This window comes from Lytechinus pictus, unplaced genomic scaffold (assembly GCF_037042905.1).
Source record: "Lytechinus pictus isolate F3 Inbred unplaced genomic scaffold, Lp3.0 scaffold_20, whole genome shotgun sequence".
Lineage (NCBI taxonomy): Eukaryota > Metazoa > Echinodermata > Echinoidea > Temnopleuroida > Toxopneustidae > Lytechinus > Lytechinus pictus.
Window position 1 is genome coordinate 16,330,630 of NW_026974141.1, and position 144,179 is coordinate 16,474,808.

Consider the following 144,179-nt stretch of genomic DNA (forward strand, 5'->3'; position numbering starts at 1 on the left):
CGGTGGGTATGCAAATGAGGAGACTGATGACGTCATCCACTCACTATTTCTTTTGTATTTTATTAAAAGAAATATGGAATATTCTATTTTTCTCCTCATTGTCAAGTGAAACAATGATTAATTCCTCCCTGAACATGTGGAATGAGCATTTCTAATACTATATGATTCAGTCAAGTTGGTCCTTATTGTCAAATCTATAAAAACAGAAATATTGTAGAATTCAAACAATAAAAAACAAAAGAAATAGTGAGTGAGGGATATCATCGACTATCTCATTTGAGTTGTGCATATCACTGTTTTGTGAAAAATAAGCAAAACTTTAAAATGTCATACCTTACTTATTTTACATCCGATTTTGGTGAAATTTTCAGCGTTTTGCTAGTTTGATTTTTCTCTATTTATTCAAATCAACATTTTCCTGGGGTGGACTTGACCTTTAACAAGTATTGGCATGTAAAACCCTACACTTACATGTAATATTAAAGCATTAAGATGAGGGTTTTACATGCATTTTCAAAATATGGAAAAAATACTTGTTTAGGGTGCTTTTCAAGACCCCATGGTCGCGCAATGGTATCCACTCGTCAATAGAAGTGGCCCCTTGAAACCTAGGTACATGTAAGTGTGCATTTTTCAGGACTACATATCTTGGGGACGCTGTCCACTTTTCAATTACAGTGAACCCCCCGCCCGGGAGAGGGGGCTGAATTGTGAGCATGATAGAATAGAGAGAGAGAGGGGATATGCAGAATAAAATTGTAAGAAGGGTCGAGTTATTAGAAAATTTCACTTCTCTACTTGTGTCGCTATGCAAAGCAGCCATGTACTAGTAGAATATCTCACATGTTTATGATGATAATGATAACAGCTGTGTGATTATTCATAAAGGAAGATTGTCTGGTATCAGGGGCCCCTAAACATGTATTAAAACTGGCAATTACAAAGTGCTCATGAGTTGATGTCTGTTTCAGACAAAGTTCATACAGTGCATGTGCTTCAAGTCTGTATCTTGTAACCTAACACACTACATTTTCAGAATTTGTTAAGAAAATGTCCCAATTAATTTTGCTTGTACAGGGTGCTACATAACTTTAGAAGCGCTTGCCCTGTCGGGCAAGTAAATTTGTAAATAATTGGAATATACTTGCCCGAAAATCTATTAAAGCTTGCCTGAAAAAATCCTTGAAAACAAAGTTTTACCTCTTCAAAAGAAAATAATTATTGCAATTTTATAAACCATTGACCTTTTTTCCCCTTTTGACATGAACTGATGTACCTTATTCTTGCATTTCTTTTTCCAATTGATTTTATCTTGCCCGCCATGACCAAATTTAGGGTTGATATATCATATCGACCCTAATTTTGGTAATTCTACTGTGAGAGTTTTGCTTGCCCAATTCGGGCAAGTAGTTTTGGTCTTTACTTCAAAACACTTGCCCAACTTTAACTTTTACTTGCCCCGGGCAATCGGGCAAGTGCTTATGTAGCACCCTGTTGTATTTCTTTTACCCAATAATTTAGTTTACATGTATATTTGAAGCAATATAGGTTGGTTACAAACTTTCTGAGTGTCTTTAATATAGTACATGTATATCAGAAAGGGTAATGTCAATAAAAACAAAATAGAGTTTAAAAAATAGCTCTGGATTGCTATCATAGGTTACATTTTATACAGATCAAGTCAATCCCAACAAAGTACATGTATTTATTTGAACAAAAAGACAAAGTCAAATGAGCTATAAAATGTAATAAAATTTCATCAAAATCAAACCAAAAAATTAATTATTAACAAGATGAGGGTTTTGGTTGTATATTTTAGAAGCAGATGATTATACACAGCATAAAATAAGAGAGGGGTTCATACCACACACTGTGTGTGTTGTACGTATGTATGTGGAGTTGTGGACCCTAATTCATATGAATCATTTTTTTTCTCAAGTTTTACAGATTTGGCAACTAGGAAGATCTTCATTGGCAATTCATAGATGAATCTTGCTTCATGTTAATTGTACTTTCTTCTTAGTTTGACTCTGAAAACTAATATCTGTCTCACTATTTTTAATTCATAATATACTTATTATTAATTCTAAGAAGAATTTAAAGAAAAAAATACATTGCATACCGCTGAGTTTCCAGATGTATGATTAATATTTCACTTGTAATCTATATTTTTATTGCAGGCATCACTCTGCTATGTGGACATAGATAACTCATGCGTAGAACTACCAGAAGAGCTCCCAAAGTTCCCAAACAAACCAACTCTGATCCGTGAACTCAACAACCTCATCCAAAAACACAAGCACATGCCGGACAACTCTCCATCACAGACTGCACACACAACCACCACCACGCCCAGTGCAAAGATGAATAAAGTCAATGACTTTGACTGGTCACAAGTCCAAAGAGAAGTCACACTGATCACAACAATGAATCAGAACTTAGAGGAGAGCGTTGATGGTGATCAGGATAGTTCATACTTCAGTTCACCAAGTCGTGGTGAGAGCCCCACTGCAGGAATGCCTTCTAAAGCGGATTTCTTGCGTAACAATGAGATAGTATCTCGTGTTGCAGAGATTGCTCAGCGTACCGGTGTCATTACATCAATAGCTGACTATGAGAATGAGAATAGCAATGTGAATCCAATGAATCTAAGCGAAGAAGAGCAGGAGCATAGAGAGTATGTATCAATGTTGATATTGAATTGTGCAATACGTGAAGTATTCCTCAGGAGATTAGTAGTCTTGTTGAGGAATTATGAGACCTTCATTATACAGCCAAGAGTAAACAGTCTGGATGCATGGTTTACCAACAGAGATCAGATGCAAAACTTTGATAAGGTCAGTTACATTTTCTTGAAAAATTGTTTGGTAGATCCTTTTTTCTTAATTCTGTGTAAAGTTTTGATCAATTCTGTGAACATTTTATTTTCTTGTGTTACCAGGACCAGAGTTTAATGACTCTCTATAAATGGTTTACAAAAGTCGAATTAGTGAACGGGAAAACAAAAATTCGGTGTATTTTTCTACGTATAAATTGATGCAATCACTTTGGATTCATTATTAAATTTGTGAAGCAATTATAGTTTTTGTCTCGCCTGCATAGCAGAGCGAGACTATAGGCGCCGCTTTTCCGACGGCGGCGTCAACATCAAATCTTAACCTAAGGTTAATTTTTTGAAATGACATCATAACTTAGAAAGTATATGGACCTAGTTCACGAAACTTGAACATACGGTTAATCAAGTATTACTGAACATCCTGCCTGAGTTTCAGGTCACATGACCAAGGTCAAAGGTCATTTAGGGTCAACGAACTTACATGTAGACCATGTTGGGAGAATTTTTTTCAAAATCTTAACCGAAGGTTAAGTTTTTGACATGACATCATAACTTAGAAAGTATATGGACCTAGTTCACGAAACTTGAACATACGGTTAATCACGTATTACTGAACATCCTGCCCGAGTTTCAGGTCACATGACCAAGGTCAAAGGTCATTTAGGGTCAACGAACTTACATGTAGACCATGTTGGGAGAATTTTTTTCAAAATCTTAACCGAAGGTTAAGTTTTTGACATGACATCATAACTTAGGACCTAGTTCATGAAACTTGAACATACGGTTATCAAGTATTACTGAACATCCTGCTCGAGTTTCAGGTCACATGACCAAGGTCAAAGGTCATTTAGGGTCAATGAACTTTGGTCAAGTTGGGGGTATTTGTTGAATTACCATCATAACTTTGAAAATTTATGGATCTAGTTCATGAAACTTAGACATTAGGTTAATCAAGTACCACTGAATATCCTGTGCGAGTTTCAGGTCACATGACCATGGTCAATGGTCATTTAAGGTCAATGAACTTTGGCCGTGTTGGGGGTATTTGTTAAATTACCATCCTAACTCTGATAGTTTATGGATCTAGTTCATAAAACTTGGACATAAGAGTAATCAAGTATCACTGAACATCCTGTACGAGTTTCAGGTCACATGACCATGGTCAAAGGTCATTAAAGGTCAATAAACTTTGGCCATGTTGGGGGTATTTGTTAAATTACCATCCTAACTCTGAAAGTTTATGGATCTACATGTAGTTCATAAAACTTGGACATAAGAGTAATCAAGTATCACTGAACATCCTGTACGAGTTTCAGGTCACATGACCATGGTCAAAGGTCAGTTAAGGTCAATAAACTTAGGCCATGTTGGGGTAATTGTTGAATTGCCATCAAAGTTTATGGATAGAGTGAATGAAATGTGGACATGGGTGTAGTTGACAAGTCTTAAGTCACCTTTCAAATGTAATTTATGGTCAATGAATGTGGTATTATGTCATTATATGAATGGTGTTTTTGTGAATGATTATTTTATAGTAGTTTTCAAAGTTAGCACTGCTGCTATATTAAATCGCGTAATGCAGGCGAGACTGCCAGAGGCGTTCCACTTGTTTAATTTTGGATTTGAAATATCTATGTATGGAGAACTTTCTTTTGGCTGTTCTTATTTTGTGGGGGCAGCAAAGTAATGCATGATTACTCGAGATATTAGTTTTGGCTATTAAAAAGAGGGTCTGGAATAGTGATGTATCTGTGGAACTGAACATAGTTAGACTGTGTGATTAGGTTTATAGTTTGAATTATTCTGTTGACCTTGACCATTGTATGATTTTTTTTACAGAATGCATTTCTTGCCGATACCCCTGAGCTTCACCTACCATTCATGTCACCGTTCCTTGAGACCCAACTCTTTGCTTCATTCATTGATAATAAGATCATCTCTAATTGGGAAGAGAAGGATCAAGCTCTTAGTATCTTTGATGAGAGAGTAGAGCAATTCCCATCAAGTTCACCTCAAACACCAACTACAGAGGGCGCTTCATTTGTCAGTGAAGCAGGTTAGTCTTCATTCAATTCAATCATTATTTTAACCAGTTACAAATCAATAATAAATTTGCCCCAGTGTTCCTTGACTTTAATCATTCTATTCTGGTGCAACTTTTGAGACTAAATGCTCCATAGCCAGATTTGTTGTTCCGACGTTCAGCAACATTTTGCAAGTGTATGTCAGACCTGACATTGCTATAAAATACGATTGTTACTTTAGCCAATATGAAAAAAATGTGTCCTTACTTTTACTTTCATGAGTCAAATAGTTTCACTGACAATTACCTATAAAAATACAATAAATAAATGTGGAAAGCAAAGAAATACATGAGAAAGTCACTGTACAATAAATAAATGAAAAAGAAATCATTTTGATTTATTAATTTATTGATATTATCATTTTTAAGGGTGCCTGGAACAATATCATATTTTGACCATTATCTTTGTTTTAATATAGGCTGAATTGTGCAAATCTTTTATAGATAAAATCACAAGAAAATAATACTGGTAATATATACAAAGCATGAAGAAATATGAAATCAATTATACACTTTGGGGGCAATATGAATACAAAAACAATGACATCACAATAATATTTATAACATCAATTCCAGTCATGAAATGCTTTAGGCAATGAGGAAGGAGAGAAAGATATGACAAGTATTTGCCCAGCTTAACATATATGTAAGAAGTTATTAGATTATATGCTTGCAATTTTGTTTCTTTACATTCAGAGATGTTAATTCGTAGGCGCTCCGGCAATATTGACCACAACCCATACCCTCCAAGAGCATTACCAGTAGACTCAAGTCATGTACCTCAGTTCTTCCCTATGCTTCAAGATGATGTCCTCTTGAAGCCACCATTCACCAACGGGTAACCATCTTCATCTTTAATAAACCAATCCATCATTTTGATACTTGGTACTCAAGCAGTATATGAGAATAAAAAGACCCTTCATTTTTGTCTTGCCTGCATAATAGATACGAGACAAGGTGCTGGCTACAGCAGTGTTAACATCAATATCTGTCAATGGTTATCAATATTTTTGAAATGTCATTTATAATATACATCTAAGGATAGTGTATCTCAGGGTAAGGTGGGTCAATGATCTTTGACGATGTTGTATCACTTAAGATTTTCTTACATTACTGTGTTGCCATGGTAACAATGTGACAGAAACCTGGGAAAAGTGTTATTTATGTTTCCTCAGACTGTAGTGATAGCGCAGGCTATTAATTACAATCAATGATATTTTTATTTCAATTATATTGCTTGTGAATATTAGATCGTGTAGAAGAATGAAACACTTGTCACAAGTTAGCTTAAGATCAATGGAAGTAACAATTGACAAACAATCTATTAAAGGAGAAATATATTGATTATGAATATGGCCTTAGTATATATCAGTGGAAAGGTCATGATGTGGGGATTATCAATTGGTCATTCAAAAATAACAAAAGTAATACATAAGGTGGAAATCGCCAATTAAAAAGCGCTAAAATGCCTCTCCGAAATACGCCTCCCATCGGTCTCTGAATTGACTCGAATTTGATGACGTGTATGAGTGTACGAGAGACGTGATTGGCTCTCCCACGTCAAGCTCCATTGCATGCAAAACCTGTTGCGAGGGTAGTTTTCTCCACACTGTCACAGAATACTTCGATCACGAAATTAAAGAAAACCCAGAAGTTTATCTAGATTTTGGATTTTCAAATTGAAGATTTTGAAGATGAAGAGAATGATGATGAAGTTTCTAGCTCTAGTGCCGTGGATGGAGGTAAATTAGGGGAATTACGCCTATGATGATGAGTCGGACAATTCAACTTGCATGCCGATTCGCTACCAACTCATGCAGCTGCTAGTGCTAGTTGCACGTACCGCGGGCCAAAATAAATCCATAAAAATGAATTCCAGCCTGACCATCCAGACAGAGTCTCTTCCCTCGGTCAATAAAATTTGGAGAGCCTAAAATTTACTCTAAAGAAGGAAAATAATGATATAACTGTACTTACAAACAAGTGAATACATGTATATCCGAATCTGAAGGCAAATCAACTCAACGAATAGCAGCAGACGATATGCACCGACGATAAACTTCACGTGGCTGGGATAAATTGTCACTCGTTCTGTTAGATATAATTTCTATCTCATTATTTTGACAAAATTACGAAACTCTGGGAACTGTTTATCTATATGAAAATATAGTAACACCTCGTACTAATTTTAAATTACGATAAAACCTTTTTTGAAGCAAAAAGTTGAGGTAGATTAAAATTAGATGTAAAAGATCACCCCCAACATGCGTAGCTCCTATGTGATTGTAAACAAACCATCACAAACACACATTGCTTGCTCGCCTTGGCTGAGAGAGTAGATGCACGTGTTGCACAGCTCTCAATCGGCATTTTGGATGGTTTGTTTACAATCACATACGAGCTACGCATGTTGGGGATGATCTTTTACTGGTAAAACTGACAATTAGAATATGTAGAAAGTTAATTGGGGAGTTGTACAAGTATGACATCACACATGTTGTTTGCATTGACAATCGGAGGATGTCAAAATCATCAGTGATCTCAACATTCATATTATTATTTTACTTCTGTTTGAACACAAGCTAATTTTGTTCCCAGGGCTTTATTCTCCTTTAATGACATTTCTTAAACATTAAGTTAGAATAGTGATACATTGTAATGGAAGGAGTTATTATGTGGTTTGTTTTTAGGAGGAGTAGATACAGAAACATTGCTAAGTGGAAACAGAAAGAGAGACAAGAACAGCATAAAGAACATCTCGGTCTCCAGCCTCATGAGAGAGAGGTATAGCATGAAGAGAATGATGATGATGATGGTAATGGTGATGATAATGATGAGGATGATGATGATGATGAGGAGGATGATGATGATGATGATGACGGTGATGATGATGATGATGATGACCATAGTGATGATGATGTTGATGATAATGATGACGACGATGATGATGAAGATGATGATGATGATGGTGGTGCTGATGATGACATTGACGGTGATAGTCTTGATGGTGATGATAATCAGAAATCTAAGAGATTGTGTTGTCTTTACTTTCTTTTATATTTTTCTCTTTAGAAATACCTTCAATCTCTTCATGCTAAGAAACCGCCAGTGCGACAGGCAGTCCTCACTCACTATGATCAGAAGAAAGCAAATCAGCAATTTGTTGAAGAATTGCTCAAAGAATGCAAGATCAAGGTATCTTCATTGTTGTTAACTATTGGATCCTTAAAGCTAGCTCTTACTTTTGTGTTTTGTTAACAGTATTATTGCATAAGCCGAAAGTGTCAATACATAGCATACTGCAATATAATTGATGCAAAATAATATATAGCAGTAAGTCTAAAAATCTGAGAGATGTAAGTAATTGAAAATGAATACGATCTTTTCCTTCTTGGTAATTTCTTTTTAATTTGTGCCGCCAATAAATCATTATATCCCCTGCTTAAGACTTAAAGGGGAAATTCAGCCTGACAAAAAGTTACAATAGCAAACAAAAATTATAAAAAGTTTTGACAAAAGTTTGAGAAAATTCCATCAAATAATAAAACAATTATTAGCATTTTGATTATTTGCATTAGGAATGGTATATCATCAATGAAATGTAATTTTCTCAGAAAATTGAAAATGGTTTTTACTGTACACATGTACCTTCAGTATATCAATAGACAAATCATTTCACATCCATTCCTAAAAAGAAATCATCACGAACCATTAAAGAATTGAAATTAAAACATATGAGGCAGCTGTTCGTTTATTACATGTATGTCACTAATCCAAAACTTATCATTCTAATAACTCTCTCTCAAATGGATTTCCCCCAAACCTTCATCAATATATATATTTTTTTTCTGCTATTTTTACAACAAACTTTACTTAAGGGTGAACTTCCCTTTTAAACTTATCTTTTTTTATCAGTTTTCAATATGGAACCTTTTAAATGAAACCAATACTGCATGTTAAATGTGAATAATAATGACACTGCCATGTAAACCCAATGCCCATCTCTATAAACATGTACCGTTTGAAAATGGTACTTGTTTTTTTTACTGCCTTACTTTGACTTTTACACGTTTTTGTTTTTGTTTGTGTAGACGAAGAAGATGCTTGTGTTTAAGATGGGTCAAGAAGCCATAGAATTAGGTCATGGTGACATCAATCGCTCTGGTGTGGAGGAGAATACACTCATAGCTAGCCTATGTGATCTATTAGAGAGGATATTCAGTCATGGATGTAGATCAAAGAAACAGGTATCCCTTGATTCCCTGTCTCTCTCTCTCTCTCTCTCTCTTTCACCCTCATAACCACTTGTTCTCTCTATCTCTCCAAACTATCTTAATTCCTGCTCACACACTGCACGATCCAACTATGAAATAGTTTAAATGAAGTAACTTCTGAAGGTTTCCATGATGCAGAAGAATAGTGTATCTTTCTTGGGAAAGTGTTGGTCCGGAAAAGGACCACCCAAACTCCATGTTTCGTCTTCAGGACAAGAACACACTTGTCGAAACATCAAGTTTGGGTGGTCCTTTTCATGACCAACACTTGCCCAAGAAAGATACATGGTGTACCGTGAAACCTACTACACAGTTTAAATTAAATTCACCCTATTCCACGTACCTTTCAAGTACATTCATCAAATTTTCCTGATATCCTAAATGTATAAATACCCTTGATTCTGTTTAGGCTGATGATGAGATGTGAACCTTGAAACATGGTCCATTTATTAGAATGTTAATTTTATTTGTCTTCAACTATGAAATATTTTTTAAATGTAATTTTACATCAAAATTCAAAGTTCCAAGAAGTAAAATTTGATTTATTTGAATATGGTATAATGGTAGGAATACAAAAATCAGAATTCAGGTTTCCTGAAAGCCTTTGTTGACAAAGTAAATCCCAAATTTGCTTCAAGTAACACCTTATTAAGGCATCATAACAATTTAGAACTGAAATTGCTTTTATTCCTTCAGGGAGGCTCAAAATATACTGGAATTTGAGTTTTATTATTCATTCTACTATTTGGGACTCTGATCATTAAGATTTTATAGGTCAAAATATTTGTATCAACTATTATTACAATTTGTTGAAAATAGGTTGCAACGGCTGGTGTAGAGTGTGTTGGGCTTTATGATAATGGTCTGTTATCCAAAGTTCTTTTTTTTCTAATGTCTGTTTTTGATATAGAGTAAGAGTGCCTTGTGGTGGCATCTTCTAAGCTATCGTCGTTTCCGTCAGCGTAAGAAGGCTTCATCAGAACAGAACCTTGCATTAGCTGGTAAGCATTTATTATCATTCTGGGTTGACAGAAGGGAAATTCCTCCTCTGTGTTGATCCTTGCTGAATTTCTTGGTTACCTAGTTCATGTGAAATATTACAATGCGTTTAGAGTACATGTTAAATCAAAGTTTAATAATGGTCTTAACCAACAATATCAGTTACAATAACTCAGATCAGTTTGCTCATGTATGCATACCACATGGGATGGTGGTCTGGGTATATTAAGGGTCACATAATCAAGGTCACAGAGGTCATTTTTGTCTCACCTGCATAGCAGAGTGAGACTATAGGCGCTACTTTTCCGGCGGCGGCGTCAACACCAAATCTTAACCGAAGGTTAAGTTTTTGAAATGACAGCATAACTTAGAAAGTATATGGACTTAGTTCATGAAACTTGGCCATAAGGTTAATCAAGTATTACTGAACATCCTGCCTGAGTTTCAGGTCACATGACCAAGGTCAAAGGTCATTTAGGGTCAATGAACTTAGACCATGTTGGGGGAATCAACATCAAAATCTTAACCGAAGGTTAAGTTTTTGAAATGTCATCATAACTTAGAAAGTATATGGACTTAGTTCATGTAACTTGGACATAAGATTAATTCCGGCGGCGGCGTCAACACCAAATCTTAACCGAAGGTTAAGTTTTTGAAATGACAGCATAACTTAGAAAGTATATGGACTTAGTTCATGAAACTTGGCCATAAGGTTAATCAAGTATTACTGAACATCCTGCCTGAGTTTCACGTCACATGACCAAGGTCAAAGGTCATTTAGGGTCAATGAACTTTGGCCAAATTGGGGGTATCTGTTGAATTACCATCATAACTTTGAAAGTTTATGGATCTGATTTATGAAACTTGGACATAAGAGTAATCAAGTATCACTGAACATCCTGTGCGAATTTCAGGTCACATGACCAACGTCAAAGGTCAATAACTTTGGCCATGTGGGGGTATCTATTGAATTACTATCATAACTTTGAAGGTTTATGGGTCTGATTCATGAAGCTTGGACATAAGAGTAATCAAGTATCCTTGAACATCCCGTCCGAGTTTCAGGTCACATGACCAAGGTCAATGGTCATTTAAGGTCAATGAACTTTGGCCCTGTTGGGGGTATTTGTTGAATTACCATCATATCTCTGTAAGTGTATTAGTCTAGTTCATAAAACATGGACATAAGAGTAACCAAGTATCACTGAACATCTTGTGCAAGTTTCAGGTCACATGACCAAGGTCAATGGACTTTGGCCGTGTTGGGGGTATTTGTTGAATTACCATTATAACTCTGTAAGTATATTGGTCTTGTTCATAAAACTTGGACATACATGTAAGAGTCATCACTGAACATCTCATGCAAGTTTCAGGTCACATGACCAAAGTCAAAGGCCAATGAACTTTGGCCATTTTAGAGGTAATTATTAGACTGCTGTCATAACTTTCAAAGTTTATAGATATAGTGTATAAAATGTGGATATATGGTAATCAAGTATCACTGACAAGTTTTAGGTCACATGATCAAGGTCAAATATCAATGAACGTAGTATTTTATCATTACATGAATGGTGTTATTTTGTGAATAATTACTTTATAGTAGATTTAAAATTCAGCACTGCTGCTATATAGAATCGCGTGATGCAGGTGAGACCGCCAGAGGCATTCCAATTGTTTTAAGTTTAAAAGATTGGTGGATAGTATATTCTTGGTCTGACAATGTTGAAGGCATAAATTTTGGCATTTAAGATTTCATTTCTAAATGTTGAAAAAAAACATACAGTAACCTATTCAATCAATTTGATATTTTGCAAATTATATATACAATATATATAATTTTTTACATGTATTTTTAAAAATTCTCTCTTTGTCCATGGCTGTTTAATGTATTTGTTAGTTCAGTTTTTTCCCATTATTTACATTTATTGTTGTAGGTGCAGAGAGTTCTCCTAGACATAGAAGATCAAGCACTGTACCAGGGCAGCCACTACCGACTTTACCTACTGATTTCAGCTTTGATTGGAAGTATGTATCCTCCTATTAAACATAAAGACATGAATACAAATTGATGAGTCCATCTTCATAGCATGGATCTACTGTGGATGCATTTTTTAAATTCAATTTCCTGTGTTTTTTTTTCTTTATTTTGCTTTTTGCGTTTTTTTTTTTTTTTTTTTGCATTGCGAGGTTTTATGACTTATATTGGAATTGAATCCCAAGTAGATAATGCACACAGTGAGACTCGACAAATGGATGTGAACATCAGCTGTATCCTTGTACATGTATATTGTGAATTTTGGTTTGAAAATCATGATGTTAATTTGATCTGCAATTAGTGCATTGAAGCATTCACTAATTATTTTATTTCTTTACAAATATTGTGATATGAGAGTCTTAATAAGTAGCAGAAAATTATTCATTTTGATATTTAAAAGGTTTATGTGCTTGATTGGGTTTATAGTTAATATTTGATACATAAATGTAATTGAACATATTGAGTTACATTTGGGAAAGATATATAGAACACATGATATATAGAACACATGATATATTGATAAACTTGTAGCCACATTCCTTTTCACCCACTTCTGATTATGATAAATAAAATGTTATCTTGACCAGGAATGTTGACCGCATGACCAATATTCGTACTGAGGTTGGTAAATCAAGAGCTTTTGTTCGTTTGGCACTGGAAAGGAAAGTTCTTCATAAACACATCAAAGAGCTGGTCTCAAATGATGAACTTCTCAAGTAAGTCCTGTTAAAGAGATTAATCATAACACTGATTTTGATTGTATATTGTAGGAAGGGCAATCATTCGCTGACAGTTCTATCGTGAGGCATTGTGTTACAGACCTCTGGTGTTCAATATCTTTCTTCTTTTTTCTTTTTTTATTATGGAATCCAAACAAATTACAATATTTTCATGTGATCAAAATGACTGTAAAACAACACAACAAAACTAAACTAATGAAAAGCAATGATTACTGGAAACAAAAATACAGGAAAATCCTTGGCTTGATCCAAGATAATGTGTAAAGTCTCTATTCTGGGTCCATTCATAGAGAGCTTAAAGGACAAGTCCACCCCAACAAAGAGTTGACTTGAATAAAAAGAGAAAAATCCAACAAGTATAACTCTGAAAATTTCATTAAAATCGGTTGTAAAATGAGAAAGTGAGGACAATTTGAAGTTTCACTTAATTTCACAAAACATTTATATGCACATCCTGTTCGGTATGCAAATGAGGGGACTGATGACATCACTCACTCACTATTTCTTTTGTATTTCATTATATGAAATATGATTTATTCCAATTTTCTCCTCATTGTCCTTGAAACAAAGTTTCATTCCTCCCCGAACACGTGGAATTACCATCGCCTTAACATTTTACGGTTCAATCAAGTTGGTCCTTATTGTCAAATCTGTAAAAATTGAAATATTCTATATTTCAAACAATAAAAAACAAAGAAATAGTGAGTGAGGGACATCATTGACTCTCATTTGCATGCCATTGGGCTGTGCATATGTATAACTGTTTTGTGAAAAATAAGATAAGATAACTTTCTTATTTGTACATCCGATTTTGATGAAATTTTCAGCGTTATGCTTGTTTGATTTTTCTCTATTGATTCAAATCAACATTTTTATAGGGTGGAGTTGACCTTTGATGACTGATAATATGAATGATTATTATGCTTGATTATTCATTGTAGTAAATGTAATCAATCACTAGCATTTGTTCTATAATCAATCATTAAGTGTTTATTACCTTTTTCATTGTTGTAATTTGGTGGGTTCAGTATATGATCTGCCATCTATCGGTTGCAGCGAACAGGCCAAATTTCTTACTCCGGGGTCGACATCACGCGCAGGCAGCGCACACTGCTAGTGGACTGTAATGTGACTGTGATGCTTCAAAAATGAAAACCATTTGGCAAAAGCGGAGGAAGAATTCACCGAAAACGGTCTAAATTTCACAAAGAAATGTGCGGGCAAATTTCCTGGAACATTAAACAGCATATGCCAGCCGGTCGATCCGCGTCGGCTAGCGCTGAATCATGCATGCACTAAAGTACTACCCCTCAACAACAGATGTCCACTTTGATGTCCGCTGCAACGGATAGATGACACACTATATTGTGAATCCACAGAATAGGAGGAATCTTGTACAAACGGGCCCGTTTCATAAAGACTTACAACTATGCCATTATGGCAACTACCATGGAAACCTTGAATATGATTGGCTGTTGAGCTCTGTTACCATGGTAGTTGACATAATGACAAAGTTGTAAGTCCTTTATGAAATGGGCCCCTGGTCTCATACTCTTTGGTGTACACAGGCTCCAATTGAAATTAGTCTCTTTAACAAATGGTTGAAGGACCATTTCAACTTTAAACTTATTCATGTAGGTGTGTATAGATAATTGATGATCTCTTATGATATTTAGGCCATGAGGTAAAAATTCACAGTGGGTATATACCTCAAATCATCATATTATCTTGATAACTAAAGGATCATTCGAGGGTTCAACTACAAACTGGGATTATGTATACAATGGGAGTAACAATAATTTGATTAGATTTGGGGATCATGAGGTCAATGGTTACAAAAGTCATTTACTCCGAATTTTTAACTTTAAATTAAGGTATTCATAACTATTCAACCAGCATTCATTTGATTTGTTTACTCTGAGAAGTGCTTGAGATATGTACATGTAGGACTTGATATTTGGAATTCATGACCATCTATGTGAAAACATTTATCCTTTATTTTATTTCTCATGTATATTTAGGAAGCGATATCGGGGTGAAGCATTCTTGAGATGTGAAGAAGAAAAGATGCAATTCCTATACTACCTCCTGTCACTCAATGCGGTTGACTTCCATTGCTTCACAAACTCATTCCCTTCCACAGGTACGGATTATGTCACGTTCAGTTCTTGGTCTTGGGTTGAATTAATGAATGCCCGGTTTACACTTGCACGCATTGTGATGCGAGCATTGCCCCGCATTGATGCGTGCCAGTGCGAGATACTTTATGGCACGACTTGGCTATATCAGTTCACGCATTGTCCCGACACGTTCACGACATGTTGGCGCATTGTTTGCGCATAGTTCACGCACTGTCCCGACGTGCTTTCAGCAAATATTGTCGATACCCTATTCTGTGACGTATCTATCGCAAATTTAACCCTATCTAGGCTGGGGGGGCCTCGGAGGCCCCCCCCTCAACAATTCGCGCAATATGTTTGCTGCACGAAATTTTTTTGACCGCGCAGCTCGCTGACATTTTACTTTCAAGTCTTTCGCAACTTTTGAGACCATACGTGGTTCCGAAATTACGCAACATTATGTAAGTGCATGTCAGACCAAAAATTGCTCAAAAACATGATTTTGTGTACAAAGTCAATGTAAATTGTGTTTTCAACCAAAAATCATAAATGTATGATTATGTTTAGTTTTGCTGGTCTAAATGTATTTATTATATGCTTTTTATGATCTCAGAAGAGTCCCCAACAAATTTCATTGAAAAAACGATGAAAAACAAAAGGTAAAAAACAAAGAAATACATAAGAAATTGCAAAAAACAATATAAAACATAAGAAAATTATTTGATATCACAATTTTGTTCATGTACACTTGCTAAGAACACCACAAAGAGTCTCTATACCAAAAATTAGAACATTTGGAACTTTATTTAGGGAGTTAGATGGAAAAGCATAATCACTTAATAGCAATTCGCATGAAGTAAATTACTATACAATTTTGTAGATTATGTCCAAGACAACCCGTGTGCCAATTTTTGGCGCGATCGACGGCCGAGATCTCAAGGGGGGCCTGGGAGACCCCCTCCCCCCCCCGGCCATATGAACTCCCAAAATACCCCGGCCTAGATAGGGTTAAATATTCCAATGTTCTGGTGTTGACACCCTCTCCGTTTGTTGATTATGATATCTAACACTGATCACTTGGTCTGCAATCACGATCATATCATTCGCAAGCTATGCGTGAAATATGCTTAGTTCACACACTGGCCCGCATGAGTGCGTGCTCATGCGCAAACTATGCGGGAACCACAATGTGTGCAAGTGTCAACCGAGCTTAAGATGTACATGTAGCTATTCCTGGACAAATCACGCTAGGTGTTAAGCTGCTTGTAATGTGATGTGAATCAGTTTATTTCACTCATTATATTATTCTGGTGGTAATTAATTCCTAATTCCATTCCTTTAAGTCGGCCAGACAAGAATGGCTAGAGTTTTATAACCAAGTAGTCTGTCGTCCATTTAGATATTTATCATTGACCAGAGATCATCGTACCAGAATCTTTTAATATTCCCAGAACGTTAACATCCTAATGTGAGCAGGCTTTTTTTGACACAGCACCACATTTTTGGAATAATTTGCCATCTTTTTCTATCTGAACTTTTTTCTGATTGACTTATAGTGGTGACGTATCGGGTGCTGATCAGCCAGAGTCGTAAGTTTCAGGCGCCAACAACGGCCAATCCATGGCTACAGGTGACTGGAGAGATGCTACAAACACCCGTGATACACATACCAAAGAATGCTCAGGATTTTACCTTTCAGGTGAGCTATACAAGAGAGTCTGGTAGAATTTTTAGAGGAAACAAAGAGAAGAGAGAATATAGGGTCATATCCAGGCTGAAACGTATTAAAACAATATGAATGCTAGACTTATGTGTGGGACCTTTCTGAAGTGATTTCTGTTTCCTTGAAATGTAATAATGCTCTTTGATTATGATGACATAAGCAATTCATGATGAGAAGTATGATTCGGGAAAATATGGTGGTCAGAAAAAAAATGTTGATTGTTTTATGGAATTGCTGGCCTAAAAGTAAATGAAGTATGCCCGGCAGTTGAGTTTGTTTATTTCTGTGACGGGATTTCACTATGGACAAATGTGAACAATTTGAGTTGGACTGGCTATTGAGAGTTAAGGCAACCTGCTATGGAAAAGTTAATTGATATCTATCAATAATATTGCCAAATTTAACGCATCAAATGTTAAAACCCTGGCAGCATCAAGTGCGTATGCAACCGTAGAGCATTGTTCTGTATTGTCCATGTTAATCTGGGAATTCATCTTGCTGGTGCTCGTTGTTTATCCTGTATTTAAAGATAAATGAAAGTTATTATAGTAAACACTGATTTTATAAGAAACTCTGTAAAGTCAAGGTTCATTACATCATTGTAGATTTAGATCAGGTACAGTTTATATTAACTGAACTTTGTGAAATCATAAAATCTAAGCTGAAAAACAATACACTGAAGATCATCAACACAGATAAGTACATTTAGGACAGTGTATTAGTATTGCGTGGAAAAAGAACAAACATCAGGCTGGAATGTTATTCTTGTTTTTCTAATTTCCGAACAATTTCACAATTTCCACAAGAATCATGCGCATTTAATTTTTTTATACAAACAGATAGTTGGGTGGTATTGTACTGGAATCTATTCAAACTCATTTTGATATCATAACTGCAACTGGTATTTATCTTTTATTTTCACAAATGATGAAAAAGAATTTATTTGTCATGTTGAATTATGAAGTTATATTTCTTTCACCAGTTAATTATCTGCATAAATACCCGTTTATAAAGAGTAAGTGTTCGTACGAATTCCCATATTGTTTGAGAATTATTTTGAAAATGTTATTGCATGAAAGTCTAACAGGAAATGGCCTCAATAATTTGTGATGAATGTTGGGTAATCTATTTTATGCTCTGAACATCCACTGGTTCATTATGCAATAAGACTTCTACTAACATTGATGAGAAAGGTTTGTCTTGAGCGATATCTCATTTTTCTTTTGATTACCAGCATGCTAACCTTGGTGTCCTAACAACCCTTCAGATAGGACATGATAATGCAGGTCTCTTACCTCGATGGTTAGTAGATTATATCTACATCAGGAATGAAATCACTGGACATGCGTACAAGTGAGTTTTTATTTTTGCCTTTCATTTGATATAAGATGATATACAGTATACTCCTGATTTAAAAAGAAAAGTTGAATAAGTATTAATTTGTATTACATGTAAAGTGATTTTGCAGCAAACATAAAGAACGTTCATAAAGATGTTATATAATATATCAGATATTAGATATGCAAAACATTATATATACACAATTTATAGTGATGTAGTACATGTAGTAAACATAATAACTAATTTATTGGAGCTTATTCTCATTTCCAATGAGGAGATTCTTTAAACAATAGTAATGATTTTTTTAATTTAATCCTCAGGCATTGGGTGTTTATGTTGATTACATGTATATTGTTAAATTTTATTTGAAAAATTATTGTCATGTTATGTTTTTATATATCATTATGTGTTCTTTGAAATTGTATAAACATAAACATAATGATAGAGTTTTGTTTTGATTTAGATATGCCTTGATATTTTTCAGAAGCAACCTACTACTTGATAATTTAAATTATGGACAAAGATCTATAATTGTTTGTCAGTTTTATTTTCAAAGGGTTTCTTTTTCAGTAACTTAAGTGAAATCCCTATATTTTTAGTTATTTTGATAATACTAATTTAAATTTAATGAACTAGGTTCCCATGTGGTAGATGGATAGGGCGTAGTGTTGATGATGGAAGTCTAGAACGTCTTTTGGTGGCAGAGTTCATCCCTCCGATCATCGACTATGAAGGCGATCACTTCTGGGGATCAAATACCACACCGAGACGGACCCATGCTAGAAGGTCCAGTGCCAGTGCTAGTAGTTCACCATCCCCGCCACCTCGAGTTCCTCATAAGCTAGACCAGAATGCTATCCAAGAACTCTTGACTGATGCTGTCAATAATATCGTCAAGCATTTCTACAAACCCGAGAAGGAGGTACTTCAAAAATACCCTTATATTTAAGAACTTCTTTGATTCTAAAGAGCTATTCAATGAAGTATGACCAACTACCACTGGATCTATTTATTCCTGAGGTGATTTGTCTCTTTTTTTCTAGTTAATATGAAAATGTGTAATGCTCTCAAATTATCATGGCTCCGGCAGTTCAAGAATTCAAATTTGAGAAAAGTTGGGTTGGGTGTAAAAAAATGTTGATGAATTTATAGAAGTGCTCAAAAGATAAAGGCATTATATTCATGACGTTTTCTTACCAAGAGGAAACCCTACTGTATATAGATGATGATATAAAGCGAAAAAGGTTTGATCATAGTGCCCAAACTGTCATTCATATTTAAAATGTGTAGAGTGCAGACTTGCAATAATCCCTCCTTATATAGATAGGTTTATGAATGATTTGAACAAAAAAGGAGAAGTAATGTCAGCGTAATTTACATTTCTTAAATATATTTGTAGAGTGCACAGACCATCCACAGACACTATTTAAGCAACATTTCTCTTGTGTACATATATATGAAGATGCTACAAATATGAAAAAAAAATTATCCTAAAAACCTAAAAATTATGCTTTGCAAAGATACATGTATAAACACTAGCTTGTATATATAATTTTGCATCACTCATCAGAATTTATAGCCACATCCTGGTTTATACATGTATCTTCTTAGTGTAGAGGGGTTGGAAAGTCCTCTGTATTAGTAGTAAAAAATACAATATTTGGGACAAAAGAAAACTATTGTTGTAAACTATATGGTCTCATATCTGTGAAAAATCATCTGGTAGTAATAGGAAATTGAAAAAAGGGCCTATTTCTGGAAATTATTGAGTAATTTTTTCTTTTATCTTGGCTGTCAGGGTTAACAGGTTATGTATTAGACGACGAGTTTTGACCATTATGAAGTGTTACTATTCTAAAAGTTTTGGGTATTTTAAAGCATGGATAAAGTACTAACGGCCTAACGGCAATTGAACTTTTTCTCTCTATCTATTTGTATAGCGTGGTCAGTTGACAGTGCTACTCTGTGGTGAGTTTGGTCTGGTTAAATGTATGGACTTAGTTCTACAGTATGGTTTCAGATCATCTAGACTCTTCAGGAATAACTTCTTTATCTGGGATTTCCTAGGTAAGCATCAAAATTATTCTTCATATCTGGATTTTGTCTAATCTGGAGTGTATATACACCACACAGAGGTCATGATGTACAATGAAAACCTTGTTTCTGAGGGCTCATCTTGGGTTAGCTCATTCCAATGGAAATATTAATAGACTTGCCTACCTGATGTTTGACACATAGTCTGAATTCAGGAGCTCATTCCAATGGAAATATTAATAGACTTGCCTACCTGATGTTTGACACATAGTCTGAATTCAGGAGCTCATTCCAATGGAAATATTAATTGACTTGCCTACCTGATGTTTGACGCATAGTCTGAATTCAGGAGCTCATTCCAATGGAAATATTAATTGACTTGCCTACCTGATGTTTGACACATAGTCTGAATTCAGGTTTAATTTTAACTCTGGTCTCAAGTTGTGGTTTAACTATTGATAGCAAATTATGACAAATCTATAACAGGAGAAGTTCTATGTATCAGCTCAGTTGACATTTAGATCATTCATAACTGTTTAGGAATGATAATTAAAACAGTTGCCTTCACTATTTCAAAACGATATGCGAGCAAACATAAGAACATATAATGTAAACAGAATTTTGACTTTCCATAATTTTAGCTCAGAGTTAGACCGTAGCCTAGGTTTAACTGGACTTCAAAATATGGCCTTAATTTTCTGAAATGTGATATTGTGTACTAAATTTAATTGGAGTATTATTATCCATTTACAGAGAAAGTTGCTCGGTATCTAGACAGCTTAGACCAGGATGAGGAAGGTCGTTTTAGTTCACGTCAAGAGAAAAGAGCTCGAAGGACATTCTGTCTAACACTTCATCAGATCAATAGGTATGCTGAGACTGTTGGCAAAGATGGAAAGTTACAGCTTCTAGTCTGCCTTGGTATAAGGTGAGTTCTTAGTCTTGTATTCTGGTTTCTAGTTATGAATAGCCAATTATGACTTTCATCTCGTAACAGTAGAGATTCAAATTTGTCATTACATCTGGTTGCCAATTCATCTATAATTGGTTAGGAATCATAAACTGGATTATTTTTTTTCACCATTATAACATGGGGAAGAATCCAGTAAGGGTGAGAAACATACAAAGTAAACAAAATGTTTGCTTTTTTAGGTTCTCCTAATTTTAGCATTCTTAGACCATGGTCTAAGTTATACTGGAGTTCAGACATACATGCCTGATAAGGCTCTGCCCTATTTGATGATTGTTTTTAGTTGTCCATTTTTCTGGCTTGTTTTTTATTTTGAAATGAATTTCAGGCCTATTGATAGATCAACTTTAAATTTTGCTCATGTGTGCATATTCATTGTCCAATGCTATAAACTATTTGGGGTTATAAGGTCATGGGGGTTAGGAGCTCATTCTTATAAATCTAAGTGAAATTTCAGCTTCAAGGTATGCATGTGAGTTACAGAGTTAGTTTTGCTCCTGTGGAATATCTACACATAAAGCCAAACCCTAATCATCTCATGCTGGACCTCAACCCATTTCAAAACACTGATGTTACAAGAGGTAAAACTATAGTGAATATTATTGCATGGGAGGGGATAATGGTTTACTGACATGATCTATTCTGGTCTACTTGAAATATGTAGTTTACAGTCACCTTAAAATAAATAGATCATATACAGATATGAAAGTTTGACTTGCATATATTGTGATAGAGATTGTACTTGATTGTTTTTTTACACAGAGATCATCTTCTTCATCAATGGTTACCAGTCCTTGCTGAGACACCTGTCACTAAGAACATGTATGATGAATGTTCATTCTTCCATTCTCCTCCTCATCTAGACTTCCTCTGCAGTCTACTCATGCAACTAGATGAATTCAATATCTCACTTGAAGCATCAGTCACTAAAGGTATTGAGTTATGATACCAAGATACACACTAGATTGAGGTCTTATGATATCAATCTACAAGATTACAAGATACATACTAACTTCAGGTCTTGAGTTGTGATGCCATTCTACAAGATTTATAGAGACATACTAGCTTGAGGTCTTTATAGTAATGATACCAATCTACAAGTTACACACTAGCTTGAGGTCTTTAGTTATGATATCAATCTACAAGTTACACACTAGCTTGAGGTCTTTAGTTATGATATCAATCTACATGATACACACTAGCTTGAGGTCTTTAGTTATGATATCAATCTACAAGTTACACACTAGCTTGAGGTCTTTAGTTATGATATAAATCTACAAGATTCACTCTAGCTTGAGGTCTTTAGTTATGATATCAATCTACAAGATACACACTAGCTTGAGGTCTTTAGTTTGATATCAGTCTACAAGATACACTCTAGCTTGAGGTCTTTAGTTATGATATCTATCTACAAGTTACACACTAGCTTGAGGTCTTTAGTTATGATATCTATCTACAAGATACACACTAGCTTGAGGTCTTTAGTTGTGATATCTATTTACAAGATACACTCTAGCTTGAGGTCTTTAGTTATGATATCAGTCTACAAGATACACTCTAGCTTGAGGTCTTTAGTTATGATATCAATCTACAAGATACACTCTAGCTTGAGGTCTTTAGTTATGATATCTATCTACAAGATACACTCTAGCTTGAGGTCTTTAGTTATGATATCAATCTACAAGATACACACTAGCTTGAGGTCTTTAGTTTGATATCAGTCTACAAGATACACTCTAGCTTGAGGTCTTTAGTTATGATATCTATCTACAAGTTACACACTAGCTTGAGGTCTTTAGTTATGATATCTATCTACAAGATACACACTAGCTTGAGGTCTTTAGTTGTGATATCTATTTACAAGATACACTCTAGCTTGAGGTCTTTAGTTATGATATCAGTCTACAAGATACACTCTAGCTTGAGGTCTTTAGTTATGATATCAATCTACAAGATACACTCTAGCTTGAGGTCTTTAGTTATGATATCTATCTACAAGATACACTCTAGCTTGAGGTCTTTAGTTATGATATCAATCTACAAGATACACTCTAGCTTGAGGTCTTTAGTTATGATATCTATCTACAAGATACACTCTAGCTTGATGTCTTTAGTTATGATATCAATCTACAAGATACACTCTAGCTTGAAGTCTGATAATCTGTCAAAAACCTTTTCCCAAATGCCAAACATTATAAAGAGAGACAACTTGCCTGATATGGTTTATTTTCAAGAGTGGTATTGACATAGGATGCCGAGATATGTTATCGCCTGATAAAGGTTAGTGTATGAGCTCTATATCAAAAGAAAGGGATACTAATATATTTGTAAAGTGTTGCATTATAAACAGACCACTGATTTGCATATTAAAGATATTCTTTTTGGGATAGATTGTGTTGTTCATGTTTAAAATGTTTTTGACTGTCAATTGTAACTTTCCTTGCTTACTTGCCATGCACAGGTTTCTTTTATTTTTGTTGTATTCTTTGCAGTCTGTATGAAATGAAAACTAACTATTTGATTCTAATGAGACTGTTGTTAGGGTTGTTTTACATACAGTTATTCTGACATGTATACCATATTGATTTGACCAGTGCTGTGATGCATAGTATACTGAATGCAACTGGGATTTTAATTCTAGGCTTGGAGATAATATCTGTGTTATAACAGAGTAAGCAAAGTATTAACCATTGGTTTGGTTATAACTTGTATATTACATGTAAAATTATATATTACAATACAATTGCCTTTTTGTAGTTTCTATTTTGGCAAATGTTTGATGAGTGTTAATCTCCCCCAGCTGAATCTACTCAGGAACAACAAGCAAACAATTTCTAGTCAATTTTTCCATATTTTACGGCTCAACTTTTTGATACAACTCTTTGCGACTCTTAAAATGATAACCATGATTGTCTATTTCTACATGTGAGCAAGAGAGATTTACTGAGGATAATTCATCTGTTTTCATACGTTGTACATACAATTGTAAATATGTATTCTACATTAAATGATAATGAATCTTAACATTTGCTTATTTTCGTTTTGACTGACTTAGTTTAGTCAAAAAAGCTTTGTTTTGACTTGATAGTCTTTATTTATGTCAATCATGTATCACAAAATGTCTGTTTTGATATTTGTTGAAAAGAAGTAACTATGCATATCTCAAATAGTTTGGGGATATATACCTAATAGTAGTAAAAAATCAAAATGGAGAATGATTGAATTTGCATAGTCTGGAGGTCTATTAATGTTAGTCTATCACAACCAAATTAAGTATCTTCCAAATAATAAACGCAATGTTCAGTTCCATCATGTTTGCTCCTGCAACTATTGCTCCTGATGAAAACATTAAACCAAACATGAATCCAACATGAAACCTAACATTAACCGTCTCACAACCCTCACTATATATCTTCAGAGATATTAGGATAGGAGCAATTGTCACTTGAGTAAATGTTGCATCACCAATGATAAAGTTTTTAGCAAACTAATTTGGTAGGAGTGTTTATCTTATTGACTGTCCTCTAAGAAAAATGATGAGTGATTACATATTCTTGACAAAATTGTCACAGGTCACAGTGGTCATTTGAGGGATTTTGTAATCAAGAATTTTTTAAAGTAATGTTTTTGGTTTATGATTGGATCTTATCAGTTTTAATCTCCTTTACATCCTTCCTAAAAATATTTTGTTTTACTGCTTATGGAGCTCAATTTATGAGAATGTTCTTTCCATAATTTGACATTGTAAAACTCATAATGTATACAATGTTAAATCAGATTTCAGCAGAATTCATCTTTATATGTAGGTACATGAGTGTTTGTACCCACTATCTAGAGGAAGGCGATTCATTCAAATTACCCATGAAACTTTTGAAAGTGATGATGGTCTTACTCACTAGATTTTACTCAGTAAGACTTTCACATAGATTGTGCTATTTTTAGGTATATGAGATAATATTCCTGGCAAATGATTTTGCTCAAACTTGTTTCCTTTTGATTTATGTTATTTTAAAGGGGGATGGGGAGCACTTTTGATGTTTTTACAATACTTGGCAAGCAAGCAATTCACCATCAACTGATATTTTTACCTATTTATTTTGTTATTTTAATCACAATTTCACAATTGTTTCAGAGAAATATGATGGATGAATGATTCTTATAAAGATTGAATTCATCTTTGGTTTATGAGCTACATGACACAATGACATTCTAAGGTGTCCGTTTATGTTCATTTTTGTTTTAGCTTACAAAAGGAATATTTGTTTACTGGATTTTGATCAATTCTTAAAAAAACTATTTCAAGTCTATTAGGCTATCCTTTTAATGTCTTTTGTCAACATTTTGAATCATACACATGTGTACACATTGTAAAAATTTTCCTTTCTGACATTTAGACAATTATTTTAACATTAGGTGTATAGTGATCAGTTGTTTGGTATTCTTATATTATTGATAAGTTCATGAATACAATGTTATCTGTATATAATGTGATTTGACTCCTCATGATAATTCTTGCCAAGGGTTACTTATGTCCAGCTATATTTAACTTAATGTGCATTATCAACCTTTAATAAAACAAATGGAAAATATGATAGTATAGGAAACTTTAAAAATCTTGTCAATTAGATCTTACTCGGGTACTCCACTTTCAAATCAAGTTGAATCAAGGAAATAGTAGAATGAAATCAAAATAACACTGCAAAAATTTTAAAAGAAAAGGAAATAAGGAATATTTCAATTTTAATGGAATGTTTGAAATCATGTAGCTTTTCTAAATGCAATAGAGATTACATATGAATATCTCTAGAATATAAATGTGTGCTTCAGCATGATAAGCTCATCTGATTTACAATTCACTGTGTGAACAAAATGATTAAAAAAAGAAATGAAATTTTGAAAGTTTATTTTGAAATATAATTGTTTTGTTAACCTCCTCAGGTTTGTCCATGGGAAAGATGTGTATCAGTATTAGGTTTGTAGTTTAGTGAACCGTTGAAGAAAGAGTTACAATCGCAACCTTATTTTGAGCCAATGAAATGCATGTTTATGGTTTGCGCTTGGTTTTTAAACTTGTGTTTAAATGTGTGACAGATTTATCTTTGGTGTTGCAATCAATTTATTTATTATCCAAGTAAAAGAATAAAGTAGATTAAATGAAGGATCCTGTTGCATAAACATTACTATGATGGTAACTTTGCCATTATACTTAACAGCCAATCAAATTCAAGGATTCTTTAGTAGTTATCATTACCTGGGGAAGTTACCATAATAGTACCTTTTATGCAATAGAACCCATATTTTAGACTGTCATCTTTACTAATTGTCCCTCTTCTAGTTTAAAAATATTACCCTTAATAAATAATGCGTGCTGGCTAGTGTCTAGCCTTTTAACGAGTCCCTGTGACCGAGGTTATATTTTGATGCTGCACATGGACTGAGATACAAGACTAGACTAGATGTGTGATAGGCTAGAGTTATTACTCTCTATCACATAATAGGATGTGTGAACCTTCACCAAAGTTTTGGGAATAGTCTCCTTTCAGTCACTTGGTAGCTTATATATACATCACATCAGACAGAAATCCTTGTTTAAAGACTAGTTTGACCCCTGACATGGAGGGTGAGAAACTAATGATTTTAACTTTGATCTTGAAGAAAACATTTTAATGATATGATTGTCTTAATTGTGTGCTTTTTTTAAATTTGAACAGTGATTAGTCAGATGAGTGAATCAAATTAAATGTATACATTTGATACATGTACTACACACTCAATAGTATTTTATTTTATCAACAAACAGGCGAAAGGATGAATAATCATGTTTGCACTTCTGATTCATAAATAAAGTTAAACAATAATGGCAAAGTTGATAAAATGGATAAAAAATGAGATATATACAGCAAATGAGGTGTTTGTAGTGATTTGTACACAGATACGGATGAATTAAATGTTAATTCCAAAGTTTTTGTGAGTTTTATTAGGATATTTCCATCACGTAAAATAGACCATTTGATACCATTATTATGAGAAAGAAAAGAGATTTATATTAAAAGTGCCAAAATACATCATGATACATGTGTTATTTGTTGAAGAAAGTTTTTACTCTTAACCTTTATTAAACAGGGGGGGGGGGGTCACTGCGCAAATTTTTTTGACCGCGCCGCTCTCTTGCGCATCTTTTGAGACCAAATTTGCAACGCCCGGTTTTGCGGTTCCGAAATTACGCAATATTTTATAAGCGCATGTCAGTCCCAACATTGCTCAAAAACATGATTACGTGTACAAAGTCAATGCAAATTGTGTTTTCAACAAAAAATCATAAATGTATGATTATTTTTACTTTTGTTGGTTTAGATGGATTTATTTTATGTTTTTTATGATCACTAAAGGCTCCCCGACATCGAAAAAAAACAAAGGTTTGAAAAAACAAAGAAATACATAAGAATTAAAAAAACAATAAGATACAAAGGAAATCAATTATTTTTCAACAATTTTTTGGTTAGATATGTAGAAATCTATATGTTCACCAAAAATTAGCATTCTTCTACCTATATAAATTGATTTAAAGGGAAAAAACACACACAAAAAAAATTATGGCAAATTTCTTTTATTTGCATGATTTATAAAAAAAATATAAGCAATTAATTTTTTGAAAATTTTACTATACAGTCTTGCAGTTTACATCCGGTTGTACACGCGTGCAAATTTTCGCGGCGATCGCGCAATCAATGGCCGAGATCTGGGGGGGGGGGCAATTTGACCCTCCCCAGTATATGTTGGTCTGAAATAGACTACAGTTTAACCCTATCTTAATTGGGCTATTTCAGACCAACATATACAGAGTATGGGTGGGTGTATGTGTTTCAGAATTCGTTATCTAGGCCCCCCCCAAAAAAAAAAAAAAAAATAATAATAATAATAATAATAAATAAAATGAAAATGACATCCTAATGTATTAAATGTTTTTTGAAATGCTTCAAGATCTGTAAGCGATTCCCCCCCCCCCCCCCGCTGTGGTCATGGTGGTGATAAAATTGGTTGAATTGGGATGTCAAGGGGGGGGGGGGACAGAAGTAAGAAGACGAATAAACATAGAGCAAGTCCATAAACTAACCATTTGTGTGTGAGTGTGTGTGTAAATCCGACCCCAAATTTCTCTTTTTTTTACCCGCCCTTGTGCACTATGCCATGGTAATTAAAGAGACCTTTCATGTTAACCAGAAAACCGAGAAATCATTCAGGAAAGTCTTGCACATAGGTGGATCCAGGGGGCGGCCCGCCCCCCCCTCCCCCCTATTGGCGGAGCAAAAAAAAAAAGAAAAAATAAGGAGGAAAAAAGAGGAGATAAATGGGGGAAACATAAGAGGAGGAGACGAGTGAATAAAATAAGATGAGGGGAAGACTTGGAAAATAATTTTAGAATCTTTCTTGTCACTGTATAATTTTTTTGCTCGCGCTTCGCGCTCGCATTGACTTTTTGGTAATATACATATCTTGCTCAATATGAAGCTTAAATATCTAGTTTTGAAGTCAATGTACAAAACATATTTCAGCTCGGAAATCGAACTTTCATTATTTTGTTTGATTTTTAAAAAGTGCTCTGTAAAAAAAATTGTTTCATGGTCTGAATATTATTTTCTGCTCGCGCAGCGCTCGCAAAATTTGATTTGTCACCTATTTTTTCCCTGTATTCCTCAAAGTTCTCAAATATCCCTATCCGCTCGCATTATTTGATTGTTAAAATATGTAACGACTTCATGGCTAACTGCAAGCAGCCGTTAAAAGATCTTTTTTTTATCAGATCACAATGTACATTAATTTTTTTTCGCAGTAATTATTTAGTTGGATACACATTTCGTTTAGGATCACAAACATTGCCCAGAATGTTTAAATTTTAGGACAAAATACATGAAATTAAAAAAAATAGCTCGCGCTTCGCGCTCGCACTATTCAAATAAGGCTTGTGAGATTATGTTGATTTATAATAATAAAGCTTAGACGTGACTATTAATTAGGACTACCCCTTCAAAGAAACAAACAAAAATAAACTTCGAGCGGCCGATCGGGCAAAATGTGGCTGAAATAAATTTCCGCCCCCCCCCCATATTGACGAAGGCTGGATCCGCCCCTGTTGCATATAGGGAGATGGACTTTTTCTTTTGTAAAGTGTGCTTTACAAAAGAACTTTGATATCTATATTAGTCATATATTCTTTTAAATCGTGATTTTCATTAGATACTGATAAACACTAATACAGCCACGTTCTCGTATATTTGACCAAATTGTGACACATACCTCCACAAAGAGTTCATTAATGTGTTATTCTAGTCGTATGTTATTCTAGTCATGTGTTTTCCTACATCCTGCTATGTCAGGCAAAGTCACGTAATATTTTGCTTTGAAATTCGTCTATCCTAATGAAAGAAAACTTACCCATGAGGTAACTCGAAGCTGTTGACCTGTGATCTATCATGGTCAGTGTAGGGGTGGGAGATGTGAAGCTAGGAATAGGACCAGTTACCTCATGGGTAAGTTTTCTCAAATTTTAATTTCTTTCCTTAGGTTAAGCAAATTTTATAGCAATGTTTTATGTAAGCATTTCTGATAATTGGATGCAGAAGTTACGTAAAAGATGTGAGTAGAATATCACGTCAATAAGCCAGTTCGGAGTTCCATTCTGCGCATGATCAGAAGAAGGTCATTCGGACTAAAAGTGACATGATGGTTTAATATCTAATGAGATAAGCACCAACATTGATGTCTGGATTATTCATATGTTCTTTTGAATATTGTTTTTTCATTAGATCAAAAAAAAAAAGAACAATGCGTCCACTAGCAACTGGTATTTCACAGTTGGCCAAGTACATTGTGATAGCAACTTGTTAATGCATTCAAAGTAAAAATGCAACACATTCAAAGAGTGTTCATTGGTGTGCTATTCTAGTCACCTGGTCTATACAATTATATCTGCATCCTGCTATGTAAGGCATGCTTACATAATATCTTGCTTTGAAATCATGATGTGAAGGTTATTTGACAAAATTGCCCATGATGTAATACCGAACTGGTCTATTACTCTTTATGAAGGTATTTGATGCATTTCTTCTTTGAATTACAATTTACATTGGCCAACTGTTAAATACCAGTCGCCAGTGGCGTAGCTAGGATTTTTTTCCTGGGGGGGGGGGGGGGCACTGAGGGGACATTTTTTTCTGTGTGTGTGTGTGTGTGTTTGTGTAGGTGTCACAGGGGCGGATCCGACTTTTGCTAATAGGGGGTGGGGCCCGAAATTATCTTCACATATATTTTCCCCGATCAGTCACTTCTTAGCTTTATTCTTATAAAACAACATAATTATGAAATAATCTCATAAGCCCTACATAAAAAGTGCGAGCAATTTTTTTTTTTTACTTTCATGTATTTTATCCTGAGAATTTAACATTCTGGGCAATGTTTTGTGATCCTGAACAAGATGCGTACATAAATGTAACTAGATAAGTACTGCAAACTTTTAATAACTGTTTTAGCATGATCGAAAAGGGACCTGTTAAGGACTGTTTACAGTTACCCACGAAGACGGTACATATTTCAATAATGGGAGCGCGAAGCGCAAGCTAAACAATTTTGACATTCCGACCTAAAAAATGTAATTCTAAGCACTTTTAAAAAAGCATAAATGGGTTAGGTATGTTACTAAACAATTGGTGCGAGCACGAAACGCGAGCGGAAGAAATTGAGATTTTAGACCTAAAAGCGGGACACTCTATTCATATTTTGTAAATCATGAATAGGATATGGTTAATTTGGGTATCATAAATAATGCGAGCGTGAAGAGTGAGCAGACAATTATTGATATTCTGATCTGAAACTGGATAATTTAAGCACATTTTAAATAAAGAACATGCAGACTATCTCAATAAACATGCGTGTACATGTTTTAGATTTAGACCTGGAATCTGGGCATTCTGAATACAGTTTTTAATCATGAAGATCAATAATGCAAGCGCGAGCTGAAAACATTTGATATTCTGATCTGAAAAGGGTCAATTTAAACACTATTTCAAGCACTGTGTAGGAAAATTGTGAAGTGGATGTGGATCGCACTTAATTAATGATGCAAGCGCGAAGCGCGAGCTTATATTTTTTATTATTTTAACAAAGGACCGGGACATTCTAAGGACGTTTTGTCATCATACTATCTTCATATTATTCCTAAGCTTGTCGATATTCCATTCTGAAAAGACCCAATTGAGTTATTAGGAATTCATGAAAATATTATTTTCTTATTTGTTAACTAATATGCGTAATGAAAGCGTGAATGTTGTTGCTTTTAAGGCTTGAAAACTGGAATTTTATGTATTTTGTAATCATAAATACGCATTACAATGGTTAATACATTTTCAACAATTAGTGCGAGCGCAAATCGCGAGCTGAATTTTTAAAATAAAATGTAATGAAAAGGGGAGCTTGTTTGGTTATAGAATTGATATATATAGTACTCACCAATCAAAATGCGAGCGCGCAGCGCTAACTTAAAAGCCTACGTTTTGACAATCACATCTGAAAATAGATCTTTTGAGAACTTTATGGAAAACACGAAGACAATAGGAACTTGGCAAATCAAATAATGCGACCACGCAGCGTGAGCTTAAAATGTTGATATGTAGACCATAAAACGGATATTTTACAGAGCACTTAAATTTGTAAATGAAAAAAATAATGAAAGCTCGATGTCCGAGCTGAAATATGTTTTGCATATATTGACTTCAAAACTTGATATTTTAAGCTCCATCATGATCAGCCTATTAAGCAAGATATCAATCTCATTGTACAAGCAATTTGAGCGCAAAGCGCGAGCCAACATTTTATACAGTAACATGAAAGATTTGGGTTTTATTTCAAGTCTTCCCCTCACATTATTTTATGCACTCGTCTTCCTCCTCTTTTTTTTTCTTCCTCTTTTTCTTTTTTTCTTTCTGTCTTTTTTCTTTTTTTTGCTCCGCCAATTTTTTTTCAGGGGGCCACACCAAATCTGGGGGGGGGGGGCACGTGCCCCCCGCCCCGCCCCCCCCCCCCCCCGCCCCCGTAGCTACGCCACTGCCAGTCGCTAAACGAGCCATTGTTGTTTTCCCGTATCTAACAGAAAGGACAATTCAACCGAATACTAGACGAATATAAATAATCAAGACATCAAAGTTGTTACTAATATCTCATTTGATATCAAACCAACATGTCATTTGAGTTCAAATTCTCTTCTTCTGAGCGATCTTAGTTGGATATAAAGTGAGTTCCAAAAGAAATTGATAACTATTTTTCAAAGGCACTGCACAAATTCCACTCAGTCAAAATGAACAAGATTTTACGAAGGCTACCTTTAATTTTCTTTATAAAGCACATGCCATTAATTAAGAGATTAGTTCAATTACAGAGAGGCTATAGCCCCTCAAATCAATTGGTGTCTGAATCCAATTGTTATATTATCTTTTGATCGATTGCACTTTAACTTTCAACTATAGAATAAATGCCGGGTATAAATGAAGACAAAGCAATACAAGATGTACAGTTCATATATACATTTATTGAATATTATTACAACTTGATGACAATAAACAAATAATATATTTTTTATTTATTTGTTTATTTATTTCTTTTCTATATTTTGAACTGCAGGGTAGGCCTGTTCAGTTATGCAACAACTGTTTTCCAAAGGCGCCCTGCAGTTTAACAAATAACTCAACATCAATAGCAATTCAATGTGTGTAACAAATAATAAAGTAAAAACAGAAAACGTTATATACATATAGAGTAAATCAATAAGTATCATGGAATCATTATTCAGTGTATGACAATCAGAATATTAATGATTAACACTATTTTTTAATGCTTGGAGGGACGTGCATTTTTGTATATCACAAAATATACTATATAGTCCGGGTTATAATTGAGCAAGGTGCCACACGGAAAAGGAGAAATTTTCATATAGTGCATCTAGACCAGTTTTTTACGCTGAATATGAATATATGAGGTAACCATGCTGTATCCTGAAAATTAACCCGTGAGGTCGCTTTTTTCAAAATGGCCGCCAAATTTTCAGAACATTTGAATTTTCGTACATAGATTTTGACATAAACATTCCATTGCCACAAAATTAGTGTCATATGAAATACAAATAAATTTCCTACAATTTGGTACCATTTATAGGGGATAAGTAAGTCATTTGGCTGAGATTTTAAGTAGAAAACTGCATTTTTTGTCATTTTTTTCCAAAAATTGAAAATTTTGCAAATACATGATTTTACATAATTCTAAGAAAAATGAATCAATTATCTTGAAATGTTCCAAAAAACTTTAGTGATATACTATTATTATATGGATGAAATTCCAACTCTGTATCATTCTTCTTAGCAAATTTATAAGGTATCAAACTTGAATACTTCAATTTCAGAAATGTCGCTTTTTGTATGCATTTTCATAGACTAATACGTATAACATGTATAATATGTATAATGTATAGAGTTACAAATTAAATGCAATTATCTCTGCTCATTAATCACTTGGATAGTTAAAAATAGGCTTTTCTCTATCAGCTACATAAAACAAAATGTTGGCACATCAAGGCCTAACACTCTCATGGGGTGGGGGTGTCGAAGCCCCCCCCCCCCTTGGCTATATCATGTTGTTGTATATTGCCTATTTGTTGAAAAAAAATCACTGTTTTTTGGAGCACCCATTGAAGCAAAAACAGGCATTTCTACTATACAGTACAGCCACTTTGATTGCTTTGAAACCACTTGGATAGGAAAGAGTAGGCTTTGTTCTACCAGCTACATCCAAAGAAGTGGAACATCGAAGCCTACCCCTCTCGGGGGGGGGGGGCTTTTGCTTAATATTGCATATTTATTTGAAAATTCACAATTTTTGACCCAACATTGAGGCCAAAGAGCGTTTGTGCTTCAAATGTTGTGCACCCAATTTTATTGATTTGAAACCACTTAGGAAAGAGTATAGTTTGTTCTACCAGCTACATATAAATAAGCACTGGCACATCGAACCCTAGCCCTCTCAGGGGCTGTCTAAGTCACCCCCCTCTATATCAAGTATATTGCCGATTTATTGGATATTTCACCATTTTAGATCACCCATTGAGGCAAAAGCGCGTTCCTACTTTACAGTATAGTACAGCCAATTTTATTTTCTTGCAATGACTTTGAGAAGAAAGAGTAGGCTTGGCTCTATCAGCTACATAAGTGCTGGCAAATCGAAGCCTATCTCCTTCAGGCGGCTTTAGAAGTTACCCCACTAATTTTCAGTATTTGGCTATTTGTTGAAAAGTCACAATTTTGGAGCCCCCATTGAAGCAAAAAGGTGTCTCTGATATATAGCTCTGCCACTTTTATTGCCTTGAAACCATTTAGAGAGGAAAGAATAGGCTTTGCTCTATCAGCTGCATAATTTTGTGCTGGCAAATAAAAGCCTACCCCTTCCGGGGGCTGTCGAAATCAGCCCCCTCACCCCTTTGCGTTATTGCCTATTTATTGGAAATTCACAATTTTTGAGCCCCCATTGAGGTAAAGAGGCATCACTGATATATAGTTCTGCCACTTTTACTGCCTTGAAACCAATTAAGGAGGAAAGAATATGCTTTGCTCTATAAAGAAGTGCTGGCACATTGAAGCATACCCATCTGGGCGGCTGTCAAATCACCCCACCCCTCTTGCATTATTGCCTAATTATTTGAAAATTCACAATTTTTGAGCCCCCATTGAGGCGATATGCACTTCTGCTGTATAAAACACCCAATTTCTCTTTCTTGAAACCACTTGGAGAGGAAAGAGTAGGTTCCCCTCTTTCAGATATATATAACGAATTGCTGCCATATCGAAGCCTGACCCACTTCAGGGGACGATACATGTAGATGTTACCCCACCTTTTTTACGATTTTTGCCAATTCATTGGAAAACTCGCCATTTTGGAGCCCCCATTGAGGCAAAAAACGTGTTTCTGGTATATAGTAGAGCCACTTCTTTCTATGTACCTGTTAGAAGAAAGCCTACTCTTTCCTCTCCAAGTAGTTTTAAGGCGGTAATAGTGGCAGAACTGTATATCAGAACCGCCTTTTTGCCTAAATGGGGGCTCAAAAATTGTCAATTTTCCAATAAATAAGCAATAATGAAATAGGGGTGGTGTGAATTCAACAGCCCTCTGATGGGGATAGGCCTTTTTTGCGATCATGTCTTTATATGTAGCTGTTAAAGCAAAGCCTATTCTTTTTCTCTCCAAATGTTTTCAAGGGTGAAAAACGGCAGAAACATAATCAGAAATGACTTTCTGCCTCAATGGGGGCTCCAAAGTGGTGACTTTTTCAATAAATAGGCAATGCAAAAGGGATGGGTGATTTCGACAGCCTCCTGGATGGGGTAGGCTTTTATTTGCCTGCACCTTTATATGTGGCTGATAAAGCAAAACCTATTATTTCCTCCCTAAGTGGTTTCAAGGCATTAAAAGTGGCAGAACTATATATCAGAAACGCCTTTTTGCCCCAATGCGGGCTCCAAAATGGTGAATTTCAAGGGGGGGGGGGGGTAATTTCGACAGTCCCCTGAAGGAAGTAGGCTTTTATTTGCCTGCACTTCTTTATATGAGGCTGATCAAGCAAAACCTATTCTTTCCTCCCTAAGTGGTTTCAAGGCAGTAAAAGTGGCAGAACTATATATCAGGAACGCTTTCTGCCTCAATGGGGGCTCCAAAATGGTGAATTTTCCAATAAATAGGCAATAATGCCAAAGGGATGGGGTGATTTGAACAGCCTCCCGGAGGGGGTATGCTTTTATTTGCCTGCACTTTTTTATGTGGCTGATAAAACAAAACCCATGTTTTCCTCCCTAAGTGGTTTCAAGGCAGTAAAAGTGGCAGAACTATATATCAGAAACCCCTTTTTGCGTAAATGGGGGCTTCAAAATGGTGAATTTTTCAATAATTACGCTATAATGCAAAAGGGATGGGGTGGTTTCAACAGCTTCCCGGAGGGGGTAGGCTTTTCTTTGCCAGCACTTGTTTATATGTAGCTGATAGAGCAAAGCCTACTCTTTCCTCTCCAAGTCATTGCAAGAAAATGAAATTGGCTGTACTATATAGTAGAAACGCACTTTTGCCTCAATGGGCGATTCAAAATGGTGTAATTTCCAATAAATATGCAATATACATGATATAGAGGGGGAAGGGTTGACTTAGACAGCCCCTGAGTGGGATAGGTTTCAATGTGCCAGCGCTTAATAATATGTAGCTGATAGAGCAAAGTCTAAGCTTTTCTCTCCAAGTAATTGCAAGAAAATAAAATTGGCTGTATGATATAGAAACGCCCTTATGCCTCAATGGGTGATCCAAAATGGTGAAATTTTCTATAAGTAGGCAATATACATGATATATCAGAGGGGGTGACTTTGACAGCCCCTGAGAGGGCTAGGGTACGATGTGCTAGCGCTTATTTATGTAGCTGGTAGAACTAATTCTACTCTCTCAAAGCAATAAAATACTATAAAGCACAAACACTTTTTTACCTCAATGTTGGGTCCAAAATGGTGAATTTCCAAATAAATTGGCAATTAGCAAAAGGGGGAGGGGTGACTTCCCCAGCGCCCCCCCCCCCCGGGAGGGGTTGGCTACGATGTACGTGCCACTTCTTTTGATGTAGCCGGTAGAACAAAGCCTACTCTTTTCCTCTCCAAGTGGTTTGAAAGTAATTAAAGTGGCTGTATTGTATAGCAGAAATGCCTTTTGCCTCAATGGGTGCTCCAAAAAACAGTGATTTTTTTTTCCAACAAATAGGCAATATACAACAACATGATATAGCCAAGGGGAGGGGCTTCGACACCCCCACCCCATGAGAGTGTTAGGCCTTGATGTGCCAACATTTTGTTTTATGTAGCTGATAGAGAAAAGCCTACCCTTAACTCTCCAAGTGATTAACGAGCAGAGATAATTGCATTTAATTTATAACTATATATTATACATATTATACATGTTATACGTATTAGTCTATGGAAATGCATACAAAAAGCGACATATCTGAAATTGAAGTATTCAAGTTTGATACCTTATAAATTTGCTAAAAAGAATGATACAGAGTTGGAATTTCATCCATATGATAATAGTATATCAATAAAGTTTTCTGGAACATTTCAAGGTAATTGATTCATTTTTCTTAGAAATATGTAAAATCATGTATTTGCAAAATTTTCAATTTTTGGAAAAAAATGACAAAAAATGCAATTTTCTACTTAAAATCTCAGCCAAATAACTTACTTATCCCCTATAAATGGTACCAAATTGTAGGAAATTTATTTGTCTTTCATATGACACTAATTTTGTGGCAATGGAATGTTTATGTCGAAATCTATGTACGAAAAATCAAATGTTCTGAAAATTTGGCGGCCATTTTGAAAAAAGCGCCCTCATGGGTTAATTTTCAGGATACAGCCTGGTTACCTCATATATTCATATTCAGCGTGAAAAAATGGTCTAGAAGCACTATATGAAAATTTCTCCTTTTCCGTGTGGCACCTTGCTCAATTATAACCCGGACTAATAGGAGTAGGTCTGATACTCTGAAGATATAGACGAAATACACTCTGCAAACTTATGTAGTATAGAATGTAAACTCAAAGCCAATCTGAAACCAATCTGACTGGAGTTTAGAAGTGAACCTTTTTTTATAACAGCCTGGTCAATACTCCAGCTTTTGGTCAACGAAAACAATCTGTTCGTCATAACTTTACTCTGAATTGGGGGAGTGGACCAGTTAGTGAGAAGGGGGAATGTAGTGAATAAAAAACCCATAAAATGTGTGTACGTCAGAAGTTTAGCTGGAAGACGAATGAGTAATACTTTCTTTAAAAAAAATTGGAGTTGATAAACATAATTTCATGTTATACTTCCTGTATAAGTATTAATATTGAATATGTATTGATATATTATTGAATATGTGAGATAAGTCTTATCATCACATAACGCAAAGTTACAGAATGGTATAAGAAATACCAATTAAAATGAGATAAGATTAAATAAACGTCCCTGTTTATTACATATATATGTCCTTCACGGTGTTAAAGTGATCGGCTCAATCACAAAGAATCGACAGGAAGTTAACACAAAAACTTTAAATGATTGGAGTAATCACACAGCCACTCCCCGGGATTGTCCCGGTTAGCAAGGGATAATCTGACATGATCTGAACACGATAGGTAGCTGTGTGTGGCTGTGTGAGATACACAACATCATTGTAGAGCTCTATAAATCAACCTCTAAAAAAAAACCACGCATGTCATATATTCTTATATTCTGAGATTATTCAACTAATCTTTATTAATTAAAAATATATGTTAATCTTTCTTTTTTCAACATTGACTGAGTTGTTATATTTATAATTATTCAATTTGCTGTGTTCTTCATCCCTTTCAATTATGTTTCGATTAATTCGCCCTGGACGCATTATGGAAGACTAGCAATATCATGCCCCATGTAATGTCAATGTTTGATTGGAATATTAAAACATAAAATCAGTTCTAAAGCAATTACACGAATATATATATATATATATATATATATACATATATATATTCGTGTCAAATGCTTTAGAACTGATTTTATGTACTGCACTCTTGGTATGAACCAAACATTTGTTAATTTTTCTCTAACTTTTCACTTCTTTTTTTTTTTTTTTTCAATATTACCCCAGTTTATTTTCTATCATTGTTCTTTAATTGCTTTTGCCCTATTTTTTAAAATTATTTTCACCTTATGAATATAATTATGTTTTTATGTGCACATTACATGATAATAAAATTAAAAAAATCTACATCCCCTTTCAGCATCATTGCTCTATTGGTTTAGCAAATTGGCATATGAATTACCTATACGGCATTGTAATTACCTATGGACGACCTTTATTTTGGCATGATAATGTGACAATTGATATTGAATGGATACTTGACTTTGTTATAGATATTTTTTTACCTGTTAGGATATTTGAGTTTCACCTCTCCATCTGAAAGCGTAAAATTATGAATTTCTAATAAAAAGCTCTACTTATAGAAAAAATTATATTTATTATTTATACGAGGGCAAGAATAATTGTATTCTTATTCATTGTTTTATATTAAAACCAACTGACTATTCTAGATTCAGATTTTCCGCTGTCTGTTGAAGATCATTATAAAGCATAAATATTGTCCCTCTCCTTTTATGTTATTATTGTTTTACCATTCTTTTTTCTTTCTCTTTCTTTCACTTTCATTGCTGGTCATTTTACCTTCTTGGTCGCTTGACTATATTAGAGATTTGCATCGGCAGAAAGGCATTTTAGTTCATGAAATACAAAAAAAAATAGATGCCTGTAACCATAATGTTCCGACAACCTTATTGTAGAAAATGAAAATGGCGTACCTTTTTGTCTTATGAGTTCATAAGTAAGAATAAAATCTTTGTACTTTGATGTAAACTGTTTTTACTCTAAGCTAATCAGTGTAAATTATATATAGGCCCTAGTAATTGACAAATGTAATCAATCTTGGTTTCTTTTGTTTCGTTTTGGTATTCAGTCATCTCGGGTTAAGTTTAATTATCGACGCTATTGCAGACTTATAAGAGAACGTGTACGTAGAAAATACATACAATAAAACCAGAAAGCATTCATCATCCACTAAAAAGATTGATACAAAATGGCTAATTAAGAAAAAGTAAGATGAGATTCATTTTCACCATTGGGAAGAGCGTTAATAATCGAGACGTTAAGATTAACTAATGAAGGACAATAGCATGGTCTTAATTACTTTGTTATGTGGTGTTTATTCTTCATTTCTTCCTCTCCGCAGGGAATAAGACCAGTTCATGATTTTCATGACTGGCTTACTAATTCTAGTTAATTAAAGATTCTGATTTGAGCGGGGTTGGTGGGACGTATCGGTAAAGATTATATTAATGCAGAAGAGTATATAATGGAAGGAAAGTATCATCATAAACATTATCTCAGATTGTTCAAGAGAGATTACATATCTTCTTCTTATTCAGTGGTGAGTATATCCTAGAGGTATATCTTAGTGTTGCAATGAGTTGATGCATAGGCTTAATAGCAATACCAGCAATGACCAGCGGCTGGTATAGTGGTATCATGGGTTGAAATACTTCAGAGATTATTATGTTTCATGTACAACATGAATTCGTTTTCTTTGGGAAATATTATTCTGTGCGAGCGAATGAATCGAATAAAAAATGAAAGTTCGTGTTAGAATCGTGTCATTTTATTTTCAAGATAGTATAGAGATATTTTTATTAACCCGAATATCAAGAGGCTTTGCGTCTACTAGATACAATATTTTACATTTACTTGACCTCGAGCTTTCGATATTCTTTTGTCCAAATAGACGTAGGAATTTTTTTTTTCTGTATTTAAAACATAAAATGCGTTGATTTCAAGGAAATTCCCACGTATGTATGAATACTCTTTCTCTTATCATAATGCATATCTTATCACATTGTTATATTTTCAAGTGTTTTTATATTTTGTTATACTGATTTGGGATAGTCTTTTTAGTTTGCACTCTGCGAAATCTGGATCGTGAATAACAGTGTAGTAGCCTCGGCCTACAGCGAGAAATATAAAGCGCTTAACCGTGTTCCGCGCTATGTTCAAATTTTTATTTCTCTAAACAAATGTTTATTTACCAATTTTGCAACACTTAAAATAAAAATACCATTCGTTTACAGATTTCATCCCATCATCGTTTGACCCTTACAACTAAACATGGCTTCCAAGATAATGCTGTTAATCTTCACTGTTGTCATGGTAACTGCCTTGGTAACTGCAGAAACTTTCGATGATCTCACCGATAATGATCTTAATGAGATGGAAGCTCTAATTTTCAAAAGAGCTGATTCAAATGAAGTTGACATCGGAATGGACTTTGATGACGACGATATGGAGAAACGAGGCCGTGGAAAGGGACAGGGAAAATTTTTCCGTGAGTATAGGTTCCTAATATTCATGATATTCTGATATAAATCACCCTTACTTAATTGTTATTGTTAATGATAACCAAGCCCTATATCTGATCAAGGTGACCATGACGGAGTTAACTTCTATAGGGTGATATAGCTGGTGGTATCAAGACTGGAGTTAACTTCCTATATTGTAAGGTGATTACTTGTCAGGAAAAATGGTCTTCTATATAGTCATTAACTCACTTTGCCCTCTCGTATACACTCTAAAAAAATGTGAAAAGTGTGCAAATGGCCAAGGGGTGACAACTTTTATTTTAGCTTTGAATGCTGTCATTACTCGACCCTTATAAGGAGTAATTAACCTGGTGGGTGCTTCCTAAAGCTATTAGGGAAGAGCGACTTTTAACAACGACTGGTGAACCTTTCTTACGCGCTAAATATTCACCAATGAACATTTAATGGTGAACATTATTTACCAAAAGAAAGGATCACTAGTCCTTCTTAAAGTCACTCTTAACTTACGAACAGCTTCATGAAACCGCACAGTCCTTACTTTGGGAAGTCATTTTTGGAAAGCAAACTATTATGGCATAAGCCAAGCAAGAAAAACAGATTTGTTTTAAAATACAAAATATTCTTCGTAAGGTTACAAAATGTGTATATTATTTCGAAATGCCTAATTGTTTCTTCAATGAAATATGGCATATTTAATTTTTCGAAATAGAAAACTGAGCCAACACATCGCTTCTGTACTACCAAAAAAGTTATTTTTCAATGGTCGCTCTGCTAGCATGCTTATAATATAAAACAAGATAAAACGACGTACTTAATCGTGGAGTAATCGTAGTGATCTTATAAGATCGTATCAGATCATATGAGATTAGTCTTGGAAATCGTATTGATCTTAGAAAATGTTTGAATGGTTCCAAAATTTTCTCGGTCACTTGCGAAAGACCAATCTTGGCTTTCGTAAAGGATCTCACGACAGTGGGAGGAGGTATCAAGTAATAGGTCCAAACTATTTCATTTATGATTCTTGGTATCCAATGGTTGATTGGTTGATTCTATCTAGTGGCGTAATGAGCCAACAATTTTGAAGAGGGGGGGGGGGGGGGGCAAGATATGGCGCATCGATCGGGCAAAATTTATCGAGTGTTGTGAGCGAACGAAGCGAGCGAGCAAAGATATCGACATTTTTCATTACAAAATCTAATTTTGGTCATTTTGACATAATATTCAGAAAATCCCATATTCCACCTTTCTCTCTTTCATTTTCTCTTTTATTTTTCTTGAACATATTTTTTGTTGGGGGAGACCCCCAAGCCCTCCCCCATCTGTATGCCGCTGATTCTATCTGTTGGTACTGTCCGATGCAGTAGAGGCCATCCTCTCAAAAAACTTTTGGGACCGCGCGTCATTTTGTCATTTCCTTTTCATTTGTCAGGTTTTGTGTGTCAAGTATATTCCAGAATACTATGGCAAGAGTTCCCTCTTGGAGAGAATGTAGTGAAGTTGAAAGTGGGAGGTACAGGAAAAACTAGGGCTCTCCCTCTTTTTAAAGCTATAGCATAAGGGAATATTGATCTATAAACTGTATCATAATGGAATTGGATTGATGATAATAAATCATGTGAAAAGGAAGTGTCATGGATTGGGCGTTAACATACACAAGACATCGGCGTAACAGGGGTCGGTGGCCGGGGGGGGGGGGGGCAAGAGCCAAAAATTTCCCGGTAATATTATTGTATGAACAGGCGTAATGGTGTAATGAGGCGACGATTTTAAGAGGGCCAGATATTGCGTATCAGGCAGAATTTATCTTTAAAAAAAAGTTGCGAGCGAGCAAAAATTTTGACATTTTTAATACAAAAATCCAATTTTGTGATAGATTTTGACAAGATATCCAGAGAATAATATATACCACTCTTTTTCTCTTTCCATTCCTTTTTTGTGGTCTGTATGCCACTATGAACATGATTCTTTGCGGCAGTAGCGTATAAAGAGTAAAAAAAACGAAAGGCGCAGTATGGCGGATGTGCTAAAAAGCTGCTTAATATAAGTCCCGAGCGAGCGAAGCGAGCGAAAATAAAATTTTCATGAGAAATTTAACTTTGAGATATTTTTGACATTATATTCAGTAAATAAAATCATATCCTACACCTTTCCTCTGGTTTTCATTCGTCCTTTTTTTTATTGGTTGTAGAACTTTTGGGGACCATGGCCCAACCCTTCCGGCAGTGCTATGCGGTTGGGGTCCGTCTGGAGCCCCCGGAACTTCTTGATATCAAAGCCATTTAAACCTCGCAGATTGCCGCTATTTTCAATCAAATCGCGGGTATATACAGTATAGCTTTTACACAACACATTTATTCAACCCATTTGAACCAAATATTTTGAGGGGGCAAAACATAGCAATGTGGGAAAATTTGTAAAAAGTCGCCAGCGAGCAAAGCGAACTGGAAAAATATGCCTAATGAAATTAAATTTTAATTATGTCATAGATATCCATTATATTAAGCAAATAACACGTTTCATTGTTTCCATTCATTTCATTACACGTTGTCTCCTTATAACTTCTTTTATTTCCTCTTGGGTGTACGCCAGTACGCCAGTGATTGAATATAAAGATTAATGTAGGAAGGGTCCATACAGGGGGCGTTATAGAGCCATTTGAAGGTTATAGATGAAGAGCCCCTACTGCATGGGGTCTGGGGCAAAGCCCCGGTAGCTTATTTGCATAAAATTTAGCAAGCTTATGGCACAATGTTGTATGCAGTCCATCTTTCTTCTCGCTCTTTATTTTATATCCTCGGCAGCCCGGTCATGTTATTAAGGTTTTTTTCTTGTCCCTTTTCTCTGTTTTTCAATTTAGCTTTTGACTATTTCCATTCTACCTTCATTTCCCGCTATTGTTTGCCATTTTGTAATCTTTTAATTCATTTCCCATCTTGCTATTGCATTACATAGGCCTATTTCGGAATGATTTGTTCTTTCTCAAATGTTCTTTCGTTCCTTTTCCAATAAATTTTTTTCTCTTTCACTTTCCCTTTCCTTTTTCCTTTCCTTTTCCTCCTTTCCTTTTCCCCTTTCCCTTTTTTTCTCCCCCTTTTCTTTTATTCCCGTTAAAAAAAAAGTTTTCCCGGTTAAATCCGCCAGGGGGCAGCTTGCCCCCCCTGCCTGTTACGCCACTGACACAAGATAAAACTCTCAATCAATAGTAACATTTCAGGCAAGAAAGAAAATAAATGCAATATCACTTTCTTATTACAAATATATATTTCATAAATGTGTGTGCATTTATACTCATGTGAATTTTAATTCTGATTATTGTATTTTTCTTAAATACAGGCTGCATACATCCATTAAATGGATTTTCATGTGTCTGTGATAAGCGATATCGCAAAAGTAATCCCAAATACTACCGGGTATGCGGACATCAGTGAGAAGCCGAATATCCGACACTGGAATGGACCGGCATTAAACTCGGATACGAGAATCCATGGACAGACATCGAAAATAAATCAACTCCATTTATATTGAAGGTGCAACCCAAATGTGGATGGATTATAACACTATTTTGCATGCCGTGATACCATGACTTGGTAGTAAATTAAGTTGATATTCGAGGAATCGAGGATTGAGTTTTCTAAGCCTTTTGGAAGACTAATTTGTGGAAAATGCAGGCTACATAGATGGCCTTCTATGAATATATAGTTATATTGGAATGTTGAATAGATGTATTGACAAACCTACGATTGTTAATTTCCAAGGGAGTTTGAATAATAGTTCCGAATGTGTTTGTATTTGTTAATAGTTTATATAATGTTCGATGATCAATGAATCGCACACAGTCATGTAGCCGACTCCAGACATGACAAAATCTAATAATATTATTGCAAAATAATATCGGTCGGTAAAGAGTTAGCATATAGTGAGATGTAGGCAAGCTTTTTCGGCTTTCTTTTTAGCCGTTGCAGTGCGCCTAGTGTGTTAACACGCACGAAAAAAAGGAAAATTAAAAATAGCGATCCAATTGTCAATTTCCGGCTTGTGTATGAAAGTCTATATTACGGATTTCACTCTCGTAATAATTATTTGAATATGATTAATTGTTAAATATCCAAGACAATTGACAATCTTCGGAGAGCCAATTGCTTGTTATATATCAATAAAATCTGGAAACTCATTACACACAAGAATTTATCCCTCTATTGTTTTGATTTGTTTGTTAACTTGCTCTATTCCATGACTTGACAATGAATTGTTATATGGATCCTAATCAAAATAATGATTGGTTGAAATCTATCACGTGTCTTCTAATTTATATGATCATGGCTTGGACTGATGAGTGATTATACTGAAGATTCATTGTTTTGACATGAGGATGGTTTTCACAGAACAATGATTCACATCTTAATACCTGGTATCTAAACAACAATTTGCTATTACCCACGTTTGTGACAGTTGGAACAATAAAAAAGTCCGGTTTACTTCATTCAAATTTTAACTTTCACCGGATATTTTTTTAGAAATTAAAAATTGTTCATTTTGGGAAACCTTACGATATGGGCAATCACTGTTTTCATTTTCACCGACCTTTATCATGGCTATCATGCCAGCTTGGATTTTTCAAACCTTAAAAAAATATTTTTTTTCAATATCTCGGTTTCAAAATAACCTGCAACTAAACCACATTTGGAATCTAATGTTATCAAAATAATCATCTTTTTATTTGAGAGAGAAAAACATTTTATGGCATTGTTAGTCTTTTCTGATAATTACCATACTCGATCTCACGTCAAATAATAATAATAATAATATGGAGCTTTTATATAGCGCTTAATACAAAACAGTTTCTAAGCGCTTTACAATTTAAACATAACGTGAATAAAACAAGTACAATTTAAATAGAAACATAGTATGAATATGTAGGAGCTGTATTTTATATTTTATTAGCTCTAAGTATACGCGGATTCTTCAAACACAGAACAAGAACAGATGAAGAGATAGATGTTGCTGGTTTGAAGGTCAGTGCTCAACTACCTTAGCTTGGCCGGGCATAATTTATTCTTCATTTCTTCTCTAGGCTTTCTTTGCACAAGGTACTAGATTTCAATACATATTCAAATTAACTTGGAGGATGACAATAACAGAAGTAACGCATCATCATCACTAGCGTACCTACGGGGGGGGGGGGGGGGCAGAGGGGGCAGTCTGCCCCCCCCCCCTGACGAGTCACAACCCATGCAAAGGACGTATCCCTGCCCCCCCCCCCCCTGACGAGCTTGAAGACCTTTATTGCCCACCCTGACGAGCTTGAAGACCTTCATGATTCAGTCAACCAAGAGAGAGGAGGGGAGTAATTAACATAGCTGAGAGGACCAAGAGATAAAGGAATTTGATAACAAAAGGAATGATCAAGTGTGGGGTGCAAGGGATGAAGGATTGATGAGGATAACAAAGGAGATGGGATAACAAAGATAAATGAGGATAAAAGGCAAGAATGCTGATGGAGACTAAAGAAAAGAGGAAAGTAAATTGGGGTTATTTTGGAGTAGAGCAATGTCCTGAAAATGAGAGAGGGGTTAAAGATCTCTGTGAACTCTGGTTTAAAAGTAATGAACTTGTAACCAAAACAAAAATGAACAAACAAAACTGCAATAAACTTGAATACTGTACAAACTAGTTCCCTACAAATATAAGTGTACAAGAGGTAATTGACGTCAAAGATCAAATTGTATATAATTTTTATGATGCAAATTATGCAATAATCTCTTTACCTTTCATTAAGAGAAATGTTACACCAGGATACCACACATTAATTATCTAACATATTTTCTGTTCACATGATCAATGTAAACATTAATGCCATATAGGTTCAACGAACTTTGACCATGTCGTGGTATCAACCTGAAATCTTAACCAAGGTTACGTTTTTAAAACGTCATAACCTAGAATGTATATTTATCTAAAGTTAGTTCATGACTTAAGGTTAATAAAGTATCACTGATGTTGATACAACATGGTCATAGTCCACTGACCTTAATTGACATTTGACATTGATCATCTGACCTGGAACTCATGACAGATGATAAGTGATATACTTGAATGTTCTTGTGTCCCAGTGCCTTTCCATTGACGAGCGGATACCATGCGTGAACATAGGGTTTCGAAAAAGCACCCTAAGAACATTTTCCATGTTCTGAAAATGGCATTGGTGTGTGAAACATTATACCCTTAACAAGTATTGGAAACATAACGGGACCCTTGACTTAAATTACTTTGACCCCCTAAACAAGTATGGTCCCAGCATTAGCAGCAATCCTTTTTCAGTATGTGTATGCACATTTGAGTTAGAATTACATAAGAGAAGCAAATAAACAACTTGTATGAGTGAGTTTCCCACAAGACTCTAAACCCGTAGTGTTGGTGTAAAAAGTACATCCTTTATAAAGTAGTTTAGCCTTTTTATACCCTCGCAAATTGAATCACAATATTGAAATTGTGGGCGCGTCGTGGTCTAGTGGAAATGACTCTAATCTTTCAAACAGAGGGTCGTGGGTTCGAATCCTACCCATGGCGTGCAAATTTATCCACACTGTGCTGCACTCGACCCAGGTGATGTAAACGGGTACCGGCTGTGCGCACCTGTCCAGAATCGGTAGAATAGCTTAGCCGGGGTAATAGGAGCGCCTTGAGCTGCACCTAGCAAGGTGGATACGTGCGCTATACAAATCCTATATTATTATTATTAACCGTAAACACGTAGCTTTCCTTTTTTCATTAATTTAGCGTTTTGACACCCTTATTACGTTACGTACGTAATAATTCTCATATCATCCCCGTACCATTCATATCTGGAACCATCTACCAGCTGAAGCAGTTACTGTCCCATCAGTTGCTGTCTTCCAGGAGGCTGCCCTTCCTGTCATCAGAGGATTAAAGCCTCCTGTAGGTTCCAGGATGCTGTAAGCACTGGGAGCATGATTTTCACTGGCACTTCACCAATTTTATTGTAAATAGAATTCCAACAAAATTGGCTGCACCACCACCTTCTGTCACAGCACATCCCATCCCAGTTTAGCTTGGAAGAGCTGCTTATTCCTTCAAGGTACAAGGTGCCTTATCTTGAAAGACATCCTTACTACATGTTTCTTTGGTCGCGCGTGGTATCCACTCGTCAATGGAAGTGCCCCCGGATCCTACTTTTACGAAGTAGGATCTTATCTTATTATACTTTATAAGAATTAAAGTTTATAATTTAAGAAAACCTAACCTTGGTTACGTATTCAATGTTAATAGCACAGCGTGGTCAAACTTCATCGAACACAAATGACCTTTAACCGTGATCATATCTGATTTGTAACACAGGAGAAGTGATACTTCATTACCCTTAATATGTCCATTATATATATAGGTAATTATACTTACAAAGTTATGATGATATATATTATTTAATTAACCATGGCTAAGATTTTGTTTGATATTGATACCATAACACTTACCTTCGACCTTGATCATGTTACCCGAAACTCATACAAGGTGATCTGTGATACGTGAATACCCTTATATCCAGATTTCCTGATTTAGGTCTGTATACTTTTCAAGAGCTGCCATACATTCGAAAAGTCAATCTTTTCTAGAAAATCAATGTTACCATTTACAACATGGTCATTGGGCCTAAACGACCTTTGACCTTGATCATGTTACATGAAACTCACGCAAGATGACATGGATATCCCTATGTCCATGTTTCATGGAATAGATTCATATACTTCTGAAGTTATTTAATTTTTTAGACAACAGTTTTACTACTTATGTAGATGATGTTTGAAGGTTTGCATGGTAGTATGCAGTGGCGGATCCAGGGGGCACAGGGGGCGCGCGCCCCTCCTAATATTTGAGCGCCGCTTGAAAAAATAAAAATAAAGGAAAGAAAAGAAAAGAAAAGGCGCCGCTTAAAAAAATTATACACTGATATAATATTAGCAAAAGTAAAGGAAAGACTATTCCCCAGCAAAGCACAATCATATCATCTTCCTTATCTTTTCTTTTTACTACCCTTTTCCCAACAACTTCGCCTGTTAAAAATAATTAGCAGTGCGCTGCCTGCATATAACTGGCGCCAATCAAGAATAATCAGCGCCACCTGAATCTAAATCGGCGCCGGACAAGAATAATCAGCGCCATCTGGTTATAAATCGGCGCTGCCTGAGTTCTTAACCGGTGCCGATCAAGGATAATCAGCGCCATCTGGTTATAATTCGGCGCTGCCTGAGTCTTAACCGGCGCCGATCAAGAATAATCAGCTCCATCTAAATCTAAATCGGCGCCGGACAAGAATAATCAGCACCACCTGGTTAAAAATCGGCGCCAGTCAAGAATAATCGGCACCTCCTGGTTCTAAATCGGCGCCAGTCGATTATGAATTGCCGCTGCCTGAATCTTACGTGACGTCGGTAAAAATAATCAGCACTACTTGTTCTAAATCGGCGCCGGTCAAGACAAATCGGCGCTGCCTTTGTCTTAACCGGCGCCACCTAAATTTAAATCGGCGCCGGTCAAGAATAATCAGCGTCCCCTTGTTCCAATAAATAGGCGCCGGTAGAATAATGAACGAATAACAAAGCTTATCGCATGCCCTTACAGAGTGGACTGGGGCGGGGCAGTTGCCAACAGATGTCATGAAATCTATAATTTGTTATTAAAAAAATCCCAGAATCATACAAAGTGTAGAGCAAATCCTTTAATTTTGATCTTATTTTCCAATGCTTTAATAAAAAAAGGTCAGTCACTTTTCTTCTTTACACATTCCACATTGTGCCACCTGTATGGCCTTTAGTGTAAGACAGCTACTATAGTGTTTTATGAAGATGATTCGATATTTTTGTCCAAAACTTTGCTAAAACCCGTTGCTGATACCGGGAGTGTATAATTACGCAACCAGACGTATATTCGTTAGACCTTAAAGGTAAAGTCCACCACAGAAAAGGGTTGATTTGAATAAATAGAGAAAAATCAAACAAGCATTATGCTGAAAATTTCCTCGAAATCGGATGTAAAATAAAAAAGTTATGACATTTTAAAGTTCCGCTTATTTTTCACAAAACAGTGATATGCACAACTCAGTGACATGCAAATGAGACAGTCGATAATGTTCCTCACTCACAAAGTTCTTTTGTTTTTTATTGTTTGAATTATACAATATTTCATTTTTTACAGATTTGACAATAAGGGCCAACTTGATTGAACCATATAGTAGTAAACAATGCTAATTGCACATGTTCAGGGAGGAATAAATCGTTGTTTCACACGACAACATGGAGGCAACTTTGAATATTTCATACTTCACATAATAAAATACAAAAGAAATAGTGAGTGAGTGATGTCATCAGTCTCCTCATTTGCATACCGACAAGGATGTGAATATAACTGTTTTGTGAAATTAAGCGAAACTTCAAAATGTCACAATTTTCTTATTTTACATCCGATTTTGATGAAATGTTCAGTGTTAGGCTTGTTGGATTTTTCTCTTTTTATTTGAATCAGCTTTTTGTTGGGGTGGACTTGTCCTTTAAACCACTAAATATCATTTTCAATGTATAAATACAGTTTGTCAATACCTTTGTTTTAACGTTTAAATTTGATTTATTTTCATCTTTCATTAAGTTAAATATTATTCATTTGATCACTCAGGAAGAAGTTATAAACAAAGATAACGATACCTGTAAAACTGGAGAACTATTTCCAAAGCTCTGTCTTGAATGATCTCTTTCTGAATTCAGGTCTTTTATATCCAGTTTCATCAAAGTAATTCGATAAAAATTACTCATCATTACAAATTGCATTATATTTAGTGGAAAGCATCACAATATCAAATTCTGTATATAGGCCTATAAATCATGTACATGAACATTGAATGATAATATATAAACCTGGATTGGTGATGTATTCCAAATGATTCATGATTCATGATTCATTCCAAATGATTCATGATACGTATGAATCATTGAAAGTTGTCTCATTGTATATACAGAGGCGTCGATCCTGCGGGGGGGGGGGGCGATCGCCCCACCAATGAAAATATTTGGGAGGGGGCAAACATATCGTTTTGCCCCCCCCCCCCCAATGATTCCGCATGTGCAAAAATAAAATAAGATGGTAATTATACACAGAAATCAGCAAGCGAGATTGAGCTACACAACTCATTCTTTATTAAAATCATGCTCAAATTGTCCGCTTTTCAGATTGAAATATAACAATTTTCAGCTCGCGCTTCGCGCTCGCATCATTTCTGTAGCAAAACCCCATACTTTTCATGATTAAATAGGTGAATAGAATGTCCCGTTTTCAGTTCTAAACCTCAAAAGAACTCCTGCTTCGATTTTCAATAATCTTTAGTTGGATATAATCTTGTTCTTTATTAAAAACGTTCATTAAACTGTCATTTTTTTTCCAGATCGAAATATCAAAATTTTAAGCTCGCGCTTCGCGCTCGCATCTATTATTTTTTTAGATACCCATCTTAATCATTGGTACCAAAAATGCTTAGAATATCAAGCTTTCTGGTCAGAATATAAAGAAATTTCAGCTCGCCCTCGGCACTCGCATTATCTTTGTAGTGAGATATGTATCCTCCTCATGAGTAGTAACTCGGCACCGAAAGGTGGACCTGTGCGCTATATAAGTAGCCACCATTATTATTATTATTATTAACTCATGAGTAACAAACAGTCCTAAACAAACAGTCCTTAACAGGCACATTTTTCCTGTTTTCAGGCCAGTATACTAACAAATTTCAGCTCGCGCTCGCATTTATTTGTTGGTGAGATATGTGTCTCTATCTCATGAGTCATATAAATAAATAAATATATATATATATATATATATATATATATATGCATATGTGTGTGTGCGTGTTTGTGTGTGTGAGTTTGTTTGTTTTGTGTGATCGAGCGCCTTTGGAAAGTTGATTCATGATTTTGCCCCCCCCCCCCCATCTGAAAAAAGGATCGACGCCCCTGTGTATATATATATATATATATAGTAAAAAAAACTTGTATCTCAATTAATATACAAAAGTATTGGCCTCATCGCAATAAAAGTGTTAGTTCACGAGATTTTGAAATCGCACATAACGTGCATAATTTGTGTTACTTTTTGCTTGTTCCTTTCTTTAATAAGTTTTTCAATCTCTCTCTATATGTTTTAGAAAGATTATGTTAAAATTGATGTATATTTTCTGTTATAATGAGATATGTTTAAGTGGACTTAAGGGAATGGTCGTACGCAGCAAGGGATCCCCCTTGCTGCGTACGACCATTCCCTGAAGTGGGGGGGGGGGGGCAAATTCCCGACCAGCTGTTATGAAAACACTTTTTTTCCCCTTAACATTTCATGAAAACTATGAAAAATGTGCAAATGTGAGATGTGCACCAAATACTTTTATTACACTTGTAAAAAAAAAAAAAATCGCCCCATTGAGCAGCTCGGTCCGTTTACTCTATCGTTTTTATTTTATTTTTTTAAATAAGTTCGAGTCTAGCCCCCCCCCCCCCGGAAATATTATCTGCGTGTGGTCATGCAAAATGGCAAGACTAGAAATCTTACATTTTGCAAAGAGCATTTGACAGGGTCAGAAAATGTTTCAACATTTTCTTTTATGGCGCCGGTGAAGTGCAAAAATATGTGCGCCGCTCGGCAGTGCGCCCCCCCCCCCCCTTTCGCCAAAAGCTGGATCCGCCTATGGTATGAACAATTGCAGAAGTGGTTTACGGTACACCATATGTGAAGTTCTGGAAGGAATGAGATAATTTAAGTAGATAGAGATCTATAGAAGTGAAATGGAAAGGCGAGAAAGTGGAGGTTAGGAAGTAGAGTATTCTTTTCAGAATGAGTGGGGTCTTTAAAGGGACTGTAAACCAGAAGGGGTGGAAAGAAGGCAGGGTGAGAGGCTTGAGTAGAAGACTGGTTGGGTTGGAAAGGTGAGAGAGGGAGAGAGACATGAGTAGATGAGAGAAGGTTGGCTTAAAGGGATGGTTCAGGCTGAAAGTAATTGTAGCTTGATAAATAGAGTAGAATTCACTGAGCAAAATGCCGAAAATTCCATCAAAATCGGATAAAAAATAACAAAGTTATTAAATTTTAAAATTTAGCAATATTTTGTGAGAACGGTTGTCATGAATATCCATTAGGTGGACTGATGATGTCACATCTCCACTTGTTCTTTTGTATTTTATGATATGAAATTGGGTTTATTCAAATTTTTACTCCAAGAACTAGAAAAATTGGATTGACAAATGATTTCGTGCATTAGATATTTAATGCTGCAACTTATTTCATTATAAGGGCGACATATTATTCACACAAGTATGAAATAATGAAAAAAATATGATTTTATGTAATAACATAACAAAACGGAAAGGGGGATGTGACACCATCAGCCTACCTAATGAATATTCATGATGACTGTTTTCACAAAATATTGCTAAACTTTATACTGAGACACACGCCAGATAACCGAGGTAGACCAAATACCTGATCGGTTATCGATTATCTGGCGTGTGTCTCAGTGTAATTATCTCTCGGTGATGTGTGATATTTGTAAGTAACTATTTATACAAAAAATCACCTCAAATGTCGAAGCATAAATTAGAAAGATACAGATGAAAAGCTAATAAAACGATAAACGGAAATGATTTATGTTTTGTTTTTAGGATTTTATTGAAATAAAAAGAACAATTCATCAAGTTCTCCGAAGACTTACAAAATAATATAATATAATTATAAAGTGCGGCATTGATAGGCAATAACAAATTGCTATGTTATTAGTATCATCACTGTGTGTATAATTCAATAATCCATCCACATTTGGGCTGCACCTTCAATGTCAATGGAATTGATTTATTCTCGATGTCTGTCCATGGATTCTCGTATATCCGAGTTTCATGCCGGTCCATTCCAGTGTCGGATATTCGGCTTCTCACTGATGTCCGCATACCCGGTAGTATCTGGGATTACTTTTGCGATATCGCTTATCACAGACACATGAAAATCCATTTAATGGATGTGTGCAGCCTGTATTTAAGAAAAAATACAAATATTCAGAATTAAAATTTATATAAAATAATAATTATCTACGAACTAGAAAAATGATAGTAGGGCCTAGGCTACTCTATTTCCTTTTCTGGCCTGAAAGTGTGAGTATTATTGTTGTAGTTGTTGCTGTTCTTCTTCTTCTACTTTAAGCCAACCTTAACCAATAGCGTTTTCCATTCCTACATAGTTTATCATAATCAAAATACATCTGTTTTCCCATGAAATACAAATAAAAGAATAATCAAAATTACAATTTATTTACAAATGACAATCAGGCGTGGTCCCAGAAATGTGTTTGTGGGGCTTTTTGCTTGACGAACAAATCAGAATCAATCAATAATCGGGTGGGGTACCAACAATTACTGACAAATAAATATCTGATATTGTTCCAAATAGTTTTGTTCCAACACAACCCTTCATTACAAATAGATGGTAAATAGCCTTTTCCGTAGTTAAGAAGCGTCATTTCGTTGAGTAATACTCTCTGCGTATATTCGGTAATATGATTTGTTTACATTCTATAAGAGAGGTTATGGTTTGTTAAGAAAAGAAATGACAATCTATCAAAAAAAGGGTTTTCATTACCAAATGATGGTGATTTTAATGACTTTCCCCTCAGCAGACATTTATACAAATTTCCCAAAAGCTATACAATTTTCCCCGAAAGAACGTCAATCATTATCTGCCGAGTATAAATCTAATGTATTGTGATATTTTACAGCTTTGTTTGCTGTCGGATATAATTACGATGATGAGGTGAGCTACAATGTAAAGTCCATCCCCTAGATACACACTTAAATATCTCTACTCCTTAATTCCTCGAGTAAGTTAAATTGATTAGATTGGTAAATAGGGTTGATAGACACTAACAATAACAATCACAAGTGGTACATCAATGATGCACTTTTATATCATATACAGAATTACTTACGGAAGAATTTCCCCCGCCCTCGTTTTTCCATTTGATCGTCATCAAACTCCATTCCGACGTCAGCTTCATTTGAATCGGCTCTTTTGAAAATCAGAGCTTCCATCTCATTAAGATCATCATCGGTGAGATCATTGAAAGTTTCTGCAGTTACCAAGGCAGTTACCATGACAACAGTGAAGATTAACATCATTATCTTGGAAGCCATGTTTAGTTGTAAGGGTCAAACGTCGATGGGATAAAATCTGTAAAGAAATGTAAAACATGTTTAGTATTATATACAACATAGGTAAATAAACACTCGTTTAGTTATATAACATTTTAATATAGCGCGGAATACGGTTAAAGGAGAATGAAACTCTTGGAGCAAGTTAGCTTTTGTGAAAGCAGAAAAATCAAAGAATAAGATCAAAAAAAGTTTGAGTAAAATAGGACTAGCAATAGAAGAGTTATGAGCATTTCAATGTTGAGATCACTAATGCTATGGTGATCCTCTCATTGGCAATGCGACCAAGATCTATGTTGTCACAGATGAACAACTCTCCCCATTTGGACACTGAAAATATACCCCAAAACATATCTTTTTGCTCATTCTAATCATTTTCATGATTGTGGTGGCGTCATAATAAGTGATTGTTACGTAACAATGATATCCTCACGCGATAATTTTTACAGCCTGCGCCTCCAATATGCTTTTTTTTATTATTATTATGATGGTGATGCTGTTTTGTGCGCGGTTCCATGACTACCACAATCATGAATGTTATTATTTCAGTTCTTGTCTCTGTGAGCTTTATTGTATCCCTGAGGAAGACGTATGTTTAACGTCGAAAATTTGGAATTCAAAATAAACTGTTGGAACTAAGTACAATGCATTACCACTTTGCCTCATTAATATCTTCTATGTCCAACACGCGGAACGTAATATCGTCATATATATTTATATATATATATATATATATATATATATATATATATATATATATATATATAAATATATATATATATATATATATATATATATATATATATATATATATATATATATATATATATATATATATATATATAATATATATATATATATATATATATATATATATATATATATATATATATATATGTTTATATATATATATATATTTATATATATATATATTGGGGGGAATGGTTCCCTACGTCTATCTGAACAAAAGAACAATTAATGCGCGAGGTCAAGTAAATGTAAAATGTTTTATCTGGTAGGCCTCTTGGGTCTGTCAAAATGTCTCTATACTATCTTGAAAATAAAGTAACTCGTTTTGCACGAACTTTCATTTTTTTACTCGATTCATTCGCTCGCACATAATAATATTTCCCAAAGAAAACGAATTCATGTTGTACATGAAACATAATAATCTCTGAAGTATTTCAACCCATGACGCCACTACCAGCCGTTATATAGGCCTACGTAGTTCAACTCATATCAAAACTAAGATATATCTCTAAGCTATACTCACCACTGATGGAGAAGAATAGATGTAATCTCTCTTGAACAATCTGAGATAATGCTGATGATGATACTTTCCTTCCATTATATACTTTCCTACATTAATGTTATCTTTATTGATACACCCCACTAACCCCGCCCAAATCAGAATCTTTAATTAACTAATATTTGCACACAGTCGTGAACATGATCAATTAGTCTTAATCCCTCTGGAGAAAGGAAGTAATTAAGACCATGCTATTGTCCGTTCAATCACCAACAATATTTCATTCTAGATCATTAACGCTCTTCCCAAGGGTGAAAATGAATCTCTTCTTACGTTTTCATGTCGCCATTCTGTATCAATCGTTGATTGGAGGATACTAATTGCTTTGCATTTTGTTGAGTTTACACGTATTGTCAAGATAAGTTTAGCTTACGTCTGCAAAACTGTAAACAAATGTGACAATTATCTGTTTTAGTCTCATTTTCAAAACAAATAGGGGAAAATCAACCCAAGAATAATCAGTCTGTTTATCATCAAAATAAGGTAATAATTATGACACCGACGATGAAATAGATAATTTTTTTTTGTCCTCATCAGAGGTATTTATTACATTAAAATCAATAATCAAACACATATGATATATACAATTAGTTTCATATTTCACAATCTTTTGATTTCATTATACTGTTTTTCTGATATTTTTATCATGTTACTCTTTTACATTGAAATCAATAAACAAACACAAACATTATATACAATTAGTTTCACATTTCACAGGCTTTTGATTTCGTTGTACTGTTTTTCTGTTAGTTTTATCTTATTACTCTTTTCAAGAAATCTTAAATTAATGACTAATTCTCTCTTGAAATCTGACAACATAGAAAAATAGCTGAATTATTTTGAAGTGAACTGAGCCAACATATAGACTCTATAAATCGTATATTGTGCGAAAACCAAAATTACATTAAGAAAAGCCATGTTTTCATTTTCAACATCGTGGCCAATCAATAATGTTTTCTCATTAATCTGAATATTCACATTAAACTGGATCTTAATGAAATACCGTAGTTTATGCCTAAATAAATTCACATGTGGACAAGCAACAAAACATGATCTAGAGTTTCAATTTGTTTACAATGGTAAAATAGATAAATTCATGCATTCTTTTTCTTGCCTAATAAATAGTGAACGATATTTTTTTTCGTTGCCGATTAGGTAATAGCTTTATGGTTTTCGTTAGGAATTCTCATTTGTATAAATATGAAGGAAGTGACCTTGAGCAGGTTGGGTGTTATTTTCATTGGCCTATTTCAAATAATACATTATCTGAGATAATGATAGATGCAGTAATGCATCACCAATCTCGTTAATTATTCTGAGGCACATGTGTGATTCCTGTTATAATACTTCAGAATGCAAGAATCCATGACATGGGATTAACTTTCTTTACTAGTTGAGATCCATGATAGCCACCACGATGTTTCACTGTAGCTTCACTTATCTCATTATGAATTTAAGTTTACTTTGTAACCTTTTTTGTATCAGTCTTCCAACTATTTTAACGAGGAAGTTCTTGAATGTTACAGTGGTCTAGTGGTTAGAGCATTGGACTCATAATCGCAAGGTTGCTAGTTCGAATCCCGACTCTGCCATTGTCTCCACTTTGATAAAAAGACCCGAGAGTGTAATAGCTGTCCTTTATAAGGTCAGCAACTCTGACTGATTAACTTAGACGTAAAATGTTTCCGAGGTAATTGGTTTATATACCAGCTTATATACGAGCTGCTGTCCTGCCGAGTTCAGGAGTTAAAAACAGAAACAGAAACCACTATCATGGACGAAACCTAATCAAAGCCGATCTAGGCTTTATTTCTAATGACATACTATTTATCTGTTTGGAGTATATATGTTTTCTTTATGTGACTATGACATAATAATAATAATAATAATATATGGTATTATAATATTGCGCACATATCCACCTTGTTAGGTGCTCAAGGCGCTCCTATATTACCCGGCTAAGCTAGGCGTTCATAGCGCACACAGCTTTTTAAAGAATTACTTCCTACCGGTACCCATTTACCTCACCTGGGTTGAGTGATGATGAATATAATAAAGAATAATATATTTCGTTTATTTCCGTTTCCAACCAATATCTGGTTCTAGAAAATGTTTGAATCTGATCAAACATAAAAGAACAAACTACTATACACATGATCAATATTCATGATTTTGGCTGAGGTAGGGCCATGTGTATTTCTTAGGTAACATTAAATATTTTTAGAAAGTCAAAAAGGGGCCTAAGCTTTCGATCCTAGCAGAATCTTCGTCGGAGGCAAAATGACAAACGTATAAAGTGGGACAACCATAATATAGACCACAAACAAGCTACAGCAACACTAGAAATAAGGAGACAAAAGGGGCATTAGTGAGTAGAGAAGACCAATCAGGTTAGTGAAGGGGATGAAAGAAAAGGAGTAGGCAGACACAACGGGAAGTTAGTGTAAGCATGGACCTATTAGGTCCATGGTGTAAGTAAGGCCAGTAAAAAACCTCAAGCCAAGAGGGATTAAGATAATGAGGCAGGCAACATCAAACAGGATCTGGAACAAAACAGTGATAGAGGGATGAATAACAAGAGAATTAGTGAGAGGTGGGTCAAACAGGTTACAAAGAAAGGCATAATAAACTGGTGCATAAGAGTGGGGGGGGGGGGGGGGGGAAAAGAATGGGGAACAACTGATAATGTGCAAAAGACATATAAGTATATATGATAAAGCATGAAACAAACTAAGAGAAGAAGGTAAGTGTAAATATGTATCTACAAGTGATACATATTTACACCAGTTTATTATGCCTTTCTTTCCTTTTTTCCCCCTCTCTTGTGCACCAGTTTATTATGCCTTTCTTTCCCTTTTCCCCCCCACTCTTATGCACCAGTTTATTATGCCTTTCTTTCCTTCCCCCCCCCCCCACTCTTGTGCACCAGTTTAGTATGCCTTTCTTTCCCTTTTTTTCCCCCTACTCTTATGCACCAGTTTATTATGCCTTTCTTTCCTTCCCCCCCCCCCCACTCTTATGCACCAGTTTATTATGCCTTTCTAACCCTCCCCCCCCCACTCTTATGCACCAGTTTATTATGCCTTTCTTTGTAACCTGTTTGACCCACCTCTCACTAATTCTCTTGTTATTCATCCCTCTAATACCCTTTTTACACACGCTAAAATTTCCTTAAAGTTAAAGACGATTCCAAATATTGAGATATTTACATTAATAGCAACCTTACAACCACCCAAACACTAAGAGGTGATTCGACCCCCCATTTTCTTTTTTCAAAATAGTGAATTTGAACGATTTATCCCTACCCATTTTCCCTGAGTTCGCTCATGCAATGCCTACCGAGACGGGTGTTCTTTGACTGTGACGTCACCGGGGGGTATTCGGTCCCGGTGTAGTAAACAAGGCAGTGCCGTTTTGTGTACTATACACGTACGCCTTCATATTTACTTTTGTGTCAAAACTTCATTTTATCGCTATTGATTTTATGTGAACGATACTGAAAGGAAGTAATAATTATTCAAAGACATATAGTCAATAATATAACCCTGCATTGTTCTTCTTTGTAGCGATTTTAGACGATTTTAATGCCTTGTTTTCGTTCGGGACTGTGTCCGTGGCGAAACAGTCATAATGGAATAAACTGCAGTTGAAGTTGTATCTACGAGCCGGAGAACTTGCAAAGAGGAAATGATTAAAAGTATATTTATGGCCGTACTATTATTCCTAATATGTAAATTCCCTCAGAATGATACCATAGACCCTAAAGGAATAATTTCAAGGCGAATAATATTAAATTTGATCGAGATCTTCTCACCAGTCGATAACGTAGCAGACGTGTTATTATGACATATTTATCCGCGTGTGACGCGGCTCTTGCAAAAAACACAGTTGGTTGCGGAATTGCTTTGTGCCGACCGGCCGCCCGCTCCGGCTCAGCTAGCTGTCGAGCTACCGTACTATACCGCATACCTTTCTTGCCGTCTTCAACCCACTTGCGAATTGCGTTTATAAGTGTGACGATGACCTCTAGCGTAATCAAATATAGAAAACAAGTCGGAGGGCCGAGAAGAATAGTACGCTTGATTCAAGATTGTTCTGTGGAATGAGCTATGAGTGGAAATGATCCAGAGGATATAAAAATGAAGTCAAAGACAAAAGGAAAGAAGAAAAAGACGCCAGTGGATCGCTGCATGGTCATGAACTGCGAGTCGACATATACCGGTACCAGACCACTAATGTACAGTACACTCAATGCCTGGGTGTTGTGTGTATTGTATAGGCGTGCAGCGCGCGCAGAGCTGAGCTAGCCGCCGGAATTACTTTCCAGCTACTCACTTGATGGATCATCGTGATAAAATAAATGAGAAATAGTGAAAATATCATTCAATAACTCACTGCTTGCAATCTTACATCATGATTTAAGAGTTCATGATAGTTATTCATACTGTTTTTTATACAGGGAAGGTAAAGATTTGTACATACGATTCCTATTTGTTTGATTTGAGTTGCTTTGAAAAAAAAAAGTAAAATCATCTTTCTCTCTCTGCATAGCATTTCTGTATTATATCCGGACACCTCTTATACTAAATTCCCCCGGTGACGTCACACTCAGAGTGATTTTTCTGTACACTCGTCTCTCGGGCTCCGACAGGTGGCTAATTTCATAGACTTTCAAAGCAAAATATCGAGAAGGCAGAGGATTTTTGTGACATGCTATCTGTTTGAACAACTGATATATACTATATATTGTGTGTGGAACCCATATTTATGGAAACTCACCCCCTTCTTAATTCAACTTTAACCCCGTACTATAGGTGGGACTAAATTGCCATTTAGCCCCACCTATAGTACGGGGTTAAGCTTAGCCCACTTTCTTTTTACACAGCATTTTTGCAAAGTGGGCTTACCCCACCTATAGTACGGGATTATTTGGCCCTGCAAAAAAGCAGGGTTATCCCAGCAATTGCGGTGCTAAGAGCGATAGTACGGGGTTAAGATCGCTAGTGAAAAACGAAAGTGGGCTAAGCTTAACCCCGTACTATAGGTGGGGCTAAATGGGTGGGGCTAAATGGCAATTTAGCCCCACCTATAGTACGGGGTTAAGGAAATTTTAGCGTGTGTAAAAAGGAATGAACCCTCAGTGCGCTCGTGAATATTCGTGAGCTACTACCACTAGTCCGGGGTTAGCGAGTTTCGTGTGTGAAAAGCAAGCATTCCTTATCCGGGGATAGCAATAACGATTTGGCATGTGTGAAAAGGAAAAAAAGATAGTACGGGGTTAAGGATAGTACGGGGTTAGCGATAGTCCGGGGTTAAGAAAATCCTGTGTAAAAAGGGTATATCACTGTTTTGTTCCAGATCCTGTTTGATGTTGCCTGCCTCATTATCTTAATCCCTCTTGGCTTGAGGTCTTTTACTGGCCTTACTTACACTAACTTCCCTTTGTGTCTGCCTACTCCTTTTTTTTCATCCCCTTCACTAACCTGATTGGTCTTCTCTACTCACTAATGCCCCTTTTGTCTCCTTATTTCTAGTGTTGCTGTAGCTTGTTTATGGCCTATATTATGGTTGTTCCACTTTATATGTTTGTCATTTTGCCTCCGACGAAGATTCTGCTAGGATCGAAAGCTTAGGCCCCTTTTTGACTTTCTAATTTACTCCATTGGCTCTCTTTTATTAGATAAGCAGTTTTCAGCAGCTTCTTTTTGCCATTAAATATTTTTAAACAATTTGGTGTGAAAATTTACCCAGAAATCATGCTTTTTATCTCTTATTTCCCCCAAGTAACAGGTGCGTTCAGATTTGTATTTGGAACACTTTTATTTGATGCTAAGGTTATCAAAGTCCGAATCAAACACCAAATGAATCTATTTTTATACTCACTGATGATACTATTATAAAGCTGCAATAGTTTTCAGCTATGTATCATTGTTAGAATCATCATAAATCATTTTAAATTACTAACTGACTTTAAGCTTATTCCACTAAATAGTTCCACAAAGCGCATTCTCCTTTTCGGTCTTTTATTTCTTACTGGTCATATGAATCAAATTAGTGCATATACATGTTTTTATATATTTATTCCGATGTTGTCTCAATGCAATCTGTACTTTTATCCTGAATTCCATTCAATATATTTACGCTCTTACTGTTGCCCTCTTAAAATTGTATGCGTTAACCAGAATAAGTTCACAATGATTACATATTCATTTTTATACAATCTATATTCATATTATTCATTTTATTATTCCTTGCTCCTTGTGAAACCTTTTTCAATAACGTGATAGCAGCCTAATTCATTCAATTCTTTCATTTTTAAAATATTTAGTGTAAATTCTTGCCAAACTATTTAATTTTATGATCTTTTCTTATTAGTAACAACATATATCATGTCATTTTTGTTATTTTGTTTGATTTACCGTATATGTTATGCTTCTTTCATATGTGTTTACTTTTTACTTTTTACTTTGTATTGTATATGGACCCCATGGAAGAACAGTATAGTCATGTCGACTAAACTGATAATGGGCTATCCATCCGTTTTGCTTTTTTGTGTTTTTATACGGAAAATAAATACTATACTATACTATACTATATAATTATAATGAAAGGATTCTGGATCGTCTCTTAGTCGATCGGGTCGGGGCTCAAATTATACCACTGGTTTGAATTTCATTCAGCAAGAAATGTTGCAACAAACATTCAAGGTTGCATATTACTTGAAATGTAGACCTGGTAATACCTGACTTCTCTGTAAAAGAGAGTGTTATTGCAAGTTTCATTATTGTAGAGCGATTAACATGATCGGATTCTTTTTATGAAGTCATTTTACATATCAGTCTTTTTATGTAATTCAGTCAATATCCATAATCTTTCTTCCAAATGGGCATGTATAGTAAAATGTTTATTAATTACAGATCGGTGTGAACCCTAATAACAAAAGTGAGAACTACAAAAATGGTCACCCTATCAAGATTTGTTGCGGAATTTTCCCCTATTTTGGCTAACTTATTTATTGTATAGAACTCCATAGATCCGTTCAACAGACAACCGCGTAGCCAGGATTTCATTTTGGAGGGGGCGGTAAATGCACGCGAAGCGTGCCAACACTTACAGAGCGCGCGAAGCGCGCTCCCTAGGGGGTGGGTGCAGGGAGGGGGAGTTTCCCCCTCCCGTGCGAAGCGCGAAGCTTTTGGTGTTTCATAAATTAAAATGAAAAGGAGCCGTCTCTCTTGTCTCTAGTACCTATATCAGCTCCAATTCAGTTGACTTTATTGTGATTTTGAACCTTGTTTTCAAAAGTGATTGTGAACGCACAAAAAGGAATACAATGGAGGAAATTAAAATCATTATAACCCCGCGCGAAGCGCGGAAGCTAAAGCGTTTTATCAATTTTTTGCCATGAAAAGGGTATTCTCAAAGATATATTGAATACTTCCCTTGGAAATATCAGATTTGATTACAAACAATTTAGCGACAGTGCATATCTTTAACTCGCAAAACAGAGAAGAAGAAGTGTATATGCCGGGAGGAAGATATTCCTCCCCGCGCAGAGCAATAAAACTCTGAAATTTCAAAGGGCGGACGTTTCATCAAATGCAGATATATATAATACCCCATCGGCTCTAATTCAATTGATTTCCTAAGATTATTGAACTTCATTACAAGGAAAATAGTGCGCAAAAAGTTGAAACTTCTGTGATTTATTAAAATAATATGAAAAAGGATGCCTAATTTCTTTGACTTATCCTGAAGCGCTTCATTTTGAATTATAAAGAAACCTAAGTGTCATTCAAAATTTTAAACTGAGGGCGCAAAACAGGACAGGAGATGAATGTGCAGGGAAATAACATGAAGATTAATAGAATTTGAAAAAAATATTGTACTTTTTTATTTAATACGACACGAATTTTATACATTCCTCTTTTTAAATTAGAAACCTGTTTGCCCCAAATTATGGTTGTTTAGTAATGCCCTGAAAAGCGGGAGAAGTTGACTTTATGGAGGTGACGGCAGAAATTGATATAAAGATTTTACCCGCCCTGAGCCGACCCGACCAGAAGTTGCGCGATCAATAAAAAAAAGATAACTTCATATACTTCGGCCTAACCTTACTCTAATTCCATGCCCTAATCTATACATTTGAACTTTAACTGGCAAGAAACACATATAGCTGAGGTGGAAAAGCAGAGTTAGAGAAAGGGTGGGGGAAACAATGGAGAACTTCAATATTGTCATTTGTCAGCGCGGAAGCAAAATTCATATATAAATTTAAAGCAAGAGTGAAGGAGTTTCTCTTTTGAGAAAAAAAATAAAGAATAAAAAGAAAAAAAACCCGACAAAGCTACATTTCTTCCCTTTCCTCCCTTCCCTTTTCCTTTTTTCCTCTCTTTTTCCCCTTCTTTTTTTCTTCTTTTTGGGGACGTTTTTTTTTTTGGGGGGGGGGGGGCGACCGCCCCCACCGCCCCCCTGGCTACGCGCCTGTGACAACAGATAAGACGTCGTATGAGAGAAAATTACAATTCCTAGAGGTTGATACCAATTTGATTCTTTATTTTCTTTGGAAATTACGTTCAGCAGATTTTCTTTATATTTTAGATGCAATATTGCAGTACAGAATATATACATTGGTGTAGAATGCATTTCTGTCTATATCATAGAGTTAAATACGTATTAAAGGTTTATATAACTCTATGGTCTAATACATTTAATACGATTAATAGGATTATGGGAAGTGGGGACTATTGCACCCCACCCCCCCCCCCCCACAAAAAAGACTAATATCTTGAAATTTCAGTTGTTTATTGATGGAATCATTGATGGATAAACGAATAATGGATTAACAAATAATGAAAACAGTGAATTACTTTTGACCATCTTAGAAAACTCTACTTAAAGTTCAAGTCCATCCCAACAAAAAATTGATTTAATAAAATAGAGAATAATCTAAGAAGCATAACACTGAAAATGTAATCAAAATCGGATGTAAAATAAGAAATTTATGACATTCTAAATGTTCGCTTAATTTCACAAAACAGTTATATGCACAGCCTGGTCGGTATGCAAATGAGGAAACTGATGACGTCATCCACTCAATATTTCTTTTGTATTTTATTATGTGAAATATGAAATTTTCTAATTTTTTCATCATTAACAAGTGAAACAACGATTATTCCCTCCCTGAGCATGTGGAATTGGCATTGTTTAATACTATTATGGTTCAGTCAAGTTGGTCCTTAGTCAAATCTGGAGAAAATGAAATATTGTATAATTCAAACAATAAAAAACATAAGAAATAGTGAGTGAGGGACATCATCGACTGTCTCATTTTCATGTCACTGAGTTGTGCTTATCACTGTTTTGTGAAAAATAAGCGAAACTTTAAAATGTCATAACTTTCTTGTTTTACATCCGATTTTGATGAAATTTGCAGCGTTATGCTTGTTTGAGTTTCTCTACTTATTCAAATCAACGTTTTTCTGGGGTGGACTTGGCCTTTAAATATACATCACAAGTCAGAAAGCAATGGCCTTTTAGAGATTTTGAACGATGTTAAAGGAGAATGAAACTCTTGGAGCAAGTTAGCTTTTGTGAAAGAAGAAAAATCAAAGAATAAGATCAACAAAAGTTTGAGTAAAATAGGACTAGCAATAGAAGAGTTATGAGCATTTGAATGTCGAGATCACTAATGCTATGGAGATCCTCCCATTGGCAATGCGACCAAGATCTATGATGTCACAGATGAACAACTCTCCCCTTTTGGACACTGAAAATATACCCCAAAATATCTCGTTTTGCTCATTCTAACCATATGACAAACGATTCATCAATTATATAATGTTGTGAAACCTCTGTACTTGTCCTCTCATAAAGAGAACACCTCACCTTGTGATAGACTCTATAAAAGTGAGAATATAAGTGAAATAAGTACTAAAGTAATGAGGGAGTTGTACGTGTGTGACATCACAGATCTTGGTCGCATTGCCAATAGGAGGATCTACATGGCATTAGTGATCTCAATATTCAAATGCTCATAACTTTCTTATTATTCATTCAATCTTCCTCAAACTTTCAACAATATGTTTCTTTGATTTTTCTCTTTGATATGGATTCAGCTGGTTTCAAGGGTTTCATTCTCTCTCGGGGAGGCACACAGCTACACTAGGCCTATATGGGGCGTGGACCAAGCTGCTGGGGGTGTCTTTCAAAACTGTTCTGCAACCCCTATGAAACATATTTTTACACATGCATCTCTAAATTCTCATATGATATGTATATATATATATTCGGTAGATATTCCACGTGTTGGAGTAATATTAAGAGAAACAAGGTTGAAACTTTCATGCTTTAATCCAACAAAATTTATTGAAGTCCACACATTTTCGACGAGTACATATCGTCTTTATCAAGTGAATGACAAAAGTACCGCGTTTCCATGTGCAATGGCCTTGTGTAACTAGGCGTATTGTCATGGAGACGCATTAGGCTAAAAAACATAGATCATAATGAATAATAAAACGTCAATTCGCCGGCACAATAAAGCAATATTGACTGGCCTCGGGGCGATACGACATTATATCGCCCAAACTCAATTTATATCGCCCGATTCGTAGACGAGGGTGATATAAATTTAGTGAGGGCGATATATGTCCTTTCGCCCCCAGGCAAGTCAATATTGCTATTATTAACCAAATCAGACATCTAGAGAAAAAATCGTGAAAATTAAGCTATTTACAGTTTAAGAATGGGAATCTATGTAGAGCAGACTGGGCCTCTGAACTTTACGTAATTGACATGACGCGTCCCTGGCCTGGGGACGCAGCAAAGGGACGCATTATCCAGCGCGTTATCTCAACTTGACGTACAGCACTGCGCGGTTCAAGGGCGCGTACGGGCGCGTACAAAAACGCGTAGAATGCCCGGATGTTAGCGCTGCCTTTTATTGCCCGCTACATTTCCACGCATTTTCTCATTGTCTTTCCTGAGCGGGCAATAAATTGGGCCCGTGGATATACAATTGGGAATTTATTGACCGGCCATTTGATCCCAGTCTTAAGCAGGCAATAATGTATTAAAGTTGCCCTGTGCAGATGTCTGATACGGTTAATAATTATATAATGTTAATAAAAACAGGCGAAGTGTATCCAAATAAAAAATCAAGCGGCGCACTATTAGCGACTTTGGGACGTCATATATGAACAAGATGTCATAATGTATGACATCATTTCTTGTATTACGTAGTAGCAATAAAAAATCATTTATTCATTTATGATTTCTTATTGCTTCAAAAATCAACTATCGTCGTAAAAGTCAGTTTCCGTCGTTGAGCGAAAAGTGTCTAGTAATGTCGCAAACCGAATGCAAATCGTATGGAAGCTTAAAAGACATGACAAGCTTAAAAGACATCTTGTCATGATGTCTAAATCTCTTAGGGGAAAGGATAAGATGACGAGATCTCGAATCTCGTCATGTCTGCATCCCATGGGAGAGATGATCAGAAGACAAGATCTAAGATCTCGTCATGTCTACATCTTTTAGAACAGATGATCAGATGGCAACATCTGATACTCTTCTAAAAGATGTAGACATGACGTCATGTCTACATCCCGTGATCTTGTCATCTGATCATCTCTCCCACAGGATGTAGACACAGTGGCGTAACTACGGGGGGGGGGGCATGGGGGCATCGGCTGGCAAACAAAAACGGGGAATAGGAGAAAAAGACGGAGAAAGGGAGAGAAACGTTCTGGGAAAGAAGAAATTATTGTTCATTATAATGTTATATTAGATTACAATTATGTTATAGTGTAGTAGGTTTCACGGTACACCATGTATCTTTCTTGGGCAAGTGTTGGTCCTGAAATTATGTTATGTTATCATATAAAAAAAAATCATAAATTTATGAAACATAATTTGCTCAGGGCCTATGTCTTCATTGTTCCTGGTGCTCGCATTGTCTGTTTAACGAGATATATAGTCCTGTTGTACTAAAGCCTCCCATTTTCAAGTCAATATACACCATATATACAGTGCGTCCCAAAAAAAACTATACACTTTTGAAATGGCTGCCAGATAAAAAAATGTAGCACTTTGGGGGAGAAGACTTATAGATATGGAAAGCCAATAAAGTCAACTTTCAAATGACACCAAAAAGTTGGAAAACTATTCATGCTTGAGCGAGCACTTCCCACTGAAACAAAGGGTATGAAAATTAGGGTGGGCCGGAATTAGCCTTCCAATTTCTTTCAGTTTTTTTTGTTTGGTACTTAAAAGTTGAGGGTTATTTGGTGAATTAAAGATCATTTGTGATCAGTTTGTTGTTTGTGAAAATTTAATGCGTTATTAAATTGAAATTTAATGCATGAGTGATCATGAATTGCAATTTTTAGTGCAGCATTTTGTCTTTATCATGTGGATCTCAACAATGTGTTCATGAGAGTCAGGAGAAGAGGGGGTAATATGACTAAGGTAGGTGAAGTACGTTGATGGAATAAAGGTCAACAGAACATTTAAGCAACCCCTCTCTCCATCTCAACCCCCCCCCTCCCTTCTCTCCTGAGAGATCAAGCTCGGCTAGACTGGGCAGGAATTAGCCTTACAGTTTTTTGGAGTGGTTAGTCCTTTGGAACTTGCTAAGCTAAGGGTGTTAAGCTAAATTGATGAGTGAGATAAGTTTTGGTTTCTTAGGCAAATTTCGTGAGTTACTAAATTGAAATTTAATGCATGATTGAACATGAACTGTAATTTTAGCATATAGTGTAGCATACTCATCTTGTGGACCTCAGCAGTGTGTTCATGAGAGTCAGAGTAATGTGATGGTACCTGTTACAAGCAAGAGGGTGAGATGTGGTAAGACTTGGTTAAGAGGGCATTCCTCTTCTTTTTGTCCTTTTACAAATTAATAGTTATATGTACCATCCCTTCTCCACCTCCATTTCCCAGCCCCCCCCCCCTCTATCTCTCTCTGTCTCTTTTCCTGGATTGTTGCCTGTTCAAAACTTAACTGCCAAGTGACCGGTGGCTGATGGTCATTTTTTTTATTGAATCATTACCAAGAAATTTAATGATTATGATGATTAATGAAATAATTTATTGAAAAAAAAATGAATGTTTGATTGATCACATTGCACATTGAATGAGTTGATTTACTAATAATTGTTGATTCAATGATTGATAGGAAAAAGTTGATGCCCCAATTCAGAATTTATCATTAAATCGACATTCTGCTCTGGACTTCACGCTTACATGACAATAGCCATCAGTCTCACAACATGAGGGAGGATGGGAAAGAGGGAGGGGGTGGGGACTCAATGTTCTGTTGACCCTTATTCCATCAACCTGCTTCTCCCACTTGAATCCTATCTCACCCCCTATCCTCCAGACTCCCATGAACACATTGCTGAGATCCACATGCATGATAAAGTTGAAATGCTGCCCAAAAAAGAGATCCAAATGATAAAGTTGAAATGCTGCCCCAAAAGTATAATTTAGGCTCACTAATGCATTAAAGTTCAATTTAATAATTTATGAAGTTTGCTTATGCAACCAAAACTGGTCATGGTTGATCATTAATTTATCACAACGCCCTTAACTTTGCAAGTTTAAAAGGATTTGCCTCTTAAAAACTGACACAAATTGGAAGGCTAATTCCAGCCCACCCTAATTTTCATACCCTTTGTTTCAGTGGGCAGTGCTCGCTCAAGCATGAATAGTTTTCCAATTTTTGGGGTCATTAGAAAGTTGACTTTATTGGCTTTCCATATATGTAAGTCTTTTTCAGCAAAATGCTCAATGTTTTATTTGGCAGCCATTTCAAAAGTGTATAGTTTTTTTTGGGACGCACTGTAGTTCCTTGCACTTCGAATTATTATTGTTTTATGTAGTGACATATGCTTCTTTTCATGACTACTTAAAGTGATTGCCCCATTTTAATGTCTTAATATAAATCATTTCCTGTACGTGCTTACGTTCGCACTAGTGGATTGGTGAGATATGTCTGCTCTTCATGAATTCCTAAAATTCCTAAAATATTGAAAAATTAGCTTGCGCTTCGCGCTCGCATCATTTGGTTAGTGAAATACGCATGGTCTACTGAATTCCTACAAACAAGCCTTAGAATGCCCATCTTCAGGTCTGAATTTCCTAAATTTTCAGCTCGCGCTTCGCGCGCGCAATATTTGATTAGTGAGATGCGTATGATAATCATGATTACAATGACTACAAAAAGTGCTTCATGTGCTTAGATTTTATTCTAACAAAATCAGCATGCGCTTGGCACTCGCATTTGATGACTATGGCGAGATATGTGTTCTCTTAATAGTCCAGTCAATCTAGCCAGAATAGGGGGGTAACCCACCACTAATTGCAACACGAGATATTCCACTGAAATGCTTTCCAGGAAGGTCCCCTAAACAACATACTAAAAGTCCCAAGAAATCCAAGCAGTGGAAATTTATGAAATTTGCATATTATGCAAATTAGCCATGAAAAATTAGAAAAAGAAGGGAAATGATCCAAAGATTACAAATTAAATGTCCAAAACAATTTAATTTGAATGGAAGTTCATGATAAATAACTGAATTCAATGTTTTCCATTAAAAGTGCAAAAATTTCTATCTCATTTGCATATTATGCAAATAAGCATCCTTATATGGAAAAATTGTTAAGATATTGTGATTTTTCTCATATAGACTGCTTGAAAACATTTAATTAATGTTGACATTAATATGCTACTATATCACTAAGCATGAGAATTCATCCCAATGCCTGAAATTTTATTTGCATATTATGCAAATTAGCCATTAAAAAAAATAGAAAATGAGGAAATTAATCCAAAGATTACAAATTAAATGTCCACAGCAAGTAATTTTGAACAAAAGTTCATGATGAATAAATAAGTTCAATGTCTTTATCTAAAAAAGCTAGCAAATCTGCCTCATTTGCATATTATGTAAATAAGTATCCTTATATGGAAAATGTCAAGAAATTTTGATTTTTATCACATTGACTGCTGTGAAAAGATTTCAGTTTTTCAAATTAATATGCTGCTATCACTAAGCATTCAAATCTATCCTAATGTGATTTATATTCAAGGAAAAATACTGGAAATATGTTCTTCGCTTCCTAAGCGTTAGTCTGACAAGATGATGAGATTGGCAAGAACAAAGCACAATATTTGAATTGGTGTGTAGTTTGTTAGAGTTGACAACCCTTTCTTACATGGATGGGAACGACTTAGACTTTCTTGAAATTTCACCGCATAAACATGATAAAGGGAGGCCAGGAAAAGCAAACTTATGGCAGGTAAGATCTGATGAATAGTCTCATTAAGAAGTGCAGCAGAGATTCCGTCTGGCCTAGTAGCTTCATGCAGGTTGTTTTCTTTAACAATTTCTTCAGTAGTCTGGCTACACCTGATTGACTAAACAATATGTTATCTGGCCATATCTGGGTCAGGACTGGGTCCCAGGACTTCAGCGTCATCATCATCATGATCAGTGGTGAATACTAAGACTAAAAATCTTTGCTTTCTTTTAATAATTATATTCCAATGTAGTCATAGCTATTGATATTAAGGGCTTCCAACATGCTAATTGTTACAGCCTGGATCATTGTCAATCCGGTCAACAAATTATGTATTATAGGCTTGTCTACAAACCCTCTTATGGTCCTCTTTAATGCATTGTAGCAATTCTGAGATTTACTTTACTGATGCTTTTGGAGCTCTAAAATGTGCAAGCCTTCCTAGCCTTTCTCTAAAACTCTTGACATCTTCCGACACAACCTATGTCCATTGTCTCATTGAGGCAACTTGTGTCGGAAGAAGACATGGTTAACGGTGTGTTCTTGTTAGAGTCCTCTTGATTGGCATTCAGTCTCCTATGCTCGACTTGTCGGATTTCAGTACAGAGAGTTGTATGATTGTCCAAAGTACAACTGCATGACACTATTAAAGTCAGCATTCCTCCAGAAGAACATCCTTAGTCGTACCATAAAATGTTTATTCCTCTGGATAACCTTACAGCATACCCATGAGTAGCACATTGTGGCAAGTGGAAGTGGTACACACTGTCTAATCAATGTTGGATGGTATTTGATGGTGATGTTAAGGGTGTTCCATTATGTTGTGTCCTCTTGTTGGAAAGGCAATAATCTGGCTTAGTCCTCCATCTGGTTTGTTCATTGTCTCACTGAGGAATTTCTGTTTACCATAAATATCAGGAAATTAATATTATTATTTGCATACGACTTTATACTGAGAAACTATAGCTTTAATATTTGGAGATGGTTGCCATAGGAGATTTATCAAAGAGGAAAGAACAGAAAATGGATGCTTCATCACGAAGCAGCAACTAGATTCAGCAAGAACGTCTAATCACGATTCCTGTATCTGAGAAAGATGCCTATAATGCACTTTGAGCCTTCATCATGAATTTATGAATGGCTTTCATGTCGCTCGTATAGGCAAATGCCCATTGTTACTTTTATTAAGCATGCCCAGAGATCTTGTGATCCAAGCAAGTACTCATATTCACCACCAAGACAAGTGATGATGATGATGATGATGATGATGATGGGTTCTTGTAAAGCGCCGGTATCCGCCTCAGCTGGGCGCTCATGGCGCTTGCTCAAAAATAGGAAATATCTCACAAATTTCAATGTCTTCAAACAGTGCTTAGGATCATCATTCAGTTCAAGTACTGTCCTAGTAATGCTACAATTGAGTTATTTTTGTCTTGTGATAATGTTGGAGTGGGGAACAGAAAGGTCTTCAGGTAAGACTCAAAAGTTGATTGGGTCTCTGCTCTCCTGATAAATTGGGGAAGGCTATTCCACAGCTTTGGTCCAGAGATGTAGAAGGCTCTGTCACCCCAGGTTGTGGCTGAGAGATTCCTTCAGCAATGCTTGAGCTGCTGATCTGAGACTGCGTGTTGGTCTATGCTGAGATAAGAGCTCTGAGATGAAGGGTGGAGATTTATCGTTAAGCGCTTTAACTACAAGGACCCCAAGTTTATAAGCTAACAAATATTCGAAGCTAATGGGCTTTTATTTGTACGGGTGTGACATCTTGTGCTGATCACTTGGCAATCCAGGAGTTGCTAGCGTGGACTATATATACTCGCAAGAAACGCAAAGTCTCTACAAAGTCAAGAAGAGAGCACTACTTGGATGCACTAGCGTACCTACGGGGGGGCAGGGGGGGCACTCTGCTCCCCCTGACGAGTCACAACCCATGCAAAAACGTATCTTTGCCCCCCCTGACGGGCTTGAAAAACCTTTTTTGCCCCCCTGACGAGCTTTAAGACCTCTAATGCCCCCCTGACGAACTTGAAGACCTTTTTTTTTTTTTTTTTTTTTTTTTTTTTTGCTTGTCAAATTTTTGGACGGACGGTTTTGCCCCCCCTGTGGAAAATCCTAGGTACGCCACTGCTTGGATGGAAATAATGAAGCATTCAAGCAGTGGGATCCATGTAGAATGGACTCATCATTGTACAATATGAGTGGGGTAACTGCTCGTGACAAAAGTCAATATCAACCAAGCAAGAAGTGTAGGGAAGGTCATCATGGTTAATAAACATAATCTACATGGAATTTTAGAGGAAAGTATCACTTATGTGTTTCCTTTAATATTTATAAAATGTCGGATGCTTATTTGCATAATATGTAAATTACACTGTATTAGCCATTCTTAGTGATCACATCATATTGATCTAGACTGAAATGTTCTTAACTTTTTTTGTGAGAAAAATCAAAATTTCTTGATTTTTTTCCATATAAAGATGCTCATATACAGATATATATGCAAATGAGGTAGATTTATTCACGATTTTTTATTTTAAAAAAAAATTTGTAAAACTTATCATGGGCTTCAGTTGAATTCGTATTGATTTCTGCACGTGATTTCCAATATCTGGATTATTTTCCTTATTTGTAATTTATCATGGCTAATTTGCATAAAATGCCAATTTTGTGATTTTCCATATGCTTGTATATTTAAGGACTTTTAATATGGTGTTTAGGAAACCTTCCTGTAAGGTATTGCCATATTCCAATTTCAATAGATAATCTACTTGCAATTTTTGAGGGATGTATCATCAGTGTGTTTTCTTGAATATTTATAACATGTTAGATACTTTTATTTGCATAATATGCAAATTACACTACAGACACTAAGCTGAATACAAATGTATTCAACGTCCTTATAGTGATAGCAGCATGTAAATTCCAACATCAATGAAATTTTCAAGCAGATACTGAGAGAAAAAGCACAAAACCTTGACATTTTTCCATATAAGGATGCTTATTTGCATATTATGCAAATGAGGTAGATTTTTTTGCACTTTTGACAAAAAACATTGAATACAGTTATTTATCATGAATTTTCGCCCAAATTTAATTGTTTTGGACACTCAATTTGTAATCTTTGGGCTATTTTCCTTATTTTTCTAACTTTTTATGGCTAATTTGCATAATATGCAAATTTCATAAATTTCCACTGCTTGGATTTCTTGGGACTTTTAGTATGTTGTTTAGGGGACCTTCCTTGAAAGCATTGCAGTGGAATATCTCGTGTTGCAATTAGTGGTGGGTCAAACCCTATATTGACTGGACTATAAGGACGTTCCACAGTTAAAATGAAGTCCATGTCATTTTCACCAAATTTTGCAGAGAGTTACTCTGGTATTTATGGATTATGAAAATGCAAAAAATAATATAGGTTCATGTGCTTATTTTTTTTCTACGGGTCTTCAAAGTCGCCGTATTTGAATGATATGCAATCTTGCGCAATTTAAGAGAATTTTGCCTCTCTTAGACCTCACGAATTCACCAAATGAGTTTAAATCATCTTTACTCAGTGGATATCGCATCAAACTTCATCAAATTTTCAAGATATATAACAAAGTGTATACCAAAGTAAGAGAAAGCCTTTTTCTTGGTAAAACTATATCTATTTGGAGTCAGCAGCGCCCTCATTTGGCAAGAATGGTGCAAAAACTCGGAAAAAGCAAATCTTCAAAGACGTGAATCTACTCAAAAATGTAAAAAGTATTTTGTAAGCTGCACTTTTTTCAAAATCCATGTCATTTTCATCAAATTCTGCTAATTTGTAGAGGAATGCATATCGAAGGTGTAGGGAAGTTAAAAATATGGGGTCCATGTGCTCGTTTTTTAACTATGAGTGTCCAAAGTGATGCGAGTTGGCATCGAAATCGCCGAAAATGCGCCCAAAACGTGCAAAAGTCTAATAATATCGTCTAAAATGCGAATGGTTCCGTAGTTTTGCCCCCGAACATTCAAAATCCATGTCATTTTCATCATACTCTCTAGATTTGTCGAGGAATATATTCTAAAGACATTAGAATATTAAAAATATGGGGTCCATGTGCTCGTTTTTAAACTATCAGTGTCCAAATTGTTGCGAGTTGGCTTGAAAATATTGAAATGCACCTAAAATGCGCCGAAAACGTGCAGAAGTCTATACCCTCTAAAATGCAAATGGTTCCGTAGTTTTGCTCCCTAACATTCAAAATCCATGTCATTTTCATCATACTCTCTAGTTTTGTAGAGAAATATATTCTAAAGACATTAGAACATTAAAAATATGGGGTCCATGTGCTCGTTTATAAACTATCAGTGTCTAAACTGTTGCGAGTTGGCTTGAAACAGCCCAAAATGCGCCGAAAACAAGCACAAGTCTTATAATACCGTCCGAAATGTCTAAAATACGAATGATTCCGTAGTTCTGCTCCCAAACACTCAAAATCCATGTCATTTTCATCATACTCTCTAGATTGGCAGAGAAATATATTCTGATGACGTTAAAATATTAAAAACATGGGGTCCATGTGCTCGTTTTTAAACTATCAGTGTCCAAAGTGTTGCGAGTTGACTTAAAAGTATTGAAATCCACCTAAAATGCGCCGAAAACGTGCAAAGTCTAATAATACCGTCTAAAATGCGAATGGTTCCGTAGTTTTGCTCCCTAACATTCAAAGTCCATGTCATTTTCATCATACTCTCTAGATTTGTAGAGGAATACATTCTAAAGACATTAGAATATTAAAAATATGGGGTCCATGTGCTCGTTTTTAAACTATCAGTGTCTAAACTGTTGCGAGTTGGCTTGAAACAGCCCAAAATGCGCCGAAAACAAGTAAAAGTCAGATAATACCATCCAAAATGTCTAAAATACGAATGGTTCCGTAGTTCTGCTCCTAAACATTCAAAATCCATGTCATTTTCATCATACTCTCTAGATTTGTAGAGGAATATATTCTGAAGAAGTTACGATATTTAAACTATGGGGTCCATGTCCTCATTTTCAAATTATCAGTGTCCAAAGCATTGCGGGTTGGCTTGAAACAGCCCAAAATGCGCCGAAAACAAGCAAAAGTCTGTTAATACCGTCTAAAATGCGAATGGTTCCGTAGTCTTGCTCCCAAACATTGAAAATCCATGTCATTTCCATTATACTTTGCACATATATACTTTAGCACCTGAATATTTCAAATATACAAAAATTTACATGGGTCCATGTGCTTGATTTTTTGCTATAGAGCTTCAAACTTAACCCAAAATGGATGATGTTCTTAATAATTGCGCATCCAAAAGAATTTGGCATTTTTAGACCTCACGAGATCACAACAATGAGTTTAAAGCTCTATTAATCAGTCAAAATCTATAAAGATTTCATCAAATTTTGCAATATGATTAATAATTGTATCCGTAAGATTGATAATTGATTTATATTGCTGTCAATTGTTTGCTCATTGAAGTTTAACAACACTCTCAGTTCTTAGAAATTGCGGGAAAGATACTCAACCTCAAAAATTTCAAATTTCAATAACAAACTTGAGAAGTAAAAGAAATGCTGCACTTTAGTCAAAACCCATGTCATTTTCACAAAACTTTGCAAAGTTGTAGAGGAAGGTATACCTAAGAGGTGCAAACATTAAAAGATATGGGTTAATGTGCTTGTTTTCAAACTATCAGCACTCTTATTAGAGCAAATTTGCTTCTTAAAACACCCGAAAACGCGCCAAAAGCTTTGTATCTATGTGAGGAAAAATTCCGAACCACTTTTCCATTTATTCAAACTCGGGGTCATATTCATCATACTTTGCGGCACTTCAGAGAAACTATTTTGAAATTGTAGAGGAATAAAAAAAATGGTCCATGGAATAATTCCAGTTTATTAGCTTCATAAAATAACACATCGGATCTGCAGTTAGTAAAGATAAGGAGAAAAATCAGCTCACAGTACAGCTGATTAATCACCAGTTCATCCATTGTGACGTCAGCGCGCAGAGTGTAAAATATGCGCAGATCATGATGCGCACAAACATAACTGTGGAACGTCCTTAAATTTCAAAATAGAGTTTCAAAAATAAAGTTTGATGAATATGACCCCGAGTTTGAATAAATGGAAAAGAGGTTCGGAATTTTTCCTCACATAGATACAAAGCTTTTGGCGGGTTTTCGGGTGTTTTAAGAAACAAATTTGCTCTAATAAGAGTGCTGATAGTTTGAAAACAAGCACATGAACCCATATTTTTTTTATGTTTGCACCTCTTAGGTATACCTTCCTCTACAACTTTGCAAAGTTTGGTGAAAATGACATGGGTTTTGACTAAAGTGCAGCATTTCTTTTACTTCTCAAGTTTGTTATTGAAATTTGAAATTTTTGAGGTTGAGTATCTTTCCCGCAATTTCTAAGAACTGAGAGTGTTGTTAGACTTCAATGAGCAAACAATTGACAGCAATATAAATCAATTATCCATCTTACGGATACAATTATTAATCTTATTGCAAAATTTGTTGAAATCTTTATAGATTTTGAATGATTAATAGAGCTTTAACTGTTTAAACTCATTGTTGTGATCTCGTGAGGTCTAAAAATGCCAAATTCTTTTGGATGCGCAATTTTTAAGAACATCATCCATTTTGGGTTAACTTTGAAGCTCTATAGCAAAAAATCAAGCACATGGACCCATGTAAATTTGTGTATATTTGAAATATTCAGGTGCTAAAGTATCTATGTGCAAAGTATGATGAAAATGACATGGATTTCCAATGTTTGGGAGCAAGACTATACGGAACCATTCGCATTTTAGACGGTATTAACAGACTTTTGCTTGTTTTCGGCGCATTTTGGGCTGTTTCAAGCCAACTCGCAACAGTTTAGACACTGATAGTTTAAAAACGAGCACATGGACCCCATGTTTTTAATATTTTAACGTCATCAGAATATATTTCTCTGCAAATCTAGAGAGTATGATGAAAATGACATGGATTTTGAGTGTTTGGGAGTATAGAACTACGGAATCATTCGTATTTTAGACATTTCGGACGGTACTATAAGACTTGTGCTTGTTTTCGGCGCATTATGGGCTGTTTCAAGCCAACTCGCAACAGTTTAGACACTGATAGTTTAAAAACGAGCACATGGACCCCATATTTTTAATATTCTAATGTCTTTAGAATATATTCCTCTACAAATCTAGAGAGTATGATGAAAATGACATGGATTTTGAATGTTCGGTGGCAAAACTACGGAACCATTCGCATTTTAGACGATATTATTAAACTTTTGCACGTTTTGGGCGCATTTTCGGCGATTTTCATGCCAACTCACATCACTTTTGACACTCATAGTTAAAAAACGGGCACATGGACCCCATTTTTTTTAACTTCCCTACACCTTCGATATGCATTCCTCTACAAATTAGCAGAATTTGATGAAAATGACATGGATTTTGAAAAAAGTGCAGCTTACAAAATACTTTTTACATTTTTGAGTATAGATTCACGTCTTTGAAGATTTGCTTTTTCCGAGTTTTTGCACCATTCTTGCCAAATGAGGGCGCTGCTGACTCCAAATATATATAGTTTTACCAATTAAAAGGCTTTCTCTTACTTTGGTATACACTTTGTTATATATCTTGAAAATTTGATGAAGTTTGATGCGATATCCACTGAGTAAAGATGATTTAAACTCATTTGGTGAATTCGTGAGGTCTAAGAGAGGCAAAATTATCTTGATTGCGCAAGATTGCATATCGTTCAAATACGGCGACTTTGAAGACCCGTAGAAAAAATATAAGCGCATGAACCTATATTATTTTTTTCATTTTCATAATGCATAGATACCAAAGTAACACTCTGCAAAGTTTGGTGAAAATGGCATGGACTTCATTTCAACTGTGGAACGTCCTTAATGGATTCCTTAAAAAAATAGTCCTTAAAATATCCCTGTTTGGGGTCAATACATACAACAATTTCAGCTCGCGCTTCGCGCTCGCATCATTTGGTTAGTGAAATACGTATGGTCTTCGTGAATTCCTACAAACAACTTGAAGCCTTAAAATGTTCCTCTCAGGTCTGAATTTCCTAAAATTTCAGCACGCGCTTCGCGCTCGCAATATTTGATTAGTGAGATGCGTATGTTAATCATGATTACAATTACTACAAGTGCTTCATGTGTTTAGATATATATAATTCTAACAAAATCAGCAAGCGCTTGGCACTCGCATTAAATGACTATGGTGAGATATGTATACGCTTAATGGATTCCTAAAATATTGTCCTTAAAGTGTCCCTGTTTGGGGTCAATATATACAAAAATTTCAGCTCGCGCTTCGCGCTCGCATTGTTTGTTAGACATGTACGTATCATGATTACACAAAAATTGCTTATAATGTTCCTCCTTAAGTCTGAATATCAAAAACAATCGCTCGCATTAAGTGATCAGTGAGATACATATCCGTTTAATGGCACTGTCCTTAAAATGTCTCTATTAGGTCAGTATACCTGGCAGCTGAGTGCGCTCACTAAGCATGCTGAGTGACTCAAAATTTTTGCTGGTGCCCCCCCCCCCCCCCCCCCAATGCCGTGACCCACGGTACGCCACTGTGTAGGCACGACGAGATCCGAGATCTCGTCATCTTATCCAGTTTTCCCTGAGAGATGTAGACATGACAAGATGATTATATGAACATCTGGGTGGCACTTTTAAGCTTACATGTAATCGTCCCATGTCCATTTTATATTTGTTAGCTGCTGAACATGCGATGATGAATCTATCCATCACATGGGATATGTAGGGCGCCATCTTGTGACTCATTCATCATCTGGAATAGTCAAATGGCTCGAACGTTTCGGTCAATCATTCGTCCCTAACTTGAAGATATAATTCTTCCACATTCGGGCAATGGAAGTTCAGTGATTGCCTGTCCTAGAATCCGTATACTTCCCAATTTGTAAGTCTATGTCCTATTTTAAAAGACATTGATTTAATAAAAAAGAGAATAATCTAAGAAGCATAACACTGAAAATTTCATCAAAATCGGATATAAAATAAGAAATTTATGACATTCTAAATTTTCGCTTAATTTCACAAAACAGTTATATGCACAGCCTGGTCGGTATGCAAATGAGGAAACTGATGACGTCATCCACTCAATATTTCTTTTGTATTTTATTATGTGAAATACGAAATATACTTCCCAATTTGTAAGTCTATGTCCTATTTTAAAAGACAATCTATTGTCATAAGTAATATTTTTTTTTTACTTTCTCATACTCGCTCGTTGTATCGTAATAAGCAAAGACTGTGTAGTGCTGGGGGGGGGGGGGCAATTATTGACAAAGCCATGTGCCAATACAAGTCCAGGTTTTGCAGTTAGTTGATTATAATCTCACCATACACAGTCATGTCCTTTTATGGATTAAAATGATGTATTAATCTCGACAAATAACTATATCTTTTAATATACCCCAATAATAAGTGGATATTTTGGTTCGCTCGCTTCGCTCACATTCAAACTTAGAAATATTTCTTTTCATAACAGCAGGTGACACAATAAAATATTTTATAGCAATAACGATGATCCACTTAGATATTGGTTGAATATTAAAGTTCTTGTATGTTGGCTGGGTGGGGGTTGAAAGAGGTTGAGATACCTAATTGCCAGCAACATCCAAAAGTTAAACAAGTTCGTTTGGGGATCGTGCCTTTCAGTCAGCAGCATTATCAGCAGCAGCAGCTGTACTTTGGGAACAAACTCAACTGAGGGCCATTACTTGTACCCCACTTTCTTCAAATCGTTAAAACATACTTGTTCTCATGTTATATTATTTTGCTTATGAAAGGTGTCTTATAATGTTAGTTTGTTATTTTTTTCATTCAATATTTGTTTCTTATTCTTAGCATAATAATAAGATAAGACTACTTTACTTTTATGTTGAGTGCACAGAGATTCTGTTGAACATCTTAAGTAATAAAAACATCTATTATTATTATCATTATCATTATTATTATTATTGTTATTATCAAGTTTGTCGGCAAAATTCAGGTCCTCCTGCCACCGTGAATAATTCCTAGCGACACTTGTGCGACCATTAAAAGCGTGGTTATGATAGCATTCAAATATTACTCTCCACATCCTTCCAATCCATATCCAGAAAAAAAGAAACGGGTGTTTTTCTTTCTTTTTTCTGTAATACCTTGGTCACATTTGCTCTACGGCGGCCGTACGGCGAGTCGAAAACAGCCGTTTTATTAATTCTAATTTAAACCACCTGTATGTAGTTGGTACAAGAAAATGTTAAAACGGCTGTTTTCGACTCGCCGTACGGCCGCCGTAGAGCAAATGTGACCAAGGTTACCAAGGTATTACCCTCACTTTTTGCCTAAGTTGTGACACAGTTCCCTGAATCGCAGGAACTCCTCCTTATTTGATTTCTACGATTGTAAGTGAATGTAAATACTTCCAGCGTCTCGTATCGAGGCAATCAAATATATACGCAACAATCAAAGTATTTAACATCGAGATTCATTAAATTCCAGCAGACTTTCTTCGGGACGTACTATGACCATGATGACGGTTCGAAGAAGGATTAGAGACACGGGGGTGGGGGGGGGGGGGGGGGGTGGATCACAGTTTTCATCAACCATACCACCGTAAGGACCTGCTTTTTCACAATGCTGCAAAGTTTCCACAACCTTAAATATAAGCAGCAGCGGCATACCGACGAAGCTGTCTTTTAAAGACAATGATTTGAATATGTGTATTTACCTGTACTTGTGTGTATTTGGGTCCTAGCTGTTTTATTACTATTTTGAATGTTTACAAGTGTGATCAGAGTGAGAGATAGAGGGCATTAATCACTATTTTCGCTGAAACGGGATTCCACCTATTGGAGTACCCGGATGTTTAGCCTTCCCTGACAACCCAAGGGAATAAAGATTATAATTACAAGATCCAATAAGAATATTCCATATAATTGATATTCTCATCAGTGTTTAAATATTTTTATTCATTCTCTCTCGATTACCTTTCTTACCCGTCAGCTCATCTTATTCTTCATTTCTTTCTTGTCATTTACTTTCATTTTTTTTTACTTTCATTTATCTTTCTTTACCTCTCCTCCTGACTTTTTTCTCTCATCTTTACTTGACCTTTTCTCAGTTTATTGTTCCAAATCTGTGTTCTTCTCTTTTATTGCTATTTTTTTTTCAGGTTACCTTGCCTGCACGCCTTAAGGGTCTTTTTAGGTGTACCTCAAGAACCTCATTTTGAGAACACAATTGTTATGTTTTTCTGTGATGCTTAGTTTATTTTGTTTTATCTCTATAATCTACGCATCATAAGAGCTGCTGTATGATTATGTACATTATCATTGAAATGTTTATTCTGCATTTTAAGGGGGGGGGGGGTTCATTTCTCAACTCAATTATACAGCATAGGAAATTATTACACTCTAAAAAATATTGGATAAAAGTGCTCCATGAGGGTAATTGAGTGTCTAACCAACATTGGACATTTTTATTTATCCAGTGTGATGAAAATTCTGCCCATTCTAAAGTAATTGCTGCTTATTTTTTTAACCTTACTGGACAATATGCTTCACGCATTGAGTAAAATACTGCCCCAAATTGGTTGGACACATGATTACCCTCGTGCTGGTTAAAATGTAACCCAATATTTTTTACAGTGTATATACAGCATAGGAAATGATTGGAGAGATATATTTGGGTAATATAATCCTAATAACATTCTTTTGTTATCCCAATCTACCCCCTCTCCGCAAAATCCTGTTTGATAACCACCACATTTTACACACTTCTGATCGTCTCCAACAGGCCGTTCCCGATACTCCCCTTCTAGCATACCGACGCCCACCGAATCTCAGGGACCTCATTGTTCGTGCTGAAGTGCCCTCCCTCACTAACCATTCTTCTCCCATACAGCATGGCACCTTCAAATGCACCAGCAACAGGTGCATCATATGTGAAATACACCTTCACGAGGGCGATACTTTCACCAGCAACTCTACCAGCCTGTCTCACCAAATCAAGGGCAACATCACATGCACTACCACTAATGTTGTATATCTCATCACTTGCAGAGTTTGTAGGGTACAATACATAGGGGAAACCAAGACCACACTCAAGAAACGATTCTACGGGCACAGATCCACCGTCAACACAGCAAAGCTGGACACTCCAGTTGGCCGCCATTTTAACCTCCCCAACCACTCCATCACTGACATGATGCTACAGGGCATCGAATCTTTAGGTACCCGTCCTGACTCAGTCCGTACTAGCAGGGAGAAACTCTGGATGAGACGACTTCGCACCACCCAACCTCATGTCCTGAACATCCAAGAGGGGAACGACTGATTTTTCTTTCCTATCCACTTTCAATTTATATATACATATAATTTTTCCCCTCAGCTCTTTTGAATAGTTACATTATAGTTTCTTACTCTACTTTCCTCCCATATCTCATACAAGCTCAGCTCCAATTTTTCCTTCCTTATTCAGGCGATATAATAATTATTATATATATATATATATATAATCGCTAGAGGGTATTCATTTGTCTCGCAATCTACTATGGTCAACAAGGAAATTCGTGATCACTCTCGCAAAAAGTGTTCACTGGCTTTCTAGGAAATTCGTGATCACTCTCGCAAAAAGTGTTCACTAGCTTACAAGTTCACGAGCTTTCGAGTGCCGCTGCAACTCTTTATCAAGTGATAAATATATATTTGTTTTTTCTCCACTCACCTCTTTTAGATTTACCACATTTGCTTATTTACATGTATACTATGGTTTCTTCATAATACACCCCCTCTCTTCTATATTTGCTTTTACCTTTTTAGGCAATTTGCTTCCTCTTTTTCACATATACAGATTTTTTTTCTTTCCTACTATATAGTCTTATGTTTTTTCCCGTCACACCTAGCGGATTACCATATCAGTTACACCATATGTGTATATATTTATATATTTTTTCATATACATTTCTTTTTTGGATATATTTATATACATATCACTTATAGATACATATTTACACTTACCTTCTTCTCTTAGTTTGTTTAATGCTTTATCATATATACTTATATGTCTTTTGCACATTATCAGTTGTTCCCCATTCTTTTTCTTCTTTCCCCCCCCCCCCTCTTAAGCACCAGTTTATTAAGCCTTTCTTTGTAACCTGTTTGACCCACCTCCCACTAATTCTCTAGTTATTCATCCCTCTATCACTGTTTTGTTCCAGATCCTGTTTGATGTTGCCTGCCTCATTATCTTAATCCCTCTTGGCCTTACTTACACTAACTTCCCTTTGTGTCTGCCTACTCCTTTTCTTTCATCCCCTTCACTAACCTGATTGGTCTTCTCTACTCACTAATGCCCCTTTTGTCTCCTTGTTTCTAGTGTTGCTGTAGCTTGTTTGTGGTCTATATTATGGTTGTTCCACTTTATATGTTTGTCATTTTGCCTCCGACGAAGATTCTGCTAGGATCGAAAGCTTAGGCCCCTTTTTGACTTTATAACATTCTTTTGTAGAATAAGTATTTTGCCAGTAAGATTTTTGTTAGCTATATCCCAAACCAGTGTTCCGTAATTAAAATACGGAAGTATTATTGAAAAATAAAGGTAATAGAGTTGATTATGGAAAAACGGTCAAAGTTTACTAATTATACCAACATTCCACGATACAGTTTTTGATATATTTTTAATGTGAATGTTCTATTTTAATTCATCGTCAATCGTGAGCCCTAAGCATTTGGTTGATGTCACCCTTTTGAGAGGCGTGTTTTTCAAGAGAATTTATCCAGGTAAATCTCACAAACTATATTACTAAATACATGAACTTTGTCTAAAGGATGTTTATAGATAATTCGTTAGCTTTAACCCTTTGACTCTTTGACAAAAATGAAATCACATTCTTGGTAGGATACATATAACACTAAAGAAATAGGCTGACCTGAAAAGGGGACATTTAAACAGATACCTGAACGTGAAACGCATCTCTATGAGCAAATAATGCGACCCCGAATCGCTAGCGGACCCCCCCCCCCCGATAATTCGACGAGATTTGACTAAAAAAAGACAGTTTACATGCATGTAGCTGACATGTAATTCCCATGAATAACATAATAATGTATAGTCAGTATGTCATTTTCAGTCTGGATCGGAATTTTCATTTAGATGTAGTTTCCTAAAAGTTTTGCTATATTCTATACATGCCCCCCCCCTAATCCACTCCTTTCTTCCTTCTTTTACTTTTCTCTTTCATTTCCTGTTATTTCCCGGATGACTAAACTTCAAGTTAAATTCTATCGATTCTGATCACTCATAATTATCTAGGTCACGCTCCAGAAATATGGATAAATTTTAATGTAAACATTGTATTCTCGGTTGATAATCGATCGCTCTAAGATTATATTTGTGACATTTCATTTCGACAGGGATTTCAAATGTCACACGAAGCATACTTAGGATTAAAAGGGGCATTTGAATCCACAAAAAATGTCGTTCTTCTATGAGGACAATCATTACCAAAGTCCCTTTGGTTATGCTCGTTACTCATACAAAGAAACATATCCCCTATCTTACATTCTTTATTTTATTATTATGAAATTAGGTTTATTAAAATTTGTTCTATCAATAGCAAAAAAAAATGGATGGACAACTGATTTAGTGCATTAAATATTCATTGCTACAACTTATTTCATTATGGAGATACATTATTCACAAAAACAATTATGATTTCATGTAATAACATAAGAAAAAAAGAGAGTGGGGGTGACATCATCAACATACCTAATGAATATTCATGATGACGTGCATATAACTATTTTCACGCAGTATTGCTAAATCTAAATTAAATTTGAAGTAACTTCGTTATTTGTTATCCGATTTCGATGAAAATTTGAAAAATCCCACTACTTTTAAAGGATAAGGAAAGGTAATGATTCAACCAATAATAGGTTGTCTTGTAATAGATTTAGATTTTTTTTTTTTTTTTTTTTTTTTTGGGGGGGGGGGGGAGGGGGTGTGAGGGTGAGTTTGCAGCTGTTGATTTTATTTTTGATTAAGGCTGTAGTACCACAGTGTGGCACTAAACCTCCGAAATATATTTCCTGTTTTCCTCAGAAAATTCGGATTGTCAGTTGGTATACCTTAGTATCTCAGAATATGACGAAAGAAGTTGATAATTTATCTGTCCATGATTGGTCAAATGTTCAAGTTACTGACAAGTGTAAAGGTCAAGCAAAGGTCATGATATGTCATTCCTAGTATAATTCTTTCTTTTCATTGATAAAAGTTATTTTTTCTTTCATTACATTTTTCATGAAAAAAGTATCGCTTTAAGAAGAAGTCTTTTTTGTATTACACACATGCAGGTGGGCGTTTGAAATCTCAAGATGGACAACAGACTGGCCAGAGTTGGGGGTGTCTGGGTTTGAAAGGTCAAGATGGATAATGGACTGACCAGAGGGGTGTCGGAGTTTGAAAGGTCAAGGTGGACAATAGACTTAATGGAGGAGCGTCGGAGTTTGAAAGGTCAAGATGGACAATAGACTTACTGGAGGGGTGTCGGAGTTTGAAAGGTCAAGATAGACAATAGACTTACTGGGGAGCGTCGGAGTTTGAAAGGTCAAGGTGGACAATAGACTTAATGGAGGAGCGTCGGAGTTTGAAAGGTCAAGATGGACAATAGACTTACTGGAGGGGTGTCGGAGTTTGAAAGGTCAAGATAGACAATAGACTTACTGGAGGAGCGTCGGAATTTGAAAGTTCAAGATGGACTATAGACTTACTGGAGGGGTGTCGGAGTTTGAAAGGTCAAGATGGTCAATGGACTGACCATAATGGCGTCGGAGTTTGAAAGGTCAAGATAGACAATAGACTTACTGGAGGAGCGTCGGAGTTTGAAAGGTCAAGATGGACTATAGACTTACTGAAGGGGTGTCGGAGTTTGAAAGGTCAAGATGGACAATAGACTTACCGGACATGGGGTGTCGGAGTTTAAAAAGTCAAGAAGGACGATAGACCTACTGGAGGGTTGTCGGAGTTTGAAAGGTCAATATGGACAATAGAGTTTGAAAGATCAAGATGGACAATAGACTTACTAGAGGGGTGTCGGAGTTTGAAAGGTCAAGATGGACAATAGAGTTTGAAAGGTCGAGATGGACTTACTGGAGGGGTGTCGAAGTTTGAAAGGTCAAGATGGACAACGGACTGACTGGAGGGGTTTTCATAAAAATACTTGGAACATAACAAAATTACCGAAGGGAAAGCACACCCTAGCAAAACATTTTTTTGAATACAGTAGTAAAACATTTTGAATCATATGTGATAAAGAAATGAGAGAGTTGATGACGCCCTTCATTCACCATATCTTTGTTGTTTTTTGGGGGTTAATGTTTGCATATAACTGTGTTGTGAAATTTAGCGAAATTTTAAGATGTCATACTTATAGCTTCTTACTTTGCATCCGATTTTGATGACACTTTCATGGTTAAGCTTATTTGAATTTTCTCTTTTTTTCACATCACCTTTCTTGTTGAGGTGGCCCTGCCCTTCAGAGGGCAAAGGCCCCGTCCCTATTTCACTGAACCCTACATCTGTACATCATAATAAAAAAAATGGAAGTATACAGGGTGGGAGTGATTGATAATAATTAATAACTTCAAGATACTGAAAACCAAATAATAGGAACATGACATTTTGAGAATATTTCAAGAAAAATAATCCCTTGGAAATTGTCAACCATCCTTGCACATGTTCCCAATCTATTGCAATCATTGAAAGGGACCACCGAGCCAACTGAATAAACAAGATTTATTTATTTTCAATAATCGTCCCACGTGTACACGATATAATATTTCAAATGGGCCAGGCAAAACTCTTCCAGAAATCCCAGGTTTGAAGATGAATGAACATCAGTGTATATGACCCCTTTCATGTATTTTAAGAATCTATTATTCACTGAAAAAAATATTAGGTAAAATTTTAAACAGCGCGAGGGTAATTACATGTATGTGTCCAGCCAATTTGGGGCTTTTACCCAATGCGTGAAGCATATTGTCCAGTAAGGTTAAAAATAAGCAGCAATTACTTTAAATTGGATAAATAAAAATGCCCAAAAGAAATGCCCAATGTTGGTTGGACACATATGGAACACTTTACCCAATATTTTAAGAGTGTATGAGATAAGATCATTATCAACAGGATGATCACATTTTTGAATTGTTCTAGACTTTCGACGTCATTTCATTATCATTGAATGTTGGTCTTCTATGGTTTTATTTTGATTTACGATGTTTTATCTTTAGCGTTATTTCATTGAATTAAACCATTCCAATGTCATTCAAATTGTTTCATCTTTATTCGATTTAATGTGATTGATTTAATTGTAACTTCAACGTATTGTGTGTACTGGTACATTACTATTGTCGCCCATCACTAACTCTTCACTCTCTTCTATTTTAGGGAAAATCATTTCTTGTTTTAATGATATCTTATTTGTCAAGCACGCAACATGTGCTAAAAGGGTACAAGCAGTGACAAGTGTCAACACGAAAATAATACGAATCCAACAAAGCTGGATTTCGAGATGGCTGTTTTCACATAAGCCGACAAATAGGATTCAAAGAAACTTGCGGCATCGATATCGGATTTAACAAAAGTTGTTTGGAATTACAGCGTTCATTTGGGATTACTGGTAGTCTATTCCAGATCCCTATACCATGTATAGCATGTATAGGTTGCTGATATTGAAATAAAAGTGATAAAAGCCCTGCAAGACGTAGAATGTCTATTATTTCTATCATGTGCCCATGGCAATTGAAATAAATAATAAAAACATATCCTCCATGTTGTTGTGCAAGGGATGAATGCTTGTTCTGAGATGAGATTTTGACTGTATCACTGTAAACAGAGAGGAACTAACAGACTGACAGAGACAGAAAAACAAGAATGAACAAGAGAAACACAGGACAAACACAGGGCTGTGTCACAGGCACAGGGGAAATCACCCCATTTGATCTTTAATCAGTGTAAAGGGGGTAAGCAGTAGAAAAAGTTATTAAGAAAGAGAGGGTATGAGAAAGGAAGAAAGAATAACGAGTGGTTAAAAAACAGAGAGATCTTGATTGTGTACCTTTGTGATACATGTATCATTCAACTCTGAATTGACGTTACATATACCATGTAGGTCATGTTGTCCCCCTACCAAGTACCCCCCCTTGTGCGAACCGACGCACAGTGGGCAAGAGCGAAACCAAAGTGCGCCAAAAACCATTTCAGATCTTTGATTTTTGTCATGCCCAGCTGAAAGACAAAACTTTGAAGAATACTTTTGTAAAATATTTTATTCAGGAACGGTGTATTAATGTTGTTAATTTCCTACTTCAACTCGTAAAATGTGACAGTTTTCCAAGTTTTCGCATATATGACAACCTTCAGTAGCGCAACTACGGGGGCACGGGGGCACGTGCCCCCCCCCCCATCGGCTGACAAAAAAAAAACCGGGAGAAAAGGAGGAAAAGAGGGAGAAAGAAAGAGAAACGTAGTGGGGGATAGAAGAAGAAAGTATGATCTATTATATCTATATTATGTTATATTATTCAATTACATTACATAAGACATATTTTTCCATAAATTTATTTGCTTAGGGCATATGTTTTCATCACGCCTGGTGCTCGCATTATCTTTTTAATGAGATAAATAAGCCTGTTCAAGGGGATTAAATGGTGCAAAAAAAAATCCCGTTTTCAAGTAAATATGAACAAATATATCTCCTCGCACTTCACGCTATCTTATGTAGTGCCATATGCTTCTTTTTCATTACTATTTAAAGTGATTGCCCCCCTGAATATAAAACATTTTCAGTCCGTGCTTACGTTCGCGTCAGTGGATTGGTGAGATAATGTCTTCATGCATTCCTAAAAACAATCCTTAAAAATGTCCCTATGTTCTGGTCTGAATATCAAAAAATTTTCAGCTCGCGCTAGTCGCTCACACTATTTAGTTAAGTTAGTGAAATACTTATGGTCTTCAATGAATTCCTACAAACAAGACTTAGATTGCCCCTTTTCAGGTCTGAATCATTTGATTAGTGAGATACGTATCATGTTCCTGATCACAATGACTACCAAAAGTGCTTCATGTGTTTAGGTGTAATTCTAAAAAAAAAAAAAAAAAAAATCAGCTCGCGCTTGACGCTCACATTCAATGACTTTGGTGAGATATGTATGCTCTTCATGAATTTCTAAAGAATAGTCCTTAAAATGTCCCTGTTTGGGGTCAATATAATTATATAGGGTCTATAAATTTCGGTTCTCGCTTTGCGCTCGCATTGTTTGTTTAGTGCTAGGTCTGGATATCAAATATTTTAAGCTCGTGCACCGCGCTCGCTTTATTTGATCAGTGAGATACAAATTCTATTAATGGCACAGTCCTTAAAATGTCAATGTCTCTATGCCTGGCTATTGAGCGAGCTTCGCGCGCCCACTAAGAGACTCAAAATTTTTGCTGGTGCCCCCCCTGCCGTGACCCACTGTAAGCCACTACACTGTAAAAAATGAAGTGCTAATTTAGCACTTACAGTGCTTGTATAGTGACTGCACTACGAGTGCTGATTTTCTAGTTCAAATTTAAACTAGAAAATCAGCACTCGTAGTGCAGTCACATGGTCACTATACAAGCACTGTAAGTGCTAAATTAGCACATTATTTTTTAAAGTGAAACAACCTTGTTAAAAAACAAGTCGTTTCACAGGAGGTTTTTCATGTATGAAACTAATGGCTCCCACGTAATTCTGGTATATTCTTTTTTGTGTTAAAGGGTAAAAAAAGATAAAAGCCACCATAAAGGTGTCTTTTATCTACTTTTATCCCTTTCGAGGAATAACCACTTGAAAAATTTAGGTGGTTTATAAAATGATTATTTCTATATAGGCTGATAATTCACGTTTTTGTTTTTTATTTGCATTTACATTAGAAACGTTTATATATTTCAGTCGATATCAGTCTAAATTCTATCACCTTCATTTCTCCGATGTCTAAGCTTTAATTTGATACTAGATTCACCTGCCCATTTATACACGTTTTTCATGTTAGAGCCGATTTTTCGATCATTTTTTTTGCCACGCAGTCATAACCTCATCGCAACGTATGGGGCGCACATGACCATAATAATAATAATAATAATAGGCATTTATATAGCGCCATTAATTTAATTTGCACGGTGAGGTGAAACTGACATGAAAATAACAGGAGTCCCGGGTATAATGAAAACAAAATTAAGATTGATATCTCATAATTTTAAGGAGTTACAGCCATCTTTCACGATAAATGTGTATTACACAATAATTTCAGCTAAAACTCTCCTAAGTGATCGATGTATGGTGTGATATACTTTGCGTATCGACCCCGTCACAGGAGCTTCATACAAGCCGCTTAATATTGATAAATTTCAAGGTATTTTTTTAAATTTAAATAATATCTTTTTAGACACGTGGAAGCACAAACCAAAGTTTTCTGAGGTTAATCTTAAAGTAACACCCAAAACAAATATTTTATATAGTCCAAAGCGTTTTGCGTGATTCGTCACATCACAGATATGTTTTAAGTAACCAATACAAAATAATATCAATATGTTTTCATATTTTTTAAATCATGTCCAGTCGAATCTTCGCCAATAATATATTCCAATTAATATGTATTAGTAGAAATTTAGCACGGAGTATAATTTTGGCGCACTTCGAGCTCATTCTCGCCCACTGTGCGACACATATCAACAAAGATAGAATGTCAAATTTCCCGACATGGTAAGGAGAACGAGGATGCTGTAATTTTTATTTTATTTTGTGGGGCTTGTCAATTTTTTTTCCACCCAAGCGCCAGGTCAAGTCCACCTCATAAAATGTTGATTTGAATCAATAGAGAAAAATCAGATCAGCATAATGCTGAAAATTTCAACAAACAATCGGATGTAAATAAGAAAGTTATGACATTTTGAAGTTTCGCTTATTTTTCACAGAATAGTTATATGCACAATTTAGTTACATGCAAATGAGAGAATCGATGATGTCCCTCATTCACTATTTATTTTGTTTTTATTGTTTGAATTAAACAATATTTCAATTTTTACAAATTTGAAAAAGAGGACCAACTTGACTGAACCATAAAATGTTAAACAATTGTAATTCCGCATGTTAAGGGGAAAATAAAAATTTAGTTTAACAGGACAATAAGGAGAAAACTAGGATATTTCATAGTTCATATGATAAAATACAAAAGAAATAGTGAGCGAGTGATGTCATCAGTTCATTCATTTGCATACAGACCGGGATGTGTATAACTGTTTTGTGAAATTAAAAGCGAAACTTAAAAATGTCATAGCTTTCTTATTTCACATCCGATTTTGACGAAATTTTCAGTGTAATGCTTGTTGGGTTTTTCTCTTTTTATTCAAATAAACTTTTTGTTGGGGGTGGACTTGTCCTTTAAAAATCGTTCCCAGGGCTCGATGTTGAACGAGCATATTGAAATGGAAATGAGGGGAATCCACTGAAAACACTGCTTGTATGAAAAGTGTGTATTCCCCATGAAAAGGTTAAAAAGTGGATTGTTAGACAGAGACAGACAGACGGACAGACAAATCATACATCGGACAGACAAACAGTGGAGGCATACAAACATATACAACTGTAGACTGAAAGATTACAGGGATAGATATAGCAATGGGTCGTACACGCTCTATCCGGAGGCTTTTGTTCTCCATGTATTTACAGTTTTGGTATCGATCAGCATCGAACGATAATGATCAAGTATGACTTGCTTTCCTTTATCTTCATCTTGGTACTCCCATCCACTGGAAGTGCTCGATTGACTACCACACAATGTATCTTCATCTTGGTACTCCCATCCACTGTAAGTGCTCGATTGACTACCACACAATGTAATTGATTGTTATTCTATTCAAGTCATCAATAGGGATTATCATTCGATTGTGAAAAGATGGATTTGTTTTATTCATTGCTTGTTTTTAACGGTTACACAACAAGGCATTTAATGCTTGGTACATCATCTCACGTTCATGGTACATCATGTACATAGAATCTTACATAGCTGTGTTATAAGAATGTTAAGAGACAATTACCAATTTACCATGTTTACACGTTGCCCCAGCTCACGGTAAACTGCATCTTTATTCAACTCGTGGGTTTAAAAAGCTTAAGTATATACGTGAATTTCTATGGTATTTACCGGTGTGTTGACTCAGTTGGTAGCTGAGCGCCCGTCTCACAACCGGGAGGTCGGGGGTTCAAACCCCGGCTGCGTCAGACCAAAAGACGTTAAAAGATGGGAGTTGCTGCCATAGGCAGCGTGTCCCCCCCTAAATTTGAGGTGGGGGGACGGTCCCCCCCAAAATTTTCGTTGACTTTTTTTTTTTTTTTTTTTTTTTTTTTTTTTTTTTTTTGCTTGTCAACATTTTTTGTCGGTCCCCCTAAAATTTTGGTTGATATATAACTTTTTTTGTTTGGGCTTGTCAAAAATTTTTGGTGGTCCCCCCCTAAATTGTTTGGCTTCCGCCGCCAATGGTTGCTGCTAACCCTGTTTGGCGTTCAACGATTAAAGGGATAGAGCCTCGTCGATCTGGCACTGCACAGCGGCTGCGGGCCCACGATCAATTGGGCAAAACAAATTTTCAGAATATTTCTATTTCGAACAATAAAATATGGATTTTCATTTTAATTTCATTAAAATATTCTTAGAATCATATGCAAAAAGTATGTGCGAGAGTCGAGAGATCATCGCAGGATTGACAATATTCATTTACATCGGTGACAGAATTTCTTTAAAAAAAAGACGCAGCATACTATCTTATGGGAGTCCAAAATTGATATGTTGTACGAAAAATAATAGATAAATGGTTATTATTTGAACAAAAAATACACATTGCCTTTTATATATATTTGCCTGTTTGTACAGTGTTTTATGGCATTTTATAAATACGGATGACAGAGTAGTGTGTAGTGCGAATGTGTTTTAATAGCAATGGCAAGAATGAAAATGTCTAATGGACATTACCAGGCTTTCCTGCTTCAATTTGTCAATATTTAAATATCCCAGTATAAAACATCTTTCAGAAATTTGAAATAAAAATTGATTTGATTAGAATTTTAATTGCTTCTTTCAGCCCATTTGTCATATTGTCTAAAATAAGGCTCAGCCCAATGAACCCATTGGCGTAATGAACAACAAATTTGGAGGGACGAGATATAATTAGCCACAAATTTGGAGGGACGAGATATAATTAGCCACAAATTTGGAGAGACGAGATATGGCGTATCGGGTAAAATTTCTGAAAAGTTGCGAGCAAGGGAAGCGAGCAAGCAAAAGTTTCAACATTTTTCTAGCAAAAATCAAATTTTGTGATAGATTTTGTCATAATATAAAAAAAATAATAACATATTTTACTCTTCCCTCTTTTCTTTTCTTCCCTTTTCTATCTTTTTTCTCTATTTTAATATTAGTGACAGGGGTCCAAGTTGCAATCACAACACATCGATAGACATTCAAGTGAGTTTATCTGCTGTAAGACGATCTAAGAATGACACTATTCGCTTGTAGAATACAAACCATTATTATAAAGGGCAATAGAGAATGAGTGGGTTGAAATAGAGGAACGAGAGAGCGAGGGAGAGGGGGAGGGGGGTAGAGAGAGAAGGAGAGAAGTTGGATGTGACACATGATAGAAAGCAAAGCATTACCCAATACCAATTTATTATACCCAAGATAATACAATATTCTCACAATAATACCCATGATGCCCTAGGCTTGATACAACTTAATATCACGTAAGTGCATCAATGCCTTTCGGGACTCCAGTACTCGAATCTAGATCAATGCAATACACATTCTCAGATTGAAGAAAGCCAATTTATCCACTCTACAAAAGTATATTTTCAGCAAAAATGAGTAAATTATTATAATGTAGCCAAATAAGTTTCTGAATATTTTGAAACAACTTGCTAGGTTTAACCTCATCCACTATTATTATAAGAGCAACTCTTCATCAAGATTTTGACTCATTATTATAGTTACTAAAAATTCATATTTCATTGGGAAACTCGGATTTAAAGATAATGAAACACAGTCAATTCTCTGATATTATTGGGCTTGTATCACAAATTAAACGAAATCATAGAAATTTGTGGGTAAAAAGTTTTCCATGGCATAGCGGTTTAGCAGCATATTACACCCTCAACATGCTCAAGCGGTCGAATCCCACATAATATCTTCACAGAGAGTGTTTTCACTTTAAAATTTCATAGTCAATTTGATATAGAGGTATAACCAACATAGCACCAATTCCAAAAAAATCATCTCAGACCACCCTTTTCGATAAGGGGTACTAACATTGCCCCTTGGCCTTTATCATGCAAGTATTGCTAACATAGGGCCTATGTCATATCTTACAATGCAAATAATTCAAGAGATATCAACTCATTTAACAAATTCATGGCCATTCCTTATGATGACCGTTTATTTCATTCAATGTAGATAATTATGATGATCAATTCTTAATGAATATGCATGTTGATTGACAGCTGCTTGGGTCATATGGCGCGATGATAAATTGTATCTCCTGTCAGTGTAACCATGGAAACATGCTCTCATTTGAGCAATATAAACAACAGAAATATATAAATTCTCCTGCGATTTCTACCACTGCATTTAAAGCAAAGCCATTATTCATCGAATGAATTCTGGATCCGTATTTACACAATTATCTTGCATTGGCTGCGTTACCATAGTAACGCGGGTATTTATTCCTTTCATTTCTGTTGAAATTTATCGGATTGTGTCCATTCTGTGATTGCACTCACCTGACTCATCAATTCGTTTTGTTTGTTTAAGACATTTTGTAAATGGAGCATTTGCCAAGCTCTTGTGATAAAAAGATAAAATGGTAAAAAGGGTAAAAAGGACTAAATTGTTATTGAATGCTATTTGCTACAATGTATATATTTTGCTTCGACCAAATCACATGACTGAGTTTTACGATATTGTCTGTTATGTAATCCATAATGGAATGCATGGTATATTTCTCACCCTTTACTTTCAGGTCATAAAATATGATATCACACATGCCCCATGCCACGTGAACCAATATTTTCTCCGTTGGACTTTTACAAATAAAATGAAAAGATATTCATAAAGTAATAAAAGTTAACGATGATAATTTCATTTTATATCGTTGGCCTCGGCAATTTACGAAACGGGATGCCTTGCGTAAGTAACTACAAACAGACACGCCGATAGACACGTTTATCCTGATATCAAGGTGTGAGACCTCTAATGATTTTTCCTAGTATTCTTTTTTCAGTTAATATATATATATATATATATATATAATAGAAATAGTCTGCTTCGGCATATGGAATAATTAATCACAAATGGTTTTAGTAAATGCCGTAGAAATAAAATCGTAGATTTTAAAAGGAGCGTAGCTATCAAAATTGAAATGTAAAGTCACACTCTTCGTCAGTGCCCATTATGTGACAAAAAAGAGAATTCAAATCCGTTTCTGAAACAGTCGTGAAAAACACGTCTGTTCATGGGCATACGGATTGTGAAACTCACCTTTCCTGCTTTCAAAGAAATCAATGCGCTGAAGATGGAGGAAGCGCCCTGTAAAAGACGCACATATAAATGTGTGTTTTTGATGGACATTGACTTATTGTTCAGACATGTATTATATGTAAATAGTTTTTGTTGTTCTACTCTGAAGCGCCTTGAGCATCTAATCAAGATGGAAAGTGCGCTATACAAATCCCATGTATTATTATTATTATTATTATATATGCAGCAATGGAAATACATGTACCTGGGAGTTGACCTCAAGTCACCTGACCTGAAGTGAATTTTTCGACCTCGGAGAGTGTACAATACTATATGGTCCAAAGCGATTACGGGGGGTTGTCGCGTATTATGTCAGTATACCTGCACTGGCAAGTGAGCGCGCTTCGTGCCCACTGAGTGACTCAAATTATGTTTCTGGTGCCCCCCCCCCCACATGCCATGACCCACGTTACGCCATTGCTGATAAATACCGGAGTCTAAACGCATTTTTTCTGTATTTGTTTATCTTAACTGCCTAACCGTGGCAACGATTGAAAATGAATTGGATTCTAACGTGTTTAAATTAAGCTTTTGAACCCTAATGTTTACGAACTCTGTAGTGATTTCGTGTTATCGAACGTACTTTGAATGTTCACGGGTTTAAAAGGAAGTTAGGGGTAAAGGTCCTGAACCATGCCCGAAGCGTCAGGTCGGGCAAGGTTTGGTGTATTCGGGTGTCACCATGGTCACGGTAGGGAATTAGTCATTACGTTTTCTGATTTGATCGAGATATGTTCTTATAATTTTGTTTCCACCAGTAATGAAAGTTGTGTTTCTTTTTTAGCCTGTTTGCTAGCTAATATTCAGTTGTCGAACATGGCATAATTATGTGCTCTATTATTGATTTTTCTTAATTGTGGAAAACTCACGTGCGGTGGTAAACATGATTTGAATATTCTTTTTAATTAATTCTCGATCGTATTAGACTTATGAATTTGATTCAAATCGTTAAATTGTGTTACTAAATCATGGATATGAATATGATAGAATATAACGAGAAACGTTCAACAGTATTTAGGCATAATATTTTATTGTGATAATGTAATATGACAGTCGGAAGAGTTGTGATTAATTATTTTCAGTCAGGAATAGAATACGGTGTGCGTATGACTGCGGATGAGTGTGCTCTGAAAGGGTTCAGTAATAGAATTGAGATGAAATTCTAGAAGAAAGTTAGGATTCTTTTTTTCAGACAGAGTTTTATTTCTGGGTTCAACAATTTGACGTCAGAGTCGATGTCCTGGAAGGCCGTCGACGGGTCGACATCAGATGTTCATCTACACTGAGGTGCCAGTAGTCGCTAGTCATCGCCTACGTTCATGATGATGTCGACATCGACACAGCAACTGTTAAAATGACTCTTAAAGGTCAAGTCCACCCCAGAATAATGTTGAATTAGATAAAAAGAGAAAAATCGAACAAGCATAACACCGAAAATTTCATCAAAATCGGATCTAAAATAAGAAAGTTATGACATTTTAAAGTTTCGCTTATTTTTCACAAAACAGTATCATGGTTATATGCACAACTCAGTGATATGAAAATGAGAAAGTCGATGATGTCCCTCACTCACTATTTCTTTTTTGTTTTTTGTTTGAATGATACAATATTTCAATTTTTACAGATTCGACATTAAGGACCCTCTTCTTTGAACCAAAAAATGTTAAAACAATGATAATTACACACGTTCAGGGAGGAATAAAACTTTGTTTCACGTGACAATGAGGAGAAAATTAGAATATTTCATATTCCAATGTAATGAAAAAAAAAACAAAAAAAAAACAATGATTTAATTATGTCATTAGTCTCCTCATTTGCATACAGACCAGGATGTGAATATAACTATTTTGTGAAATTAAGCGAAAATTTAAAATGTCTCTTATTTTACGTCCGATTTTGAAGAAATTTTTGGTGTTATGCTTGCTTGATTTTTCTCTCTTTATTCAAACCAACTTTTTGTTGGGGGGGGGGGGACTTTAAGATGTTTTCGCGTTTAAAAATGACACTGGGCCCTATCAGTTGACTTTTTCAGGTTTCCCCCTTTCTTTGTATGAGTGTGTTTGGTATGAATAAATTACCTATTCAATCATACCAAACACACTCATACAATGAAATTTAGGATACCTTTTTTATAAGAAAATAAGAAATAAGAAATCCCAATAATATATTTCTATTATAAAGCAGTAGAAACATGACTACATGTCTAATTACTAGATCTAGAGTATCGATTAGAAATGTTAGAACTAGTCAGCCGAATTTGCATATTAATGAGCCATAAATAGTTTGTCGGGTGGCCTTATTTGCCCCCACCGAACTGGGGCAAATAAGGCCACCCGATTAAAACCTTTTTTATGTTGTTGTATTTGAAGTAAAAAATAGTTCAGTTGGTTTGATACAATCACTAAACATTAACATTTAGTTATTTACCAAACACCTCCATTTCAAGGATCAATCTATTAAACCTATCCAATATCATGGGAAAAAAAAAAGATTTTCGGATTGTGTTTTTTACTGTCACCGTTATATTATTGTGTATCTACATGTTTTATTGGTGGTGGACACATACGTTATAAATTCTTGTGAAGTAATGTCTACACTGCATTGTAAAGTTTTAACAGATGTCAAGGGGCGGATCCAGCATTCGCCAATAGGGGGGAGGGGGGCGGAATTTTTTTCAGCCATGCTTTCCCTGATCGGTCGCTCGAAGTTGATTTTGTTTGTTCCTTATAGTCACTTCTTAGCTTTATTCTTATAAATCAACCTAAATATACAATAATCTCATAACCCCTATTTGAATAGTGCGAGCGCGAAGCGCAAGCTAAATTTTTATGTTATTTGATGTATTTTGTCCTAAAATTTGAACACTCTGGTCAATATTTATGATCCCGAACAAGATCCTAAATGCAACTAAATAATTACTGCGAGCGCAAAGCGCGAGCAGAAATTTGCAATATGCGTTTTGAACTGATCGAAAAGGTATCTGTTAATGGACTGCTTGCAGTTAGCCATGACGACGATACATATTTTCAACAATCAAATAATGCGAGCGCGAAGTGCGAGCTGAATATTTTTCAAATTTTTGTAATCGTGAACAGGATTATAGCTAAACAATTTGATGCATGCGCGAAGAGCGAGCGGAAAAATTCGAGATTTAGACCTAAAAACGAGATTTAGACCTAAAAAGACCTATTCGTGTTTTGTAAATCATGAAAGGGATGAATAATTGGAGATCTTCCTCCATTGATAATGCGAGCGCAAAGCGCGAGCAGAAAATCTTTGATATTTTTTATTTTTATTTTATTTGATTTTATTTCAGCATTTTTCCAACAGAAATTATTGACAAACATAGTGTACAACATAACAAAAATAGTGATACATTCTTTTTACAAAAATATATACAAATAGTAATTCATTGGCATAAAATGTATATAGATAGTATTAGTTTGCAATATTATAAGTTATACTTTGTTGAGTAGACAAAAAAAAAAAAAAAAATCTAATCTGAAACTGGATAATGTTTTAAATGTAGAACAAACTGCGTATCTGAATAAACGTAACATGCGCGCGCGTGTTTCAGATTGAGACCTAGAATCTGGGCATTCTAAATACATGTTTCATCATAAAAATCAATAAAGCGAGCGCGAAGCGCGTGTTTAAAAATATTTTTTTTCACAATAAAAAATGGGTCAATTTAAGCTTTATATTTCAAGCATTTTGTAGGAAAATTGTGAGGTGGATATGGAACGCATATAAAAAAGCTGGTATTTTTCATTACATACTCTGGGTTTGGACACAAGACTGGGACATTCTAAGGACAGTATGTCGTCATATCAAAATGATGATCTTCCTATTCCTCTTCGTAAGCGCGAGATAAAACTATTCGATATTCCATTCTGTAAAAAGGGACAATTTGTTAAATTAATTTCTTATTTATTAAGCTAATAAGCCTAATGAAAGCGCGAAATCTGTAAATATTATGGCCTGAAAACTGAAAATTTCGAGCACTTTTGTAATTATGAATAAGATGCATTAGTTAATATATTTATTATTTATTTATATTTAATATACTTATTTCCTCCTTATTTCCCCCTCCTTTTTTCTCAGCCAATGGGGGGGGGGGGGGACCCTCGGGCCCCCTGGATCCGCCTATGGATGTAACCATAGAGTTTTAATTATGTATTAATCCGGGTGGCCTCATTTTATGTACAATAATACCTTACACAAGTAAGCTAAGATAAAAGTTAATACACATTTTTGGGTATAGATACAATACTCACCTCTCTAAAGTGGCAATGCTACTTTCAAAATTTTGATTTTGAGGTGCTGCTGGGTTTGTGCTTCTCCTGGTCATGTGCATTGGGTTGTGAGATGTTCTCTATGCTCTAAATCTGTGCTAAGGAACTGTCTCAAATACTACGCAAACAGTAATCCATTTGGCCCTACCCTTCTCGAGCAGTGAGCTAAAATCTATTTTAAACTGGTGGCCTTATTTACTCCTCTCTCCCCTACTTATTCAGATTTAATTACAGCCGGTCGGTTATGCTTAAACAAAATGATTTCAATGTTTAATGTACCCAATTATTTTTATTACATCAGAATTTCACTAGTTATGGAAACTATCATCAAGAGTTAAGGTATACTCTAATTAAATGTACTTGAAGTATATTTAAGGTCTGAAAAGTCTATTAATTTAGATTTCGTGTCCTCGGGTCTCACCTGACGGGGCTGTGACTATTGATCTAATTAAAAAATAATATACCTAATTCATATAGATATAAACAAGTACAAATATTTGAAATGCAGCGGCCAGCTATCGCTAGCAAAAATGATTGAAAGAATCGCAGACAGGGAAGTATTGAAGTACCTTATGGAGGAATTAATGAAGAAAAAAATGATTAAAGAATGCGATGGTGAAGCGCTAGCTGAATTTTTTTTGTGTTCAGACCTGAAAACTGAAATTACAAAAGGCATCCGTATATCACTAAATAGATAATGAAAGCGCGAAGCGCGAGCAGAAAATACTACATGACCCGAGATTGAATGTTTTAAACACTGTTTGACATGGAAGAAATTCATGAAGAGACTATCCTAGAGCATGACACGAACTGAACATTTTGGAGATAAAGACATTACAGCTTTGTGTTTTATGCATAGTTTGTAATAATAAAATTGAGGCTTATCTGACTGAGCAGTTAATTAATGCAGTCGTAATACACGAGCTAACTTTTTATACGCATGTAGTGCCATGGAAAAGGAATATTTCATGGAAAATTTCTAAGAATTCACCATCTCACCAATGCGAGCGCGAAGCTCGCGCCGAATTTCTATAATTTTTATTCAGACCTGAAAAGCCGTAGACATTTAGGAGAAGTAAAGTGCTGATGCGTGTATTAGTATATAAAGAAACAGAAATACAGGGGTTTGAAATATTTTTTATTGGGAGCAGGGCACTGCCTTTTGTGTCCTAAATCCTTAGAAAAAATTTCGGGGGGAAGGAGGGGGAATCGCCCCCCTTCCCTGGTGTGATGCCCATGTGTATTTCAAACCCGCTCCAAAACCAGACGCGGTAATAAACATGACCTCCGTGCATTATACGAGCGCACGTTGAATTGCACGCTGCGTAACGCAGTCAGTGCTCGCGCTTTTATTGTACTACTGTTCTCGATAGGTTGTTAGTCATGCAGTCCGCTTAAGTCTGTTCGCTTCAGGTAAGCTGAAGTCAGCCAACGACCCTGGATATCGGTTTAAGAGCATTGTACAGTGGATTGGATTGCATTGATCGGAACGTTCTCTCTTTTCATAACTGGCTTTAAGGAACCTAATTAACGAGGATTTACGGCTGCTTCACAGTTACATGCTCGATATTAATCCTAAGCTTTTTCAAAACAACACATTTTGAATTCTGTTACACATTCGCATTGTTTCTTACCTACCAACAGTGGTGGAGTTCTTGCGAAGGTTGATCAGACCCATTTATGAAGAGTTTTAATTAGTCACGTTCTTCATATCCTCTGGATTACCTTGTCTCAAGCGACTGACTTGGATCGAGTCACTGAAATTTTGATATAGGCGTACTTCCATCATTGCAAATTAAACCTTGGAATGGAGTTTATTCTCGATGTAATCTTCGTCTATACTAACTTTGTAATATAAAAAATGACGTGACATGAAACGATGATTGATGACAATAGAATGTCACAGGATCAAATTATTTTTTCTCGACCAAAATAATATAATAATATGTCCATCTGACACATCTTCACTTTGGATTTGCAATCGCGTTCACCGATCAGTAAGAGTTGATCTATAGAGCCGAACTGGTTTGCACTACCTGCATGTAAACATAGGCATATTAATTGTGTCTACTTCAAGCTGAATATGATTGTTTTGTATATAGCTTTTAGCTTCTTGCACATTTTATAGCACCACTGTCACAGGCTTCTGGTGCAGGGACTATCTAACTTCGCAAATTCTAAGCTTTGAATCAATTTGTGATTGGAATAAAGAGCGATTTGAGATGCCAGAGAATACAGCTAAGATGTCATCGTCTCCCTCACCCACTAGCGTCAATAAGACGATGGACCTAGGGACATCGCTGAAGAGGAAGACCTCATTGAGTTCTATTACGACACGACGTAACGGTGTGGTACAGAGCAGTAAACCTCTTAAAGTCATCGTATTAGGACAAGCATCAGTAGGCAAAACAGGTTAGTTCATTTACTTGTAGACGACACAGCGCATGTGAATGTGCTATACTTCTATAATGAGTATCTAAAAACATTTACTCTTTGAAAAAAAAAGACTTATACAATGAAATATTTTGAATATCTTAAAGCTTTTCCAAAAGTATAATGGTGCAAGTCTCTTTAATCGAATTATGACTATAAAATCTAAAATTTTACGCTTGAGTGAGCAACGCTTATTAAAAAATCGAGAAAAATGATTTGTGCAAAAACTGGGATTGGTTAGATGAATGAAAGTGGATGTAAATCACGAAGAGCACATGCACCTATAGTTAAGAAGATTGATTTGAAAATATTTTCCCTTTTTATATATATATTTTCTCCTTGTCCAGTACATTCCCACAGACCTATCTCTGCTTTACCCAAGCCGTTAACAGCATGAAATGGGCTTGATTTTTCTTTTTGTTTTTCCTTAAAATCAGGCCGGGGAAAGTGTAGGCAAACAACTTTGAAATCACCCCTTCTCAAGAACAAAATGTAATAAAGTAAAATGCTGAAAACGTCTGAACGGAACTGGACTCTTGTTTACATTGATTTGTTTCATTTTTGTCCTCAGAAAAAAATGTCACAAAACCCAGAAGTTAAGTTAGAGTTAAAATGTTCATCTCGCTCGGCATCAAAGTTGTTCAAACAAAATAGCAATTTCTGTGTATTTTTTTTTCATGAACTACAATATACAACGAAATTAATGTAGAGCATGATGAGCTCGTTAAATGAGTTTTTCTGTGCAAACCAATTTCTGCGAGCTTTACAAAAGCAGACATTGCTGACCCAAGCGTCATATCCTGTCAATGATCATACCTCCATCTGATAGAAGAGACCAAAACCCAAGAAATTATCCCAAATTATACCAGTGTTGTAAGGATTATTTCAATTTCTTGGCTTTTTCAAAGTGTAAACTCCTCAATGTATGCACACTGTAGTAAAAATATGTAGCGCAGTGCAAACATTTCGTGCAACTGAGTTGTGAAATATAGGTTTTGAAAATTTACACAATACATATGATGTATTGCGATATAAATGCGTCATTTTGATAGTAAGTTTAAGATTTTATTGATTTATAATCTTCTCACATTTGACATAACATATCCAACGGCACAACCACGTCGCACTGGCGTTTACTATACGCAGGCTGTGGTGCTCAGAAGAAATAAATCTGATGTCAATTTTATCAATTATCATACAGGGGCAAATGTTATTATCGATAGGGCCTACAATTTCTGTGGCGCGCGCTTATATCATGTGGCAAACATTGTGTGATGTATTTTATTAAACGCATATTAATCAATTAATCATATTAGTTGTCTTTCATTGCACTGGCCCCAACAATTATTGTTGCAGCTGAATATGGGCTACCAGCCGCAATGTTATTTTTATCTTGCTTGTAGTTGTACATACTGTACATTTTTTATATTTGTAAAAACAACAACGCATGTTGTTTAGGGTTCTAAGTCGACGAAGTTACGAGCATTTGATCTTTTCTTTGAGAATGTTTCAAATTCACAAAGCGGAATTTATACGTCATTAGATGAGAGGATAACATGATCGAGTCTCAAATTATATTCTCTTGAAAACAAAACCAAAATATTAACCAGGTTAACCATGACACCATCACTTTTTTTTGGGGGGGGGCAAGTAGTGATTTCTAAAATGTAAATAGTTAGAAATATACACAATTGGTACGATCGCCATGACGATAGAATTTTCAACCAGTGGTTTTCATACTTGCATTTATTTCAGAGCTTTTATATACCAAAGTATATAATAATACACAGAGAGCCGATGACCTCTTTTAATCTGGTGTCACCATTCCTCTGTCGTTAGTATTGAGTAGTCCCATGCTCTAGTCGTTCATGCACCCAGTTTCCTTTCATTCTGTGATTCTGATATTAACGACTCTGTATCTTTATGTCTCTCCTGTCCCAGCTTTCTTTTTTATTATCGTGCCAATATGAATGCCATGCCTCTTTCTCTATCATGTTTTTCTTCTTTACTCTTATCTTTATGTTTATATTATCATATTAAGAAGTCAATATCGTGATTAACCCTTACAGAAGCCTATTTCATTTCCCTTCAATTTATTGGTTAACAAGAAAGGAGCAATCGTCGTTTCCATCATCCAAATTCCACCCTCAATACCTCGACGATGCATCATAAAATGAATGAATAACAAAGGGAATATCAAACAGCCTTGGGGGAGGCCCATAATATATGGTCTCGATGCAAACGAACCCGTTTAAGCTGATATTACCCCCACTTTGTATTGTTATCTAACGCTTCTCACTGATTAATGTTATCTTGATAAATCTGTAACGAGAGGAGTAATTGGGATGTATGCATATCACACCTTTTGTTATTATTTGTGATGATTCGCTTTGCCTGAGGGGTAGGTGCGTTGTGAAAACTGAATCCATTCATGGCTCTATACAGTCATGATGAGGGATAACAAAAGCCATACAAAACTGTGTACATCAGAGATGGATCCAGTGCGGGGGGGGGGGGTAAATTTATCCATATTTTGTGAGATCGGCTGCACGAAGACAGGCCAGTGGTAGAGGGAAATCCTAATTACTGATGTTACGTATACTTTTCAGATTTATTATTATTTTACTTAATCAAGAAAAGGTCTTTCATTCGGCCTAAATGAAATAATGCGAACTAGAAGCGTGAGATGAATTTGTATTTTATGTAATGACGTGAAAATCACTGATGAAAAGAAGATATTTTAAATGAGAAAAAGACTGTATATGTTTTGATCGAGAGATGTTTATCTCACTTATTCTCTTCTATTATTTCCCTATTTCTTCCTTTTTTTTGTCGCCAATGGGGGGGGGGGGGGGGGTCGGTACTTTGGATCCACCAATATATGCATTTGTCTTTTTCTCTTTTTTTTTAATTCATGTTCTTCCTTATCTCTTTCTTTTTGTTCTACTTCTCTTTCTTCTTCTCATACTTTTTCTTGTTCTTGTCCTTTGTCTTGTTCTTATCCTCATCCTCCTCGCCTTTATTCAACTTCTTCTCGTCTCACAATTCTTTACCATGTTTTTTTGTCGTATATAATGACATCTTGGATTCAATTTTCAAACGCAAATCTAAGACCGGTTTGATACAAGTACCTTGCACCGTTGCACGTCTCCTTACACTGTAAAAAATGAAGTGCTATCTTAGCACTTAAAGTGCTTGTATAGTGACTGCACCACGAGTGCTGATTTTCTAGTTTAAATTTGAACTAACAAATCAGCACTGGTAGTGCAGTCACTATACAAGCACTGTAAGTGCTAAATTTGCACTTTATTTTTTTTACAGTGTACATGCTGCCATGGCGTCATATCCCGACAACATTCATTTATTTTAATAGATACGCTGGGATTAACAAGATTTGAATACGTGAAGTCAAATTAAAGAAGAAAACATTAAAATTTTATGGAAACCAAACAAAAACAACAGAATGATTTTACTCTGAAGAGTTGCGATGTTTAGCTGTTGGGAAACTGGTGTTAGTTAGTCACAAATAATAATAATAATGAGACTCGTCATGGTCTTAATGAATCTTTATCATTTCATTTTGTTCATAGAGTAGGTATGTATGTAAATGTATCCTTTGTAACAATGATTCAAAATAAATGGCAGGCTTACAAAATTTCAGGGGGAGACAACCTTCTATTCTGCTGTTCTGGGAGAAGATTTACAAATATTTGAGGTTACATTTTGTGTACGATAATCCGCAAAACTAAAATTAATTTATGATTATAAATTTTAGTTTTACTTGTGCTTAATTTTTTTAAGCTAAAATTTTGAAATTGTCATTCGATTAATTATAGCCTTTAAAACATTACTGTCTGATTTTCAACATCTAATGGGGATAAACCTGAGATATCTCAACATTTTATTCATTCGATCTCCGAGTATTTGTTTTCGTTTTTCAAATCATGCCCGTTTGACATGATAAATAAATTCGGTTCAGTGAGAAACTCTCACAATAGCAATTTCTGTTTGCAGCTTGATTTAATTTGATTTGGCAAATTGTGAATTAATTTGAATAATCATATAAGTGACTTTTCATTGTATAAAGCATTTGTGTATTACATACGTGTTGCTAATTGCTACACCATGTATTTCTAACTATTTCATGATTCATTTCAGTGAGTAAACCAAAGAGAGAGCAGAAGTCCCTAAGGAGACCAATAACTCTTTTAAAAAGATTGGGGATTTAAAATAGCTTTGTGGATTAAGCAACTATATCTTTGACAGCTTTTGTAATCCTATCATTGTATACACCATTGACGCTTACTTTAATGATATTGGATCAATAGAAATAGATGACGGGATAGCAATATGATCGTTGATTTAAGGTGGTGTCCTGGATCTACTGGCATGTTTGGCACTTCAAAGGGGGGGGGGGGGAGGGGTGGCGGATCAGTGGAATATCCTTTGTTAATGGGGGGACATCTATTGTTGTGCCCCCCCCCCCCAACACAAAAGATAATCCTCTTCTCCGCCGCCCATGGGGGGGGGGTGGGGGTCTGCCCGTATGATTTTTAGGTAGTGAAAAAAGACGTTGAATGGTATAGGGGAAAGAAAGAAGAGTATGCCCATCCTGGTGACGCCTCTGGTTTGAATCATCCAAACTTGATTATTATAATGATAAAAAGAGGAGAATTCCTTTATGTTAGCGGTTTGTTCAATTCAAAACCAGGTAACTAATGTTATCGATAAATTGACTTCATCCCACATGGTTTAATAAAACATCCTCGACAACCAGTTCGTCTTCTCACCTTATAGTCTACAATTTAGCCCATTAAAAATTTTGTCTTATAAGCGGCCAAAAAAAAGTTTAAAAGTGATTGATTCTGTCGTTTATATGTTGGGCATGCGAATGGTGAAAACGGTACGAGGCTCGCGTGCATGGTGGGAATTCAATGAAAGCTGTACACTGTAAAAAATGAAGTGCTAATTCAGCACTTACAGTGCTTGTATAGTGACTGCACTACAAGTGCTGATTTTCTAGTTCAAATTTAAACTAGAAAATCAGCACTCGTAGTGCAGTCACTATACAAGCACTGTAAGTGCTAAATTAGCACTTCATTTTTTACAGTGTAATGTTGAAAGTGCGATAGAGCTTCTCCGAAATACAATTTTCGCGAAGATTTCGTAGGACCAAACCCTACATGCCATATCCACGAATTCTTTTCAATAGGCCTAAAAACCGAGGAATGATGGCACACTACCCCCCCCCCGATCAACTCCAATGCTTTACTTGTATCTATGTACATACTTGAGAAATACAAGAGATCTATTCGCATGAATGTAGTTCTTTTATGCATGATTCTATTGATCACAATCGATCTGTTGATAGAAGCACCGTGAGATTAAACCACATAAACCATTCATATAGCGCGTTTACCACCACCAGTGTAGAGGGATATCAATAAAGGGATATCACATTTCGTAAGTAGTCAATGAGAAGGGGTATGAAAAGAACTAATCTTCAAGCTTTACTTTGATGAAATTCAATAAGAAACAGCCCTATTATATCGGAGCAATTAAATAGTCTTGCCGCATTCTTTTATGAAAAAGAAGAGAAGAACGTCTCATGGTCTAGCACATGTATCTTACACTCTCGGGATTTCTTTCACCAACCCCAAAGTTGGTTAAAATGTAAACCGATCAACTGTTGGTTAAACTAAATCTATTCTTTTCATGAGATTTTGTTTTACAACAATTAGTATTTCAACCAACTTATAGTTTGGTGAAAAAGAAATCTTAGTGTATGTCGAGGTCAAATGTGTACGATTAACTATTTATTTATGGAAACATTATCTATTTTCTCAATTCTTAAGAGGAAGTTCATCCATACGTCGATTTGATTTTAGTCCAAGAAGGAAAATTACAGAAGTTACAGAGTCATATTAACGTGGGTTTGGCAAATATCCATAAACACATGATCTACTGATATATATAGATGTGATAAAAGAGGCAGTTTAACTGAAATATATACTAAAGTAAAGGGGATAGTTGTTCACAAGTGACATCACACATCTTTGTCTCATTGCCAATGTGAGGATCACCGTAGCATTAGTGATAGCAATATGCTCATAACTTTCTCACTATTTGTCCGAATTTTTTCAAACTTACGTTGATCTCTGTTTCTTTGATTTTTCTGTTTTCACACAAGCTATCATGTTCCAAAGGTTTCATTCTTCTTTAAACTGCCCCTTTTATCACATCTATCAGTAGATCATGTATTCTTTCTATACGAGGGCATGTAATATGGAAAAAATACATTATGGATAAAGAGTGTGTATCACCAAAGAAAGAGCAAAAAACACATTTTAGGGGTATTTTATATTTTATTCTTTGAGCGATTTTTCACAAAACCTTTGTTAAATGTTAAACGAGGAGGAGCCGTGGTGTAGTGGTTCTGACTCTCGCCTTGTAAACATAGGGTCGTGCGTTCAAATCCCATCGCGGTCTGGCGTCCTTTGGCAAGGCGTTAATCCACACTTTGCCACTCTCGACCCAGGTGCTAAATGAGTACTCGGTATAGGATGTGAAAGACGTTGTAGCTTGTCCAGTACTGTGTGCGCCTCACAGGCGACAGAATGGAATATCCCCAGGGAGTGGAGGATGTGCACACATTGTGTGCGGGAATGACTGATTGAATCCGATGACTGGGGTAATCATGCACTGTAAAAAATGAAGTGCTAATTTAGCACTTACAGTGCTTGTATAGTGACTGCACTCCGAGTGCTAATTTTCTAGTTTAAATACGAATTAAAAAATCGGCACTGGTAGTGCAGTCACTATACAAGCACTGGAAGTGCTAAATTAGCACTTCATTTTTACAGTTTGGTGTTAATATATCTGTAAAGCGCTTGGACACGTCGTTCCGATGTATTAAGTGCTATATAAAAGCAGATTATTATTATTATTATCATAAAATGTATATTTTCTGCTTTTATTCAAACCAAGTTTACTCCTGGATATACTTCCCCTGCTGCAAGCTCATATTTCCTTTCTATATCTTACCAGAATAGAGTAACATGTGAACATGTGAACTTGTATCTGTGTTGATATGATATTATACCAGATTAATAACCAATGTCATCATAACAGAAATATAACTGTATTAAACCGCACTCCGGAGTCCGGATGTCAATACATTTCATTTACCCCCAATAACAAACATAGAAAAAGTATGCATGTTATTGTGTGCTTCGGAAATATATAGTCTTTAAAGGGATAGTCCGGGCTGAAAGTATTTATAGCTTAATAAATAGAGTAGAATTCACTGAGCAAAATGCCGAAAATTTCATCAAAATCGGATAACAAATAACAAAGTAATTGAATTTTAAACTTTAGCAATATTTTGTGAAAACAGTCATCATGAATATTCATTAAGTGGGCTGACGATGTCACATCCCCACTTGTTCTTTTGTATTTAATTATATGAAATTAGGTTTATTCAAATTTTTCCTCCAAGAACTAGAACAATTGGATTGACAACTGATTTAGTGCATTAGATATTTATTGCTGCAACTTATTTCATTATAAGGGAGACATGTTATTCACACAAGTATGAAATAATGAAAAAAAATATGATTTAATGTAATAACATAAGAAAACGGAAAGTGGAGATGTGACATCAGACTGTTTTCATTCCACCAGACAGGTTATTGTGCTAAACTTAAAACTTCAACAACTTTATTATTTCTTATCCGATTTTGATGAAATTTTCGGCATTTTGCTCAGTGAATTCTACTCTATGTATTAAGATATAAATATTTTCAGCCCGGACTATCCCTTTAAAGGTAAAAGGGAATCATCAGATGATATCATTAAACTGGGAAATGGTACAGTACGGTTATCCAAAGTTCAAATGGGGAAGGATAGTGAGAAAAATATTGACACGAGACTATGATAGTGACGTCATAGAATTGTGTTTTGGTTGTTAGATCTCATCCCATATTAGTCCAGTCAATCTAGCCAGAATAGGGGGTAACCCACCACTAATTGCAACACGAGATATTCCACTGAAATGCTTTCCAGGAAGGTCCCCTAAACAACATACTAAAAGTCCCAAGAAATCCAAGCAGTGGAAATTTATGAAATTTGCATATTATGCAAATTAGCCATGAAAAATTAGAAAAAGAAGGGAAATAATCCAAAGATTACAAATTAAATGTCCAAAATAATTTGATTTGAATGGAAATTCATGATAAATAACTGAATTCAATGTTTTCAATCAAAAGTGCAAAAATTTCTACCTCATTTGCATATTATGCAAATAAGCATCCTTATATGGAAAAAAAATGTCAAGATATTGTGATTTTTCTCATATAGACTGTTTGAAAACATTTCATTAATGTTGACATTAATATGCTACTACATCACTCAGCATGAGAATTCATCCCAATGCCTGAAAATTAATTTGCATATTATGCAAATTAGCCATTTAAAAATAGAAAATGAGGAAATTAATCCAAAGATTACAAATTAAATGTCCACAGCAAGTAATTTTGAACATGATGAATAAATAAGTTCAATGTCTTTATTTAAAAAAGCTAGCACATCTGCCTCATTTGCATATTATGCAAATAAGTATCCTTATTTTGAAAATGTCAAGAAATTTAGATTTTATCACATTGACTGAAGTGAAAACATTTAAGTTTTTCAAATTAATATGCTGCTATCACTAAGCATTCAAATCTATCCTAATATGATTTATATTCAAGGAAAAATACTGGAAAAATGTTCTTCGCTACCTAAGCGTTAGTCTGACAAGATGATGGGATTGGCAAGAACAAAGCACAGTATTTGAATTGGTGTGTAGTTTGTTAGAGTTGACAACCCTTTCTTATATAGATGGGAACGACTTAGACTTTCTTGAAATTTCACCGCATAAACATGATAAAGGGAGGCCAGGAAAAGCAAACTTATGGCAGGTAAGATCTGATGAGTAGTCTCATTAAGAAGTGCAGCAGAGATTCCATCTGGCCTAGTAGCTTCATGCAGGTTGTTTTCTTTAACAATTTCTTCAGTAGTCTGGCTACACCTGCTTGACTAAACAATATGTTATCTGGCCATATCTGGGTCAGGACTGGGTCCCAGGACTTCAGCGTCATCATCATCATGATCAGTGGTGAATACTAAGACTAAAAATTGTTGCCTTCCTTTAATAATGATATTCCAATGTAGTCATAGCTATTGATATTAAGGGCTCCCAACATGCTAATTGTTACAGCCTGGATCATTGTCAATCCGGTCAACAAATTATGTATTATAGGCTTGTCTACAAACCCTCTTATGGTCCTCTTTAATGCATTGTAGCAATTCTGAGCTTTACCTTACTGATGCTTTTGGAGCTCTAAAATGTGCAAGCCTTCCTAGCCTTTCTCTAAAACTCTTGACATCTTCCGACACAACTTATGTCCATTCTCTCATTGAGGCAACTTGTGTCGGAAGAAGACATGGTTAACAGTGTGTTCTTGTTAAAGTCCTCTCGATTGGCATTCAGTCTCCTATGCTCGACTTGTCGGATTTCAGTACAGAGAGCTGTATGATTGTCCAAAGTACATCTGCATGACACTATTAAAGTCAGCATTCCTCCAGAAGAACATCCTTAGTCGTACCATAAAATGTTTATTCCTCTGGATAACCTCACAGTATACCCATGAGTAGCACATAGTGGCAAATAAATCTTGGAAGTGGTACACACTGTCTTATCAATGTTGGATGGTATTTGATGGTGATGTTAAGGGTGTTCCATTATGTTGTGTCCTCTTGTTGGAAAGGCAATAATCTGGCTTAGATCTCCATCTGGTTTGTTCATTGTCTCACTGAGGAATTTCTCTTTACCATAAATATCAGGAAATTAATATTATTATTTGCATACGACTTACTTAGAAACTATAGCTTTAATATTTGGAGATGGTTGCCATAGGAGATTTATCAAAGAGGAGAGAACAGAAAATGGATGCTTCATCATGAAGCAGCAACTGAATTCAGCAAGAACGTCTAATTACGATTCCTGTATCTGAGAAAGATGCCTATAATGCACTTTAAGCCTTCATCATTAATTTATGAATGGCTTTCATGTCGCTCGTATAGGCAAATGCCCATTGTTACTCTTATTAAGCATGCCCAGAGATCTTGTGATCCAAGCAAGTACTCATATTCACCACCAAGACAAGTGATGATGATGATGGGTTCTTGTAAAGCGTCGGTATCCGCCTCAGCTGGGCGCTCATGGCGCTTGCTCAAAAATAGGAAATATCTCACAAATTTCAATGTCTTCAAACAGTGCTTAGGATCATCATTCAGTTCAAGTACTGTCCTAGTAATGCTATTGAGTTATTCTTGTCTTGGGATAATGTTGGAGTGGGGAACAGAAAGGTCTTCAGGCAAGACTCAAAAGTTGATTGGGTCTCTGCTCTCCTGATAAATTGGGGAAGGCTATTCCACAGCTTTGGTCCAGATATGTAGAAGTCTCTGTCACCCCAGGTTGTGTGGCTGAGAGATTCCCTCAGCAATGCTTGAGCTGCTGATCTGAGACTGCGTGTTGGTCTATGCTGAGATAAGAGCTCTGAGATGTAGGGTGGAGATTTATCGTTAAGCGCTTTAAATACAAGGCCCCCAAGTTTATAAGCTAATTGGTGTGCTACAAGGACCAAATATTCGAAGCTAATGGGCTTTTATTTGTACGGGTGTGACATCTTGTGCTGATCACTTGGCAATCCAGGAGTTGCTAGCGTGGACTATACTCGCAAGAAACGCAAAGTCTCTATACAAAGTCAAGAAGAGAGCAAGACTTGGATGGAAATAATGAAACATTCAAGCAGTGGGATCCATGTAGAATTGACTCATCATTGTACAATATGAGTGGGGTAACTGCTCGTGACAAAACTCAGTATCAACCAAGCAAGAAGTGTAGGGAAGGTCATCATGGTTAATACACATAATCTACATGGAATATTAGAGGAAAGTATCACTTATGTGTTTCCTTGAATATTTATAACATGTCGGATGCTTATTTGCATAATATGTAAATTACACTTCAGATATTAAGCTGATTATTAATGTATTTCCCATTCTTAGTGATCAAATCATATTGATCTAGACTGAAATGTTTTCATAACTGTTTTTGTGAGAAAAATCTAAATTTCTGGATTTTTTCCATATAAAGATGCTTATATATATGCAAATGAGGTAGATTTATTTAAGATTTTTTATTTAAAACATAAATAAATTTGTAAAACTTGTCATGGCCTTCAGTTCAATTCGTATTGATTGCACTTGATTTCCAATATTTGGATTATTTTCCTTATTTGTAATTTATTATGGCTAATTTGCATAAAATGCAAATTTTGTGATTTTCCCATATGCTTGTATATTTAAGGACTTTTAATATGGTGTTTATGAAACCTTCCTGTAAGGTATTGCCATATTCCAATTTCAATAGATAATCTACTTGCAATTTTTGAGGGATGTATCACCAGTGTGTTTTCTTGAATATTTATAACATGTTAGATACTTTTATTTGCATAATATGCAAATTACACTACAGACACTAAGCTGAATACAAATGTATTCAACGTCCTTAGTAATAGCAGCATGTAAATTCCAACATTAATGAAATTTTCAAGCAGATAATGAGAGAAAAATCACAATACCTACACATTTTTCCATATAAGGATGCTTATTTGCATATTATGCAAATGAGGTAGATTTTTTTGCTTTTTTGACAAAAAACATTGAATACAGTTATTTATCATGAATTTTCGCTCAAATTAAATTGTTTTGGACACTCAATTTGTAATCTTTGGGCTATTTTCCTTATTTTTCTTACTATATGGCTAATTTGCATAATATGCAAATTTCATAAATTTCCACTGCTTGGATTTCTTGGGACTTTTAGTATGTTGTTTAGGGGACCTTCCTTGAAAGCATTGCAGTGGAATATCTCGTGTTGCAATTAGTGGTGGGTCAAACCCTATATTGACTGGACTATATGTAGTGAAGTGGTCAATTTCTTGGTGTTTTTAATTACATTGTACACTAGAGAGCCAGACTAAAAAGAATACGACCAATTTCCAAGACGTCATAATAACGAGAAATAGTTTGTATGGTTAGAAAGCAAGACTTCCACCCTCTTCACTTCTCAAATAAAAACCTCTTCATTCCACCAGACGGGTTATTGTACTACTTAGTTGTAATCTCTTTTACAAATATTGAAAGCTAGATTTATTTCAAAGGACTAGAAGAGAGAACGATATATGCTAAGCCATTTACCTGAACATGGAACGTGGTTAGTCCTGATTGGCGAGTCTTGATTGCTTTGATTTACAGGAACGGGGTCGGGATTTAGGGCATCTTTGAAATGTCATAAATTGGATTATCAAATTTAAGTGATTTCGGTATTCACATGTATACAATATATTCCCTTGTTGATGTTATTATTTGCTGAAATGGGATTTTATACACCTTAAAAATGATGGATATACTTGACCCGGAAATCAACCCGTTTGGGGTCACATTCCGTTCCGGGTCGAGTGAACCGAAATAAGGTCAGATTTTTGACAATTTGGTTTTGGAGCCTCACCAATAAAGAGGACTGTTGAGTATAGGCCTAACAAGTATTATATTACATATTGTGTTATGTGTGCTGTATAATACATTTATCCCAAAATGTATAATAATACATATATCTCAAAATAATATATATCTCAAAAGAAGTTGTATTGCATTGGTAATGCTTACTTAAGATTATCCAAAAGCTATTAAAATAGATTAAGTTTGCACAGATTTTTATTACAAATATTTTATAGCTTTTGGATAATCTTAATAAGCATTACCAATACAATACAACTTCTTTTGAGATATATATTATTTTGAGATATATGTATTATTATACATTTTGGGATATATGTATTATACAGCACACATAACACAATATGTCTACATACTTTAAAAAAATGTTTGTAACAAAAATCTGCGTAAACTTAATTAATTTCAATAGCTATTGAATAATCATAATTAAACATTACCGATGTAAGACATTTCCTTTTAAGATATACTTATATTTAGTAAATTAATCCAAATAAATGCATGGTAATTGTAAAGCCATTATGTCTTTTACATCTTCAGATACATGAAGAAGGCCCAACTAAATGGCCGAAAGCTTGTACAAATAAAAGTTGAAGAAATCCAGGCTACGTCTCTTAGCTTCAATGCTTTTGAGCTTCTTCGCCAATATATCTATTATATATATATCTTTTTCTCTAATCTCCCTCCTTTTTTCTAAACTCCCTTCTTTACCAACTGAGAAAAAATATAAAAAGGGACGGTTTTCTCCTATGGCCCTGGGAAGCGGGGGTTGCTGGATGTACCCCCAAGGTTTGTCTGGGGTGCTGCATGTGTTGTTCATCATAATATAGGCAGCATCCACTGCAAACCAAAATCACCTTCATGTTATCGTGAAATCTTATTTTCTGATGGGCCTTTAATTAACACATGTACGTATCGCCACAGCATTGATTGAGATAGTAACTCGTCACAGTCTTTTGTTTTCATCATCATCAACCTTTCGAAAATAAAAACCTCAACAGACTATGGAACTTTGACAAAACAAGCGTAATGATGTCCATTATTGGTGACTAGATTTTTAATACCATCATTTTCCGCATATCTCGTGTTCGTATTTATATACGGTATATCATTTATCTTGATACGCTCTTGGTTATTATACCATGGAGCTATTCTGTAATAGCTCTATGGTTATTACATAGAACGAATGGCGACTATACGTCGTCAAATTGGTGAATATGAAGCGTTGATATGAGTGTAATGCGTTCTAATACAAGCTTTTCAGACATGTCTCTCCTATTTAGCTCTCCATCGAATCACCCTCTATCTGTACCATACTATCATAGTAGGTCCATTATTATACCAAGTTCTTCCTTCACCCTTCAAATTCTTCACTCTTAATTGTAGAGATGTATAATAAATCCAGATGGACTGTAGTAACAAAGTTGTATTTTATAGGTCATTTTTTTCTCGCTTGCTTCGCTCGCTTGCAACTTTCTAGAAATGTTGCCCCATACGCCATGGCTTGCCCCTCATTATTTGGCTCATTATGCTATGTGTTTAAATGTGATTTGCAATTTTAAATATAATACTGCATCGCACTGATTTGGCCGACATTCTGATGTAATTCTCATTCAAGCGTAGTCATGGAAACTGGATAATTAACCGACCTTAATACGACATGCAACGCCAATATGAGGCAAAGGTATATAAATCGTGTCCTCGACACCTTCCCAACAGCCAAGGATAATATTTCTTCATTATGAGTGGAAGGAAGGGGAGATTGATACAGTCCCAATGAAGGACTTTCATCTGTTAACCTTGGAAGATGTTTTACATTCGATCGTTTAACAGAACGTGACAAGAAGAGCCAGCATAGCATTGAAGATCGTGTGGTCAGTATCGTACGTACTTCAACTAACAATCCACTATTATCGATCTCTATGTTTACATAGAATGGAAACCCGTAAATATGGTTTCTAATGTACGATATACCAACCTTCTTTGTCATGTTTCAAATTACTCCATCTTTTGATATTCCTATCGCTTTCAAATTTCTCGACACACGGGAACTACATTTTTAACAAAAGACTTATATTTACACTGACACATTCATGGAAATATCTGTAAATAGGGCATGTTTCGAAAAAAGAGTATCTTATTCGAGTGCTACAAGGGCTCAGCTTCCATGATTCAATCGTTACACCATCCAATTGGTAGTTACCAAAGGACATTTTGAAATAAATAATGCATATCATTGACTAAAATGAAATACAGTGTTTGAATGAGTTTATGATGAAGAAGGAAAGAGAGGGGGCATTCTACCCGTAACTGGCGATATACAGCAATAATATATATTATGAACGATCTCCTCAAATTGATTACGCGTACGCTCAATAATTGGAGACCATATTTTTTATACATTTATTTCATAGATCTATGGAATGTAATTGAGGAGGCCCCTATACTGCTAACGAATACTATCTGAATGAAATTTCTCCTCCTAGCAGTGGACTGAAAACACATCGCAATAACATTTGAAGGTAGTTGATTATCATGACCATGTGTAAATTGCTCTCGCTCAATATTTGATCGCCCACAATGTCATATTCATCACTTGAATGAAAAAATGAAATAAAAATAAACACAGAGAGAAATGCTTGCCCCATTTTCACTTTATGAAATAAATAAAGTGGTTTTTCACAGATATAGAATGTGTACATTTTTGTCTCGCCTGCATAGCAGAGCGAGACTATAGGCGCCGCTTTTCCGACGGCGACGGCGGCGTCGTCAACATTGAAATCTTAACCAAGGTTAAGTTTTTGAAATGTCATCATAACTTAGAAAGTATATGGACCTAGTTCATGAAACTTGGACATAAGGGTCATGCAGTATTACTGAACATCCTGCCTGAGTTTCAGGTCACATGACCAAGGTCAAAGGTCATTCAGGGTCAATGAACTTAGACCATGTTGGGGGAAATCAATATCGAAATCTTAACCAAGTTTAAGTTTTGAAATGTTGTCATAACTTCAAAAGTATATGGACCTAGTTCATAAAACTTAAACATAAGGGTAATAGTGTATCACTGAATATCCTGCATGAGTTTTGCATCACATGATTAAGGTCAAATGTCACTTAGGGTCAACAAAATTTGGCCATGTTGGGGTTATTTGAGGAATTGTTATCATAACTTTAAAAGTATATGGATCTAGTTCATGAAACGTAAACATAAGAGCAACCATGTATATCTGAATATAATGTGCGAGTTTCAGGTCACATGGCCAAGGTCAAAGTTCATTTAAAGGTCAATGTACTCTGTCTGTGTTGGGAGTATGTGTGGAATTGACATCATAACTTAGGAAGTTTATGGTACTTGCTCATGAAACATCGACATAAGGGTAATCGAGTATGAATGGTAGTTTTGCACAATCCTTAGGTCACATGATCATGGTCAAATGTCATTTTGGGTCTATAGACATAATATTTTAATATCTTATTAATGTTTCTTCTGTGAATAATTATTCATTAGCTGTTTTTCAAAGGAAGCAATGCTGCTATATCGAATTGCGTAATGCAGGCGAGACTGCAAGAGGCGTTCCACTTGTTAGCAGTAATAAATTACATAATTATATAAAAACCTCATAATGTACCACGAATTTGTATAGCGACAAAATTTATCGAATTTCTGCTTTGGTCTCAGTTGGTGCTTTTGGGGGATTTTTCTTTGTTACTTTTATGCTGTGGCTTTGGTATTGTACTTGATATCACACAAAACAAAGAATATCTCGCATTCTGTCATTAGTTTATTCAATGTAAATACTTCTACTTTCAAATTGGCAATGATTTTAGGGTTCGTATTTTTCTTTCTATTTAGTATTTTACAAAATGTATTTGAAAATTAAAAAAAAAATCATCGTAAACAAGTGAAAATGGACTTTTTATTCGTAAAAAAATCTTGACATCATTTACACTTGATTAACTGCAGTATAGCGAGTCATTTCATTCCTGGGAACGGCTTAACGGGATTATCACCACTTGTTTAAAACACAGAACAGAACGACATATACTGCATGAACATGAATCATATAAAATAAAATGAACAGCACAATCATGCCTTAGTTAGCTCATGGTTTCAAATGTTTCAAGCATTAATAACTCCTTCACAGTGGCGTGCAAATGGGGGGCTTGGGGGCGCTCGCCCCCCCCCCCCAATTTTTCACGACCATTAAAAAAAAAGGAAGAAAAAATGAAAGAGAGAAGTGTGAAAAAATGATATTATTTTCTGAATTTTATTTCAAATCTATCACAAAATCGGATTTTTGTTATCAAAATGTCGAAATTTTTGCTCGCTCGCAACTTATTACAAATTTTGTCCGATGGGCCATTATTCTGTAATGTTTGGCTCATCACGCCACTGCTATTTACAGTAGTTAAACCTACCATAGATCATCATAAACGTGCTAATTGAACGCTTGACAAAACCATTAATCGTTATTCACCGTAAACAAAAAACCCTGCTAATTTGGGCACTCTTTTTAGGATACTTTAGCGATATTCAAACAACAAGTTTCATTTCATTTTCTTTTACTGACCAAACTCAGATATCTTCATGTTGTTTATGATCAGAATACTATCGCAGACGATTTTATTGGGGAAAACCCTTTTAAAGTAAAAAAAGCAATTTCCCGTCAAAAAGTTCATCAAAATTCTGTGAAGGGGCGGGTACTATGTACGCATACGCTAGTGTACATGAGGGTTTTGTATCATAACGCCATTATGAAGAGTTTAGTTGCAAAAGGGGTTGGTTAGGTCCACTTCGGACCATTCCGAGAAAAAACATGTTTTTTTTATGATCACTTATTGTAATATTCTTATGAGAAACTTAATTGTCATGATGTACTACCCTATCATGTGAACCTAAAATTGGGTATAAAAGAAATCTACCTGTCTTCAGCGTTTTCTATATATTAAAAAATATACAATTGTGGACCTGCCCCTTTTGCAAGCAAACTGAAATGAATCCAATCTCTTTTGATTGAAAAAGGTATTTTTCTTTGCCACTTTCATTCACGTTTTCATTTGAATTTCAAATTTTCTTTGGTATCATCAGAGCGACTAAACATTTAGAGGTTTAGAGACAGAAAACAATAAAATTCATGAAAAATGGACCTAACCCCTTTTGACAATTGAGTACTTCAGAAGAGTTTTGTTGCAAAAGGGGTTGGGTCCACTCCAAGAATTTTTTTTTTTATTCTCCCATATTGCAATATTCTTATGCAACCGCGTAGCCAGGATTTCATTTTGGAGGGGGCGGTAAATGCACGCGAAGCGTGCCAACACTTACAGAGCGCGCGAAGCGCGCTCCCTAGGGGGTGGGTGCAGTGAGGGGGAGTTTCCCCCTCCCGCGCGAAGCTTTGGTGTTTCATAAATTAAAATGAAAAGGAGCCGTCTCTCTTGTCTATAGTACCTATATCAGCTCCAATTCAGTTGACTATATTGTGATTTTGAACCTTGTTTTGAAAAGTGATTGTGAACGCACAAAAAAGGAATACAATGGAGGAAATTAAAATAATTAAAAAAACAGCGCGAAGCGCGAAAGCTCAAGCGTGTTATCAATTTTTTGCCATGAAAAGGGTCCCGAGATAAGGGTATTCTCAAAGATACATTGAATACTTCCCTTGGAAAGATCAGATTTGATTACAAACAATTTAGCGACAATGCATATCTTTAACTCGCAAAACAGAGGAGAAGAAGTGTATAGGCCGGGAGGAAGATATTCCTCCCCGCGCAGAGCAATGAAACTCTGAAATTTCAAAGGGCGGACGTTTCATCAAATGCAGATATCTCTAATACCCCATCGGCTCTAATTCAATTGATTTTATAAGATTATTGAACTTCATTACAAGGAAAATAGTGCGCAAAAAGTTGAAACTTCTGTGATTTATTGAAATTATATAAAAAAAGGATGCCTAATTTCTTTGACTTATCCTGAAGCGCTTCATTTTGAACTATAAAGAAACTCAAGTGTCATTCAAAATTTCAATCTGAGGGTGCAAAACAGGACAGGAGATGAATGTGCAGGGAAATGACACGAAGTTAAATAGAATTCGATAAAAATATTGTACTTTTTATTTAATACGACACGAATTTTATACCTTCCTCTTTTTAAATTAGGAACCTGTTTGCCCCAAAATTATGGTTGTTTAGTAATGAGCTGAAAAGCGGGAAAAGTTGACTTTATGGAGGTGACGGCAGAAATTGAAAGAAAGATTTTACCCGCCCGGAGCCGACCCGACCAGAAGTTGCGCGATCAATTTAAAAAAAAAAGATGAGTTCATATAGTTCGGCCTAATCTGGCAAGAAACACATATAGCTGAGGTGGAAAAACAGGGTTAGAGAAAGGGTGGGGGAAAAAATGGAGAACTTCAATATTGTCGTTTAACCGCGCGCAGCGCGGAAGCAAAATTCATATATAAATTTAGAGCAAGAGTGAAGGAGTTTCTCTTTTGAGAAAAAAAAAATAAAGAAGAAAAAAAACAACAACAAAACTACCTTTCTTCCCTTTCCTCCCTTCCCTTTTCCTTTTCTCCTCTCTTTTTTCCCTTCTTTTTTTTTTCTTTTTGGGGACGTTTTTTGGGAGGGCGACCGCCCCCACCGCCCCCCTGGCTACGCGCCTGTTCTTATGCGAAACTGAATTTTCATGATACCCTACCATGTGAACATAAAATTTGGTAAAGAAGAAATCTACCCGTCTTCATATTTTTTAAGATATTCTTTTCCAAAAGAATTCTGTGTGGACCTAACCCCTTTTGTAACCAAACAGAAATGGACTTAACCCATTTCGAAAAAAGGTTATTTTTCTTTGCCATTTTAGTTCATTTTTAATGGGAATTTCAACTTTTCTTTGGAAAAAATGTTATTTTTCTTTGCCATTTTAGTTCATTTTTAATGGGAATTTCAACTTTTCTTTGGAATAATTTTATAGAGCTACTAAAAATCTATACTTTGAGACATGGACTTAACCACTTTTGCAAGTGAGCTCTTCGATATATTGTTGTATCGTGGTTCAGCATCCACGACATAGTGTGGTGTAATCTTTTATCATGTTTATTGTAGATTTTAGAAGTAATTTGTTTATTTTTTTAATTATGCAAATATCGACACGGTGTTGTTAACTAGCGATGAGTCATCATTTTGAATGATTTATTGGAATGAAGTTAATCGGTTATATCATTTCCTCGTTCAGGTAAATCCGCTGTGTGTCTCCATGCATAACTATTCTCATTGGTTGCTTCTGAAAAATACGAACTTACCAGCTTTTAGATTACCAGCTTACTGGGATTTTGTTTTAAATATTTATGAGTCATACCAACAGAACCACTAAACATAAGTCATGATAGTGGTATCACTCCATTACATTCATCCGAATGAAGTCAATAGTTGATGAGGTTACAATAGCCTCTATCTAATTCATCGATTTCATACAAACATTTATTGTGAAAGTTCGATGTAAATGTCGGTGTTGATTTGATTTCAAAACGTGAATCATCAAGTGCAAATCTTCATCAATTTAATCCTCACATTGATAGCTTCCATGAATTGACCAGTGCATTTTAAAAGGGAGAGGGGGTAACAGTACCTGAATGTGAGTAATAATATCCAAGACTATGATAACTATTTACCCTCCAATCTTCTCCTTTCTTTTTCCTTTTCTCGTTTTATTGTTTACGACTTGAATAAAAATCATATGAGGCAACCGGCCTCTGCTCGCCGGAGCTGGGAGATATAACGTATCCGTAACCTGAAGATGTAACATCCGAAGAACTTGAAATCGAGAACAACATTTTTACATACAGAATTTAAAAAATGACACACCAAGAAAAAAAGAAAAGAAAATACTGGGTGTAATTAGCCTTGATCTCATCTCGATTTTAAACACAAGTAATTCAGAAATGCCTATGTTTGTTTGTTTATTTATTTATTTCTGATATTTATACAGGGTGGCACATATCACCAATTTGGTGGCCTTCTTTGTGGCCCTGTTAATAAAAGAACAACAAATTAAATATAACGCTGTGCATCATTACCATTCAATAGTGCATATAGGCACGTCCTTAACTTATTATTTGCTTCTTTTCATGCTGAAATTATTGTGAATTATTACTTCCTCGAATGAGTTATTATATATCACAATAGCATCCGTGCAGTACATATTGAACAAGGTTGAAAATGTTCAGTATATAAATGTGTTACAAAAGATGGTGTCCCAGTCTCATCCAGAGAGTCTATATGTGGAGCGTTGTGGCCCAGTGGATTAGTCTTCGGACTCTGAAACAGAGGGTCGTGGGTTCGAATCCCAGCCATGACGTAATTTCCTTCAGCAAGAAACTGATCCACAATGTGCTGCACTCAACCCAGGTGAGGTAAATGGGTACCGGTAGGAAGTAATTCCTTAAAAAGCTGTGTGCGCTATGAACGCCTAGCTTAGCCGGGTAATATAGGAGCGCCTTGAGCACCTAACAAGGTGGATATGTGCGCAATATAAATACCCTATATTATTATTATATCACTGGTATATTCCTCAGTACACATCACAGTTTATACTGTGTATCCGTATTGATCAAAATACATTAAATAGGGCGGGGGAGGGGTAGCAATCACTTTTATTTTTTTTACGATCGATAAACAGTTTGCATTATGTGAAACAGATATAGTAACAGTCTGCAGAAAATAATAATAGAACAATGGGGCATGATAATTTACATTCCTGTGTTGCTTTATTATAATAAACCTATAGTTTGTTTGCAAACAAACCCACGTCTATTGATAACCAGTAACCATGTGTAATGTCAATATTGTGAATCATAAAGACAAGATAGAATCTATAAAGTAGTATCATTTTGATAATTTGCCGACAATATACTGTACATAAAATATATAAATGAATGTCCGGTTTGTAACTGGTATCTCTCCAAACGAACTGAAAAAAACAACCTCCATGTGACAACCTTTATAAAAAAGTTAGAACTTTTCCTGAAGTCTCGACAATCCATAATTCTAATTCTATTTATTTAAAATAAACACCACAAAAACCCACCCAAACCACGATATTCTTGCATTTGTACGCCCCCTTCACACACGATTGTAGAAAGATTCGGGTATATCTATAAAAAGCCTAAAGCAATACCCAAAATAACCATAATACCAAATTTTGGGGAACATGCCTAAGTGATAGACGCTACTTTTCGTCGGAAATTTGATCTCAGCGACACTTGTCATTAATATTTGGATCCCCACAGTTTGATATCAAACACAGTGATGTCTTTTATCTCTCTAGAAATACATGAAAACAAATCATAATAGAAATACATCAGAAACCATTTGATAACGATTTTTTTCTAAACTATATAGGACCTACATGTACATTTTATCAGGGTCTCTTGAAGAATATTTCGAGGACTTTATTTAGAGATTCGTGAACACTGTCAATGTTTATTGCATGCATACATTATAATAGCGTAATCGCCATATGAGTATTTAGTGAAATCTATCTAAAACCCCATGGATGACCTAATTTTCTACCATCCTTGCAGAGTTTCGTCGCGGGACGGAATAAAAGTAGGATTGATGCGTTTGTTATTAACTTACCGTATGAAGACTATAGTGAAATGGCAAGATGCTGATAAAACAGAAAAGTTTATGAATATATTTTCTTATGAATAATTGATCATAAGAAAGTAGTAAATGTGGCACTACGTGATGTACAAAATGTCAACTCTTCCTTTTATGAATCGGGAAATATATAACTTGTGGCAACGCTAAGGGAATGCAGTCTTATTTATGTCAATTCGCGTTTAAAGGAAAAGTCTACCAAACAGGTTAATTTTAATAAAAAGAGAATATCAAACAAGCATAACACTCGAAATTTCATCGAATTCGGGTGTAAGAAAAGAAAGTTCTGACATTTCAAAATTTCGCTTAATTTCATAAAACATTTATATTCACATCCTAGTCGGTATGGAAATGAGGGAAATTATTATATCAACCACTCACTACTAGTATTTCTTTGTAAAATTTTTATTATAAATTATGAAATATGTAATATTTGAGACAAAGTTTCATTCCTCCCTGAACATGTGGTATTACCATTGTTTTGTTTTCCTTGGTTCAGTATAGTTAGTTGTAAAAATGAAATATTATATAATTCAAACAATAAAAAACAAGAGAAATAGTGATTACATCGACTCTCTCATTCGAATATCACTGAGTTGTGCATATTAACTACTTCGTGAATAAGCGAAACTTTCAAATGTCATAACTTTTGTTATTATTACATCCGATTTTGATGAATTTGTGCTGTACATGTAGCTCCAAAACCAAATTGTCAAAATCTGACCTTATTTATGTTCATTCGACCCGAAACGGAATGTGACCCCAAAACGGACTGATTTCCGGGTCAAATATATACATCATTTTTAAGTGTATAAAATCTCATTTACTTGATATGATATTGTATCCTATTTCAGACTTGTATGATATCAAATACATGTTCTTTTTATTCATTACATCCTACAGTCTAATTGGATGATTTCAATCGCTTTGAAATGGTATTGCAAATTTGTTATCATAAATCCTTTTATTAAAGTATTATGCGCGGAGACTCATTTGCTATTTCTGTTGATTCCCCAATAGATTTGTTAATAAAACTGGTAGATGCACAAACGTTACGTAGATAAAGTAAACACTGACCATTGAATAAGCTGCAGGTAAAACTGACACCATAATATCATACACCCCATGGGATAGGAGGACATTCTAGTATAGCATTCAAAATCAAGAAATAAATCTTGGGTTATCAAAGAAAAAAAGAACAGCTTCGCGATTAAAAACAAGGAAAGTACGAGGTGGATGGGAAAAGAAATCTAAAGGAGGAAGAAAAAAGACCATTCGAAAAACAGAAGGAAAATACTTTAACAACTCATATAAGAACTCATAAGGCTTCGCTCATCAAATTAAGGGCAAAATAAACGGATAAAGAAACCATTTTTTCATGCAAGCTGTATAAGCGAAATGAATAGAGAGATGAACATGACCAACCGCGTAGCCAGGATTAATTTTGGAGGGGGCGGTAAACACTCACAGAGCGCGCTCCTTATAGGGGAGGGGGAGTTTCCCACCTCCCGCGCGAAGTTCTTAGTCCTTTATCTCATCAAATTTAAATCAAAAGAAGACATTTCTTGTGTGTCTAGTACCCATATCAACTCGAATTCAATTGACTTGCTGTGATAAAAAAACGTGTTTTCGAAAGAAATGATGAGAGCCCCCAAAATGGGAAAGATTTAGGAATTTGAAATAATTCCTCTTATCGCACAAAGCACAGAAGCTAAAATGTTTTATAAAAAAAAATGAAAACAGAAGTGGTATGAAATGCTTAACTTGGTCACGATTTGATTCGATTTGATTGTAAAAACTTTAGCCACATTAAACTTCTTGAACTTGCAAAACAGAATAAAAGACGGGTATATAACAAGGAGGAAATATTCCTTCCCGCGAATGGCGTTGAAGCTCTGAATTTTAGAAATTTCTCTTTAACTTAAATCTGCTCTAATTTGGATATATTTCCTAGATTGTATACTCGATTACGAATAAAAAATAGCTCAAAATGTGAAAGGGGTGATGCAAGCTAAGAGGGAATTTTCTCTTACCATGTACGCGAAGCACATAAACCTATTGGTGATTTATTTTGGATTAAAAATTTTCTCTCATATTAAGCGCTTCCTTTTGTATGATTGGAAAAATTCAGTGATATTCAAAATTTTCAAATCAATGGCGCAAAACAAGACAGGAGATGGATGTGCAGCGATATAGAATAAAGGTTCATTGTACATACTTTTGCATAAAGCACGGGAAGAATTTATGCATCCCCCTTTGAGCAGAAATTACTTGCTAAAAAGCGGGAGAAATGCATTTGGGGAGTCAAGGTTACACACAGTAGTCATGGTAGTGTTTCCCGCTCCAAACAGAAAAGCCGAAATTTTGTGTCATTGCAATAAAAAATACTTTTCGTACTCTTTACACCCATGTATACTTTATAATTTTTGGCAAGAATATACGAATCCCATAGCAGGGGAGGGGGAAAGCCGAGTAGAAAAAATGTGTGGGATCAAAGGGAAAAGGCAATTTCGATATTTATTCCGCGCGGAGCACAAAAAAAATGTGTATGAAGAGAGAGAAGAACGTCTCTTAGGTTTTTATTCGTTGACCAAAAAAAGGAAGGAAAAACAGTAAAGCTATACACTTCTTCCCTTTTCTCCCTTCGCTTTTTCTTTTTCTCCTTTCCCCTTTTTCTTTTTGAGGAACATTTTTTTTTTGGGGGGGGGCACCGCCCCCTGGCTAAGCGCCTGGACATGACGGAGAGGGGGTGTGATTATGGAGGGAGAGAGAGAGAGAGAGAGAGGCCGGGCAGGAAGAAAGGGGGAAAGTGGGCATGGTGAGAGGGTGTACTTTACTAGCTTGAAATGCATTTAAAAGAAAACAAGAAGCTATGGGATAGAACATATAGGATGGAATAGGACATATGAAAACACAATTGATAACATTGCATCGTATTTCAAAAAAGGCAAAGAAAGAGAGACTGTACATGCTGTATGAAAGAAACTACGATTACTGAACCCCCACCCCCTTATCTCTCGCCTTTCCCCTTTTTCACCCCCCCCCCCCCCTTTTCCTCCATTTTTCTGTTCAGTTTGTAACTCCATGGTTTTCTACCTCTATGGTATAACTCATATTGGATTTTCCCACGACAAACTTACGTGAATGGGATACTCTCGCGGGCATAATTTCGAATTTGGAGCTGAATAAAAAAAAAACCCAGCTTGTTGAATGTCAGTTTTTTAGGCTATTTTTGTATTCATTTGTTTTATTTTCTCCAGCTAAATAAGGTATTATATAAAGAGAGGGAGGGGATTTTTGTCACATATATCAACAGTTATAGTTGTATGATGTGCAGTATCCGAGTTGTTACCGGATTTAAAAACAAAACAAAACAAAAATAACACAATCTAGATCCGTTAACATTGGAGTATTCACAGTGCTGACTAGCCTTTGGGCAAGCCCTCGTGCGCTACTTGTCCGCCAAATATGGTTTGGGAAAATAGACTAGGGCATTGTTCGTTAACTGATGGCTGGTGCGCCTCGGATTCTAGTCTATGCATTCAGACGCATTTATGGCTCATTTTTGGAAATATCAGAGCCGAGTGCCTTGGCTAAAGGATAGGTACTGACACACATGACACTACTGTGTTTCAATGAGAACATATTGTTATTCAGTGAGATGAATACCTTTCCGGCGAGGATTAGGAGGGCCATCAGGATGCAGAGAATATGAAATAAATATGTATTTGGGGGGATAAATTTTGCATTTTTGGATAGAATCATTTTTTATCTTGCGAATTTTTGTTTCCACCTTGATATAGATCCTCTTTCCAATCATTGAATGACGAAACATTTCAAGATATGATCTTTGTTGGGAGCTTTCTGATGTCTAATCACTTACTTTGTAAGATAAATCATCTTTTGATGAAAAAAAATCTTCAAAATGCAATATCATAAATTTTCCCCAAAAAATGAACTGTTAAACTTTAGACTGACTTTAAAGTTATTTTTCTATCCTTTGCAAACGATGTATGTTGAAGCTGAAATACCTACAATACCTATCCTGTCACGTTCCCTTGTATTCTTCCATCCAGTAATTCCAAGAAGTAAAGGACACTCGAAAAAAGATCTCTCTCTCTCCCCCTCCCTCCGTCCCTCCCCTTCCACCTCTCCCCCCATCTCCCCCTCTCTCTTCCTTTCTTGGAAAATAGATTATGAATTAAATTCAAGTCAAGTCTTCAAACATTCTTGTATGCATTAAACATGGTGCCAGTGGCGGATCCAGGTTTTTTCAAAGGGCGGGGGACATTTTCCCGAAGAACATTTAACAAGAAAAAATAGATAAAAACGGTTTTCACCCAAAAAACGTTGGTCATTTCGTCCACGGAAAATTTGATGAGCAAAAAAAAAAATAGAATAAAAATAAGGTCCTCACTTGTGTATAAACGACCTATGCCCATTAAAAAGAACGGCTTATTTTCATTTAAAATTTTGATTATGACTCTCAAAGGGGGGGGGGGGGGGTTCGGAAAGGGCACGGGCCAGATGTGTCCCCCCCCCCCCCTAGATCGGCCAGTGCATGGTGCACATGATGAATGTCAATTTATCTTGCAGCTGATTATCGCGTTAGGCAAACAACAAGTTTTATTACTAACACACTAACACGTCATCATCCTGAAAATTCACTAGAAAACATGAATTTTACTTGTCATATTTCAGGATTTTTTCTCTCTCCCCCAGGGTGACAATTAAGAATATTCGATCTTGTTTGCTAGAAATAACAGCGAATATTCTCCCTTCGGGATCCGTAGGATGATTAGTGGCTAAGTCACACACATTGTAAATTTCCGGGGTCTTATAACATGTCAATCATTTCAAAGTATGAATACGGCGTTAGCTGTCTGCCGGGTGTTTTCCATCTTTAAAACGAAGTATTATTTTGGAATTATTCCCTGAAATTTCCAAGAATTAAATATTTCAAATATGATCACCTGAATTTACAAGACCAATCTAACAACTGATTGACTTATTTATTACCTGAATCAAATAAGTTGAATCGCATTTTTATTTTCTACATTGTAAAAATAACTAGACATTTTAAACATGCTAAATGATTCGGGGTCCTCATCGACGATATTTCTGACACTGATAATGAAGGAGACATACATTTATTATTCATGAATAAAAATACCAAATAAACAAATATCTAATGACATGTGATTTGTTTATTTTCATATTTCAAATCGAATTTTATGGTTGTCCGTAAACTCACGTCTTTTCTTTTAGGCGCTGCAACCCCATATGATATTTTTTGCCAAGATAATAGGGGAATTTCCCGACTTCTTCCCATTGGTAAACTATCAAAGTATTATTTCTTTATATGTTCTCTCATTTGCAAGAGTAGAGTGCTATGGGTGTGTGTTAAAGTCACATGGTTATATAGACCGTGGACATTTCCGTTACACGTCGCCTGGTAGGGAGTCTAATTAGACGGTCGGAAATAGTCGCTATAATAGGCGCAAATTATTCCTCAGTTGTTGATAGAAGAAATGAAATAAATTGTTTTTGCCAGTAAAGGTTGCCTGAGCCTTCATGGTATGCTATAGGGCGCAGACAAAACATGACTAGAATTCACGTTTTGAAAGGGCGAATTATATATCCCAGGAAACAAACGATTCTTGCTGCATGTACGTGATTTTCTTATCAATCTTTAGATTTATTAATATTTGTAAGTTGAACATTGAATAAAAGTATCCAATTTATAAACAGACGACGTATATAGCTTAGTAAACAGCCTCTGAATGCGAATCAATTTCATTACAAAGATTGTAATTAATCTCAAAGAATTGTAGTCGATTCATGACTCTTAACTTTAAAGTCACACTTTGCTGTTGATTTGGGGCCTATTTTTCACCTCCGAAGTAAAATAGCGTTTTATATGAGATAAAAAAAAAAACAATTGCACTAATCAATATCCCCCTGGATATTATGATTATACTTCCAATTTGATCAAGTATTTATGAATAGAATGACTTTTTTTAGTCTCCTGAAAAACAGAGAGGTGTAAATTCTTAATGGAAATAGGATGACATTTCAACCATGGAAATTCATCTCCATGTTTAGATCCTTGACAAATATTAAATTTTTGATAATTTTCATTAATGCTTGTATTGATTGGATGTAAATTTCGTGTGGCATACCAAATTACATCAATGAAGAAAATGTGTCTACAAAATAAGACACTTATGATTTCACAGTATGTTTTTTATTTATTGGGGATGTAATCACAGCGACAGTGTTTTCCCAGTGTTGATGGTTTTGGATATTTTCGCGGTGAAATCTGTTCTTTTCATTATGCACATGATGGAACTGATGATATCGACCCGTAAACGCTCGATTGATTATATCGGTAACAAACCGGGATGAGGAAAAGATGAACTAATTTTATTTGATGTTCTTCACAAGCTCTGCCCTACGTCTATTTTCTTGAAGCATCTGTTCATTATCGATGATATGAGCTAGACTTAAATTGGAAAGGCATAATATGACCCGTTCTTTGATTTTTAAACATTTTTTCTAATTATTTCCTTTAGTGATATGAGAAAGCTGCAGACTACAATACAATATGAAGGCCCATGTCTGCCATGTCTGTAAGGAATCTTTAGGGTACGCCCCCACTGAGGAGGATGAAGAGATTAATTCATGATATTATTGATGACTTCCGGCGGTGGCGACGAGGACTTTATTGATGAGAATATTTTCATCTTTGAAGGATGACATTTAAACTTTATGAAAAGGCAATTAAGATGTCATTCGCTTTGTTATAATTCACAGTGTGCGAGGAAGAATGGTCCAGCAATAATGATAAAATTAATATCCTTCTTTCCAATTACCTCTTCCCCCTCCCCTCCCCCGTCTCTCTCTCCCTCTCTCTCTCTCTCTCTCCCTCCCTCTCTCTGTCATAAGCAACGCAAGCTCCAAGCTGAGATGTTTTTAATGCATTATGTTCGTGGTTATAATTTTCATTTCATTTGTCCCCATAAGAAAAATAAATCCTTTTCAAAATATGAAATCTTAAAATTGTCTGTTCAATATTAGTTCATTATTTATTTTTCATTGTCAATCCTGCAATTCACCTACTTCACGACTATTTTAAAAGGCTGAGTTTGCATAGATGTAATCTTTGTCTTTTCAGGGTAATCCTGATCCAAATTATCGTAAAGGTTCAGTAATTTTCTCACTTGGACATGTGATATTAAGTGACATGATTCAGACCCCATCTGATGAACTCATTTCCCTTCCATCCACCTTCTAATGCCTCCTTCAATCATTCACAAATTTGCAAATTTTGACTCAAGTTATGTCAAGCTGTGATGGGCTGAATCCTGACAAAGTGAGAAGTTACTTTAAATCCGAGAAGTAGATATGTGAAAGGTTGAACACACCCGATAGTCATGATAGTTAAATCCAATAACGAGTGAAATATACCACCCTTTCACACGGAAATCGTAATTTGAATGATGATTCCAGTAACAAAAATAAGGCTAATTACGAATTTTTAGCACGTGTGAAACCAAACCACGAACGCTAATCACAATCACGAATTCAAATTCTACTCCGGAGGTGAATTCCAGTTAAGTTTCACTCAAATTACGGTAAGAATTTTACGTGTGAAAGGCTTGACCGCCAAAACATCTTTTGGGGGCGGAGCTTACGTGTTCTTTCAAGCACTTCCGTAGATAATACAATTGTCATGCACTCATCGTATCGATGCAGTGCTTTGATTGACAAGTCACCAAGGACACATACCGCCTTCGCTCGGGAATTCGAATTCAAATCACAGTTTTCGAGTGAGCGTGTGAAAGGTCCGATGGTTTAAAGACGAATTGCAATCATCAATACAATGATGATTCAAGATTCACTGTGAAAAGGCCCCCTGTTCAGCTTCACTCAAATTACTCTACGAATTTTCCGTGTGAAAGGTCCGGTGATTGTAAAGACGAATTGCGATCATTACAATGATGATGCAAGATTCACGTGTAAAAAGGCCCATAGTGACATTAAAATATTGATTAGGAATTAACTTTACAGAGAGGTTCTAAAGGAAAAATGTATATAAAATGGAGTATAACTGCTCACATAAAATATTTTGTATTAAAAAACAAGAATGTGGAAAATCATCTTAACGTATCGGGGGTACTCATCTTGCCCAAAGGTCAGCGTTTATCATGTTCTATTGACCATGTTGACTGGTCACTAGACTGACCAGAAGGTGGATGCATCTGAATAAATACCCTCATCTCTACATTCCTCCTGATTAGGAAGCCATGATTTCACATCCAACAGTGTGTTCAATCGATTTATTTAAAGGGCTGAATGTACTTTATCTAAATAAGATGACATATAATGATTGATAGAATGAGAGTTACATGTAAAATAAATATAGTTACATGAACAATCGATGAATTTTACTTAAATCGTGGACAAAGTTACTAACTATCTACAGAAAGAGAATCATAAATCGAGACGCAAGCAGAAAATATAGAGAAAGCGTTTATATTTTTTCGAATCAAGACTGACATTCCCTTATATCAACCAACACTAGCGTACCTACGGGGGGGGGGGGGGGCAGAGGGGACAGACTGCCCCTGACGAGTCACAACCCATGCAAGGGACATATCCCTGCCCCCTGACGAGTCTTGAAGACTTTTTTTTTTTTTTTTTGCTTGTCAAAATTTTTTTCTGGTACGAAATCCTTTATTTGTGGTTGAAGACCTTTTTTTTTGCTTGTCAAATTTTTTGGCGGACGAATTTGCCCCCCTGTGGAAAATCGTAGGTACGCCACTGTCAACCAACAAGACCAACTTGCATCATTTCCATTCAGGAGGGTAATAACTACATGGGTAATTTCATAAAATGGAAACGTCCGACCCCATATATGTGGGACCTTCATGAAATTTTCTGTCTCTGATTTCTTGTTCTTTTGACAGTCTGTAATGTTCTCAAAGGACTATGACTTGGTCAGTTTATAAAGTGAAGTAAGACTTGAGAAAATGGGGGTCGGACGAACAAAAAGGTTGATCATTAATGGAATAGCCCACATGTATATATAATGTCGATTGAACGCTACCTATGATGATTGAGGGAGGGGAGTAAGAAAGGGAGAGACTTCACTCTCAGAAATGTTTTAACCAACCTATCCGCTAAGGAAAATCTCGATTCATTTGACATGCAATTTTATTTTAACCAACTACAGTTTATAAGTTCATAATGTTAACTAACCTAATGGTTTGTAGACTGTCAATTTATTAGTTTAGCTGTACATTTAACATTTAGAGAGTAATTCTTATATACTATTATAACAATAACAATATTATTAATAAATAATATTTTTAACAAATTGATGAAACTATAGTGATTATGACGTAATGTTGTTACGGAGTACAGCATAAAATGCATAGTAATGTCATTGACCCACATTAGAACACGTTCGGAGATAAAATACTCTACATGCAAAGTTTAATCTGGACATACTTGTATCAACTTTGCCCTGTAACATACAATCAATTGTTCAGCTACCTCTATTTCAAACTCTGTACGAAATCTTACATTCGATCGTACACATGGTATATCTTCATGTTATACCAGAGGACTTGTAACGAGATCATTTCATTTCAAAGTCACAGGGGTGTAGTGTGATAATATTCCCTTAGTTATATTGTGTTACGACCTGTCTCTTCAATTTTGCTTCATAATTCAAAACCACAGTGTTGAGTACAATCCTTCCATCGTCTCTGAGATTAGCTGAAGTGCCTAAAGTATCCCACCCATAGCTCGTGATTCAGGATGAGAACAAATAAAATTTGACTCGAGCGATGACAAGTTTTCTCAACGATCCATTGTCTTTGAAACCTTGACCCCATTCTTACAAAACCAGGGTCAAATTCATCTTCATTACTAAGCATGCCAGACGGATGAACATGGTTATTTGTCGTATTACTCATTTTACCTCTTCTAACAATTCCTGGCCCATTTTCGGAAATGATTACATATTTCTATTTAAGTTTTTTTGTACAGATATAAATGATTAATTCCGAAAATAAGATATAACATGGCTTTTTCAATTATCTCATATTTAAAGAGGATTTAGAGTGTGAGGTGAGACTTGAATAACTATCTGGTATAGCAGATATGAAGAATACTGAGGCATCACCGGGAAATTATGATTGGGAGAGAGGGAGGGATACAACAAAAAGATGACGTCATATTTCTTATTGATTGAGTGTTACAGACCCACTCTTACTTTCCTTTTCGCCCACATTTTATCCCCCCCCCCCATTTCTTAAAAAAATCCTAGAGGGCGCCATCCCTGCTCACGATCTTTAGAGGAAAACATATTACATTAAAGGACAAGTCCACCCCAACAAAAAGTTGATTTGAATAAAAAGAGAAAAATCCAACAAGCATAACACTGAAAATTTCATCAAAATCGGATGTAAAATAAGAAAGTCATGACATTTTAAAGTTTCGCTTAATTTCACAAAATAGTTATATGCACATCCTGGTCGATATGCAAATGAGGAGACTGATGACATCATCCACTCACTATTTCTTTTGTATTTTGTTACATAAAATATGAAATATTCTAAATTTCTCCTCATTGTCAAGTGATACAACGATTAATTCCTCCCTGAACATGCGGAATTAGCATTGTTTAATACTATATGGTACAGTCAAGTTGGTCCTTATTGTCAAATCTATAAAAAATGAAATATTGTACAATTCAAACAATAAAAAACAAAAGAAATAGTGAGTGATGGACATCATCGACTGACTCACCTAGTTGTGCATATCACTGTTTTGTGAAAAATAAGCAAAACTTTAAAATGTCATAACTTTCTTATTTTACATCCGATTCTGATGACATTTTCAGCACTATGCTAGTTTGATTTTTCTCTATTTATTCAAGTCAGTATTTTCCTGGGGTGGACTTGACCTTTAATGAATGACTCTAAAAATAAAAAAATCGAATGAACAAACAAATTAAATTATTTGAATATGAAAATATTAATTTTTAAAAGGCTTTCATTGCAAAGAGTAAATCACCAAAGTTGCATATATAGAAATATTTATGTTAATACATATAAGATAGCTTGTCGAATGGTATTTAAAAAAGGTCATGTCTGATTTAGTCTTGTTGAATCTTTTGATATTATGTTGTTATGTTGTTTTTGTATTACGTTTACTCATGAAACATGTACAATAAAGTCAAAATTCAAATTCAACATTTAATTGAAAGTATTCAATCACCTAGGCCTATGAATAATGCAAATGATGATGTCGATAGTGATATTATGATTAAATTATTCATGCTAAGTACACAATTTTGATGCGCAAAGCAGGAGCTGCGGAACGGTTTTCAAAGTGTGGGGGGGGGGGGGCTGACCATACCAAAAAATCACAATGGGATGGTAATTGTAACGTTTTTTGTACATGGTTTTAGAAAAACAATGGGGGGGGGGGGGCTTCACCCCCCGACCCCTGCAAAAAGTGTAATTGTTCACCTTTAGGGTGGATGGGGATGAAGGTGGGGTGAGGAGGTCAATGGCCCCATCCCCAATGTCTTGCAATTATTAAATGATTACCTAACATATTTTGGAGATCATTATGGAATTAATTACTGATAGAAGGAAACAAATTCTAAGCGTTTCACTTTAAGATGTTTCATTTCTTACTATGTCAGCAGTAGTAGATATCAGGTTTACTTTGACAATGCTCACTGATATGTCGCCTTAACGACACCATAACATCATGCTTTCATTGCTCAGTTCACAAAGCATGTAATGTAGCAGTCAATATTCAATGTCATCAATGGTATACATATTTACACTTTACAATTTTTAATAAAAGATGCACTTATAGGAATCGACCCCCGTAACGGCATCAAGCTGTTTTGGTAATAAAGCTCTGCGGGGAATCTTGAGGTTGATTATAAAGTTGACTATACATTCATTGTACTTATGATATAAAGGCATTGACTCGCGTGACTTTGAGATAAATGAGTTTGAATTATGATTATTGTAATTACACGCTTGGAAATTTGAGTATGAATTAACAACATCGTAACAACGATTTCTCATTTATCGTTCTAAATTTGTTGGAAAGTTGCATCACTTTTATAGCATTTGCCCCCTACACCCCCCTCTCTCTCTCTCTCCATATATATATATATATATATACACACACACACACACACACATATATATATATATATATATATACATATAAATATATATATATTTGAGAGGATGCTATATGTAGATACAACGAGAATAAAGCAATCGACGTAGCCGGGGTTTAGTTCATGAAGTTTATTCACAACAAGCTTTCGGCCATATTTGGGCCTTCTTCATGTATCTGAAGTACAAGAGAAACAATGTACAAACAACTTAAGTAAGGCTAATTTAGGTCGTAATTTAAGTCGTTGAAGTCAATAAGAATGGCAACCGCCTTTGTCATGTTTGTATTATTATTAGCTCTACGAAGTATTCCAACTTTAAGTTTGATACGTATCTTAAGCGCATGTGTGAAAGGATGCGCGAGAGTAATAATGTGATCGCGAGAATTCTTACGTGCTTACAAACTTGTGCTTACTCATGTGAATTTTATGTACATATTTTAAACCAATATCTTTAAAAAATAAACCTATTTTTTGTATAATACAAGTCCATAACCACACATATATATGATGATATACAGCATATTCTTTAAGACGTCTGTTTATAGATTTTCATAAGGCGGTTGCAATTCTTATTGACTTCAACGACTTAAATTACGACCTAAATTAGCCTTACTTAAGTTGTTTGTACATTGTTTCTCTTGTACTTCAGATATGAACTAAACCCCGGCTACATTCTATATTCCTCACTCTAAGAAAATTAGATTATAGAAAATATAACGTTTCAAAAGTACCTCGGTCATGAGAAGGATTTGAACAATCTGAACATGATGACTATCTTTATTTTGTAAGAAAACATCTCCTAGGCATGAAATGTCATTCCATCGATCAAAGTCCTGCTATCAACGAATTTCGCTCTTTTCCATGAAAAGGGTATTTCTAAGACGACAAAAAAGAGAATGTATAGTGTCTTTAAACCATTGGTGATATCACTAATACATTTTATTGATTTCCCATGTGTCTTATTCATTATGTTCCAGATGTCATTGGCCCTAAATGCTTTTAGAAAATTGGCCTCCGCATTGCTATATATACGTATAAAACAACACTTTTCGTAGCAAAGAATTCTTTGAAATGTTTGAATTGCTAAAAATATAGACCTAGCTGTTTTCCGTCAATTCAATAAAAAGTTGATCTGCAAGCTTAAAGAAAATCAACCCAACGTAACACGTTTTATGATTTCAACATTCACCAAAATCTAAAAGCATTATAATTTTCAGATATAGCAACAAGTATAGTGAATAGAAGTTGAATTGCGTGTAATACAATCGTGACAGAACAGATACACGCCTGTAACTGTTCATAGTGATCTTTTGTCGTATAGGAATTTTGAGGGAATTTTTTCGGGAATTTCCAAAAGTACAATTTTCTGATGAAATAACCCGGCAGAGTTTGTCAGTAAGTGTAAAGCAAAATATTATGCGAAAACAGTCGGACAAATTAAGGCAAAATTATAATGAATTCCATCTATAAATTGATTTCCTTATAAAGTGTTCAGAATCTTAATGAATGTCTTGTGATCGCAGTACATTGCGCACTGCACATTCCTTTTAGTAGGATGTACGGAACCAGCAACCTCATACAGCACAGTCACCGTCTCAACCTCGACTCAAAGCACTTGACATTCATAAAAACTAATGAACATAATTCTGTGGTGTTTTTTTCCCCGTGTTAAATTATTAAGATGCTTCATTGTGTATAACATGCTCTCTTATGTTACACAATATATACTTGTTGTATAATGTATTTATGTACAGTTTGAAAAAATATGTTGACTCTTTTGTATATACCCTGAGCAATTAGAAAAATGGAGACAACTGTAGACACAAGGAAAGTATAATACAAAAGGAAATCAATAGAAATGTTGTATTAAAAAACACAATTCATCAGTTGTGTGAAAAAATGAAAATTCCCTGAAACTTTACATCGAAATTTCCGGAAAGTTTCCAGCCCTTTGCAACCCTAATGGGATTGATACTATTTGACCAATTTAATTGGGTTAGCCTTTGACCAATGGGATTGATGTTGTTTGATCATTAAGTTGCTTCAAAATAACCAGAATGCCGTTGATCAATGGTATCTCTTTTTTAAAAACATGCAAAAGGTCCGTTTCAAGTTGACACTTCTCTTGTTTACCAATAACATGTGCAGAGGTTAGGTAATCAAACATTTGAAGCTATCTTGAATTACAAATGTATTTCCAACTGTAAATCTCAAGAATGTCTTTCAATTGAAGTCATTGTATCATTGGCCTGCTCCTAAATGTTAGGAACTAGGCCAATAATACATTGTATGGGGATAATTATGTATGAGGTCATATCTTGGGGCCACATGGACCGATTCCCAACAAATTTGGCTTATGTTTTTTTTATCATGCTCTACCAAAATATGGTATCAAAAACGCTGATATGCAAAAAGTTAGAATTGATAATGTCACACTTCGGTACTCTATTACAGCTTTGATTAATAATGAGATAAAAATAAACATGATAAATGAAGAATTGAGAGATACATGTACATAAATGAATAATAACCTTCCTGTTCAAACAAACTATTGTAGATGAGATACAGCATTTCTTGCAAAGCAAATTTATATATTTTTTCTTTATTTCATTTATGTACCAAGTTATTATTTGAATGTGGTGCCTTTTTCCAAGTTACAGCTTCCATCTGCCTAATCGCTCGAAAATCAAATAGTCTTTTGTTCACTGGGACTAGTGCGGCATTCTTTGAGTTGATAATATGTTGATAAAAAGGACTACACGTTTTGTATCAGATAAGATTGATACATACTTCGGGTAACCAAAGACATAGACGTTGATAATTGGGTGCTGCTTCGAAATAACCCATGTGAATTATTTCCAAACACGAATAAGTGATATATGTATTTTCACAGTTATCTGATTGAGAAGTCACAATTATTTCTGATCTTTCAGACCGCTTCATTACACATTCTCACTAAACTTCATACCATGTCTTTAATCCTCTAATTTTCTTAAAATACTCATGGAATAAGTAATGGTCTTAAATCCATTTTCTTACTGCAGATTTCCGTTGTGATAGGATGAGGGAACCAATGGCATCACTAGTTCGTTTGTATTTTGATATAATTATGAAATATGATATATCTTATTATTTATTGATTATATAAGGTTTAAATCCTCCTTGAATAATGAGAATTATTATTCATGGATATTAATAAAAGTTATGAAGATGTTTCCTTATTGCCAAACCTCCAATATATATGTATATATATATAATAGGCCTATTGTATGTTTCATATAACAGGCCGTTTTATCATCTTTTTCCAAAATAAAAAAATATATAGTCGAACAATAAAACGTATAAGAAATTTTGAGCTCTTATCCGATTTGCAATTTGGTTTTAGGCAAAAACACTCAACACCACATGTAATTCTATACTTTATAAATCACATAGCGATTGCTGTCGACAACCATCTCCCCATTGTCAGCATATTTCGAGACCTCTCTAAGGCCTTTGATACCACTGATCATGAAATTCTGTTATCAAAATTATCACATTATACAGTAGAATAAGGGGAAGGGCCGTTGAGTGCATGGTATAGAAGCTTTACAGGAAGAAAACAGTTCGTTTTAATAAATGATTCTTATTATTCTGATTATAATGATATACCCCACGGCTGGAAAGCGCTTAGACACGCCGTTCCGATGTATTAAGCGCTATATAAAAACAGAATATTATTGTTATTATTCTTACCCCGTTATTATATATACATATATATTTTTTTTATGTTCATAATTCTTCACAGCTCTTTTGGTTTATATTATTTGCCGATGGTACAAGTGTTTTCTTTTCTCACAATAATCCATGTTAGGGGTGTACTTGATACACTGATACATGTGAGCACTGGAGTATAGGTGTTAGGGGGTGTACCTGATACACTGATACATGTGAGCACTGGAGTATAGGTGTTAGGGGGGTTTACTTAATACACTGACACATGTGAGCACTGGAGTATCTATAGGTGGAAGGGAGTGTACTTGATACACTGATACGTGTGAGCACGGGAATATAGGTGTTAGGGGGTTTACTTGATACACTGATACATGTGAGCACTGGAGTATAGGTGTTAGGGGGTGTACTTGATACCCTGATACATGTGAGCACTGGAGTATAGGTGTTAGGGGTGTACTTGATACACTGATACATGTGAGCACTGGAGTATAGGTGTTACGGGGTGTACCTGATACACTGATACATGTGAGCACTGGAGTATAGGTGTTAGGGGGTGTACCTGATACACTGATACATGTGAGCACTGGAGTATAGGTGTCAGGGGTGTACTTGATACACTGATACATGTGAGCACTGGAGTATAGGTGGAAGGGAGTGTACTTGATACACTGATACATGTGAGCACGGGAATATAGGTGTTAGGGGTGTACTTGATACACTGATACATGTGAGCACTGGAGTATAGGTGTTAGGGGGTGTACTTGATACACTGATACATGTGAGCACTGGAGTATCTATAGGTGGAAGGGAGTGTACTTGATACACTGATACATGTGAGCACGGGAATATAGGTGTTAGGGGGTGTACCTGATACACTGATACATGTGAGCACTGGAGTATCTATAGGTGGAAGGGAGTGTACTTGATACACTGATACATGTGAGCACTGGAGTATAGGTGTTAGGGGTGTACTTGATACACTGATACATGTGAGCACTGGAGTATAGGTGTTAGGGGGTTTACTTGATACACCGATACATGTGAGCACGGGAGTATAGGTGTTAGGGGGTTTACTTGATACACTGATACATGTGAACACTGGAGTATAGGTGTTAGGGGGTGTACTTGATACACTGATACACTGGGTTGGGGGCACTTGACTCCTCAAAAGTTCAGTAATCAAGAAAAACAAAGTAAAAGACCTAGAAAGAGGGAGAAATGAAATATATGATACTCGTCGTTTAAAATGTCTCAATATCCATTTAAAAAATAGGTTTTTTGATTGGAAAGGATAAAAATTTCCAAGTTACCCCTCGCTCGTAACTTTCTAGGGATTTTCCCCTAAGTTGTAAAAGATTTTAAAACGTGTTAATATTAAAAGTCCCCCCCCCCCCGCCGTCTCTCCATAACCGCGTCTTGTAATTTTACAATGAGCTAGGTCGAAAACATATTAATTATTCCCATATTGACTGGCTTATATTTAACCACTTCTTGAAATACATGGTGAGAATGTATTTCCATTAGCTGCTA

The 144,179-nt window shown here is 35.5% G+C and overlaps 3 protein-coding genes across 3 annotated transcripts; 2 read left to right on the forward strand and 1 right to left on the reverse strand.

Moving 5' to 3' along the window:
* Positions 1-2,174: 2,174 nt before the first annotated feature.
* Positions 2,175-27,218, forward strand: LOC129282980 (DENN domain-containing protein 5A-like; the record flags this gene model as incomplete). Its single annotated transcript, XM_064114765.1, has 16 exons — positions 2,175-2,837; positions 4,676-4,892; positions 5,616-5,757; positions 7,610-7,703; positions 7,992-8,114; positions 9,011-9,166; positions 10,104-10,194; positions 12,127-12,217; positions 12,815-12,943; positions 14,989-15,110; positions 16,644-16,786; positions 18,045-18,163; positions 18,788-19,073; positions 20,092-20,218; positions 20,939-21,113; positions 21,918-27,218. Coding segments are annotated over 16 exons (2,862 nt in total), but the record flags the coding sequence as incomplete, so codon positions are not given.
* Positions 27,219-40,184: 12,966 nt separating this feature from the next.
* Positions 40,185-45,349, forward strand: LOC129283036 (uncharacterized). The gene is made up of 3 exons (XM_054918870.2): positions 40,185-40,222; positions 40,917-41,170; positions 44,499-45,349. Exons 2-3 carry the CDS (start codon positions 40,954-40,956, stop codon positions 44,591-44,593), a joined length of 312 nt encoding a protein of 103 aa, XP_054774845.2. The 5' UTR covers positions 40,185-40,222; positions 40,917-40,953; the 3' UTR covers positions 44,594-45,349.
* Positions 45,350-54,045: 8,696 nt separating this feature from the next.
* LOC129283027 (uncharacterized) lies at positions 54,046-56,747 on the reverse strand. The gene is made up of 3 exons (XM_054918863.2): positions 56,676-56,747; positions 55,180-55,421; positions 54,046-54,227 (listed from the first exon to the last, which is right to left on the reverse strand). The coding sequence occupies exons 2-3, from the start codon at positions 55,382-55,384 to the stop codon at positions 54,133-54,135; spliced, it is 300 nt and encodes a 99-aa protein (XP_054774838.2). The 5' UTR covers positions 55,385-55,421; positions 56,676-56,747; the 3' UTR covers positions 54,046-54,132.
* Between the last annotated feature and the right edge of the window lie 87,432 nt (positions 56,748-144,179).

What these genes read in the sequence shown, in the direction of transcription:
- LOC129283036 (XM_054918870.2), top strand. Translation starts at nt 40,954, where the DNA reads ATGGCTTCCAAGATAATGCTGTTAATCTTCACTGTTGTCATGGTAACT. An exon ending in GGGACAGGGAAAATTTTTCC is followed by an intron (nt 41,171 to 44,498) that starts GTGAGTATAGGT and finishes TCTTAAATACAG; the next exon opens with GCTGCATACATCCATTAAAT.
- LOC129283027 (XM_054918863.2), bottom strand. Translation starts at nt 55,384, where the DNA reads ATGGCTTCCAAGATAATGATGTTAATCTTCACTGTTGTCATGGTAACT. An exon ending in AGGGCGGGGGAAATTCTTCC is followed by an intron (nt 54,228 to 55,179) that starts GTAAGTAATTCT and finishes TCTTAAATACAG; the next exon opens with GCTGCACACATCCATTAAAT.